The sequence below is a fragment of the Somniosus microcephalus genome, chromosome 4, assembly GCF_052327205.1.
Source record: "Somniosus microcephalus isolate GS21.2 chromosome 4, FLI_Smic_1.0, whole genome shotgun sequence".
NCBI lineage: Eukaryota > Metazoa > Chordata > Chondrichthyes > Squaliformes > Somniosidae > Somniosus > Somniosus microcephalus.
Genome location: NC_140990.1, coordinates 118,939,943 through 119,084,121, shown reverse-complemented (window position 1 = coordinate 119,084,121; position 144,179 = coordinate 118,939,943). Strand labels below are relative to the sequence as shown.

The window sequence follows — 144,179 nt, the reverse complement described above, 5'->3', positions numbered from 1 at the left end:
ATGGCCTACTCCTGCTCCTATCTTCGATGTTTTTATGTTTCTATGCTGAAATACCAGCGAGTTCACAAGTGACTGCAGAGGTTGGATTCTGCTGTTATTGCTGCTGTTAATTACACCCAGGACTGAATCGTGTTCATTCTTACAGTTGGGGTTTGTTTCTGCTGATGTTAATAACCCCTGTAACTGGGCTGAGTTTAATATTCTGGATAAATGTCAAATAAATCAGTTTGCTTTAAAGACATTGTTGTGGATTTTTGTCATTCCCACCTGAGTGTTTAGCATCACTTGGCTGGAGCTCAGAAAGGACAATCTGGGGGAAGGGTCATATGGCGGTAACAGAACTACAACCTGGACACAGTCCTTCAGGGCCACACTGAGAGGGGCAAACAGCACATTGGTCTTTCTCGTCTCTCTTTACTGAAACCAAAGTCACCATGCGGGTTGATCTTGAGGCCTGTAAGGTCCAGAGAATTTCCACCCAAGGGTGTTCAAAGAGATCGGATATGTGCTCTGTGAGCCCCTTGCCCGTGTCTTCAGTTCATTCCAGTCATAGAGTTATACAGCACAGGAAGAGGCCCTTCAGTCCATCGTGTCCGCGCCCCCCATCAAGCCCTGTCTATTCTAATCCCATTTTCCAGCACTTGGTCTGTATTCTTGTATGCTATGGCGTTTCAAGTGCACATGTAAATGCTTCTTGAATGTTGTGAGGTTTCCTGCCTCTACCACCCTTTCAGGCAGTGAGTTCCAGATTCCAACCAGCCTCTGGGTGAAAAAGTTTTTCCTCAAATCCCCTCTAAACCTCCTGCCCCTTACCTTGAAACTATACCACCTGGTTATTGACCCCTCTACTAAGGGGAATAGTTCCTTTCTATCTACCCTATCTATGCCCCTCATAATTTTGTACACCTCAAATCAGGTCCCCCCTCAGCCTTCTCTGCTCTAAGGAAAACAACCCCAGCCTGTCCAGTCTCTCTTCTTAGCTGAAGCGCTCCAGCCCAGGTAACATCCTGGTGAATCTCCTCTGCACCCTCTCCAATGCAATCACATCCTTCCTATAGTGTGGCGACCAGAACTGCACACAGTATTCCAGCTGTGGCCTAACTAGTGTTTTGTACAGCTCCATCATAACCTCCCTGCTCTTATATTCTATGCTTCAGCTAATGAAGGCAAGTATCCCATATGCCTTTTTAACCACCTTATCTACCTGTCCTGCTGCCTTCAGGGGTCTATGTACATGCACACCAAGGTCCCGCTGATCCTCTGTCCTTCCTAGGGTATTACCATTCATTGTGTATTCCCTTGCCTTGTTAGTCCGTCCAAAATGCATCACCTCACACTTTTCAGGGTTAAATTCCATTTGCCACTGTTCTGCCCATCTGACCATCCCGTCTATATCTTCCTGTAGCCTGAGGCTTCCCTCCTCGCTATTTACCACTCCACCAATTTTTTTGTTATCTGCAAACTTACTGATCATACCTCCTACATTCATATCTAAATCATTTATGTACACTACAAACAGCAAAGGACCCAGCACCGATCCCTGTGGTACACCACTGGACACAGGCTTCCAGACACAAAAAAAACCTTCGACCATCGCCCTCTGCCTCCTGCCACTAAGCCAAATTTGGATCCAATGTACCAAATTAGCCTGGATACCATGGGCTCTTACCTTCTTGACCAGTTTCCCATGCTTTGTCAAAAATACTTTTTCAAAAGTCTTACTGAAGTCCATGTAGATTACATCAACTGCACTACTCTCATCCACACACCTAGTCACCTCCTCAAAAAATTCAATCAAATTGGGTAGACATGATCTCCCCCTGACAAAGCCATGCTGACTATCCTTGATTAATTAATAGAGTCAGGGATTGCTCCCTGAGATTGGAAGGTAGCTCACATAGTTCCCATTTTCCAAATTGAGGACAAATCCGAGCCAGGGAACTAGAGACCCATCAGTGTGATATCGATCAAAAGGAAGGTGCCTGAAGTGATCCTAAGAGAACTAGAGAACCATCAGAGTGATATTGATCACAGGGAAGATGCCTGAAGGGATCCTAAGAGAACTAGAGAACCATCAGAGTGATATTGATCACAGGGAAGGTGCCTGAAGGGTCCCTAAGTGGTGCTGTTTTCGATCACAGGGAAAGGGAAGAAGCCATTCGAGATATTCAACATGGCTTCCAGAAAACAAGGCTAAATTGCTTGAATTTTGTGAAGAAGTTGCTGGGTTCAGGGATGAGGGGAATCTGGTTGACATTGTCCACCTCAGGAGTGTCAATCTAATTTTCCATGGTGGGCCGAATGTGATATCCTGGCCCTTGGTGAGGGCCACATTCAGCAAAAGTTATTAAAATTGGAATAAATGAAGATTAACTATATCAATACATCGAATCATAGAATGGTTACAGCACAGAATGTGACCATTCGGCCTGTCATGCCCGTGCCAGCTCTCTGCAAGAGCACCTCAGCTAGTCCCACTACCCCACCCTTTCCCCGGAGCCCTGACATTTATTTTCCTCAGGTTCTTATCCAATTCCCTTTTGAAAGCCACGATTGAATCTGTCTCCACCACACTTTCAGGCAGTGCATTCCCGATCATAACCACTCGCTGCGTAAAAGACTTTCCTCATGTCACCTTTGGTTCTTCTGCCAATCACCTTAAATCTGTGTCCTCTGGTTCTCTGACCCTTCCACCAATGGGAACACTTTCTCTCTATCTACTCTGTCTGGACACCTCATGATTCTGAACACCTCTATCAAATCTCCTCTCAATCTTCTCTGCTCTAAGGAAAACAATCCCAGCTTAGAATCATAGAAATTTACAGCACAGAAGGGGGCCATTCGGCCCATCTTGTTTGTGCCGGCCGATAAAGAGCTGTCCAGCCTAATCCCACTTTCCAGCACTTGGTCCGTATCCTTGCAGGTTACAGCACTTCAAGTGCATATCCAAGTACTTTTCAAATGTGATGAGGGGCTTTGCCTTTACCACCCTTTCAGGCAGTGAGTTCCAGACCCCCACCACCCTCTGGGTGAAAAAAAATTCTCCTAAAATTCCCTCTAAACTTCCGACTAATTACAGGAATCCCGCCCCAACCGTGGTTATGCCATACGCGAATTTCACGTATACATGGTTTCCACTCTGCGACAATTTTCGCCAACCGCGGCGGTGAAATTCGCGTATCCGTGGTTTTTAATTTAGGAATAAGGTAAATAACATGATTTTTACGCTATTTATATGCTTTTTATATTCATTTTATTGTGTTTATACACATTTATACTGAATTTGCCAACCGCGGTTTTACTAACCACAGGGGTTTTCAGGGACATATCCCCCGCAGTTGGGGAGGGAATCCTATACTTTAAATCTATGTCACCTGGTTATTGATCCTTCTGTTAAGGGAAATAGGTCCTTCCTATCCACTCTTTCTAGGCCCCTCATAATTTTATACACCTCAATTAGGTCTCCCCTCAGCCTCCTCTGTTACAAAGAAAACAATCCCAGCCTATCCAATCTTTCCTCATAGCTAAAATTCCCCAACCCAGGCAACATCCTCGTAAATATCCTCTGCACCCCCTCTAGTGCAATCACATCCTTCCTGTAATGTGGTGAACGGAACTGCATGCAGTATTCTAGCTGTGGCCTAACTAGTGTTTGATACAGTTCAAGCATAACCTCCCTGCTCTTATATTCTATGCCTCAGCTAATAAAGGCAATTATCCTGTATGCCTTCTTAACCACCTTATCTACCTGTCCTGCTACCTTCAGGGATCTGTGGACATGCACACCAAGGTCCCTCTGATCCTCTGCACTTCTCAGTGTCATACCATTTATTGTGTATTCCCTTGCCTTGTTACGCCTCTCCAAATGCATGAACTCACACTTCCCCGGATTGAATTCCATTCCACCTGACCAGTCCATTGATATCCTCCTGTCATCTAGCTTCTCCAGTCTATCCACGTGACTCAAGCCCCTCATCCCTGGAAACATTCTTGTCAATCTTTTCTGCACCCTCTCTCAGGCCTTCACATCCTTCCTAAACTGCGGTGCCCAGAATTGGATGCAATATTCCAGTTGAGGCCGAACCAGTGTTTTCTAAAGGTTCATCATAACTTCCTTGCTTTTGTACTCTATGCCTCTATTTATGAAGCCCAGAATCCTGTACGCTTTTTTAACTGCTTTCTCAACCTGCTCTGCCACCTTCAACATAAACCCCCAGGTCCCTCTGTTCCTGCACCCACTTTAGAATTGTACCTTTTCATTTATAGTATCCAGAACTTCGGGTCCCCACGGGTGAGTACGCGTTGGGTACTTACCCGTAGCCCCAACAAAAGTGCCGATTTCGTGCATGCACTGCGCATGCATGGGAAACCGGAACTTCTGTTCCCTTAAAGGAAGGGGTTCACAGTTCGAACGCCGGAGAGGCAGCGCGTAGAGCTGGAACTCCTGTTTTTTTTGCAGGTTTCTCCGGGAGGGTAAGTCTCCAGGAGCTATGCTTGTAAAAAGCAGTCACAAGGCCTGCTTTTAACAAGGTAAGTGGTGAATTAAGTAAAAATAAAACATTTTTTCCACAGGCTTATTACTTTTAAATACTTTAAAGAAAGGTAAGTTTATTTTTAGCCCTGTTAGACACTGTAATTAAATTATTCAAAAATTTAAATTTTTGTTTAAATTAGTTATTTTATGTAATTTATAGATATTTTAAAAATGTGATTTAAAAAAAAAATTATTTGAAGTTTTAGTGATGTTTTGGGGTTGAATTGTATTCATAAATTTGACAGGTCTTCCTGTCAAATCTATGAATACAGATTCCCTGCTACCATTGGCTCTCCATGGCCCACGTGATCCCAGGGGACACGTTGAACTAACTGCGACCCTGGGATATGCAAGCACTGCGCGCCGGCAGTTGGAGCAGGCCCAGGATTGGAATCCCACGTGGTCCCACAGCACAATGGCCGGCGCACTAGGTAAGTGGAGTTCAGCGGTTTGCACGCGTGGGAAGCCTCTGACCCGAATTTCTGAGCCAATGCCTCTCCTCGTTCTTCCTACCAAAATGTAGAGGTGAGCTAATTGCATCATCGTCCAGCTGGGTGGGACTGCACTCACCTGGTTCCATTCTTATCTATCAAATCGTAGCCAGAGAATCACCTGCAACAGCTTCTCTTCCCACTCATGCATTGTTACCTCTGGTGTCCCCCAAGGATCTAGCCTTGGCCACTCCTATTGCGCATCTACATTTTGCCCGTTGGTGACATCATCCGAAAACTCAGCATCAGTTTCCACATGTAGGCTAATAATACCCAGTTCTACCTCACTACCTCTTCTCTCGACCCCTTCACGGTGTCTAAACTGTCAGACTGCTTCTCTGACATACAGTTCTGGATGAGCAGAATTTTCTCCAATTAAATATTAGGAAGACCAAAGCCATTGTTTTAGGTCCCTAGCCACTGACTCCAACTCTCCCCCTGACATCTGTCTGAGGCTGAACCATACTGTTTGTAACCTTGGTGTCATATTTGACCCTGAAATGAGCTTCCGACCACATATCCGCAGCATAACAAAGACTGCCTACTTCCACCTCCATAACATCGCCCGTCTCCGCCCTTACCTCAGCTCATCCGCTGCTGAAACCCTCATCCATGCCTTTGTTACCTCTAGGCTTAACTACTCCAATGCACTCCTGGCTGGCCTCCCACATTCTACACTACATAAACTGGAGGTGATCCAAAAATTGGCTGCCCATGTCTTAACTCGGACTGTGTCCTAAATTGCACCAATTCCCGTTCACCCATCACCTCTGTGCTCGCTGACCTGCATTGGCTCCTGGCTAAGCAGTGCCTCGAATTCAAAATTCTTATCCTTGTTTTCAAATCCCTCATGCCATCTCCCCTCCCTATCTCTGTAATCTCCTCCAGCACTGCAATCCCCTGAGATATCTGCACTCCTCTAATTCTGCCCTTTTGAGCATCCTTGATTATAATCGCTCAACCTTTGGTGGCATTGCCTTCTGTTGCCTTGGCCCTAAGCTCTGCAATTCCCTGCCTAAACCTCTCCACCTCGCTACCTCTCCTCCTTTAAAGACGCATCTTAACACTTACCTCTTTGACCAATCTTTTGGTCATCTGCCCTAATTTCTCCTTATGTGGCTCAGTGTCAAATTCCTCCTGTGCAGCGCCTTGGGACATTTTACTATGTTAAAGGTGCTATATAAATACAAGTTGTTGTTCTTGTTGTTGCACCCAGTCAGATTCAGCACCTTCTAGAGAGAAGGGGAGAAACAAAATCACAGATGGTGTAATGAATGTTGTTTTTAGACAGTAAGTATAGAAGGTGCATAGAATGGAGAATTTACAGCTTAGGATGGACTGGAGGGAAGAAATTGTCTATAGAGACTAGTTTTGTCTGTTCTGAATTTCTATCGTGTTGTAAACACCATTTGCAGGGTATTAGAAGGGGAGGATTTGCAGAGCGAAACTCAAACCAAACGTTGCGTCAAGATCTGACAGATTCACTGGATTCATCAGGACCTGAATATCATCGGCCTTTGGATATAGAAGGAAAAAGCACTAATCACAGCGGGGAGAAACAGGACACATGTTTTATGTGCGGATCCACCTTTAACAAATCATCTAGCCTGTGAGATTCGTGCGCCCACCTGAATCAACAGTGTAAATGTGTGGACTGTGGGAATGCATTCAGTTGCCCGTCTGAGGTGGAAACACATGGATACAGTCTCATCAGGGAGAGGCTGTTCACCAGCTGAGTGTGGAAAGAGACTCATTCATTCATCTCACCTATTAGCACACGAACATGTTCATAATGGGGAGAATCCGTTTACTGCTCTGTATGTGGAAAGTGATTCAGTCATCCCATTTACTGACACACCAGCACAGTCACACCGGAGAGAGACCGTTTAGATACTTCACATGTGGGAAGGGATTCACTCCGTTGTCCCAACTGTTGACACTCCAGAGTGTCCACATTGAGAACTGTTGCTTTGACTACTCTGACTGAGAGAAAAGCTTTCAAAGTTCAAAGCAGCTGATGTGCGATCAGGGCATTGATACTGGAGAGAGGCTGTTTCAATATCCCGTGTGTGGGAAGAAGTTTACCTCACCTGCTGAGACTCCAGTGAGTTCACATGTGACTGCAGGGGTCTGGATTCTGTTATTAATCACATCCAGGACTGAACCATGGCAGAGTGCCCGTGCACTTGGGTTTCTGTGTGAATTATTCTCATTACATGGCGGAACAGGCTCGAGGGGCCGAATGCCCTACTCCTGCTCCTATCTTCTATGTTATTGATGAATTTTCTCTCAATGTGATCACAGAAACTCATTCTTCATTCACTAATTGGGACTTGCAATGGCGGGGATGTTCCCCAGCAAGCCCCGCGGGGAAGAATGTGCCCTATTCACACTGGAGGAGCCCAGCGCGCAAGCGCAGTGCCCGCCTGTATTTGGAGCATGCGCAGTATCACTGTGATCAAAGCCAGGCGAGTGCGGGAAGCAGACTTAGGCGGGAGGTGCAGTTTATCGCCGATTACGAATCAACGGGGCGCAGGAAGGTAACGCACCCGGTGGGTGAGCTTCATAAACACCTGGTGTAGGCCGCAGGATCCGAATGAGAACCTACAGGTTCCGTGTTTGCAGCTCCGGGGCTTTTTCGGGGTAACAGGCCCAGGTTAACGGCCGCCATGTTTTCAAAGGAAGATGGAAAGGTCAATGTGCAGCCATCTTGCTTCATCGACTGCTAAAGAGCATGCGCGGCCATATTTGTAAAGATGGTGTGGAGATGCCGGTGTTGGACTGGGGTGGACAAATGTAAGAAATCACACAACACCAGGTTATAGTCCAACAGTTTCACCTGATGAAGGAGCAGCGCTCCGAAAGCTTGTGATTTCAAATAAAGCTGTTGGACTATAACCTGGTGTTGTGTGATTTCTTATATTTGTAAAGGGACAATGAGTGGGCGGGGCTTCAGGCTTCCAGTGACCAGGGACTCATTGATTTTACTCTCACTCTGCACACAGGGATTACATCGGATTACATAGAATGTACGGCACAGTAACAGGCCATTCGGCCCAGCCAGTCTACGCCGGCGTTCATGCTCCACTCGAGCCAACTCCTGTCTTTCCTCATCTAACTCTATCTATAATCCTCTATTCCCTTCTCCGTCATCTGCTTGTCCAACCTCCCCTTAAATGTATCCTTACTACTCGCTTCAACCACTCCCTGTGTCCATTATTTTTCCTACCACCGATGTGAAGCGGACGGATTTGTAGTTCCCTGGACATGCTCTATCTCCCTTCTTAAATAACGGTATTACGTTAGCTATCCGCCAGTCCTCTGGCACTACACCGTTTTCTAATGAATGACTAAATATGTGTAGTAATGCCTCTGCTATTTCTTCCCTAGATTCTTTTAAAATGTGCCGATGTAATCCGTCCGGAGCAGGGGGTTTATCCTCTTTGAGTTTCATTAGTTTATTTAGTATATCTCCCCATTTTATTTTAAATGCAGTTAACTCATTACTAATCTCTTCATCCGATGTCATCTAAACTTGTTCTATCTCCCTGGTAAATACTGAAGCAAAGTAATTATTTAATATCTCTGCCATCTCTCTATTGCTGCCTGTGGTATTATGCTATCCATTCCTTAGTGGCCCTATTCCCATTCCAACCTTTTTTAATTTACGTGCCTGTTTTTACTATTTTGTTTTATGTTCCTTGCTAATTTAATGTCATGGTTCCTCTTTGCTTTCCTAATTGTTTTTTGACTTCTCTCCTAATCTCTTTGTATTCTCCCTTATCATGCTCTCCCCTGCTGTCCATGTACCTAATATATGCCTCTTTTGTTATCCTCAATTTTTCCCTTATGGCTTTATTCATCCACGGTGTCTCATTAGTGTTGAGCTTGTTCTTGTTTTTTAGTGGAATACATTTTTCCTGGATTCTGTTGAACACTGTTTTAAATGTTTCCCATTGCTGTTCTACAGCATTGTTTGTCAATATTGTTGTCCATTTTATTTTCCCAAGTTCTATTCTGAGCCCCTGAAAATCAGCTTTTCTCCACTCTGGTCTTTGTCATACTTATGTCCTTCTCAATTATCATCTTAAAGCATCTTATATTATGGTCACTATTGCCTATATGTTCCCCTACTTTTACTTCTCTTATTTGCACTGGTTCATTCTCCCATTACTGGATCCAATAGTGAATCCTCCCTAGTTGAGCTTTGTAGATATTGGGTTAGAAAGGAGTCCTGTACACATTGATGGAACTCCATTCCCTTATCCCCTTTACCTACCTCTTCTGTCCAATTAATATCTCGTAGTTGAAATCCCCCATGATTATTATTCCAAGTTTTTTACTCATTTCCCTAATTTGACTGCCTATTTCTTCCTCCACCTCCCTTGCACTAATAGGTGGTCTGTAGTCTATCCCTATTAGTGTGATTGATCCTTTATTATCTTTTATGTCTATCCACATGGATTCTATTTCTGTCTTGCTGATAGCTGCGTCACTTTTTTCTACTGCCATTATGTTATCCCTAATAAGTACAGCTACTCCACCTCCGCTTTTTCCCTCTCTATCATTTCTAAATATATTATACCCTGCAATGTTTAATTCCCAGCCCTAATTTTTCTGTAGCCATGTCTCAGTAATCCCTACCATGTCTGGTTCCTGTCAACGCATGATTGCCTCCAACTCCCCTGTTTTATTACAGACATTACTGCACAGACAGTTTCATTCATTTTTAATAGCAGTTCCTCTCACTTTATTTTTAACCCTCTTTTTAAACTCCTGTTCTATAACTCTATTTCTTCTCTGACGATCAATGTTCTCCCAAACGTTACTCTTTCCTGTGCTCTCCTTTCCTGTTTTGTTTATATTTAGGCTGGTTTCCTTTCTTGTAGATCCCTCCCCCTGTCTTATAGGGGCTTTCTCACCATCTCTCCGGAAGGCGCTGGGAAGTGCTGGGGTTACGGTTTACAGCCCACACATTTGTAACAGACGGGCCACAGATTTGCCCCTTGTACTCAGAACTGATCCCTGAGACCAATCTTTGTTCAATGTGGAGTGCAGAAGGAGTTCTGATGATAGGAAAGTGACCTGAAACGTTAACTCTGTTTCTCTCTCCATAGATGTTGCCTGAGTATTTTCAGCAGTTTCTGTTTTTACTTCAGTTTTCCAGCAGTCACGGTGTTTTACTTTTGTACAAGTGTAGAACTGAACCCAGCCAGAGTCAGCACCTTCAGGGGAGGAGTGGGAGGAGAACCAGTGAGTGTAGAACTGAACCCAGCCAGAGTCAGCACCTTCAGGGGAGGAGTGGGAGGAGTCATAGAGTCATAGAGTTTTACAGCACAGAAAGAGGCCCTTCGGCCCATCGTGTCCGCGCCGCCCATCCACCCCTGTCCTGTCTAATCCCATTTTCCAGCATTTGGTCCATAGCCTTGTATGCAATGGCATTTCAAGTGCTCATCCAAATGCTTCTTGAATGTTGTGAGGGTTCCTGCCTCTACCACCCTTTCAGGCAGTGAGTTCCAGATTCCAACCACCCTCTGGGTGGAAAAAGTTCCTCCTCAAATCCCCTCTAAATCTCCTGCCCCTTACCCTGAATCTATGCCCCCTTGTTATTGACCCTCCTACTAAGGGGAAAAGTTCCTCTTTATCTACGCCCCTCATCATTTTGTACACCTCAATCAGGTCCCCCCTCAGCCTTCTTTGCTCCAAGGAAAACAACCCCAGCCTGTTTAGTCTTTCTTCATAGCTGAGGTGCTCCATCCCAGGTAACATCCTGGTGAATCTTCTCTGCACCCTCTCCAAAGCAATCACATCCTTCCTATAGTGAGGCGACCAGAACTGCACACAGTACTCCAGCTGTGGCCTCACCAGCGTTTTGTACAGCTCCATCATAACCTCTCTGCTCTTATATTCTATGCCTCGGCTAATGAAGGCAAGTATCCCATATGCCTTTTTAACCACCTTATCTACCTGTTCCGCTGCCTTCAGAGATCTATGTACATGTACACCAAGGTCCCTCTGTACTTCCTAGGGTCCTACCACTCATTGTGTATTCCCTTGCCTTATTTGTCCGTCCAAAATGCATCACCTCGCACTTTTCAGGGTTAAATTCCATTTGCCACTTTTCCGCCCATCTGACCAACCCGTTTATATCGTCCTGCAGCCTGAGGCTTTCCTCCTCGCAATTTACCACCCCACCAATTTTCGTGTCATCTGCGAACTTACTGATCATACCTTTTACATTCTCATCCAAATCATTTATGTAGATCACAAACAACAAGGGACCCAGCACCGATCCCTGAGGTACCCCACTAGACACAGGCTTCCAGTCACAAAAGCATCCTTCGACCATCACCCTCTGCCTCCTGCCACTCAGCCAGTTTAGGATCCAACGCGCCAAGGCACCCTGGATCCCATGGGCTCTTACCTTGACCAGTCTCCTATGCGGGACTTTGTCAAAAGCTTTACTGAAGTCCATGTAAACCACATCCACAGCATTTCCCTCATCCACCCCCCTAGTCACCCCCTCGAAAAATTCAATCAGATTTGTCAGACATGATTTACCCTTGACAAAGCCATGCTGACTATCCCCGATTAATCCTTGCCTCTCCAAGTGGAGACTAATTGTGTCCCTCAGAATTTTTTCCAATAATTTCCCTACCACAGATGTTAGGCTCACTGGCCTGTAATTCCCTGGTTTATCCCTGCTACCCTTCTTGTATAGTGGTACTACATTAGCTGTTCTCCAGTCCTCTGGTACATCCCCTGTGGCCAGAGAGGTTGTGAAAATTTGTGTCAGAGCCCCTGCAATCTCCTCCTTTGCCTCCCACAGCAGCCTGGGATACATCTCGTCCGGGCCTGGGGATTTATCCACTTTTTGGCCTGCTAAAACCGCTAGCACCTCCTCCCTCTCGATGCTAATATGTTCAAGTATGTCACAGTCCCCTTGCCCGATTTCTATGTCTGCATCGTCTCTCTCCATAGTGAACACAGATGCAAAAAATTCATTTAAAACCCCGCCTACATCATCTGGCTCTACACACAGATTGCCACTTTGGCCCCTAATGGGCCCTACCCTTTCCCTGGTTATCCTCTTGCCCTTAATATACTTATAAAACATCTTAGGATTTTCCTTTATTTTGCTCGCCAGTGTTATTTCATGGCCCCTCCTCGCCCTCCTAATTTCTTTTTTAAGTATGCCCCTGCACTTTTTATACTCCTCTAGGGCTTCTTCCGTCTTTAGTCTTTTGTAACTGCCAAAAGCCCCCCTTTTATTTCTAATGCATTTTTGTATATCCCTTGTCATCCAAGGTTCCCTTTGCTTGTTGGTCCCACCCTTGACCTTTACAGGAACATGTTGGCGTTGTACTCTCTCTATTTCCCTTCTGAAAGTCTCCCACTGTCTTGATGTGGATTTTCCTATAAGTAGCTGCTCCCAGTCCACTTTGGCCAGATCCTGCCTTATCATATTAAAATCGGCCTTCCCCCAATTTAGAACCCTTATTTCCGGGCCGTCTTTGTCTTTTTCCATGACCACCTTAAATCCCTGGAGAACCAGTGAGTGTAGAACTGAACCCAGCCAGAGTCAGCACCTTCAGGAGAGGAGAGGGAGGGGAAGCAGTGAGTGTGGAACTGAACCCAGCCAGAGTCAGCACCTTCAGGAGAGGAGAGGGAGGGGAAGCAGTGAGTGTGGAACTGAACCCAGCCAGAGTCAGCACCTTCAGGGGAGGAGAGGGAGGGGAACCAGTGAGTGTAGAACTGAACCCAGCCAGAGTCAGCACCTTCAGGGGAGGAGAGGGAGGGGGACCAGTGAGTGTAGAACTGAACCCATCCAGAGTCAGCACCTTCAGGGGAGGAGAGGGAGGGGAACCATTGAATGTGGTAACTGAACCCAGTCAGAGTTGGTGGTGAAAACTGGGAGCAGAGGACCGACTGTCTTAAGACGTGCGATGTGTTTGGGATTTCAGCACAGGGAGGAGGGAGAGTGTGTGGGATGGGGATTTACAGCTTTGGAGGAACAAGAGAGGAAGGAATGTTCCATAGAAACTAGAATTATCTGTTCTGAATTTCTGTCCTGTACTTAGTGATGAGTTTTACAAACTCCTTTTACAGGGTATCAGAAGGGGAGGATTTGCAGACGGGAAACTCAAACCAAACATTATGTTAAGATCTGACAGAGTCACTCGATTCATCAGGACCTGAATATCATCAGCCTTTGAATGTGGAAGGAGAAATGTTTGTCTGTTCTGTCTGTGGGAAAAGATTTCAAACATCAGTGTGACTGGAAAAGCACCGAGACACACACACCAGAGTGAGAGTGTTCCAGTGCACTGACTGGAAAGAGCTTTAACCAGTTACACAGCCTGAAAAAACATTGCACCATTCACAGTGGGGAGAAACCGTACACGTGTTGTGTGTGTGACGAGGCTTCAACTGATCGTCCAACCTGGAGAGACACAAGGACACCTGCACCACGGAGAAACCGTGGAATTGTGGGGACTGTGGCAAGGTATTCAGTTACCCGTCCCAGCTGGAAATTCATCGGCACAGTCACACCGCAGAGAGGCCGTTCACCTGCTCTGAGTGTGGGAAGGGATTCACTCAGTCATCCAACCTGCTGACGCACCAGCGAGTTCACACTGGGGAGAGGCCGTTCACCTGCTCCGTGTGTGGGAAGGGATTCACTCGGTCATCCAACCTGCTGACACACCAGCGTGTTCACACTGGGGAGAGGCCGTTCACCTGCTCCGTGTGTGGGAAGGAATTCGCTCAGTCATCTACCCTGCTGAAACACCAGCGAGTTCACACTGGGGAGAGGCCATTCACCTGCTCTGAGTGTGGGAAGGGATTCACTCAGTCATCCAACCTGCTGAAACACCAGCGAGTTCACACTGGGGAGAGGCCGTTCACCTGCTCAGTGTGTGGGAAGGAATTTGCTCAGTCATCCCACCTGCTGACACACCAGCGTGCTCACACTGGTGAAAGACCGTTCACCTGCTCAGTGTGTGGGAAGGGATTCACTCGGTCATCCAACCTGCTGAAACACCAGCGAGTCCACTTGTGACTGCAGGCGTTGGATTCTGCTGTTATTGCTGCTGTTAATTACATCTGTAGCTTTTAAAAGCTCTGAATTAATTTGTCCGAGATGACGACAAACCACTCCGGGTACAGGTATATTGTGTAAAACAGGTTATTAAGTACTTTACATCCAGGAGAAAGAAGTAATACTTAACAAAATGACAGTCGCAGTCTGTTCCTCGAAACCCCGGCGTGCCCTCCGGGTGAATGTGGCGCGGTCTCTTTAACTCTTGCTGTGTCCTGTTGACTGAAGCTTCTCGTCCTCTGGTGTCACGCTGCTTTCGGTGTTCAGTACCTACTCTTTACAGCCTTTTCTTCCGTTTTGCCTATGTGGCAGTGACTAATTGTAGCCCCCTCAATGTCCATCTTGTGACCTTGTTAAACATCCTCCCAGTACCAAGGTTATCCTTAGCTGAGAACTTTATTTCACACAATGTTGGATGTTGTTACTTTAAACATTTCTAGACATCTTCAACTGTTGTGCAGTTTCAGGAGATATAGAATGGATCCTGCCTCTGGCCCTTATCTTTCTTCAACTGTTGTGCAGTTTCCGGAGATATAGAATAGTTCCTGTCTCTGGCCCATATCTTTCTTCACCTGTTGTGCAGTTTCCGGAGATATAGAATGGTTCCTGTTGTGCAGTTTCCGGAGATATAGAATGGTTCCTGTTGTGCAGTTTCCGGAGATATAGAATGCTTCCTGTCTCTGGCCCTGATCTTTCTTCAGAACATTACTTCTTTGCTTCTCAGCCATTTGCCATTTTCTACAGGCTTCAGGATTCTAACAGACATTGTCACATATTACAGTTATTTAACAATGGTTAAACAATGTTTACTAAATCCTACAGGTACGCTCTATCTTACAAATCCCTACCTTGAGGGCCAGGCATTTTGCCGACTCCTCAAACTAAATTTTTTGGGTTTTAACTCCCACGTTTATTTAACTCCCAAGATATCATTACAACCTGGAGAACTACCAGAGCGTGTGAAATAATACGACCCTCAGGGCATGCTGATGTATTAAGCCTAATATCCCACCAGTGTGAGTTGTCCCCTATGCTGTCAATTTCAATATCTATTCTCAAGTTGTCTTGCTCCAAAACACAAAAATGCTTTAGGGAGCAGTTCAGTCGCATCACGAGCTGACTGAAGCCCTCAGACAACAGGGGAGTGTCGTATCCGAATTGTGCCACATAATTGTGCAGCTGATACTTAAAAACGTGTTGGTTGATGGGACAGGTCCTGTTAGACCCATAAAGCATGGTATTTGTGGTAGTAGTGACACAGGAGGCACCACCAAAACCTCATACTGGATTCGTACTGGTTTTTCCCATGCTCTGTTATCTACAAAACACAATTATTAAAGTTACAAGTTATAATTCAGTTGTACAATCATTTCAAGTGACATTACATCTAATCAACAAATCATGGACATAAAAGTCATAGAAACAGAAAAATAGGAGCAGGAGTATGCCATTAGAGAAGCGTGCGATAAGAGCACAGCTGTCATCATGGGTGACTTTAATTTACATATTGATTGGACTACCCAAACTAGTAAAAATTCTGAGGAGGAGGAATTCCTAGAATGTTTTCGGGACGGTTATCTGGACCAATATGTCGAGGAGCCGACTCGAGATCAGGCCATTTTAGACTGGGTATTGTGCAATGAGAAGGGACTTATCAGCAATCTTCTTGTACGAGGCCCCTTGGGTCAGAGCGATCATAATATGATCGAGCTCTCAGTCGAGATGGAGAGTGAGGAAATTGAATCAGAGACTAAGGTCCAGAACTTAAATAAAGGGAATTACGAGGATATGAGACGGGAATTGGGTAAGATTGATTGGGTGGTGTTTCTGGGGGGATTGACAGTGGATAGACAATGGCAAGCATTCAAAGATAGAATGGAAGAATTCCAGAACATGTTTATACCGGTTTGGCACAAAAATAAACCTAAAAAGGTGACTCAACCGTGGATAACGAGGGAAATTAGGGACAGCATAAAATCAAAAAAAGGGCATATCAACTGGCAAAAAAAAGCACCAGACCGGAAGATTGGGGGCAGTACAAGATACAGCAAAAGAGGACAAAGGGATTAATCAGGAAGGGGAAAATAGAATACGAAAGTAAACTTGCAGCAAACATAAAGACAGACTGCAAAAGCTTTTATCGGTATATCAGGAGGAAAAGACTGGTAAAATCCCAAGTCGGTCCCTTGCAGTCCGATTCGGGAGAATATATAATGGAGAATAAGGAAATGGCAGACCAATTAAACTCATACTTTAGTTCTGTATTCACAAAGGAGGACACAAATAACCTCCCAGGAATATCGGCAAACATAGGGACTAATGAGAGGGAGGAGCTGACAGAAATTAGTATCTCTAGGGATATGGTGCTGGGTAAGTTGAGGGGACTGAAGGCCGACAAATCCCCGGGGCCTGATAAACTACATCCTAGGGTACTTAAGGAGGTGGCCCTGGAGATAGCAGATGCTCTAAGGATCATCTTCCGGAACTCCATTGACTCGGGAACAGTACCCGTGGATTGGAGGGTAGCTAATGTTACCCCAATATTTAAAAAGGGGGGTAGAGAGAAAGCAGGGAATTATAGACCAGTAAGCCTTACATCGGTTGTGGGCAGAATGCTAGAGTCCATTATCAAGGATAAAATAGCGGAGCACTTGACAAATGGGGAAAGGATCGGACAGAGTCAACATGGATTTACAAAGGGTAAATCGTGTTTGACTAATCTGCTGGAATTTTTTGAGGAAGTAACTGGTAAAATAGATGGGGGAGAGCCAGTGGATGTGGTGTACCTTGACTTCCAGAAAGCCTTCGATAAGGTTCCACACAAAAGATTATCATGCAAAATTAAGGCTCATGGGATTGGGGGCAAAGTATTAACGTGGATAGAGAACTGGCTGGCGGATAGAAAACAGAGAGTTGGAATAAACGGCTCGTTTTCGGAGTGGCAGGCAGTGACCAGCGGGGTGCCGCAAGGATCTGTCCTGGGACCCCAGCTGTTCACAATATATATAAATGATCTGGATCAGGGAATTGGATGCAATATTTCCAAATTCGCTGACGACACTAAACTGGGAGGAGGGGTGGGCTCTGATGAGGATGTCAGGAGGCTACAGTGCGATTTGGACAGGTTGGGGGAATGGGCGGATACGTGGCAGATGCACTATAATGTGGATAAATGCGAGGTTATCCACTTTGGGGGTAAAAACAGGAGGGTAGATTATTATCTAAATGGCAATAGATTGGGAGATGGGGAAGTGCAGAGGGACCTGGGTGTTCTTGTGCACCAGTCACTGAAGGAGAGCATGCAGGTGCAACAGGCGATTAAGAAGGCAAATGGTATGTTGGCCTTCATATCAAGGGGGTTCGAGTATAGGAATAGGGATACCTTACTACAGCTGTACAAGGTGCTGGTGAGACCGCATCTGGAGTATTGTGTACAGTTTTGGTCGCCCCATCTGCGGAAGGATGTTCTTGCCATGGAAAGAGTGCAACGGCGATTCACCAGGCTGATACCTGGAATGGCGGGAATGACCTACGAAGAGAGATTAAATAGTTTGGGCTTGTACTCACTGGAGTTTAGAAGATTGAGAGGGGATCTCATCGAAACATATAAAATTATGGCAGGCCTGGACAGGCTGAATTCAGAGAGAATGTTTCCAATGGCCGGGGAGCACAGAACCAGGGGCCACAGTCTAAAAATAGCGGGCAAATCATTTAAAACAGAGATGAGGAAGAATTTCTTCACTCAAAGAGTGGTGAGCCTGTGGAACTCCCTGCCACAGAGGGCTGTGAAGGCTAATTCAATAAATATTTTCAAGAGAGAATTGGATATATTTCTGAAGGCTAAGGGGATTAAGGGTTACGGAGAAAAGGCGGGGACGGGGTACTGAACTGGTAAGATCAGCTATGATCTCAGACGAAGATCAGCCATGATCTCATTGAATGGCGGAGCAGGCTCGAAGGGCCGAATGGCCTACTCCTGTTCCTATCTCTATGAATCTATGAATCTATGAATTTGGCCCTTCAAGCCTGCTCCGCCATTCAATATGATCAAGGTTGATCCTCTATCTCAATACCATATTCCCGCTCTCTCCCCATACCCCTTGATGCCTTTTGGGTCTCGAAATCTATCTCTCTCCTTCTTAAATATATTCAGTGACTTGGCCTCCACAGCCTTCTTTGGTAGAGAATTCCACAGGTTCACCACCCTCTGAGTGAAGAAATTTCTCCTCATCTCAGTCCTAAATGTCCTACCCCATATCCTGAGACTATGTCCCCTCGTTCTAGACCCCCCCCCCCCCCAGCCAGGGGAAACATCCTCCCTGCATCCAGTCTGTCTAGCCCTGTCAGAATTTTTATACGTTTCAATGAGATCCTCTCACATTCTTCTAAACTCTAGTGAATACAGGCCTAGTCGACCCAATCTCTCCTCATACGACAGTCCTGCCATCCCAGGAATCAATCTGGTGAACCTTCGCTGCACTCCCTCTATAGCAAGTATATCCTTTCTTTGGTAAGGAGACCAAAACTACACACAGTACTCCAGGTGTGGTCTCACCAAGGCCCTGTATAACTGTAGTAAGACATCCTTACTCCTGTACTCAAATCCTCTTGCAATGAAGGCCAACATACCATTTGCCTTCCTAACTGCTTCTGCACCTGCATGTTTGCTTTCAGTGACTGGTGTACAAGGACACCGAGGTCGCTCTGTACATCAATATTTCCAAATCTAGCACTATTTACATAATACTCTGCCTTTCTGTTTTTCCTACCGAAGTGGATAATTTCACATTTATCCACATTATGCTGCATCTGTCATGTATTTGCCCACTCAATCAACTTGTCTAAATCGCCTTGAAACCAATTCACAATCTCACCTGGTTTCGTATCATCAACAAACTTGGAAATATTACATTTGGTTCCCTCATCCAAATCATTGATATGTATTGTGAATAGCTGGGCCCCCAGCACTGATCTCTGTGGTACTCCACTAGTCACCGCCTGCCACCCTGAAAAAGACCCATTTATTCCTACTCTCTGTTTCCTGTCTGTTAACCAATTTTCAATCCATACCAGTATATTACCCCCAATCCCATGTGCTTTAATTTTGCACAGTAACCTCTTATGTGGGACTTTATCAAAGGCCTTCTGAAAATCCAAATACACCATTAATTTCTCCAGCACTATTTTTTTAATAATACTAAGTTCCTTTAATTCCTCCTTTTCACTAAACCCTTGGTTCCCTAGCATTTCTAGGAAGTTATTTGTGTCCTCTTCCGTGAAGACAGAACCAAAGTATTTGTTTAATTGCTTCCCATTTCCTTGTTCCCCATTATAAATGCTCCCATTTCTGACTGTAAGGGACCTACATTTGTCTTCACTAATCTTTTTCTTTTTACATACTTGTAGAAGATTTTACAGTCCACTTTTATGTTCCTTGCAAGTTAACTCTCATACTCTCTTTTTCACCTCTTAATCAATCTCTTGGTCCATTTTTGCTGAACTCTAAACTGCTCCCAATCCTCAGGCTTGCTACTTTTTCTAGCAACTTTATATGACTCCTCTTTGGATCTAATACTGTCCTTAATTTCTTTTGTTAGCCATGGTTGGGCCGCTTTTCGTTTTGTATCCATCTTGTGGATAATTCTTGCTGATATGATTTCTGCTTAGCCGCAATTATCCCAATCCAAATTCTTCAACTTCAATTTCAATCCCTCTAACAGGTACCAGCGTGTTTAACTCTATTCTGATTGTTTCATTAATTAGATAGTTTCTCGATGGAGTATGTGTCAATGCTTTAAAAGTTGTCTCGCTCTCCTGAGCCACACTAGCCATTTCATGCCGTATTGTTGTCAAGTAACTGAGCATGTCTGAGACCCGTTCTTCAGTGCAAATTCAACATGCATTTCCGGATGGTAATTGCTTCATATGTAACATTTGCATACTCATATCGGTATCTCAATATCGTGCCAAACCTGTCCTCCAATACAAGCCATTCTCGGGCTTATCTTATCTTGTCTGGAGATCTTTGTTCATCTTCCTCTGCATGGTCTCGATGTCTTGGGTAGTGGCCGGACTATCAAATTCAGTTTTCTTAAAAAGGTCCATTATAGGCAGGGACACAAATGTCTCCAAGAGAAAGCTATCAATTTACTATTCTTAGCTACACTTTCCTGACTGTAGAAAGTTTTGAAAATTCCCATTCAGTAGTGTAATTCTCCAGTTTCAATCTTACACCCTCAATCACTTCCTGTTAATTTCCATTATCTCATTCATGAGCCCTGGAGAAACGTTACTGTCCAGTACAATATTTAAGATTGAAAACATAGATCAAATGCTCTCACTTAGTCCAAGTTAGCACTTTTTATTTATCATTAATTTAGAGGATCTTTTATTTTCCCAAAAGTAACCAAATACATAGTGCCTGAGTCCATTTTGTTATTTCAAAATTATCCCCAAACTCAAACAGCAGTACTGTTGGACTGACCGGTTTTGTCAATGTTCAATTTCATTTCTATCAATTTATCTTATCAATTCCAATTTCAGAAACAAGTGATTCCCAGGCTAGGTGGTTTACACAGTGTTTTAACATTAGAGACAGAAGTGCTACAATTAGTTTACAAGGTAACTTCCATATAACAAAAGAAAGAAGAGAATCCATTGTGGCCCTGCTTAAGAACCCAAGGGGTTAATTTATCAAATCATAATTTTCCTTCTGTCACTGTGGGAAATATTAACTTAAAATTAAGAAACTTAAATTTAATAATGTCCAATATCTATAAATTTCATTCAGCAATACTAAAGTTGTTGCTCGGTGAACTTAAACAGCTGTCAGGGGAAAGGGTTAACTTGTTTGCAGGTTTTAAGAAGGTGGAGCAAAACATTGTCAGGCGCACGCAATTGCGTCACTTCACGTAAATTAAAAAAAACTTTCCTAATCGAAAAAGACAGTTGTGTTTTCACACTTTAACTAAACATAGAACAGATAAAACAAAACAAAATTGCACATAACAGTAAATTACGTCATATTTCTTCTTGTCCTTTCTTCAGATGCCTTTCCAAAATACTGTAAAAACATTGAATACAACTGGTGAAAAATTAGTTATTCACATTTAAACAAATCAAATCAAACTGCCTTGGAAATTTTCACCATCGCAACCACAACTCCAAGGTTAAATCTTAGATTGAAACTTAATCTTTTATTAAACAAACTTTTTGTTTTTCTCAGTTTTTCCACACCAGCCAAAGTTTTTTTTCAATTCTGGGTGCACAATCTTATTTGCACATTCTTAAAACTTCCAAAATCCAAGACAAGACAAAAGTATTAAACGCTTTTAACACAGTTCAAAGTTTTTTTTTTTTAAGATTCCTTAACTCAGCAATCTTGTGTTTTACTTGTCTCGGCACAGATGTTAATAACTTCCATGTCGGTAAAACTTTAGGTTTCTCTCTTTTTTTCCTTTTTCTTTAAATCGGCATCTCAGCAGTTTAGGGGTTACTTGAGTTCTAGTTAGGACACTAACTGGTTTCTCAATATATGCGGAACCGTCCAGCGGGGGTTTTCCGTGTCACTGCTGACATAGGCTACGGGGGCTGCCGCTGGTTGTGCTCCTGCTTGTGCCTGGTCACCGTCAGCAGCTGGTGGTGCATTAAGAATCACCTGGGTGTGAGTCAGCACATTAACTGGGGCTTTACCGGGTGTGGGCTCGACCGCTGAGGTTTTTATGATATTGGCCTCTCAGCCAGGTCGATGGTGGTATACGAAACGGGGGTCTTTTGGGAAGGGTGTAGTAAGGGAGGATATAGTTCTCCGCTGAACTCCACGCATTGTTTATCATAACTCGCGGGGGGATCTACTCCCGTGACTGCCGCTGTTAAAGCCCGTTGTTTACCCAGCTGGTTGTCCAACTGTTGTACAGTAATATGACACTGCCTGTGGTCCGACTCCCTTTGGGGTTGCTGAAGAGCCTCTCCCAGGGCTCCTCGTGAATCATTTAATTGTCTGGTAAGATGGTCATTGTCTTTTGTTAAGGAGGCTACCTGACACCTAGCATAAGAACATAAGACATAGGAGAAGGAATCGGCCACTTGGCCCCTCGAGCCTGCTCTGCCATTCAATAAGATCATGGCTTGATCTTGGGCTCAAAGCCACTTCCCAGCCTGCTCCCCATAACCCTTCACTCCCTTATCTTGCAAAAATCTGTCTATCTCCACCTTAAATATATTTAATGACCCAGCCTCCACAGCTCTCTGGGGCAGAGAATTCCACAAATTTACGACCCTCTGAGAGAAGAAGTTCCTCCTCATCTCAGTTCTAAAAGGGCGACCCTTTATTCTGAGACTGTGCCCTCGAGTTCTAGATTTCCCCACGAGGGGAAACATCCTCTCTGCATCTACCTTGTCGTGCCCCCTCAGTATCTTATATGTTTCAATAAGATCACTTCTCATTCTTCTAAATTCCAATGAGTATAGGCCCAGCATGCTCAACCTTTCCTCATAAATCAAACCCCTCATCTCTGGAATTAACCTAGTGAATCGTCTCTGAACTGCCTCCAATGCAAGTATATCCTTCCTTAAATAGGGAGACCAAAACTGTATGCAGTACTCAAGGTGTGGTCTCACCAATACCCTGTACAATTTTAGCAGGACGTCCCGACTTTTATACTCCAACCCCTTTCAAATAAAAGCCAACATTCCATTTGCCTTTTTGATTACTTGCTGTACCTGCATGCTAACTTTTTGTGTTTCATGCACAAGGACCCCCAGGTTCTTCTGAACTGCAGCATTTTGTAATCTCTCTCCATTTAAATAATTTGCTTTTTTATTTTTCCTGCCAAAGTGTATAACCTCGCACATTCCCACATTATACTCCATCTGCCAAAAGTTTTCCCACTCACTTAGCCTGTCTATATCCCTTTGCAGGTTCTTTGAGTCCTCTGCACAACTTGCTTTCCCACCCATCTTTGTATCATCTGCAAACTTGGCTACATTACACTCGGTCCCTTCATCCAACTCATTAATGTAGATTGTAAATCGTTGAGGCCCCAGCACCGATCCCTGTGGCACACCAGTAGTTACCGTTTGCCAACCGGAAAATGACCCATTTATCCCGACTCTCTGCTTTCTGTTAGTTAGCCAATTCTCTGCCCATGCTAATATATTACCCCCAATTCCGTGAGCTCTTATCTTATGCAGTAACCTTTTATGTGGCACCTTATCAAATGCCTTCTGGAAATCCAAATACACCACATCCACTGGTTCACCTTTGTCCACCCTGCTCGTTACCTCCTCAAAGAACTCCTGCAAGTTTGTTAAACATGATTTCCCTTTCACAAATCCACGCTGACTCTGCTTGACTGTATTATGATTTTCCAAATGCCCTGCTACTGCTTCCTTAATGAAGGACTCCAGCATTTCCCCAACGACTGATGTCAGGCTAGCTGGTCTATAGATTCCTGCTTTCCGTCTCTCTACTTTCTTTAAATAGGGGTGTTGTAGGAATTGACAAATTCCTACGAATAACTGAAATCGACACAGGAGAACAATTAAACAGGTCTTTACTCAACGGAGATGCCACGAGGACTGCCTGGGCAGTCACGTGGTTTGCGACATGACGTCATCGCGTTTACCCGCGTTTTCCCGCGCTCTTAAAGGGGCCACGTCCTGTACATACAAACTCTATATATGCAAAACACAGTTATGCTTAACACAATGGTACAGGTTTAGGCTGGTGTTAAAACATCGTTAAAGAGAATTATGTACAGTGATCCAGAGTCACTCAGTGGTTCTGCCACATGCGCCCCCCCAGAATTTGCTTTAATGGACAAAGTCAAACGGTGAGGGGGTCTGACAAGCCTGTCAGAACGACTCCTGTACTCTCGAGGCGGAGGCTGCTGGGCGGCCGGTGGTTTGGCGGGCGGTCGCACTTGATCTGCCGTAACGACGATGGGTGGCCGACCCCGTCTCGGCGGTTGTGCTGTCTCGACGGGGCGGTCGAGGTCTAGATGTGCTGGCTTTAAGCGGTCGACCAAAATGTGGTCCGGTTTACCACCGATATCTACCGTGAAGGTTTTGTCCCCTGCTTCCAATACGCGCAAGGGACCGGTATATGGGGCCTTGAGCGGATCTCTATGTGCGTCATGGCGAATAAAAACGTACTCCGCCTTGTGAAGCTCCGTGGTGCGAAGTGGGCACCGGTGCAAAACATCTGGCCGCCTGTTGGTGGCTAGCAAGCTGGGCAGTCGTGGACCACGGCCCATTCGATATTGGTAGGAAATCCCCTGGGACTCGCAGCGGCTGACCATACACCAGCTCCGCTGATGAAGAGTGAAGGTCTTCTTTGGGGGCCGTGCGAAGGCCCAACAGAACCCACGGTAGCTTGTCTGCCCATCCAGCGTCCTGGAGGCTGGCCCTCAGGGCGGCTTTCAGTGATCTCTGGAAGCGTTCACAGAGGCCATTCGCCTGTGGGTGATGGGCTGTGGTGCGGTGTAATTTGACACCGAGTTCCTGGGCCACTGCATTCCAGAGTTCGGAGGAAAACTGCGGTCCCCTGTCTGACGAAATATCCGCGGGCACTCCGAAACAGGCAACCCAGGAGGAAATGAATGCCCTGGCCACGTCCGCCGAAGTAGTGGAGGACAGGGGGACTGCTTCCGGCCATCTGGTGGTGCGGTCAACCATGGTCAGGATGTGTGAAAAACCATGGGAGGGTGGGAGTGGTCCTACCAGGTCCACATTGACATGGTCAAAACATTGCTCCGGGGCTGTGAAGGTGGCCAACGGAGCTTTGATGTGGCGCTGTACCTTGGCCTTTTGGCAGACCACGCTGGTGTTGGCCCAGTCGCGGACATCCTTGTGCATGCCGTGCCAAACAAATTTCGCTGACATCAGCTTTTGAGACGCCTTCATTCCCGGGTGTGACAACCCCCATGTATGGCGTCGAACACTTTGCGGTGGCAGACGACCGGCATGATGGGGCGAGGATCTTGTACGGAGATGTCACACAACAGCATGGTACCTGCCGAATGGAACTCGACGTCGGCCAACTGGAGGCCAGTGATGGCCGTTCTGTACGCTTGGACTTCCGAGTCTGAGGCTTGGTCCACTGCCATGAGGGCGTAGTCGATGCCCAAATGAACTGTATTGACGATTGCACGGGAGAGGCAGTCTGCCACCAGGTTGTCCTTACCAGCCACGTGCCGTATATCCGTGGTGAATTCGGATATGTAGGTCAGTTGATGTTGCTGTCAGGCTGACCACAGTTTGGCGGTCTTGGCCATTGCAAAAGTTAACGGCTTGTGGTCTACAAAGGCGGTGAAAGGACGTCCTTCCAGAAGGAACCGAAAATGGCGGATGGCCAGAAAAAGGGCGAGCAACTCCCGGTCCAACGTGCTATATGCTCTCTCGTTCTGCCGTAGTTGACGGCTGAAGAATGCCAACGGCTGCCACGCCCCATTCACCCACCGCTCTTGCACGGCACCGACTGCGTAATCCGACGCGTCGATGGTGAGGGCGATGGTGGCTCCTGGCAGCGGGTGCGCCAGCATCGTCGCGTTGGCTAAGGTGCTTTTGGTGTCGGCGAACGCTCGGGCCATGTCATCCGTCCAGTCTACCGGGTTCTTGCCAGTCTTGCCTTTGAGGGCCTCGTACAGGGGCTGCATGAGTAGTGCTGCCTTAGGCACAAAATGGTGGTAAAGGTTTACCATGCCTAGGAATTCCTGCAGGGCCTTTATGTTCTGCGGGCGTGGAAAGGACGTCACCGCCTCTACTTTGGAAGGTAAAGGAACCGCTTCCTCTGAGGTGATGTGATGCCCCAGGAAATCAATTTGGTGCAGGCCAAACTGACACTTGGCCGGGTTGATAATCAGGCCGTGTTGGCTGAGGCGCCGAAAAAGGGTGCGTGGGTGACAGATATGTTCTTCCTTAGTAGGACTGGCAATTAGAATATCGTCCAGGTAGACGAAGAGGAACTTGAGGTCCCGCAGCACGGAGTCCATCAGGCGTTGGAAAGCTTGGGCGGCGTTCTTTAACCCAAACGGCATTCTTAAAAACTCAAAGAGGCCGAATGGGGTGATGACTGCGGTTTTCTGGACATCTTCTGGATGAACTGGGACCTGGTGGTAACCCCAGACGAGGTCGACTTTGGAGAACACCGTGTTCCCTGCCAAATGGGCGGAGAAATCCTGGATGTGGGGGATAGGGTACCGATCAGGAGTGGTGGCGTCGATAGTCGCTGCATGGCCGTCATCCGCCGCCAGGCTTCGGGACGATATGGAGGGGTGAAGACCAGGGACTATTCGACCGACGAATAATCCCTAACCGTTCCATGGTTGCGAACTCCGCCTTTGCGACCGCCAGCTTGCCAGGTTCCAGGCGCCGGGCCCGCGCGAAGACCGGGGGGGCCGTTGGTGGTGATGTGGTGTTCCACACCATGTTTCGTGGCTGTGGAGGAGAACGTGTGTCTCGTCAGGTTGGGGAATTCGCCGAGCAGGCAAGCGAACTCATCAGGAGTCGGGAACGCACAGGAGACGGTGCGTGACGTAGTGTTACTGCGGTAACACGGAAGAGAATTAAAGTTGCTGCGTTGATCAGCCGCCGGTTCCTAACGTCGACCAGGAGGCTGTTGGCGCACAGGAAATCCGTGCCGAGGATGGGCTGGGAAACCTTGGCCGTAACAAACTCCCAGTGAAAACGTTGCCCCCCGAAGCACACACCCAATCGCCGTCTGCTGATGGTCCGAATTGCCCCGCCATTGGCCACTTCAAGGGTGGGGCCATGATTCCCCGTCTGCACATTGAGGGCGGACGCAGGCAAAATGCTGCACTGTGCTCCGGTGTCGCACAGAAAACGATGACCGGAGAGAGTATCGGTGATAACAGCAATTTTCCCATGTTGCCGATCGCCATCGCGGCCGCGGGGTGCCCGTTAGACCCGTTCCCCGGTGGTCGCAGTATCAGTTGTTTGCTGTTTTTTTGGGGGTTGGAAATTGCAGGGAGGGCGGCAACGCCTCGCCTTCACGCCGAACTGCGCGTGGTAGAAACACAGCCCAGCAGGCTGACTAGCTGGGGTGGTGTCTGCGGGGGATGGGTGCCTCGTGGCGGCGCAGTATGGTCGAGTTACCGCAAAAATTTTGTCCGCCTCTGCATCGAGTGTTGCGCGGTCTTCAACTTCGGATCTGGCCAGGGCAGCTTACACCTGTTCAGGCAGTTGGCTGAGGAAAAGCTCGCAGAATAGGAAACATTCCGGTTCTGAGCCCAGTAGTGTGAGCATTTGGCTCATCAACTCTGAAGGCTTGGAGTCCCCGAGCCCGGGCATAGCAAGTAATCAACGGGTGCGCTCCGATTTTGAGAGCCCGAAAACCTGCAGTAACCGCGCCTTGAGGGTTTCATACTTGCGCTCCGTTGGGGGGTTCTCGAGGAGGCTGATGACCCGAGAGGCGGTAGAGCTGTCGAGTGCAGAGACCACGTAAAGGAATTTGGTCTGATCCGCATCGATGTTACTCAGGGCGAACTGGGCCTCGACCTGAATGAACCACGAGCTCGCTTGCTGCTCCCAGAACTGCGGCAGCTTAAGCGAAGCGGCGTTTGCTTCCATGCTGTGCTCTTTTGTGAAAACGTTCACAAAAACGGGGTCACCAATGTAGGAATTGACGAATTCCTACGAATAACTGAGATCGACACAGGAGAACAATCAAACAGGTCTTTACTCAACGGAGATGCCACGAGGACTGCCTGGGCAGTCACGTGGTTTGCGACGTGACGTCATCGCGTTTACCCGCGCTCTTAAAGGGGCCACGCCCCGTACATACAAACTCTATATACAAAACACAGTAATGTCTAACACAATGGTACAGGTTTAGGCTGGTGTTAAAACATCGTTAAAGAGAATTATGTACAGTTATCCAGAGTCACTCAGTGGTTCTGCCACAGTGTTACATTTGCAGTTTTCCAATCCGCTGGGACCTCTCCAGACTCCAGGGAATTTTGGAACCTTGATAATGGAATGGTCCGTGTGACATCACTTTCCAAACAAGAGCCCACAAGACAATGGGTTATCAATAAATGTTAAAGGGATTCAACGCTCTAAAGTTACATTGTGAATAAAGGAAATAAAATGCTGATCAATAATTGGTGAAGATAATTTCTCTCTGTGGAATGTGCTTGCACACATTAAGGATGATGTGTTTTGTTTACACTTTGTGTGAGGCTCTTTTCAGTTGTTCTGTTTAACCCGATGGGCAATACTTGCTGTGTTCTTTAGGACCCTGCGGCAGCCCATCCGGCGGGGCCCGCTGTGTCAGGATATAAAGGAACCGCGCGCTGTTCCTCCTCCCACTGCCTGGGGGAATGGGCCAGATATTTAAAGGGACAGGGACTCCCCTTTCTCTGCCTATTTATAGTTAAAGGGACAGACCCATTTATGTTGGAGTGTCGGCGGACTTCACTAACAGAGCTCCCATTAACAGTCGCTCCCTTCTGTACTGTGCAGTGATTGTAAACCTGTCTATTTCAGTGACTTGAGCCTTTCTGAAATATCTCACTATTTTTGATGATCCATTTGACTTGCTTGTTTAATATTGAAAGTCTTCAGAATTTTGCAGTGTGACGAAGGTTTTGTTTAAAGGTGGAGTGATATTTCTTTCTAAATATTCTGTTCTCACCCTCCCCCTTCCACTTTAAAACACTCTGCACTACTGACTAGGAAGGTACCAAGTTCAATCCTTGATCTGAGCTGTGAGCTGATCTCTGACAAGGCAGCAGTTCAGGGGCTATAATTAACCTCAGTACCACTGGGCTAACTAAGAGTGAGAATCAGCCACTGCCCCTGCTCTTGATGGAGACCCATTGACATCAACTAGGAAGTGTATGGATGTCAATTGAGGGCAGGATTGGACTGCTGTCACTGCTGACACTCACTGAGTCGGCTGATGGTGAGGCTCTAGAATCATTAGAGCACAGCAGGAGGCCCATCGAGCCCGTGCCGGCTCTCTGCAAGAGCACTTCAGCTAGTCCCACTCCACCGTTTCCCCGTAGCCCTACCAACATTTTTCCTTCAGGTACTTATCCAATTCCCTTTTGAAAGCCACAGTTGAATCTGCCTCCACCACCCTTTCAGGCAGTGAATTCCAGATCCTAACCACTGGCTGCGTAAAAAGGTTTTTCCTCATGTCACCTTTGGTTCGTCTGCCAATCACATTAAATCTGTGTCCTCTGGTTCTCGACCCTTCCGCCAATGGGAACAACTTCTCTCGATCTACTCTGTCTAGACCCCTCATGATGTTGAGCTTTATCAAATCTCCTCTCAACCTTCTCTGCTCCAAGGAGAACAACCCCAGCTTCTCTAGTCTATCCATGTAACTGAAGTCCCTCGTCCCTGGAAACATTTTTTCTGGAACAAATCTTTTCCGCACTATCTCGAAGGCCTTCATATCCTTCCTAAAGTGTGGTGCCCTGAATTGGACACAATACTCCAGTTGAGGTCATAAGAAATAATAAATAAGAGCAGGAGTGGGTCACACGGCCCCTCGAGCCTGCTCTGCCATTCAATAAGTTAATGGCTGATCATCGACCTCAACTCCACTTTCCCGCCGGATTTCCATATCCCTTGATTTCCCTAGAGTCCAAAAATCTATCTATCTCAGCCTTGAATATACTCAAAGACTCAGCATTCACAGCCCTCTGGGCCAGAGAATTCCAAAGATTCACAACCCTCTGAGTGAAGAAATTCCTCCTCCTCTCGGTCTTAAATGGCCGACCCCTTATCCTGAGACTATGCCCCCTAGTTCTAGAAACTCCAGCCAGGGGAAACAACCGCTCAGCATCTACCCTGTCAATCCCCTTCAGAATCTTGTATGTTTCAATTAGATCACCTCTCATTCTTCTAAACTCCAGAGAGGTCGGACCAGTGTTTTATAAAATTTCATCATAACTTCCTTGCTTTTGTACTCTATGCTTCTATTTATGAAGCCCAGGATCCCATATGCTTTTCTAACCACTTTCTCAACCTGCCCTGCCACCTTCAACGATTTGTGCACATATACCCCCAGGTCTCTCTGTTCAGGCACCCCCAATGGAATTGTACCCTTTAGTTTATATTGCCTCTCCTCGTTCTTCTTACCAAAATGTAGAGGTGAACTAATTGCACCCAGCCAGATTCAGTTCCTTCTGGAGAGAAGGGGAGACACAGAATCCCAGATGATGTAATGAATGTTTTTAGACAGTAAGGATGAAGGGAGAGTGTGTAGAATGGGGAATTTACAGCTTAGGAGGGACAGGAGGGGAAAGAATGTTGTATAGAAACTAGATTTGTCTGTTCTGAAGGTCTATCCTGTTGTAAACACCATATGAGGGTATTAGAAGGGGAGGATCTGCAGATGAAAACTGAACCCAAACATTGTGTCAAGATCTGACAGATTCATCAGTTTATCTGGACCTGAATATCATCGGCCTTTGGATATAGAAGGAAAAAGCAGCAATCACAGCGGGGAGAAACAGGACAAGTGTTCTGTGCCTGGATCCACTTTTAACAAATTGTCTAGTCTGTGAGACTCGTGCGCCCACCTGAATGAACAGTGTGAATGTGGGAACGGCTTCAGTTGCCAATCTGAGGTGCAAACTCATCGAAACAGTCACGCCAGGGAGAGGCCATTCACCAGCTGAGTGTGGAAAGAGAGCCATTCACTCATCTCACCTATTAGCACACAAACATGTTCGTAAAGGGGAGAATCCGTTCACTGCTCTGTATGTGGAAAGTGATTCAATCGACCATCCCATTTACTGACACACCAGCACAGTCACACTGGAGAGAGACCGTTTAGATACTTCAGATGTAGGAAGGGATTCACTCCGTTGTCCCAACTGTTGACACTCCAGAGTGTCCACATTGAGAACAGTTGCTTTAAATACTCTGACTGTGAGAAAAGCTTTCAAAGTTCAAAGCAGCTGATGCACGATCAGCGCATTGATACTGGAGAGAGGCTGATTTAATATCCTGTGTGTGTGAAGAAATTCACCCCACCTGCTGAGACTCCAGTGAGTTCACATGTGACTGCAGGGGTTTGGAATCTGTTATTAAGCACATCCAGGACTGAACCATGGCAGAGTGCCCGTGCACTTGTGTTTCTGTGTGAATTATTGATGAATTTTCTCTCAATGGGGTCACAGAAACTCATTCTCCATTCACTAATTGGGGCTTTCAATAGCGGGGCTGTTCCCCAGAATGCTCTGCGGGGAGAATGTGCCCCATTCACACTGGAGGAGGCCAGTGCGCAGGCGCAGCGCCCTCCTGTATTTGGAGCATGCGCAGTGTCGTTGTGATCCAGGACGGCGAGTGTGACAAGCGGAGAAAAGCTGCAGATGCGATTTACGCCGATTACGGATCAGCGGGGCGCAGGAAGGTAATGCACTCGGCGGATGGATTTTATAAGCATCTGGTGTAGGCCGCAAACCCGAAATGAGAACCTGCAGGTTCCGAGTTTCCAGCTCGTAACAAAGGACAGCTGAGGGGTTTGTGCGTCGCCATCTTGCTTGATACTGTGATAGAGCGCGTGCGCGGCCATCTTTGTAAAGCAATAAAAACAAAATATTGGAGATACTTAGCAGGTCAGGCAGCAACTGTGAAGAGAGAAACAGAGTTAACGTTTCAGGTCGATGACCTTTGTCAGAACTGGAAAAAAGGAACCACCAGTGGGCGGGGCTTCAGGGTCCCAGTGAGTGTGGAACTGAACCCAGCCAGAGTCAGCACCTTTAGGGGAGGAGGAGAGGGAGGGGAACCAGTGAGTGTAGAACTGAACCCAGCCAGAGTCAGCACGTTCAGGGGAGGAGAGGGAGGGGAACCAGTGAGTGTAGAACTGAACCCAGCCAGAGTCAGCACCTTTATACAGTCATGATGGCACAGACGAGGCCATTCGGACCATTGAGTCCGTGCCAGCTCTCTGAACAGCAATCCATTCAATCCCATTCCCCTGCTCTATCCCCATAGCCCTGCAAGTTTATTTCCCTCAAATGCCTATCCAGTCTCCCCTTGAAAACATTAAGTGTCTCTGCTTCCACCACTTCCGTTGGCAGCGAGTTCCAGGTTCTCACCACTCGCTTTGTAAGAATGTTTTTCCTCAAATTCCCCCTGTATCTCTTGTCCAAAACCTAAATCTGTGTCCCCTCGTCCTTGTACCATCTTCTCATAGGAACAGCCTTTCCCCGTCTAGCCTATCCAAACACGTCATAATCTCGTACACCTCTATCAAATCACCCCTCAACCTCCTTTGCTCTAATGAAAACAAAACCAGCTTCTCCAACCTGTCCTTGTAGCTAAGATCCTTCATCCCCGGAACCATTCTGGTAAATCTCCTCTGCACCCTCTCAAGGGCCTTCACATCCTTCTGAAAGTGTGGTGACCAGAACTGGATGCACCTCCGATTCTGGCCTCTTGAGCATCCCCGATTTTAATCGCTCCACCATTGGCCTTCAGCTGCCTCGGCCCTAAGCTCCGGAATTTCCTCCTTAAACGTTTCCGCCTCTCTTCCTTTCCTCCTTTAAGATGCTCCTTAAAACCTACCTCTTCGACCAAGCTTTTGCTCACCTGCCCTAATATTTCCTTATGCAGCTCGGTGTCAAATTTTGTTTGATAACGCTCCTGTGAAGTACCTTGAAATGTTTTACCACATCCTCGATTTTAAAATTCTCATCCTTGTTTTCAAAGTCCTGCATAGCCTCCCCCCTCCCTATCTCTGTAACCCTCTGAAAATTCCTTTTACCTGCTCTGTGTGGGGGACGGGATTCACTTGTTCAAATAACCTCACTTCACATCACCTTGTTCATACTTATAAGAGACCTTTTTAAATGTTCTGACGAAAGGTCATCGACCTGAAGTGTTAAGTCTGTTTCTCTGTCCACAGATGCTGCCTGACCTGCTGAGTATTTCCAGCAATTTCTGTTTTGATTTCAGATTTCCAGCATCCGCAGTATGTTGCTTTTGTTTTAACTGATCTGACTGTGAGAAGAGCTTTAAAATAGATAAGGGAGAACCAGTGGATGTGGTGTATTTGGACTTTCAGAAGGCTTTCGATAAGGTCCCACACAAGAGATTAGCATGCAAAATTAAGGCACATGGGATTGGGGGCAAGGTATTGACTTGGATAGAGAACTGGTTGGCGGACAGAAAGCAAAGAGTTGGAATAAATGGGTAATTTTCCGAGTGGCAGGCAGTGACTAGTGGGGTACCGCAAGGATCGGTCCTAGGACCCCAGCTGTTCACAATATATATTAATGATCTGGACGAGGGAATTGGATGTAATATCTCCAAATTTGCAGACGACACAAAGCTGGGCGGGAGGGTAAGCTGCGAGGAGGATGTCGGGAAACTCCAGTACGATTTGGACAGGTTGGGTGATTGGGCAGAAACATGGCAAATGCACTATAATGTGGATAAATGCGAGGTTATCCACTTTGGTGGCAAAAACAGGAAGGCAGATTATTATTTGAATGGCAATAGATTCGGAGAAGGGGAAGTGCAAAGAGACCTGGGGGTCCTTGTGCACCAGTCGCTGAAGGTAAGCATGCAGGTGCAGCAGTCGGTTAAGAAGGCAAATGGTATGTTGGCCTTCGTAGCAAGAGGGTTCGAGTACAGGAACAGGGATGTCTTGCTGCAGTTGTACAGGGCCTTGGTGAGACCGCACCTTGAGTATTGTGTGCAGTTTTGGTCACCTTACCTGAGGAAGGACGTTCTTGCCATGGAGGGAGTGCAGCGAAGATTCACCAGGCTAATACCTGGGATGGCAGGAATGACGTATGAGGAGAGATTGTGTCGATTGGGCTTATACTCACTGGAGTTTAGAAGATTGAGAGGGGATCTCATCGAAACCTATAAAATTCTGTCAGGTCGGGACAGACTAGATGCAGGAAGGATGTTTCTGATGGCCGGGGAGTCCAGAACCAGGGGTCACAGTCTAAGGATAAGAGGTACGCCATTTAGGACTGAAATGAGGAGGAATTTCTTCACCCAGAGAGTGGTGAACCTGTGGAATTCTCTGCCACAGAGGGCGGTGGAGGCCAGTTCATTAAATATATTCAAGAAAGAGTTGGATATATTTCTTGAGGCTAAAGGGATCAAGGGATATGGGGAAAAGGCAGGGACAGGGTACTGAATTTGGATGATCAGCCATGATCACATTGAATGGCGGAGCAGGCTCGAAGGGCCGAATGGCCTACTCCTGCTCCTATCATCTTCTATGTAAAGCACAAGGGATCTGCTGAATCACCATCACCAGCAACGTACTCCCATAGGGCAGAGACCGTTCACTTGGTTTGTGCGTGGGGAGGGATTTAATCGGGAATCCAGCCAGTTGACTCACCAGCATGTTCACAAGTGACAGCAGTGGTTGGATTCTGTTGTTAATAACATACAACAACAACATAAACTTGTATTTATATAGCACCTTTAACACAATAAAAGGTCCCAAGACACTTCACAGGAGCATTATCGCACAAAGTTTGACACAGAGACAAATATGGAAATATTGGGACAGAGGTAAATAAATCCAGGGACCACTTACGCTGTGACATAAAACCGAGGAACCATTTACATTGTGACACCAAATCCAGGGACCACTTACACTGAGACACCAAATCCAGGGACCACTTACATTATGACACCAAATCCAGGGACCACTTACACAGGGACACCACATCCAGGGACCACTTACACTGTGACAACAAACCCAGGGACCACTAACATTGAGACACCAAACCTAGGAACCACTTACATTGTGACACCAAATCCAGGGGTCACTTACGCTGTGACTACGATGGTATGAGGCGCGAGTTGGGTAGGATGGATTGGGGAACGTTACTTAAAGGGTTGACGGTGGATAGGCAATGGCAAACATTTAAAGATCGCATGGATGTACTACAGAATTTGTTCATCCCTGTTTGGCATAAAAATAAAACAAAAAAGGTGACTCAACCGTGGCTAACAAGGGAAATTAGGGATAGCATAAGATCCAAGGAGAGAACATATAAATTGGCCAGAAAAAGCAGCAAACCTGAGGATTGGGAGCAGTTTAGGATTCAGCAAAGGAGGACAAAGGGATTAATTAAGAGGGGGAAAATAGAGTATGAGAGTAAACTTGCAGGGAACATAAAAACTGACTGTAAAAGCTTCTATAGATATGTGAAGAGAAAAAGATTGGTGAAGTCAAGCGTAGGTCCCTTACAGTCAGAATCAGGGCAATTTATAATGGGGAACTAAGAAATGGCAGTCCAATTAAATACATACTTTGGTTCTGTCTTCACAAAGGAGGACACAAATAACCTCCCAGAGGTGTCGGGGAACATAGGGCCTAATGAGAGGGAGGAACTGAATGAAATCAGTATTTGTAGGGAAATGGTGTTAGGGAAATTGACGGGATTGAAGGCCGATAAATCCCCAGGGCCTGATAATCTGCATCCTAGGGTACTTAAGGAAGTGGCCCGAGAAATAGTAGATGCATTGCTGGTCATCTTCCAAAATTCGATAGACTCTGGAACAGTTCCCATGGATTGGAGGGTAGCTAATGTTACCCCACTATTCAAAAAAGGTGGCAGAGAGAAAACGGGGAATTATAGACCGGTAAGCCTGATATCGGTAGTGGGGAAAATGCTAGAGACCATTATAAAAGATGTAATAGCAGAGCACTTGGAAAACAGTGACAGGATCGGACAAAGTCAACATGGATTTACAAAAGGTAAATCGTGCTTGACTAATCTGGAATTTTTTGAGGATGTGACTGGTAGAATAACGGAGAACCAGTGGATGTGGTGTATTTCGACTTTCAGAAGGCTTTCGATAAGGTCCCGCGTAAGAGATTAGCGTGCAAAGTTAAAGCACATGGGATTGGGGGCAAGGTACTGACTTGGATAGAGAACTGGTTGGCAGACAGGAAGCAAAGAATTGGAATAAACGGGTCTTTTTCTGAGTGGCTGGCAGTGACTAGTCGGGTACCACAGGGATAGGTGCTAGGACCCCAGCTATTCACAATATATATTAATGATCTAGACGAGGGAACTAGATGTAATATCTCCAAGTTTGCAGATGACACAAAGCTGGGTGGGCGTGTGTGCTGTGAGGAGGATGCTGAGAAACTCCAGTATGATTTGGACAGGTTGGGTGATTGGGCAGATGCATGGCAGATGCAGAATAATGTGGATGAATGCGAGGTTATCCACTTTGGTGGCAAAAACAGGAAGGCAGATTATTATCTGAACGGCAGTAGTTTGAGAGAAGGGGAAGTGCAACGAGACCTGGGTGTCCTTGTGCACCAGTCGCTGAAGGTAAGCATGCAGGTGCAGCAGGCGGTTAAGAAGGCAAATGGCATGTTGGCCTTCGTAGCGAGAGGATTCGAGTACAGGAACAAGGATGTCTTGCTGCAGTTGTACAGGGCCTTGGTGAGACCACACCTTGAGTATTGTGTGCAGTTTTGGTCGCCTTATCTGAGGAAGGATGTTCTTGCCATGGAGGGAGTGCAGCGAAGATTCACCAGGCTGATACCTGGGATGGCAGGAATGACGTATGAGGAGAGATTGGGTCGATTGGGCTTATACTCGCTGGAGTTTAGAAGAATGAGAGGGGATCTCATTGAAACTTATAAAATTCTAACAGGACTAGACAGACTAGATGCAGGAAGGATGTTCCCGATGGCAGGGGAGTCCAGAACCTGGGGTCACAGTCTAAAGATAAGGGGTAAACCATTTAGGACTGAGATGAGGAGGAATTTCTTCACCCAGAGAGTGGTGAACCTGTGGAAATCTCTATCACAGAAGGCAGTTGAGGCCAATTCATTAAATATATTCAAGAAGGAGTTAGATATATTTCTGAAGGCTAAAGGGTTCAAGGGATATGGGGAGAAAGCAGGGACAGGGTACTGAATTTGGATGATCAGCCATGATCACATTAAATGGTGGAGCAGGCTCGAGGGGCCAAATGGCCTACTCCTGCTCCTATCTTCTATGTTTCTATGTGACAGCAAATCCAAGGGCTATTTACACTGTGACAACAAATCCAGGGACCACTTACAGCATGACACCAAATCCAGGAACCACTTACACTGCAACACCTTACCCAGGGACCACTTACACTGCAACACCAAATCCATGGACCACTTATACTGCAACACTAAATCCAGGGACCACTTACACTGCAACACCATACCCAGGGACCACTTACATTGAGACAAATCCAGGAACCATTTACACTGCAACACCTTACCCAGGGCCCACTTACAGTGCAACACCAAACCCAAGACCACTTACACTGCAACACCAACCCAGGGACCACTTACACTGCTGTGGTAAACCACTGTTTGTATTCCACTGTGTAGATGCCTGGACATGCCTCGGCTGACTCCTCCCACAAGTCCTAGTATAAAGGTGACTGCTCCCCAGCCCGTTGTATTTCTGGACCGGTCGACCACTCGAGGCAGACCTTCATTCTTTTGTTAATAAAAGCCTTTAGTTACTCTCTTAACTCTCAGTCTTTTATGAGTAATTGATAGCGCATCAATTTTATTAACAAAATTTTTATAATGGAGAAGATCCTCACACCAGCATGCCTGGACTTAGATCATTGGAAGGCAGACTCATCCACCAAGTTTACTCACTGGCTTAAGTGTTTCGAAAAATTCCTGACCGCCTCCGCAGCAATCAAATCGGACGAGGGCAAACTGGATGTCCTGACCTCCAAAGTGAACCACCGAGTGTACTCGGTCATCCAAGACGCGACCTCGTACGCGGACGCTATCAAGCTCCTCAAGGACCAGTACACGCGCCCAGTGAACGAAGTGTACGCCAGGCACCTTCTGGGGAGTCGACCGTGGAATACCCTCAGGCACTGTCTGTGCTTGGCCGGGCCTGTGGTTGTAAGGATGTAAAGGCCGCCGTGTACACAGAGGAACTTATCCGGGACGCTTTTGTAGCGGGCCGCAGATCCAATTACACCCGACAGCGACTGTTGGAGCAGAGTGACCTCGACCTCAACAAGGCCTCTGAACTCGCACTATCATTGGATGCAGCCTACCGGGGCATGGATGCCTACTCCTCTGCACCGTGGATGCCGCGGGGAATGACAGCCTGGGACACGGTAGGACCGCCTCATAGCGCCGTGCCACCCCAGCAACGGCCCAACTACCGCAGCAGTGTCCCAAGGCCAGACAGCAGTGCCCCAAGGCCAGAAATGCTACTTCTGTGGCCAGGCAAAACACCCCAGAGCGCGCTGCCCGGCGAAAAACGCGATCTGCTTGGGCTGCGGGAAGAAGGGACACTACGCTAACGTCTGCAGGGCCAAAGCCACCCCGAACCCCAGCAGCGCCGCGTGTGGGCCATGCGGGCCGCCATCTTGGGCCTCCCCGGCCATGTGCGAACCACCGGTACAGCAGCCATTTTGGACGCCTCCAGCCACATGGGGATCATGGACGCCGCCATCTTGGACGACAGCCGGAACGCAGCAGGCCCCCAACACCGCCTCATCTGATACCCGCAGCGACACACCGACCCCTACGCTGGCATCCGTTACACTGGACCAAGCGAGACCGCACCAGCTGGCCAGTTCCACAATGGACATTAAGGTAAATGGCCACGATACAATCTGCCTTTTTGACTCTGGGAGCACGGAGAGCTTCATCCACCCCGACACGGTGCGGCGTTGCTCTCTCCCAGTCCTGCCTGCGCACCAGCGGATTTCTATGGCCTCCGAGTCCCAGTCGGTGGACATCGGTGGCTACTGCGTAGTGACACTCGTAGTAGACGGGACCGTGTACGATCATTTTAAACTTCTGGTCCTGCCCGACCTCTGCGCTGCCGTCCTGCTGGGGTTAGATTTTCAGTGCCACCTTAAAAGTGTTACGATGGCGTACGGTGGACCCCTACCCCCACTCAGTCCGCAGCCAGCAGCTCCCAAATTGCCCGCCGCGCACCAGGTGCAACCTCTCCACACTCAGTCACCCCCCCCCCCACTGTTTGCTAACCTCACCCCCGACTGTAAGCCCATCGCCACAAAGAGCAAGCGATACAGTGCCGGGGACAGGGTTTTCATTAAAACCGAAGTGGAGCGGCTCCTGAAGGAAGGGATTATTGAGGGCAGCACCAGCCCCTGGCGAGCCCAGGTTGTGGTCGTTAAGACCGGCGAGAAGCAGCGCCTGGTCATCGACTACAGCCAGACAATAAATCGCTAAACCCTGCCGGACGCCTACCCACTCCCCCGCATAGCTGATATGGTCAACCAGATCGCGCAGTACCGTGTCTTCTCGACCATTGACCTGAAATCAGCGTACCACCAGCTCCCTATCCGCCCTGAGGACCGCCAGTATACTGCCTTTGAGGCAAACGGCCGCCTCTACCACTTCCTTAGGGTTCCCTTTGGCGTCACCAACGGGGTCTCCGTCTTCCAACGGGAGATGGACCGGATGGTAGATCAAAATGCGTTGCAGGCCACTCCCATATCTGGACAATGTGACCATCTGCGGCCGTGACTTGCAGGACCATGACGCAAACCTCGAAAAATTCCTCCGCACCGCCCAACTCCTGAACCTGACATATAACAAGGAGAAGTGCATATTCCGCACAAACCGCCTCGCCATCCTTGGCTGTGTTGTGGAACACGGAGTCATCGGCCCCGACCCCGACCGGATGCGTCCCCTTATGGAACTCCCACTGCCCCACTGCCTCAAGGCCCTGAAGAGGTGCCTAGGGTTTTTCTCCTATTATGCCCAGTGGGTCCCCTACTATGCGGACAAGGCCCATCCGCTGATCAAGTCCACCTCTTTTCCCTTGACGGCAGAGGCCCGCTTAGCCTTCCACCGTATCAAGGAAGACATTGCCAAAGCCACCATGCACGCAGTGGACGAATCCATCCCCTTCCAGGTGGAAAGCGACGTGTCCGACTTTGCCCTGGTCGCTACCCTCAATCAGGCGGGGAGACCCGTGGCCTTCTTTTCACGAACCCTCCAAGACCCGGAGACCAGACACTCCGCTGTTGAGAAGGAGGCCCAGGCGATTGTGGAGGCTGTGCGTCATTGGAGGCACTACCTGGCCGGAAAACGATTTACCCTGCTCACTGACCAACGTTCAGTTGCTTTCATGTTTAACAACAAGCAGAGGGGCAAAATCAAAAATGACAAGATCTTGAGGTGGAGAATCGAACTTTCCACCTGCAATTACGAGATCTTGTACCGGCCCGGGAAGCTCAATGAACCCCCGGATGCGCTATCGCGTGGCACCTGCGCCAGCGCGCAGATCGATAGACTGCGGGCCCTCCACAATGACCTCTGCCACCCGGGGGTCACCAGGTTCTTCCACTTCATCAAGGCCCGCAACCTGCCTTACTCTATTGAGGAGGTCAGGACCATGACCAGGAACTGCCAAGTCTGCGCTGAGTGCAAACCGCACTTTTATAGACCAGACAGGGCCCACCTGATAAAAGCCACTCGCCCCTTCGAGCGCCTGAGCGTTGATTTTAAAGGGCCTCTCCCCTCCTCCGACCGCAATGTGTACTTCCTCAATATTATTGATGAGTACTCCCGTTTCCCGTTCGCCATCCCCTGCCCGGACATGACCAGTGCCACGGTCATTAAATGTCTGAACGACCTCTTCACCCTGTTCGGTTTCCCCAGCTATATCCATAGCGACCGGGGCTCATCGTTTATGAGCGACGAACTCCGTCAGTACCTGCTAACTAGGGGTATTGCCACAAGCAGGGCCACCAGTTACAACCCCCGGGGGAACGGACAGGTGGAAAGAGAAAATGCGACAGTTTGGAAGGCCGCCTTGCTAGCCTTAAAGTCTAGGGGCCTTCCAACCTCCCGCTGGCAGGATGTGCTCCCCGATGTGCTCCACTCTATTCGGTCACTGCTCTGCACGGTCACTGCTCTGCACTGCCACTAACGCCACCCCTCATGAGAAAATGTTTGTCTTCCCAAGGAAGTCCACATCGGGGACATTGCTACCGCCATGGCTGACGTCCCCAGGGCCGGCCCTACTGAGAAGGCACGTGAGGACCCATAAAACGGACCCCCTGGTCGAGAGGGTCGACCTCCTCCACGCCAACCCCCAGTATGCTTACATTGCATACCCGGACGGGCGGGAGGACACAGCCTCCATAAGAGACCTTGCACCCTCGGGGGCCGCAGTAACCCACTACTCACTACCACCCCCCCCCACGATCCGATATCCAGCCCCAGCAGACGGCAGGCCTGGGCCCCGCGACCCGCTCGACATCTACGAGGACGACACGCCTGTGCCACAGCCCACGCAGGACTCGACGCCGGAAGCTCCACTACCCCTGCCGTCGCCACGCCGATCACAGCGGCAGACAAGACCTCCGGAGAGACTCCAATACACTAACTTTTAATACACTTCACCCCGCCGGACTCAATTTTAAACAAGGGGTGAATGTGGTAAACCACTGTTTGTATTCCACTGTGTACATGCCTGGACATGCCTCGGCTGACTCCTCCCACAAGTCCTAGTATAAAGGTGACTGCTCCCCAGCCCTTTGTATTTCTGGACCGGTCGACCACTCGAGGCAGACCTTCATTCTTTTGTTAATAAAAGCCTTTAGTTACTCTCTCAACTCTCAGTCTTTTATGAGTAATTGATAGCGCATCAACTGCAACACCAACCCAGGGACCACTTACACTGCAACACCAATCCAGGGACCAATTACACTTCAACACCAAACCCAAGGACCACTTACACTGCAACACCAAATCCAGGGACCACTTACACTGCAACACCAAACCCAAGCACCACTTACACTGCAACACCAAATCCATGGACCACTTACTCTGCAACACCAAATCCATGGACCACTTACACTGCAACACCAACTCCATGGACCACTTACACTGCAACACCAACCCAAGGACCACTTGCACTGCAACACCAAATCCATGGACCACTTACACAGTGACACCAAATCAAGGGATCACTTATACGGCAACACCAAATCCAGGACCATTTAATAACATCCAACAACAGCAAAACTAGCATTTATATAGTGCCTTAATCACAAAACATCCTAAACCACTTCAGAGGGGCATTATCAAACAAAGTAAAGTTACTGAATACGGGTGAGGGCGAAGGTTCCTCTGGGGAGTACAGCCAGGGACAATTCTATGGCATCACAGGTGACTCAGCTGTACAACGGGGGGGAGGAAAATCAGGAAATCAACAGTGATAGGAGATTTGATAGTTAGGGGAACAGACAGGGGTTTCTGCTGCCGCAGACGTAATTCCAAGATGGTATGTTTCCTCCCTGGTGCCAGAGTCAAGGATGTCACCGAGTGGCTGCAGGACATTCTGAGGGGGGAGGGTGAACAGCCAGAGGCCGTGGCCCATATCGATATCAACGACATAGGTAGAAAGAGGGATGAGGTCCTGCAGGCAGATTTTAGGGAGCTGGGAAAGAGATTAAAAAGCAGGATTTCAAAGGTAGTAATCTCTGGATTACTCCCGATGCCACGAGTGAGTGAGTATAGAAATCGGAGGATAGAGCAGATGGAAGTGTGGCTGGAACGATGGTGCAGGAGGGAGAGTTTTAGATTCCTGGGACATTGGGACTGGTTCTGGGGGAGGTGGGACCTGTACAGGCCACAGAGGTTGCACCTCAACAGAGCCGGTACCAATTACCTCGTGTGAGCAGGGTTGCCAGTGCTGTTGGGGAGAGTTTAAACTAATTTGACAGGGGGATGGGCACCAGGATGTAGCTTTAGAAAGGAGAAACAAAGGATTGGGAGAGACAGATAGCATTATAGTAAGACAGAGTAAGGTAATAAGTGGGGTCAGACGAAGAGAGAATACCAGAAGGTCTAAGATAGGTTTACAGTGCATGTGTATAAACGCACGAAGCGTGGTAAATAAGGTTGGTGAGCTGCAGGCGCAGATAGCCACATGGAAATATGTTGTCTTAGAAACAGAAGATAGGAGCAGGTGCAGGCCATTCGACCCCTCGAGCCTGTTCCGCCATTCAATGAGATCATGGCTGATCATCCAAATTCAGTACCCTGTCCCTGCCTTTTCCCCATATCCCTTGATCCCTTTAGTCTTAAGAAATATATCTAACTCCTTCTTGAATATATTTAATGAATTGGCCTCCACTGCGTTCTTTGGTAGAGAATTCCACAGGTTCACCACTTTCTGGGAGAAGAAATTCCTCCTCATCTCAGTCCTAAATGGCTTACCCCTTATCCTTAGACTGTGACCCCTGGTTCTGGACTCCCCCGGCCATCGGGAACATCCTTCCTGCATCTAGTCTGTCTAGTCCTGTTAGAATTTTATAAGTTTCAATGAGATCCCCTCTCATTCTTCTAAACTCCAGCGAGTATAAGCCCAATCGACCCAGTCTCTCCTCATACGTCATTCCTGCCATCCCAGGTATCAGTCTGGTGAATCTTCGCTGCACTCCCTCCATGGCAAGAACATCCTTCCTCAGATAAGGCGACCAAAACTGCACACAATACTCAAGATGTGGTCTCACCAAGGCCCTGTACAACTGCAGCAAGACATCCTTGTTCCTGTACTCGAACCGTCTCACTACAAAGGCCAACATACCATTTGCCTTCTTAACCGCCTGCTGCACCTGCATGCTTACCTTCAGCGACTGGTGCACAAGGACACCTAGGTCTCATTGCACTTCCCCTTCTCCCAATCTATTGCCATTCAGGTAATAATCTGCCTTCCTGTTTTTGCCACCAAAGTGGATAACCTCGCATTTATCCACATTATACTGCATCTGCCATACCTCTGCCCAGTCACCCAACCTGTCCCAATCATACTGGAGTTTCTCAGCATCCGCCTCACAGCACACACGCCCACCCAGCTTTGTGTCGTCTGCAAACTTGGAGATATTACATCTAGTTCCCTCATCTCGATCATTAATATATATTGTGAATAGCTGGGGTCCTGGGACCGATCCCTGCCGTACCCCACTAGTCACTGCCTGCCACTCAGAAAAAGACCCGTTTATTCCAACTCTTTCCTTCCTGTCTGCCAACTAGTTCTCTATCCAAGTCAATACCTTGCACCCAATCCCATGTGCCTTAACTTTACACGCTAATCTCTTATGCGGGACCTTATCGAAAGCCTTCTGAAAGTCCAAATACACCACATCCACTGGTTCTCCCTTATCTATTCTACCAGTTACATCCTCAAAAAATTCCAGTAGATTAGTCAAGCACGATTTACCTTTTGTAAATCCATGTTGACTTTGTCCGACCCTGTCACTGTTTTCCAATTGCTCTGCTATTACATCTTTTATAATGGACTCTAGCATTTTCCCCACTACCGATGTCAGGCTTACCGGTCTATAATTCCCTGTTTTCTCTCTACCACCTTTTTTGAATAGTGGGGTAACATTAGCTACCCTTCAATCCAAGGGAACTGTTCCAGAGTCTATAGAAATTTGGAAGATGGCCAGCAAAGCATCTACTATTTCTAGGGCCACTTCCTTAAGTACCCTAGGATGTAGATTATCAGGCCCTGGGGATTTATCGGCCTTCAATCCCATCAATTTCCCTAACACCATTTCCCAACAAATACTGATTTCATTCAGTTCCTCCCTCTCATTAGACCCTATGTTCCCCGACATCTCTGGGAGGTTATTTGTGTCCTCTTTTGTGCAGACAGAACCAAAGTATGTATTTAATTGGGCTGCCATTTCTTTGTTCCCCATTATAAATTGCCCTGATTCTGACTGCAAGGGACCTACGCTTGACTTCACCAATCTTTTTCTCTTCACATATCTATCGAAGCTTTAACAGTCAGTTTTTATGTTCCCTGCAAGCTTACTCTCATAATCTATTTCCCCCATCTTTTTAAATCCCTTTGTCCCCCTTTGCTGAATCGTAAACTGCTCCCAGTCCTCAGGTTTACTGCTTTTTCTGGCCAATTTATATGTCCTCTCCTTGGATCTTATGCTATCCCTAATTTCCCTTGTTAGCCACGGTTGAGTCACCTTTTTTCTTTTTTTATGCCAAACAGGGATGAACAAATTCTGTAGTTCATCCATGCGATCTTTAAATGTTTGCCATTGCCTATCCACCGTCAACCCTTTAAGTAACGTTCCCCAATCCATCCTACCCAACTCATACCATCGTAGTTAGAATCCCCATGTACAGTCCCAGGGTTAGAATCCCCATGTACAGTCCCAGGCTTTGAATCCCCATGTACAGTCCCAGGGTTAGAATCCCCATGTACAGTCCCAGGGTTAGAATCCCCAGGTACAGTCCCAGGCTTTGAATCCCCATGTACAGTCCCAGGGTTAGAATCCCCATGTACAGTCCCAGGGTTAGAATCCCCAGGTACAGTCGCAGGTTTCGAACCCCCATGTACAGTCACAGGCTTAGAATCCCCATGTACCGTCCCAGGGTTGGAATCCCCATGTACAGTCCCAGGGTTGGAATCCCCATGTACAGTCCCAGGGTTGGAATCCCCATGTACAGTCGCAGGGTTAGAATCTCCATGTACAGTCCCAGGGCTGGAATCCCCATGTACAGTCTTTGGGCTGGAATCCCCATGTACAGTCTCAGGGTTAGAATCCCCATGTACAATCTCAGGTTTGGAATCCCCATGTACAGTCCCAGGGCTGGAATCCCCATGTACAGTCCCAGGGTTAGAATCCCCATGTACAGTCCCAGGGCTGGAATCCCCATGTACAGTCCCAGGGTTAGAATCCCCATGTACAGTCACAGGGCTGGAATCCCCATGTACAGTCACAGGGCTGGAATCCCCATGTACAGTCTCAGGGTTAGAATCCCCATGTACTGTCCCAAGGTTGGAATCCCCATGTACAGTCCCAGGGTTGGAATCCCCATGTACAGTCCCAGGGTTTGAATCCCCATGGACAGCCCCAGGTTTGGAATCCCCATGTACAGTCCCAGGGGTAGAATTCCCATGTACAGTCCCAGGGCTGGAATCCCCATGTACAGTCCCAGGGCTGGAATCCCTCAGCAACACCGAGTGCGGGTCTCAGGCCCCGAGTCAGAGCCGGCGGACGTGCGGCCAGGACCCCGGCACCATTAACCCCAGGGTGCAGCCCCTCCCCCAGACAAGACACACAACAACTTGCATTTATACAGCAGAGGGAGCAATTCAGAGCCGGTTAGCATCAGGGTGGGTGGTGGATGTGGAACTCGGTCCCTGGCCTGTGTAGGGCTTTCTTGTTGCATCAGTTTGAGCTGGAGTGGAGAGGGGGGAGAAGCTGCTGGGTTTAACCCCCGGTACTTCTGAGCCGAGTGGGACCCCACAATTTCCAATGTGGGGCTGTGATGGGAGTTGGATTCTAGGGGAGATTAAGTTACTAAATAGACACTGTCCATACAGTGTAAAAGATAATCATTTTAGGAACAAGTATTTCTGTCGAGGCTTTCAATCCATTTTATATGTACAGATTTTTTAAATTCATTCGATGTGGGTGTCACTAGCAGGGCCAACATATATTGCCAGTCCCCAGTTGCCCGTTGAAAAGGTGATGCTGGGCCTTCTTCTTGAACCTCTGCAGTCCGTGTGGTGAAGGTACTCTCAGAATGCTGTTCGGTGAGGAGTTCCAGGATTTTCACCCAGCGACGATGTAGGAACGGCGATATATGCTCAAGTCAGGATAGTGTGTGACTTGGAGGGGAACTGGGAGGTGATGGTGTCCCCATGCACCTGCTGCCCTTGTCCTTCTAGGTGGTGGAGGTCGCGTGTTTAGGAGGTGCTGTCAAAGTTCTAGTCGAGTTGCAGATGTATAAAGTCACTCTCCTTCACGCCTCCCACCTCGCCCTCTCTCCTTCCATAGAGGCCAGAGTCTTGTGTAGGCCCAGACCGAGTGGCAGGTTCCCTTCCCTGAAGGACATTAGTGAACCAGTTGTGTGTTGACGACAATCCAGCAGCTTTCATGGTCACTTTTTTCTCGTGCTGGCCCCACAAATTCCCAGATTCGTTCAGCTGAATTTAACAACCTGCCTTTGTGTTTTTGTGGGTTCTCTCTCACCCTTTTTCCTATTTGAAATTAATTTTACAGGGTGTTAGAAGGGGACGATTTGCAGACGGGAAACTCCAACCAAACATCACTTCAAGACCTGAAGCAGTCACTCGATTCATCGGGACCTTTGAGCATGGAAGCAGAAAGCACCATTCAGAGCGGGGAGAAACCGTACACGTGTTCTGTGTGTGGACAAGGCTTCAGCCGATCCTCTGGCCTGTCGAGACACAAGCGCAGTCACACTGGGGAGAGGCCGTTCACCTGCTCTGAGTGTGGGAAGGGATTCATTCATTCATCCCACCTGCGGACACACCAGCGAGTTCACACTGGGGAGAGACCGTTCACCTGCTCCGAGTGTGGGAAGGGATTCACTATTTCATCCAACCTGCTGACACACCAGCGAGTTCACACTGGGGAGAGACCGTTCACCTGCTCCGAGTGTGGAAAGGGATTCACTCAGTCAAGCAATCTGCTGCAACACCGGCGAGTTCACACCGGGGAGAGGCCGTTCACCTGTTCCCAGTGTGGTAAGGGATTCAAGTATTCATCCACCCTGCTGGAACACCAGCGAGTTCACACTGGGGAGAGGCCGTTCACCTGCTCCGATTGTGGGAAGGGATTCACTCAGTCATCAAACCTGCTGACACACCAGCGAGTTCACACCGGGGAGAGACCGTTCACCTGCTCTGAGTGTGGGAAGGGATTCAGTCGGTCATCCGAGCTTCTGACACATCAGCGAGTTCACAGCGGGGAGAGGCCGTTCACCTGCTCCGTGTGTGGGAAGGGATTCACTCAGTCATCCAACCTGCTGACACACCAGCGACTTCACACCGAGGAGAGGCCGTTTGCCTGCTCTGAGTGTGGGAAGGGATTCACGTGTTCCTCCCACCTTCTGAGGCACCAGCGAGTTCACACCGGGGAGAGGCCGTTCACCTGCTCCGAGTGTGGGAAGAGATTCACTCAGTCATCCCACCTGCTGCAGCACCAGCGAGTTCACACCGGGGAGAGGCCGTTCACCTGCTCTGAGTGTGGGAAGGGATTCACTCAGTCATCCCACCTGCTGGAACACCAGCGAGTTCACACTGGGGAGAGACTGTTCACCTGCTCCGAGTGTGGGAAGGGATTCACTCAGTCATGCAATCTGCTGCAGCACCAGCGAGTTCACAGTGACGTCAAACCTTTTAAATGCCCGGACTGCGGGAAGTGCTTTAAATGTTCCGGGGAACTGACGTACCATCAACGTGTTCACACTGACGAGAAACCGTTCAGGTGCTCTTACTGCGGGACTGGGTTCAGGCGATCATGTGAACTCACTGTACACCAGCGCACTCACACTGGGGAGAGGCCGTTCACCTGCTCTGATTGTGGGAAGGGATTCACTCAGTCATCCAGCCTGCTGTTTCACCAGCGAGTTCACACTGGGGAGAGGGCGTTCATCTGCTCCGTGTGTGGGAAGAGATTCACTCGGTCATCCAGCCTGCTGACACACCAGCGAGTTCACAAGTGACTGCAGAGGTTGGATTCGGATATTTTTGCTGCTGTTAATCGTGTTCATTCTGACAGTTCGGGTTTGTTTCTGCTGATGTTAATAACCCCTGTGTTTAGAGTCAGGCAGAACAATGGTGACTGTTGGAAACGTGCTGTCAAATCAGAGATTGGTGTCAAACTGCGATCTGTTCCTGACTGAAAGTGAAATGGCAGGGTTAAGATTCCAGTCTAAAAATGACTGGTAATTATTCTATGAAGCTTTAATGTGTTCATAGAATCATAGAATGGTTACAGCAGAGACTGTGGCCATTCGGCCCATTGAGCCCGTGCTGGCTCTCTGCAAGAACACTTCAGATAGTCCCACTCCCCCGCCCTTCCCTCGTAGCCCTGCAAATTTTTGTTCTTCAGGTACTGATCCAATTCGCTTTTGAAAACCACGATTGAATCTGCCTCCACCACCCTTTCAGGCAGTGCATTCCAGATCCTAACCACTCACTGCGTAAAAAGTTTTTCCCCGTGTCACCTTTGGTTCTTCTGCCAAACACCTTAAATCAGTGTCCTCTGGTTCTCGACCCTTCCGCCAATGGAAACAGTTTCTCTCTATCTACTCTGTCTGGGCCCCTCATGATTTTGAACACCTCTATCAAATCTCCTCTCCATCTTCTCTGCTCTAAGGAGAACAACCCCAGCTTCTCCAGTCTATCAAGGTAACTGAAGTCCCTCATTCCTGGAATAATTCTCGTGAATCTTTTCTGCACCTTCTCTAAGGCCTTCACATCCTTCCTGAAGTGTGGTGCCCAGAATTGGACACAGTACTCCAGTTGGGGCCGAACCAGTGTTTCATCATCATTTCCACACTTTTGTACTCTATACCTCTATTTATTAAGTCCAGGGTCCCGTAAGCCTTTTTAACTGCTTTCTCAACCTGCCCTCCCACCTTCAAGGATTTGTGCACACATACCCCTAGGTCGCTCTGTTCGTGCACCCACTTTAGGATTGTACCATTTAGTTTACGTGTCCTCTCCTCATTCTTTCCACCAAAATATATCACTTCACACTTTTCTGCATTAAATTTTATCTGCCACATGTCTGCCCTTTTCACCAGCCTGTCTATGTCTTCCTGAAGTCTATCACTATCCTCCTCACTGTTCACTATACTTCCAAGTTTTGTGTCATCTGCAAATTTTGAAATAGTGCTCTGTACACCCACATCCAAATTGTTAATATATATCAAGAAAATCAGTGGTCCTAGAACCGACCCCTGGAGAACACCACTTTATACCTTCCTCCAATCCGAAAAACAACCGTTCACCACTACTCTCTGTTTCCTGTCACTTAGCCAATTTCCTATCCATGCTGCCACTGTTCCTTTTATTCCATGGGCTTCAACTTTGCTGGCAAGCCTATTACGTGGCACTTTATCAAACCCCTTTTGGAAATCCATGTACACCTCATTAACCCTCTCTGTTACCTCATGAAAAAACTTGATCAAGGTGGGCAGAACAGTGGCAAATGGAATTCAATTAGTGCTGTGCATTGAGTGCTGCTAGAGTTTGGTAAGAGGGAGAAAAGTCATTTAAGTGCATTTTGTGAATTTTAGTGTGTTAAAAAGTTAATTATTTGAAGTGAGTTTAATTTTTAAGTGCATATTAAACTGTTGGGGAGTTTAAACCGGAAGTAGAATACGGGTATAAAAGGGGCGGGACTAGTGCTTGTGCACAGAGTGCTGTGCATTGAGTGCAGCTAGAGTTTGGTAAGAGGGAGAGTTAGGGCAAGTGGGAGGTGAGGGTATGTTTTTTGTTCTGTTTTGTTCCCCACTCCCAGGCTTAGACAGCACTGCGGAAGCGGAGCAGCGAGACTAGTCAACCAAACAGGCCCCACAGACAGTATTCAAGGAGGAGGTTGGTGATCAGCTGGCTGGTTGGTTTTCTTCCTTCTCTTTTATTCCTTTAAGTTGGTAAGTCCTATTGAATAGTGGTGCAATAGTATCATCTATATCGGGGCAGAGGGTCTTCATAACTAATAATAAATTTAATGAATTACACAGATATGGGTGAACAGGTGATGTGTCACTGTTGCGAAATGTGGGAGCTGGTGGACCCCATTGAGGCTCACGGTGATTACATTTGCGATAAGTGTTTGCTGCTAGAGGAACTCAAGCTCCATGTTAAAGAGCTTGAGACTGAGCTTCAGACACTGCGACACATCAGGGAGGGGGAGGAGTTCCTGGACTCTTTGTTTCAGGAGGTGGTCACACCTATGAAATTAATTACTGCAGATGTAGTCCGTGATCAGGGACAGGACGGTGTGACTACGAGTGAGTAAGGTACAGGGATCTAGGATCTAGTGTTGAAGGAGACGCAGCCCTTGCTCTTGTCAAGCAGGATCGAGGTTCTTACTCCCTGTGAGGGCGGGAGCGGGGATTGCAGGGAGGATGAGCAACCTGGCCACAGCACCGTGGTACAGGGGGCCATTCAAGTGGAGGGAGTAAAAAGAAATGTTGTGGTAGGGGATAGTATCATTAGGGGGATAGATAGGGTTCTCTGCAGTCAAGAGCGGGAGTCCCGAAGGCTGTGTTGCCTGCCCGGTGCCAGGGTTAAGGACATCCCTTCTGGGCTGGAAAGAAACTTGGAGTGGGAGTGGGAGGATCCAGTTGTTGTGGTCCATGTTGGTACAAACGACGTAGATAGGACAAGGAAGACGGTTCTGTTAAAGGAGTATGAGCAGCTAGGGGTCAAATTAAAAAACAGAACCTCAAGGGTAATAATCTCTGGGTTATTACCTGAGCCACGAGCGAATTTGGCTAGGATAAATAAAATTAAAGAGTTAAATGCGTGGCTCAAAGACTGGTGTGGGAGAAATGGGTTTTGCTTCTTGGGACACTGGCACCAGTACTGGGACAGGAGGGAGCTGTTCCGTTGGGACGGACTTCACTTGGCCAGTGCTGGGACTAGAGTCCTGGCGAATCATATAACTAGGGCTGTAGAGAGGGCTTTAAACTAATTAGTGGGGGGGTGGTTTCTAGAGCAAATAATAGAAATGACAATGGAGAAGGCCATAGACTTAGGTAGCAGTGGGGGAATTAAAAAACAGAATGTGTCAGGAAGGGACAGAAGGTATGGAGTAAAAAGTAAAGTACTGAAAGGGGAAAAAACAGGAACTAAGTGTTACAAAACATATTTGAAAGTTCTTTATCTGAATGCACGTAGCATTCACGACAAAATGAATGAGTTAACGGCACAAATAAAGACATATGGGTATGATCTTGTGGCCATTACAGAAACATGGCTGCAGGGTGACCATGACTGGGAATTAAACATACCAGGTTGTTTAACAATCAGGAAGGACAGGCAGGAAGGGAGGGGAGGTGGGGTGGCTATGTTAATAAAGGAAGGAATCACTATAATACAGAGAAATGATATTGGGTCAAAGGAGCAGGATAGTGAAACAGTTTGGGTGGAGATAAGGAATAATAAGGGGAAAAAAACACTAGTGGGCGTAGTCTATAGGCCTCCGAACAGTTGCAACTCTGTTGGATGGAGTATTAATCAGGAAATAGTTGAGGCTTGTAATAAGGGAACAGCTATAATTATGGGGGATTTTAATTATCATATTAACTGGACAAATCAAATTGGGCAGAGCAGCCTTGAGGATGAGTTCATTGAGTGTATTAGGGATGGGTTTCTTGAGCAGTGTGTAACTGAACCGACCAGGGGGCAAGCAACCTTAGATTTGGTCCTGTGTAATGAGACAGGATTAATTAAAAATGTCCTAGTAAAGGATCCCCTTGGAATGAGTGACCATAACATGGTTGAATTCCATATTCAATTAGAGGGTGAGAAGGTTGGATCTCAAACAAGCGTGCTGAGCTTGAATAAAGGGGACTATGAAGGTATGAGAGCGGAATTGAGCAGAGTGCACTGGGAAAATAGATTAAAGGGTAAGACGGTACATGATCAGTGGTGTACATTTAAGGAGTTATTTTACAGCTTCCAAAAAATATATATTCCACTGAGGAAAAAAGGGTGTAAAAGGAAATAGAGCCATCCGTGGCTAAGTAAAGTAATTAAGGATAGTATCCGACTAAAAACAAGGGCATATAAGGTAGCCAAATCTAGTGGGAGGATAGAAGATTGGGAAGTCTTTAAAAGACAGCAAAAAATAACTAAAAGATTGATTAAGAAAGGGAAGATAGATTATGAAAGTAAATTAGCAAAAAATATAAAAACAGACAGCAAAAGTTTCTATCGTTATATAAAAAGAAAAAGGGTGGCTGAAGTAAATGTTGGTCCCTTAGAGGATGAGACCGGGAAATTAATGGTGGGAAACACGGAGATGGCAAAAACGCTGAACAATTATTTTGTATCAGTCTTTACGGTAGAGGACACTAAGAATATCCCAACACTGGACAAACAGGGGGCTCTGGGGGGGAGGAGCTAAATACGATTAAAATCACTAAGGAAGTTGTACTTGGTAAAATAATGGGACTCAAGGCGGATAAATCCCCTGGACCTGATGGCTTGCATCCTAGGGTCTTGAGGGAAGTGGCGGTAGGGATTGTGGATGCTTTGGTAATAATTTTCCAAAACTCCCTGGACTCAGCAAAGGTCCCGGCAGATTGGAAAACTGCTAATGTAACACCCTTATTTAAAAAGGGTAGTAGGCAGAAGGCTGGAAACTATAGACCTGTTAGCCTAACATCTGTGGTTGGTAAAATGTTAGAGTCCATTATTAAGGAGACAGTAACGGGACATTTGGATAAACATAATTTAATAGGACAAACTCAGCATGGTTTCATGAAGCAGAAGTCATGTTTGACAAATTTGCTTGAGTTCTTTGAGGAAGTAACATACAGGGTGGATAAAGGGGAACCAGTGGACGTAGTGTATTTAGACTTCCAAAAGGCATTTGACAAGGTGCCACACAAAAGATTATTGCTCAATATAAAAAATCACGGGATTGGGGGTAATATTCTGGCGTGGGTGGAGGATTGGCTCTCTAACAGAAAGCAGAGAGTTGGGATAAATGGTTCGTTCCCAGACTGGCAACCAGTAACTAGTGGTGTTCCGCAGGGGTCCGTGCTGGGTCCCTAACTCTTTACAATCTATATTAACGATTTGGAGGAGGGGACCGAGTGTAACATATCAAAGTTTGCAGATGATACAAAGATGGGACGGAAAGTAATGAGTGAGGAGGACATAAAAAAGCTGCAAAGGGACATAGACAGGCTAAGTAAGTGGGCAGAGATTTGGCAGATGGAATACAATACTGGAAAGTGTGAGCTTATGCACTTTGGCAGGAAAAATCATAGAGCAAGTTATTATCTTAATGGCAAGAAACTGGAAAGTACTGTAGTACAAAGGGATCTGGGGGTCCTGGTGCACGAAACTCAAAAATTAGTATGCAGGTGCAGCAAGTGATCAAGAAGGCCAATGGAATGTTGGCTTTCATTGCTAGGGGGATAGAAAAAAAAACAGGGAGGTTTTGCTGCAGTTGTACAAGGTATTGGTGAGACCGCACCTGGAATACTCCATACTTAAGAAAAGACATACTTGCTCTCGAGTCAGTACAAAGAAGGTTCACTCAGTTAATCCCGGGGATGAGCGGGTGGTCATATGAGGAGAGGTTGAGTAGATTGGGACTCTACTCATTGGAGTTCAGAGGAATGAGAGGCGATCTTATTGAAACATATAAGATTGTGAAGGGGCTTGATCGGGTGGATACGGTGAGGATGTTCCCAATGATGGGTGAAACTAGAACTAGGGGGCATAATCTTAGAATAAGGGGCTGCTCTTTCAAAACTGAGATGAGGAGAAACTTCTTCACTCAGAGGGTGGTAGGTTTGTGGAATTTGCTGCCCCAAAAAGCTGTGGAAGCTACATCATTAAATAAATTTAAAACAGAAATAGATAGTTTCCTAGAAGTAAAGGGATTTAAGGGTTACGGGGAGCGGGCAGGAAATTGGACATGAGTCTAGGTTCGGAATGGTCATGGCCCTGTGGGTAGTGGAGTGGGCCCAGGGGCCGTGTAGCCTGGTTCTGCTCCTACTGTGTTCTAATTCTGTGTTAGATTTCAGGAGATGGTTTTATTCCTGTTCCTGGCTGGGGTGGAGATCGCCTTTACAGAAGGTAAGTACTGTAGAAAATATAGGGACAGAGTGATCTCCTGGACGAGTTTCGATCGCCTAGATGGGTCAGAGAGGAATTTCCCAGATTTTTTTCTCCCAAATTGGCCATTGGGTTTTTTATCTGGTTTTTCGCCTCTCCCGGGAGATCACATAGGTTCGGGTGGATGGAGAGTGATAGAAGATTTGAGGTTAGGATCAGATCAGCCATGATCTTATTGAATGGTGGAGCAGGCTCGAGGGGCCGATTGGCCTACTCCTGCTCCTATTTCTTATGTTCTTATAATCCGGAGAAGTGTGAGGTAATGCATTTGGGGAGGGTTAACAAGGAAAGCGAATACACATTAAATGGTAGGACACTGAGTAGCGTAGAGGACCAAAGGAACCTTGGAGTGCATGTCCATAGATCCCTGAAGGTAGCAGGCCAGGTCGATAAGGTGGTTAAGAAGGCATATGGAATGCTTGCCTTTATTAGCCGTGGCATAGAATACAAGAGCAGGGGGGTTATGCTTCAACTGTATAAAACACTAATTATGCCTCAACTAGAGTACAGGTAGACTATCCTTTATCCGAAAACCTCGGGACCAGCCGCGTTTCGGATAAAGGAGAATTTCGGATTTCGGAAGGTGGGTCGGCGGGGGTCCGCGGGGGGGTCGGCGGGGGGTCGTGCGCACGACTTACGCTGACGCTCAGCGTAAGTCAGTCGGGGTCGGCGGGGGTCGGGGCCGGCGGGGTCCGCGGGGGGGTCGGCGGTTGTCGGGGCTGGCGGGGTCGGCGGTTGTCGGGGCTGGCGGGGTCCGCGGGGGGGTCGGCAGGGGGGATCGGCGGTTGTCGGGGCCGGTGGGGTCCGCGGGGGGGGTCGGCGGTTGTCCGGGCTGGCGGGGTCGGCGGTTGTCGGGGCCGGCGGGGGGGTCGGCGGTTGTCGGGGCCGGCGGGGTCCGCGGTTGTCGGGGCTGGCGGGGTCGGCGGTTGTCGGGGCCGGCGGGGTCCACGGTGGGGTCGGCGGTTGTCGGGGCTGGCGGGGTCGGCGGTTGTCGGGGTCCGCGGTTGTCGGGGCCGGCGGGGGGGTCGGCGGTTGTCGGGGCTGGCGGGGTCCGCGGGGGGGTCGGCGGTTGTCGGGGCTGGCGGGGTCGGCAGTTGTCGGGGTCCGCGGGGGGGTCGGCGGTTGTCGGGGCCGGTGGGGTCCGCGGTTGTCGGGGCTGGCGGGGTCGGCGGTTGTCGGGGCCGGGGGGGTCGGCGGGGGGTCATGCGCACGACTTACCCTTTATCCGAACTTCCAAAACCGGAACCCTCTAAAAACCGAAGGTTTTTTCGTTCGTACGCACGACTTACGCTGAACGAAAAAACCTTCGGTTTTTAGAGGGTTTCGGTTTTCGGAAGTCTGGATAAAGGGTAGTCTACCTGTACTGCATGCAGTTCTGTTCACCACATTACAGGAACGATGTGATTGCACTAGAGAGGGTACAGAGGAGATTTACAAGGATGTTGCCAGGAGTAGAGAATCTTAGCTATGAGGAAAGACTGGATAGGCTGGGTTTGTTTTCCTTGGAACAGAGGAGGCTGAGGGGAGGCCTTATTGAGGTGTATAAAATTATGAGGGACCTAGATAAAGTGGATCGAAAGGACCTCTTTCCCTTAGCAGCGGGGTCAAAAACCAGGGGTCACAGATTTAAAGTAATTGGTGGAAGGTTTAGCGGGGATTTGAGGGGAAATTCCTTCACCCAGAGGGTTGTGGGGGTCTGGTCTGGAACTCACTGCCTGAAAGGGTGGTAGAGCAGGAACCCTAACCACATTTAATAAGTACTTGGATGTGCACTTGGGATGCGGTAACCTGCAGGGCTACAGTCCAGGAGCTGGGAAGTGGGATTAGGCTGGATAGCTCTTTGTTGGCCGGCACGGACATGATGGGCTGAAATGGCCTCCTTCCGTGCTGTTACTTTGTATGATTCTATGGTTAAACACGATTTGCCTTTTACAAATCTGTGCTGGTTTTCCTTAATTAATCCACACCTATCCAAGTGACTATTAATTTTGTCCCTGATTACTGTTTCTGAAAGCTTCCCCACTACTGAAGTTAAACTGATTGGCCTGTAGTTTCTGGGTTTATCCTTACACCCTTTTTTGAATAATGGTGTAACATTTGCAATTCTCCAGTCCTCTGGCACCACCCCTGTATCTATGGAGGATTGGAATATTATGGCCAGTATCTCCACGATTTCCTCCCTCAATTCCCTCAGCATCCTAGGATGCATCCCATCCACTCCTGGTGATTTATCTAATTTAAGTACAGCCAGTCTTTCTAATACCTCATCTTTATCAATTTCTATCCTATCAAGTATCTCCACTACCTCCGCCTTTACTATGTCTATGGCAGCATCCTCTTCCTTGGTGAAGATAGATGCAAAGTACTCGTTTAGTACCTCAGCCATACCCTCTGCCTCCATGCATAGGTCTCCTTTATGGTCCCTAATCTGCCCCAACCCTCCTCTTACTACCCGTTTATTATTTATAAGCCTCTGGAAGACTTTTGGATTACCTTTTATGTTGGCTGTCATTCTATTCTCATTCCCTCTCTTTGCCCCTCTTAGTTTCTTTTTCACTTCTCCTCTGACCTTTCTATATTTAGCCTGATTCTCAGATGTATTTGCAACCTGACATCTGTCATACGTGCTCTTTTTCTGTTTCATCATATTCTCTATCTCTTTCGTCATCCAGGGAGCCCTGGCTTTAGTTGCCCTGTCTTTCCCCCTTGTGGGAATGTACCTCGACTGTACCTGAACTATTTCCTCTTTAAAGGCAGCCCATTGTTCCATTACAGTTTTGCTGCTAATCTTTGATTCCAGTTTACCCGGGCCAGATCCGTTCTCATCCCACTGAAATTGGCCTTCCCCCAGTTAAACATTTTTACTCTAGATTGCTCCCTATCCTTTTCCATAGCTAATCTAAACCTTAAGATGTTATGATCACTGTTCCCTAAATGTTCACCTACTGACACTTGCTCCACTTGACCTACCTCATTCCCCAGAACCAGATCCAGCAATGCCTCCTCCCTCGTTGGGCCGGAAACATACTGATCAAAAAAGTTCTCCTGAACACACTTCAGAAATTCTTCCCCTTCTCTGCCCTTAACACTATTACAATCCCAGTCTATATTGGGACAGTTGAAGTCCCCCATTATCACTACTCTATAGTTCTTGCACCTCTCTGTAATTTCTCTGCAAATTTGCTCCTCGATATCTTTCCCACTATTTGGTGGTCTATAGAATACACCCAGTAGTGTAATGGTACCTCTATTATTTCTTAACTCTAGCCATATAGATTCTGTCCTTGACCCCTCCAGGACATCCTCCCTCTCCAGCACTGTAACATTCTCCTTAACCAATACTGACACACCACCTCCTATCTTTCCCTATCTTTCTTGAACACTTTATAACCAGGAATATTTAATACCCAATCCTGCCTTTTTTGAGCCAGGTCTCAGTTATTGCCACAACATCATATTCCCCAGTGGCTATTTGTGCCTGCAGCTCACTTACCTTGTTTACTATGCTTCGTGCGTTCACATACACTGTAAACCCATCTTAGACCATCCTGTATTCTCTTAGTTTGACCCCACCTAATACCTTACTATTTATTACTTTAGTGCTCTCTGCCTCTCCCAATCCTTTGAGCACTTTATTTCCCCTTTCTAATGTTACATTGGTGCCCATCCCCCTGCCAACTTAGTTTAAACCCTCCCCAACTGGCAAACCTCCCCGCGAGGATATTGGTACCGGCTCTGTTGAGTTGCAACCTGTCCGGCCTGTACAGGTCCCACCTCCCCCAGAACTGGCCCCAATTCCCCAGGAATCTGAAGCCCTCCCTCCTGCACCATCTCTCCAGCCACACATTCATCTGCTCTATCCTCCTATTTCTATACTCACTCACACGTGGCACCGGGAGTAATCCAGAGATTACTACCTTTGAGGTCCTGCGTTTTAATATCTTTCCCAGCTTCCTAAAAGCTGTCTGCAGGACCTCATCCCTCTTTCTACCTACGTTGTTGGTACCGATATGGACAACAACCTCTGGCTGTTCACACTCCCCCCTCAGAATGTTCTGCAGCCGCTCAGTGACATCCTTAACCCTGGCACCAGGGATGCAACATACCAACCTGGAGTCAGGTCTGCAGCTGCAGAAACGCCTGTCTACTCCCCTAACTATTCAATCCCCTCCCACTATTGCTTTCCCTGTCTTCCTCCTCCACCCCTGTGCAGCTGAGCCACCCGTGGTGCCATGGACTTGGCTCTGGCTGTACTCCCCAGAGGAACCATCACCCTCACCAGTAGTCAGCACAGAATACTGGTTGGAGAGCGAGATGCACTCCAGGGACTCCTGCACTACCTGCCTGGTCCTCCTCTTCTGTCTGGCAGTCACCCATTCCCTCTCTGCCTGCACACTCATTAGCTGCGGGGTGAAATGTGCTATCCACGTAGCTCTCAGCCTCGCGGATGCACCGCAGTGATACCAGCTGCTGCTCAAGCTCCGAAACCCGGAGCTCGAGCTCCTCCAGCTGATGACACCTCCTGCACACGTGGTTGTCCAGGACACGGGAAGCGTCCTGGAGTTCCCACAAATATTATTTTTTTGTTCATGGGATGTGGGTGTCACTTGCAAGGCCAGCATTTATTGCCCATCCCTAATTGCCCTTGATAAGTTGTGGTGAGCCGCCTTCTTGAACCGCTGCAGTCTGTGTGGTGAAGGTACTCCCACCGTGCTGTTAGGGAGGGAGTTCCAGGATTTTGATCCAGCGACGATGAAGGATCGGCGATATACTTCTAAATCAGGATGGTGTGTGACTTGGAGGGTAACTTGGAGGTGGTGGTGTTCCCATGCGCCTGCTGCCCTTGTCCTTCTAGGTGGAAGAGGTCGCGGGTTTGGGAGGTGCTACCGAATAAGTTTTGGTGAGTTGCTGCAGTGCATCTTGTAGATGGTACACACTGCAGCCATGGTGCGCCGGTGTTGGAGGGAGTGAATGTTTAAGGTGGTGGATGGGGTGCCAATCAAGCGGGCTGCTTTGTCCTGGATGGTGCCGAGCTTCTTGAGTGTTGTTGGAGCTGCACTCATCCAGGCAAGTGGAGAGTATTCCATCACACTCCTGACTTGTGCCTTGTAGACGGTGGAAAGGCACAGGATGTGCATCCGCTGGACCGAGTTGCTCTGCCGTGCCTTTAATTATTCGACTATTAACTAACTGCTTTTTTTAAGTAACTTAACAGAAATAAACTCGAGACTTAAAATCAATCTCTCGCCAATCTGCTCCTTCCCTTGTGCTGAGGTCACTTACCCCCCTCCCTGACACTGGCGCTCCCTCCGGGCTCTTGGGCCTGTCTTTATCTGCGGCCGCTCCGCTCGCTGTCCCGCGGCTCCGCTCTCGTGCCTATTAACTTGGGTTCTGTGGCTCCACTCCTCCTTTTCACTCAGACGTCTCCATCACCTTCTTCCTCTCCAGCAATTCCTGCGCCCACTCTGCTTGTGAATCACTGCGTTTGTGAATCTCCCGGCTCTGTCTCCAAGCTCTGTGCTCAAGCTCAGTATTTGAAACAATGATCTCGATGCAGGAAATAGTGCACGGTGTGTTAGTTCCAGGAGATTAAATCAAGGACACCATCACAATCAGCAAAGACAATGACAAAGATCAGAACATTCCAAAGGCTGTCACATGCAGGACCTGTGGAGGAGTTGTACTAACCACATCCAAGAAGTGTTAAACCATGCACACAATAACTGATTTCAAATCTGAAGCAAGAGAGCTCTTTCAAGGGTTGGTTGAGAGGAATTTCCGATGAGTATAAAGTGAGAAACTAGTTCAGTCTATGACACCCACAAGCCATGTAGTCAAACGGAACCAGCTTGGGGTTAGATGTGGTAGAAGGTGAACTAGGTGAGAAGTGATATAATCAAGAGTAAGAAAAGCACAAAAATGGAACAGTCAGTATCAGAACATCAATTAGTCTCCTCTGATCATGGAGAAATCAAATATTCAATAAACTGTGTTTGAAACAAAGCAGCTTTATTCACTATTTATACAGAATATTAATCTCCAGCCCAGGTATAGGGGTTATTAAGACCAGCAGAAACACACTCAGTCTGAGTGAGTGGACTACCTGCGAGGGAGACAGTCGGCAAGAGACACAACGAAGGAGTGATGTCAGAATTCAAAGGTGTCACCGGCACAAGTGAGCTGAGAGGTGAGTATCGGCTGAGGATTTGTGGTCAGTTTGTTTTTGTTCTGTTTGAGTATATTTCTGCTACGTAGTTCATAGTCTATCTAATAGAGGGAAGTGCAGATTGGTGGGTATCTGTTGAGTGTTTCTTGTTAAGTTTATTTCTGTTAATATACCTCCATAGTCTGGTAAATAGAGGCATGGCAGGGCAGCTCAGATCCATGATTTGCACATCCTGTGCCTCGTGGGAAATCCTGGACGCTTCTTGCGGCCTGGACGACCATGTGTGCAGGAAGTGTCACCAACTGCAGCAACTCGAGCTCTGGGTTTCGGATCCTGAGCGGCAGCTGGAATCACTACAGTGCATCCGCGAGGCTGAGAAATACTTGGAAAGCATGTTTCTAGAAGTGGTCACCTCGCAGCCTCAGAATGTGCAGGCACAGAGGGAATGGGTGAGTGCCAGACAGAGAAGGAGGACCAGGCAGGTGGGGCAGGAATCCCCAGAGTGCATCTCGCTCACTAACCGGTTCACATCTCTGGAAACTGATGGGGGTGATGGTTCTTTTGGGGAGAGCAGCCAGAGCCAATGCCACAGCACCACGGGTGGCTCAGCTGCACAGGGGGAACAGATAGGTGTTTCTGTGGACGCAGATGTAACTCCAGGATGTATGTTGCCTCCCTGCTGCCAGGGTCAAGGATGTCACTGAGTGGCTGCAGGACACTCTGAGGGGGGAGCGTGAACAGCCAGAGGTCATTGTCCATATCGGTACCAACGACTAGGCAGAAAGAGGGATGAGGTCCTGCAGCCAGACTATAGGGAGCTAGGAAAGAGATTAAAAAGCAGAACCTCAAAAGGTAGTAATCTCTGGATTACTCCCGGTGCCACATGCTAGTGAGTACAGGAATAGGAGGATTGAACAGATGAATGCGTGGCTGGAGAGATGGTTCAGGAGGGAGAGCTTTAGATTCCTGAGACATTGGGACTATTTCTGGGGAAGGTGGGACCTGTGCAAGCCGGATGGGTTACACCTCAACAGAGCCGGGACCAATATTCTGGCGGGGAAGTTTGCTCGTGCTGTTGGGGAAGGTTTAAATTAGCTTGGCAGGGGGATGGGTACCAGCATAAAGAGGAATAAGGTGCATAAAAGAGCGAGTGTGTTGGATAGTATTCGAGAAGAAAGTAGTACCAGAGGCGGAAGTAGTACCATATTAGATCGGAGCAGACTAGGAAAGACTATGAAAAATTCAAAAATGGGTTTAGAATGCATGTACGTAAACACACAAAGTGTGGTGAATAAGGTTGGTGAGCTACAAGCACAATTAGCCATGTGGCAATATGTTGTGGCAATAATGGAAACGTGGCTTAAAAACGGTGAAGACTGGGCACTTAATATTCAAGGGTACAAGGTGTTCAGAAAACATAGGGAAGGAAAAAAGGGAGGTGGGGTGGCAGTGCTGTTGAAGGAAGACATTGTAGTGTTGGAAAGGAAGGATGTTCTTGAGGGGACAAGGACAGAATCCATTTGGTTAGAGTTGAGGAGCAAAAAGGGTATGATCACACTATTGGGGGTATTCTACAGGCCTCCAAATAGTGAGAGGGAGGTAGCGGAGCAAATCCGCAGGGAAATCACAGAGATATGCAAGAGCTAAAGAGTGGTGATATTGGGCGACTTTAATTCCCCAAATATCGATTAGGATAATCCTGGGGTAAAGGGAAAGGAGGGGGAGGAATTTCTGAAATGTGTTCAGGAGAATTTCCTTGACCAGTATGTTCGTGGCCCATCTAGGAAGGAGGCATTGCTGGATCTGGTGCTGGGGAATGAGGTGGGCCAGGTCGACCAAGTGTCTGTTTAGCAATGGTGAGGAGCAAGGAGCAATCTAGAGTGGAACATCTAAACTGGACTGGGGCTAACTTCAGTGGGATGTGAAAGGATCTAGCCAGGGTAAAATGGAACCCAAGACTGACAGGAAAAACTGTAATGAAACAATGGGTGATCTTTAAGGAGGAGATGTTCCAAGTACGGGCTAGGTACATTCCAACAAGAGGGAAGGGTAAAGAAACCAAAGCAAGGGCACCTTGGATGATGAGGGAGATAGAGAAGATGATGAAACAAAAAAAGAGGGTGCATGAGGAATATCAGGTGAATTCTTCAATGGAGAATCAGACCAAATACAATAAGTTGATAGGGGAAGTGAAGCTGAAAATAAGATTGGCAAAGAGAGAATATCAGAGTAGAATGGCAGTTAACATAAAAGGGAACCCAAAAATCTTCTACTGGCATGTAAACAGTAAGCGGGTGGGGCCTATTAGAGACAAAGAAGGCGATATATGCTTAGAGGCGCAGGGCAAGTCTAGAATACTCAATGAATACTTGGTATCGGTGTTTACTAAGGAGATGGATGCTAACAAAAAATTGGTCGAAGTGGAAAAGGTCTAAGCAATGGAAGTGGTGAAAATTGATCGACAGGATGTACTAGAAAGGCTAGGTATGCTTAGAGTGGACAAGTCGTCTGGTCCAGATGTTGCCTGTCAAGCTGTCAAACACTGACATTCTGTGTAGTTTGATGAGTCCTTCTGTTCAGGACTCATCAAACCTTTCAACTTTGCAGAAATCACCTGGCTGTTTTTTCGGTGGATGCAACAGCCAGTCTGTGATATCTACAATGGAGATGTTGGGACTCTGGCTACACAGTGGCTGAAGGCTGTAGGCAGAAACAAAGGTAAGTGAACATTTTCGAACACGTTACACTCACATTACATACACCACTCCACATTTACACCCATCACTCACCTCTACATCGCACTTTCAGACCCCTCTGACCCCCGCAGACCTCCTACTCCCTGATGGAGTTCTCCAAGGTGTTAGGGGGATTACATACGTGGGGTTACGGGGATAGGGTGGGATATGTGTCGGTGCAGGCTCGATGAGCCGAAATGGCCTCTATCTGCACTGTGGGGTTTCTGTGATTCTGTGAGGTCGGGAAGCCTGCACTTCAGAAGGAAAAATGGGGATAATCCTATTTTCTGCCTGTTAACTGCCTGTTAACAGGCACTGAATAGGCTTTAATCCCTTTCCCGCCTCGAGGAGACGAGACCCAGGGCAGGATGACTTCCCGCCTCCTGGCAAGAGGGCACGGAGGCGGGTTGAGGGGCGGGTTTGCCACCCGCCCCCAGATTCTGCAACTTCACCGGCTGTCCCGCCTCCATGGGGCTGACAAAATCTAACCCTCAATGTATTCAATGGGAGACTAGATAGGCACTTCACGGAAATAAACTTGCAGGGCTACAGGGAGAGAGCGGGGGAATGGGACTGCCTGGATTGCTCTACAGAGAGTCGGCACGGACTTGATGGACCGAATGGCCTCCTTCTGTGCCGTATGTATTTATGACTCTAATCTCTTATCATGGAGAAATCAAATATTCGACACACTGTATGTTTGAAACAAAGCTAATTTATTCAATTTTAATACAGAATATTAATCTTCATCCCAGTTATAGGGGTTATTAAGATCAGCAGAAACAAACTCTAACTCCCAGAACGAACATGGTTCAGTGCGCAATGCAATCCCAGTAAATCCTGATCTATTCACTAATGCGGCCTTTCAATGGCTGGGCTTTTACCCAGCATTCACCGCAGGGGAGAATGTGCAGCACCCGGACTACAGGAGCCCAGTGCGCAGGCGCAGGACCAGCCTGGGTTTGGAGCATGCGCGGTGCATGAAAGCTTGAATATTGAGGAAACAGACCAGCTCCGGATTATCGCAAAGAAGCAGGCGGACTAAGTGGAGTAATGGACCGGCGGGTGGGCGGGGAGGCTTCATAAACAACTGGTGTAGGCCGCAAATTCCGAATCATAACCTGAAAGTCCCGCGTTTGCAGCTTCGGGGTTCCTCCCGGTCAGAGGCCCAGGATAACAACCGCCATCTTGATTCAGTGAGTAGCAAAGCGCATGCACGGCCATCTTGGTCAGGAACAAAGAGTGGGCGGGGCTTCAGTGTCTGTTCCCAACCGGGTCCTAGTGCCCGGGAGAGTAAATCATTGACTCAGTTACTTGCTTCAGACTCTCCACACTTCAGATTTCTCACCATCCTGAACGCGCTGGTAAAAGCAGAACATACGGTTAACATCCCACACAATTAGAACAGAAGAGTCCCAGAGCTGGGCCCCCTTCTACAGTCCCATTGTTGGAATCCCCATGTACAGTCCCAGGGTTAGAATCCCCATGTACAGTCCCAGGGTTAGAATCCCCATGTACAGTCCCAGGGTTGGAATCCCCATGTACAGTCCCAGGGTTAGAATCCCCATGTACAGTCCCAGGGTTAGAATCCCCATGTACAGTCCCAGGGTTAGAATCCCCATGTACAGTCCCAGGGTTAGAATCCCCATGTACAGTCCCAGGGGTAGAATCCCCATGTACAGTCCCAGGGTTAAAATCCCCATGTACAGTCCCAGGGTTAGAATCCCCATGTACAGTCCCAGGGTTAGAATCCCCATGTACAGTCCCAGGGTTAGAATCCCCATGTACAGTCCCAGGGTTGGAATCCCCATGTACAGTCCCAGGGTTAGAATCCCCATGTACAGTCCCAGGGGTAGAATCCCCATGTACAGTCCCAGGGTTAGAATCCCCATGTACAGTCCCAGGGTTGGAATCCCCATGTACAGTGACAGGTTTAGAATCCCAATGTACAGTCCCAGGGTTGATCTCCCCATGTACAGTCCCAGGGTTGGAATCCGCATGTACAGTCCCAGGGTTGGAATCCGCATGTACAGTCCCAGGGTTGGAATCCGCATGTACAGTCCCAGGGTTGGAATCCGCATGTACAGTCCCAGGGTTGGAATCCGCATGTACAGTCCCAGGGTTGGAATCCGCATGTACAGTCCCAGGGTTGGAAACCCCATGTACAGTCCCAGGATGAGAATCCTCATGTACAGTCCCAGGATGAGAATCCTCATGTACAGTCCCAGGGTTAGAATCCGCATGTACAGTCCCAGGGTTGGAAACCCCATGTACAGTCCCAGGATGAGAATCCTCATGTACAGTCCCAGGGTTAGAATCCCCTTGTACAGTCCCAGGGTTGGAATCCCCATGTACAGTCCCAGGGTTAGAATCCCCATGTACAGTCCCAGGATGAGAATCCTCATGTACAGTCCCAGGGTTAGAATCCCCATGTACAGTCCCAGGGTTAGAATCCCCATGTACAGTCCCAGGGTTAGAATCCCCATGTACAGTCCCAGGGTTAGAATCCCCATGTACAGTCCCAGGGTTAGAATCCCCATGTACAGTCCCAGGGTTGGAATCCCCATGTACAGTCCCAGGGTTAGAATCCCCATTTCAGTCCCAGGATTAGAATCCCCTTGTACAGTCCCAGGGCTGGAATCCCTATGTACAGTACCAGGGTTAGAATCCCCATGTACAGTCCCAGGGTTGGAATCTCCATGTACAGCCCCAGGGTTAGAATCCCCATGTACAGTCCCAGGGTTGGAATTCCTGTGTACAGTCCCAGGTTTGGAATTCCCAGTGTTAGAATCCCCATGTACAGTCCAAGGGTTTGAATCCCCATGTGCAGTCCCAGGGTTAGAATCTCCATGTACAGTCCCAGGGTTAGAATCCCCATGTACAGTCCCAGGGTTGGAAACCCCATGTGTAGTCCCAGGGCTGGAATCCCCATGTACTGTCCCAGGGCTGGAATCCCCATGTACAGTCCCAGGGTTGGAATCCCCATGTACAGTCTCAGGGTTGATATCCCCATGTACAGTCCCAGGGTTAGAATCCCCATGTACAGTCCCAGGGTTAGAATCCCCATGTACAGTCCCAGGGTTGGAATCCCCATGTACATTCCCATTGTTGGAATCACCATGTACAGTCCGAGGTTTAGTATCCCCATGTACAGTCCCAGGGTAAGAATCCCGATGTACAATCCCAGGATTGGAATCCCTATGTACAGTCCCAGGGTTGGATTCCACATGTACAGTCCCAGGGTTGGAAATCCCATGTACAGACCCAGGTTTAGAATCCCCATGTACAGTCCCATTGTTGGGATCTCCATGTACAGTCACAGGGTTGGGATCTCCATGTACAGTCACAGGGTTGGAATCCCCATGTACAGTCTCAGGGTTGATATCCCCACGTACAGTCCCAGGGTTGGAATCCCCATGTACAGTCCCAATGTTGGAATCCCCATGTACAGTCCCAGGGTTAGAATCCCCATGTACAGTCCCAGTTTGAGAATCCCCATGTACAGTCCCAGGGTTGGAATCCCCATGTACAGCCCTAGGATTAGAATCCCCTTGTACAGTCCCAGGGCTGGAATCCCCATGTATAGTTCCAGGGTTAGAATCCCCATGTACAGTCCCAGGGTGAGAATCCCCATGTACAGTCCCAGGGTTGGAATCCCCATGTACAGTCCCAGGGTTAGAATCCCCATATACAGTCCCAGGATTAGAATCCCCTTGTACAGTCCCAGGGCTGGAATCCCAATGTACAGTCCCGGGGTTAGAATCCCCTTATAAAGTCTCAGGGCAGGAATGCCCACGTACAGTCCCAGGGTTGGAATTCCTGTGTACAGTCACAGGTTTGGAATCCCCGTGTACAGTCCCGGGTTTGGAATCCCCATGTACAGCCACAGGGTTAGAAGCCCCATGTACAGCCCCAGGGTTGGAATCTCCATGGTAGTCCCTATGCTGGAATCCCCATGTACAGTCCCAGGGCTGCAATCCCCATGTACAGTCCCAGGGTTGCAATTCCTGTGTACAGTCCCAGGGTTGGAATTCCTGTGTACAGTCCCAGGTTTGGAATCCCCATGTACAGTCCCAGGGTTAGAATCCCCATGTACAGTCCCAGGGTTTGATTCCCCATGTGCAGTCCCAGGGTTAGAATCTCCATGTACAGTCCCAGGGCTGGAATGCCCACGTACAGACCCAATGTTGGAATTTCTGTTTACAGTCCCCGGGTTGGAATCGCCACGTACAGTCCGAGGGTTGGAAGCCCCATGTACAGCCCCGGGATTGGAATCCCCATGAACAGTCCCAGGGTTAGAATCCCCGTATACAGTCCCAGGGTTACAATCCCTATGTACAGTCCCAAGGTTGGAATCCCCATGTACAGTCCCGGGGTTAGAATCCCCATGTACAGTCCCAGGGTTTGAATCCCCATGTGCAGTCCCAGGGTTAGAATCTCCATGTACAGTCCCAGGGTTAGAATCCCCATGTACAGTCCCAGGGTTGGAAACCCCATGTGTAGTCCCAGGGCTGGAATCCCCATGTACTGTCCCAATGCTGGAATCCCCATGTACAGTCCCAGGGTTGCAATCCCTATGTACAGTCCCAGGGTTGGAATTCCTGTGGACAGTGCTGGGGTTGGAATCCCCATGTACAGTCTCAGGGTTGGAATCCCCATGTACAGTCCCAGGGTTGGAATCCCCATGTACATTCCCAGGGTTGGAAATCCCATGTACAGTCCCAGGGTTAGAATGCCCATGTACAGTCCGAGGTATAGAATCCCCATGTACAGTCCGAGGGTTAGAATCCCGATGTACAGTCCCAGGATTGTAATCCCTATGTACATTCCCAGGGTTGGAATCCCCATTTACAGTCCCAGGGTTGGAAATCCCATGTACAGTCCCAGGGTTAGTATCCCCATGTACAGTCCCATTGTTGGGATCACCATGTACAGTCACAGGGTTGGAATCCCCATGTACATTCCGAATGTTGGAATCCCCATGTACAGTCCCAGGGTTGGAATCCCCATGTACAGTCTCAGGGTTGATATCCCCATGTACAGTCCCAGGGTTAGAATCCCCATGTACAGTCCCAGGGTTAGAATCCCCATGTACAGTCCCAGTGTTGGAATCCCCATGTACAGTCCCAGGGTTGGAATCCCCATGTACATTCCCATTGTTGGAATCACCATGTACAGTCCGAGGTTTAGTATCCCCATGTACAGTCCCAGGGTAAGAATCCCAATGTACAATCCCAGGACTGGAATCCCTATGTACAGTCCCAGGGTTGGAATCCACATGTACAGTCCCAGGGTTGGAAATCCCATTTACAGACCCAGGTTTAGAATCCCCATGTACAGTCCCATTGTTGGGATCTCCATGTACAGTCACAGGGTTGGAATCCCCATGTACAGTCTCAGGGTTGATATCCCCATGTACAGTCCCAGGGTTGGAATCCCCATGTACAGTCCCAATGTTGGAATCCCCATGTACAGTCCCAGGGTTAGAATCCCCATGTACAGTGCCAGTTTGCGAATCCCCATCTACAGTCCCAGGTTTCGAATCCCCATGTACAGCCCTAGGATTAGAATCCCCTTGTACAGTCCCAGGGCTGGAATCCCCATGTACAGTTCCAGGGTTAGAATCCCCATGTACAGTCCCAGGGTGAGAATCCCCATGTACAGTCCCAGGGTTGGAATCCCCATGTACAATCCCAGGGTTAGAATCCCCATATACAGTCCCAGGATTAGAATCCCCTTGTACAGTCCCAGGGCTGGAAACCCCATGTGTAGTCCCAGGGCTGGAATCCCCATGTACTGTCCCAATGCTGGAATCCCCATGTACAGTCCCAGGGTTGGAATCCCCATATACAGTCTCAGGGCTGGAATGCCCACGTAGAGACCCAATGTTGGAATTTCTGTTTACAGCCCCAGGGTTGGAATTGCCACGTACAGTCCGAGGATTGGAAGCCCCATGTACAGCCCCGGGATTGGAATCCCCATGAACAGTCCCGGGGTTAGAATCCCCGTATACAGTCCCAGGGTTAGAATCCCTATGTACAGTCCCAAGGTTGGAATCCCCATGTACATTCCCAGCGTTAGAATCCCGATGTACAGTCCCAGGATTGGAATCCCCATGTACAGTCCCAGGGTTAGAATCCCCATGTACAGTCCCAGGGTTAGAATCCCCATGTACAGTCCCAGGGTTAGAATCCCCATGGACAGTCCCAGGAGTAGAATCCCCATGTACAGTCCCAGGATGAGAACCCCATGTACAGTCCCAGGGTTGGAATCCCCATGTACAGTCCCAGGGTTAGAATCCCCATGTACAGTCCCAGGATGAGAATCCCCATGTACAGTCCCAGGATTGGAATCCCCATGTACAGTCCCAGGGTTAGAATCCCCATATACAGTCCCAGGATTAGAATCCCCTTGTACAGTCCCAGGGCTGGAATCCCCATGTACAGTACCAGGGTTAGAATCCCCATACACAGTCTCAGGGCAAGAATGCCCACGTACAGTCCCAGGGTTGTAATTCCTGTGTACAGTCACAGGGTTGGAATCTCCGTGTACAGTCCCAGGTTTGGAATCCCCATGTACAGCCCCAGGGTTAGAATCCCCATGTACAGTCCCAGGGTTGGAATTCCTGTGTACAATCCCAGGGTTGGAATCCCCATGTACAGTCTCAGGGTTGGAATCCCCATGTACAGTCCCAGGGTTGGAATCCCCATGTACATTCCCATTGTTGGAATCACCATGTACAGTCCGAGGTTTTGAATCCCCATGTACAGTCCCAGGGTAAGAATCCCGATGTACAATCCCAGGATTGGAATCCCTATGTACAGTCCCAGAGTTGGAATCCACATGTACAGTCCCAGGGTTGGAAATCCCATGTACAGACCCAGGGTTAGAATCCCCATGAACAGTCCCATTGTTGGGATCTCCATGTACAGTCACAGGGTTGGAATCCCCATGTACAGTCTCAGGGTGAGAATCCCCACGTACAGTCCCAGGGTTAGAATCCCCATATACAGTCCCAGGATTAGAATTCCCTTGTACAGTCCCAGGGCTGGAATCCCAATGTACAGTCCCGGGGTTAGAATCCCCTTATAAAGTCTCAGGGCAGGAATGCCCACGTACAGTCCCAGGGTTGGAATTCCTGTGTACAGTCACAGGCTTGGAATCCCCGTGTACAGTCCCGGGTTTGGAATCCCCATGTACAGCCACAGGGTTAGAAGCCCCATGGACAGCCCCAGGGTTGGAATCTCCATGTACAGTCCCAGGGTTGCAATCCCCATGTACAGTCCCAGGGTTGGAATTCCTGTGTACAGTCCCAGGGTTGGAATTCCTGTGTACAGTCCCAGGTTTGGAATCCCCATGTACAGTCCCGGGGTTGCAATCCCCATGTACAGTCTCAGGGTTGGAATTCCTGTGTACAGTCCCAGGGTTGGAATTCCTGTGTACAGTCCCAGGTTTGGAATCCCCATGTACAGTCCCGGGGTTAGAATCCCCATGTACAGTCTCAGGGTTTGATTCCCCATGTGCAGTCCCAGGGTTAGAATCTCCATGTACAGTCCCAGGGTTAGAATCCCCATGTACAGTCCCAGGGTTGGAAACCCCATGTGTAGTCCCAGGGCTGGAATCCCCATGTACTGTCCCAATGCTGGAATCCCCATGTACAGTCCCAGGGTTGCAATCCCCATGTACAGTCCCAGGGTTGGAATTCCTGTGTACAGTCCCAGGTTTGGAATCCCCATGTACAGTCCCGGGGTTAGAATCCCCATGTACAGTCTCAGGGTTTGATTCCCCATGTGCAGTCCCAGGGTTAGAATCTCCATGTACAGTCCCAGGGTTAGAATCCCCATGTACAGTCCCAGGGTTGGAAACCCCATGTGTAGTCCCAGGGCTGGAATCCCCATGTACTGTCCCAATGCTGGAATCCCCATGTACAGTCCCAGGGTTGCAATCCCTATGTACAGTCCCAGGGTTGGAATTCCTGTGGACAGTGCTGGGGTTGGAATCCCCATGTACAGTCTCAGGGTTTGAATCCCCATGTACAGTCCCAGGGTTGGAATCCCCATGTACATTCCCAGGGTTGGAAATCCCATGTACAGTCCCAGGGTTAGAATGCCCATGTACAGTCCGAGGTTTAGAATCCCCATGTACAGTCCGAGGGTTAGAATCCCGATGTACAGTCCCAGGATTGTAATCCCTATGTACATTCCCAGGGTTGGAATCCCCATTTACAGTCCCAGGGTTGGAAATCCCATGTACAGTCCCAGGGTTAGCATCCCCATGTACAGTCCCATTGTTGGGATCACCATGTACAGTCACAGGGTTGGAATCCCCATGTACATTCCGAATGTTGGAATCCCCATGTACAGTCCCAGGGTTGGAATCCCCATGTACAGTCTCAGGGTTGATATCCCCATGTACAGTCCCAGGGTTAGAATCCCCATGTACAGTCCCAGTGTTGGAATCCCCATGTACAGTCCCAGGGTTGGAATCCCCATGTACATTCCCATTGTTGGAATCACCATGTACAGTCCGAGGTTTAGTATCCCCATGTACAGTCCCAGGGTAAGAATCCCGATGTACAATCCCAGGACTGGAATCCCTATGTACAGTCCCAGGGTTGGAATCCACATGTACAGTCCCAGGGTTGGAAATCCCATGTACAGACCCAGGTTTAGAATCCCCATGTACAGTCCCATTGTTGGGATCTCAATGTACGGTCACAGGGTTGGAATCCCCATGTACAGTCTCAGGGTTGATATCCCCATGTACAGTCCCAGGGTTGGAATCCCCATGTACAGTCCCAATGTTGGAATCCCCATGTACAGTCCCAGGGTTAGAATCCCCATGTACAGTCCCAGTTTGAGAATCCCCATGTACAGTCCCAGGGTTGGAATCCCCATGTACAGCCCTAGGATTAGAATCCCCTTGTACAGTCCCAGGGCTGGAATCCCCATGTACAGTCCCAGGGTTAGAATCCCCATGTACAGTCCCAGGGTGAGAATCCCCATGTACAGTCCCAGGGTTGGAATCCCCATGTACAGTCCCAGGGTTAGAATCCCCATATACAGTCCCAGGTTTAGAATCCCCTTGTGCAGTCCCAGGGCTGGAATCCCAATGTACAGTCCCGGGGTTAGAATCCCCTTATAAAGTCTCAGGGCAGGAATGCCCACGTACAGTCCCAGGGTTGGAATTCCTGTGTACAGTCACAGGTTTGGAATCCCCGTGTACAGTCCCGGGTTTGGAATCCCCATGTACAGCCACAGGGTTAGAAGCCCCATGTACAGCCCCAGGGTTGGAATCTCCATGGTAGTCCCTATGCTGGAATCCCCAAGTACAGTCCCAGGGTTGCAATCCCCATGTACAGTCCCAGGGTTGGAATTCCTGTGTACAGTCCCAGGGTTGGAATTCCCATGTACAGTCCCAGGGTTAGAATCCCCATGTACAGTCCCAGGGCTTGATTCCCCATGTGCAGTCCCAGGGTTAGAATCTCCATGTACAGTCCCAGGGTTAGAATCCCCATGTACAGTCCCAGGGTTGGAAACCCCATGTGTAGTCCCAGGGCTGGAATCCCCATGTACTGTCCCAATGCTGGAATCCCCATGTACAGTCCCAGGGTTCGAATCCCCATATACAGTCTCAGGGCTGGAATGCCCACGTACAGACCCAATGTTGGAATTTCTGTTTACAGTCCCCGGGTTGGAATCGCCACGTACAGTCCGAGGGTTGGAAGCCCCATGTACAGCCCCGGGATTGGAATCCCCATGAACAGTCCCAGGGTTAGAATCCCCGTATACAGTCCCAGGGTTAGAATCCCTATGTACAGTCCCAAGGTTGGAATCCCCATGTACATTCCCAGGGTTAGAATCCCCATGTACAGTCCCAGGATTGGAATCCCCATGTACAGTCCCAGGGTTAGAATCCCCATGTACAGTCCCAGGGTTAGAATCCCCATGGACAGTCCCAGGATTAGAATCCCCATGTACATTCGCATTGTTGGAATCACCATGTACAGTCCGAGGTTTTGAATCCCCATGTACAGTCCCAGGGTAAGAATCCCGATGTACAATCCCAGGATTGGAATCCCTATGTACAGTCCCAGGGTTGGAATCCACATGTACAGTCCCAGGGTTGGAAATCCCATGTACAGACCCAGGGTTAGAATCCCCATGAACAGTCCCATTGTTGGGATCTCCATGTACAGTCTCAGGGTGAGAATCCCCATGTACAGTCCCAGGGTTAGAATCCCCATATACAGTCCCAGGATTAGAATCCCCTTGTACAGTCCCAGGGCTGGAATCCCAATGTACAGTCCCGGGGTTAGAATCCCTTTATAAAGTCTCAGGGCAGGAATGCCCACGTACAGTCCCAGGGTTGGAATTCCTGTGTACAGTCACAGGCTTGGAATCCCCGTGTACAGTCCCGGGTTTGGAATCCCCATGTACAGCCACAGGGTTAGAAGCCCCATGTACAGCCCCAGGGTTGGAATCTCCATGGTAGTCCCTATGCTGGAATCCCCATGTACAGTCCCAGGGTTGCAATCCCCATGTACAGTCCCAGGGTTGGAATTCCTGTGTACAGTCCCAGGGTTGGAATTCCTGTGTACAGTCCCAGGTTTGGAATCCCCATGTACAGTCCCAGGGTTTGATTCCCCATGTGCAGTCCCAGGGTTAGAATCTCCATGTACAGTCCCAGGGTTAGAATCCCCATGTACAGTCCCAGGGTTGGAAACCCCATGTGTAGTCCCAGGGCTGGAATCCCCATGTACTGTCCCAATGCTGGAATCCCCATGTACAGTCCCAGGGTTGGAATCCCCATATACAGTCTCAGGGCTGGAATGCCCACGTACAGACCCAATGTTGGAATTTCTGTTTACAGTCCCCGGGTTGGAATCGCCACGTACATTCCGAGGGTTGGAAGCCCCATGTACAGCCCCGGGATTGGAATCCCCATGAACAGTCCCAGGGTTAGAATCCCTATGTACAATCCCAAGGTTGGAATCCCCATGTACATTCCCAGGGTTAGAATCCCGATGTACAGTCCCAGGATTGGAATCCCCATGTACAGTCCCAGGGTTAGAATCCCCATGTACAGTCCCAGGGTTAGAATCCCCATGTACAGTCCCAGGGTTAGAATCCCCATGGACAGTCCCAGGATTAGAATCCCCATGTACAGTCCCAGGATGAGAACCCCATGTACAGTCCCAGGGTTGGAATCCCCATGTACAGTCCCAGGGTTAGAATCCCCATGTACAGTCCCAGGATGAGAATCCCCATGTACAGTCCCAGGATTGGAATCCCCATGTACAGTCCCAGGGTTAGAATCCCCATATACAGTCCCAGGATTAGAATCCCCTTGTACAGTCCCAGGGCTGGAATCCCCATGTACAGTACCAGGGTTAAAATCCCCATCCACAGTCTCAGGGCAAGAATGCCCACGTACAGTCCCAGGGTTGTAATTCCTGTGTACAGTCACAGGGTTGGAATCTCCGTGTACAGTCCCAGGTTTGGAATCCCCATGTACAGCCCCAGGGTTAGAATCCCCATGTACAGTCCCAGGGTTGGAATTCCTGTGTACAGTCGCAAGGTTGGAATTCCTGTGTACAATCCCAGGGTTGGAATCCCCATGTACAGTCCCAGGGTTGGAATCCCCATGTACAGTCCCAGGGTTGGAATCACCATGTACAGTCCGAGGTTTTGAATCCCCATGTACAGTCCCAGGGTAAGAATCCCGATGTAGAATCCCAGGATTGGAATCCCTATGTACAGTCCCAGGGTTGGAATCCACATGTACAGTCCCAGGGTTGGAAATCCCATTTACAGACCCAGGGTTAGAATCCCCATGAACAGTCCCATTGTTGGGATCTCCATGTACAGTCACAGGGTTGGAATCCCCATGTACAGTCTCAGGGTGAGAATCCCCATGTACAGTCCCAGGGTTAGAATCCCCATATACAGTCCCAGGATTAGAATCCCCTTGTACAGTCCCAGGGCTGGAATCCCAATGTACAGTCCCGGGGTTAGAATCCCCTTATAAAGTCTCAGGGCAGGAATGCCCACGTACAGTCCCAGGGTTGGAATTCCTGTGTACAGTCACAGGCTTGGAATCCCCATGTACAGTCCCGGGTTTGGAATCCCCATGTACAGCCACAGGGTTAGAAGCCCCATGTACAGCCCCAGGGTTGGAATCTCCATGGTAGTCCCTATGCTGGAATCCCCATGTACAGTCCCAGGGTTGCAATCCCCATGTACAGTCCCAGGGTTGGAATTCCTGTGTACAGTCCCAGGGTTGGAATTCCTGTGTACATTCCCAGGTTTGGAATCCCCATGTACAGTCCCGGGGTTAGAATCCCCATGTACAGTCCCAGGGTTGGAAACCCCATGTGCAGACCCAGGGCTGGAATCCCCATGTACTGTCCCAATGCTGGAATCCCCATGTACAGTCCCAGGGTTGCAATCCCTATGTACAGTCCCAGGGTTGGAATTCCTGTGGACAGTGCCGGGGTTGGAATCCCCATGTACAGTCTCAGGGTTGGAATCCCCATGTACAGTCCCAGGGTTGGAATCCCCATGTACATTCCCAGGGTTGGAAATCCCATGTACAGTCCCAGGGTTAGAATGCCCATGTACAGTCCGAGGTTTAGAATCCCCATGTACAGTCCGAGGGTTAGAATCCCGATGTACAGTCCCAGGATTGTAATCCCTATGTACATTCCCAGGGTTGGAATCCCCATTTACAGTCCCAGGGTTGGAAATCCCATGTACAGTCCCAGGGTTAGCATCCCCATGTACAGTCCCATTGTTGGGATCACCATGTACAGTCACAGGGTTGGAATCCCCATGTACATTCCGAATGTTGGAATCCCCATGTACAGTCCCAGGGTTGGAATCCCCATGTACAGTCTCAGGGTTGATATCCCCATGTACAGTCCCAGGGTTAGAATCCCCATGTACAGTCCCAGGGTTAGAATCCCCATGTACAGTCCCAGGGTTGGAATCCCCATGTACATTCCCATTGTTGGAATCACCATGTACAGTCCGAGGTTTAGTATCCCCATGTACAGTCCCAGGGTAAGAATCCCGATGTACAATCCCAGGACTGGAATCCCTATGTACAGTCCCAGGGTTGGAATCCACATGTACAGTCCCAGGGTTGGAAATCCCATGTACAGACCCAGGTTTAGAATCCCCATGTACAGTCCCATTGTTGGGATCTCCATGGACAGCCACAGGGTTGGAATCCCCATGTACAGTCTCAGGGTTGATATCCCCATGTACAGTCCCAGGGTTGGAATCCCCATGTACAGTCCCAATGTTGGAATCCCCATGTACAGTCCCAGGGTTAGAATCCCCATGTACAGTCCCAGGGTTGGAATCCCCATGTACAGTCCCAGGGTTAGAATCCCCATGTACAGTCCCAGGATGAGAATCCCCATGTACAGTCCCAGGGTTGGAATCCCCATATACAGTCCCAGGATTAGAATCCCCTTGTACAGTCCCAGGGCTGGAATCCCAATGTACAGACCCGGGGTTAGAATCCCCTTATAAAGTCTCAGGGCAGGAATGCCCACGTACAGTCCCAGGGTTGGAATGCCTGTGTACAGTCACAAGTTTGGAATCCCCGTGTACAGTCCCGGGTTTGGAATCCCCATGGACAGCCACAGGGTTAGAAGCCCCATATACAGCCCCAGGGTTGGAATCTCCATGGTAGTCCCTATGCTGGAATCCCCAAGTACAGTCCCAGGGTTGCAATCCCCATGTACAGTCCCAGGGTTGGAATTCCTGTGTACAGTCCCAGGGTTGGAATTCCTGTGTACAGTCCCAGGTTTGGAATCCCCATGTACAGTCCCAGGGTTAGAATCCCCATGTACAGTCCCAGGGTTTGATTCCCCATGTGCAGTCCCAGGGTTAGAATCTCCATGTACAGTCCCAGGGTTAGAATCCCCATGTACAGTCCCAGGGTTGGAAACCCCATGTACTGTCCCAATGCTGGAATCCCCATGTACAGTCCCAGGGTTGGAATCCCCATATACAGTCTCAGGGCTGGAATGCCCACGTACAGACCCAATGTTGGAATTTCTGTTTACAGTCCCCGGGTTGGAATCGCCACGTACAGTCCGAGGGTTGGAAGCCCCATTTACAGCCCCGGGATTGGAATCCCCATGAACAGTCCCAGGGTTAGAATCCCCGTATACAGTCCCAGGGTTAGAATCCCTATGTACAGTCCCAAGGTTGGAATCCCCATGTACATTCCCAGGGTTAGAATCCCGATGTACAGTCCCAGGATTGGAATCCCCATGTACAGTCCCAGGGTTAGAATCCCCATGTACAGTCCCAGGGTTAGAATCCCCATGTACAGTCCCAGGGTTAGAATCCCCATGGACAGTCCCAGGATTAGAATCCCCATGTACAGTCCCAGGATGAGAACCCCATGTACAGTCCCAGGTGTTGGAATCCCCATGTACAGTCCCAGGGTTAGAATCCCCATGTACAGGCCCAGGATGAGAATCCCCATGTACAGTCCCAGGACTGGAATCCCCATGTACAGTCCCAGGGTTAGAATCCCCATATACAGTCCCAGGATTAGAATCCCCTTGTACAGTCCCAGGGCTGGAATCCCCATGTACAGCACCAGGGTTAGAATCCCCATACACAGTCTCAGGGCAAGAATGCCCATGTACAGTCCCAGGGTTGGAATTCCTGTGTACAGTCGCAAGGTTGGAATTCCTGTGTACAGTCCCAAGGTTGGAATCCCCATGTACATTACCAGGGTTAGATTCCCGATGTACAGTCCGAGGGTTAAAATCCCCATGTACAGTCCCAGGGTTAGAATCCCCATGTACGGTCCCAGGGTTAGAATCCCCATGTACAGTCCCAGGGTTGGAATCCCCATGTACAGTTCCAGGGTTGGAATCCCCATGTACAGTCCCAGGGTTGGAAATCCCATGTACAGTCCCAGGGTTAGAATCCCCAAGTACAGTCCCATTGTTGGGATCCCCATGTAGAGTCACAGGGTTGGAATCGCCATGTACATTCCGAATGTTGGAATCCCCATGTACAATCCCAGGGTTGGAATCCCCATGTACAGTCTCAGGGTTGATATCCCCATGTACAGTCCCAGGGTTAGAATCCCCATGTACAGTCCCAGGGTTGGAAATCCCATGTACAGTCCCAGGGTTAGAATCCCCATGTACATTCCCATTGTTGGAATCACCATGTACATTCCCAGGGTTGGAATCGCCATGTACAGTCCCAGGGTTGGAATCCCCATGTACAGTGACAGGGTTGGAATCCCCATGTACATTCCCAATGTTGGAATCACCATGTACAGTCCCAGGGCTGGAATCCCCATGTACAGTCCCAGGGTTGGAATCCCCATGTACATTCCCAGGGTTGGAATCCCCATGTACATTCCCAATGTTGGAATCACCATGTACAGTCCCAGGGTTGGAATCCCCATGTACATTCCCAATGTTGGAATCACCGTGTACAGTCTCAGGGCTGGAATCCCCATGGACAGTCCCAGGGTTGGAAATCCCATGTACAGTCCCAGGGTTAGAATCCCCGTGTACATTCCCATTGTTGGAATCCCCATGTCCAGTCCCAGGGTTAGAATCCCCATGTACATTCCCATTGTTGGAATCACCATGTACAGTCCCAGGGTTGGAATCCCCATGTACAGTGACAGGGTTAGAATCCCCATGTACAGTCCCAGGGTTAGAATCCCATTTTACAGTCCCAGGGTTAGAATCCTCATATACAATCGCAAGCTTGGAAATCCCATGTACAGCCTCAGGGTTAGAATCCCCATGTACATTCCCAATGTTGGAATCACCATGTACAGTCCCAGGGTTGGAATCCCCATGTACAGTGACAGGGTTAGAATCCCCATGTACAGTCCCAGGGTTAGAATCCCATTTTACAGTCCCAGGGTTAGAATCCTCATATACAATCGCAAGCTTGGAAATCCCATGTACAGTCTCAGGGTTAGAATCCCCATGTACATTCCCAATGTTGGAATCACCATGTACAGTCCCAGGGTTAGAATCCCCACCTACAGTCCCAGTGTTGAAATCCCCACGTACAGTCCCAGGGTTAGAATCCCCATATACAGTCCGAGGGTTAGAATCCCCATGTACATCCCAGGGTTAGAATCCCCATGTACAGTCCCAGGATTGGAATCCCTATGTTCAGTCTCAGGGTTAGAATCCCCATTTACAGTCCCAGGGTTGGAATCCCCATGTACAGTCCCAGGGTTAGAATCCCCATTTACAGTCCCAGGGTTGGAATCCCCATGTACAGTCCCAGGGTTGGAATCCCTATGTACAGTCCCAGGGTTAGAATCCCCATTTACTGTCCCAGGATTAGAATCCCCATGTACAGTCCGAGGGTTGGAATCCCCATGTACAGTCCCAGGATTGCAATCCCCATGTACAGTCCCAGGATTGAAATCCCCATGTACAGTCTCAGGGCTGGAATCCCCATGTACAGTCCCAGAGTTGAAATCCCCATGTACAGCCCAGGGTTGAAATCCCCATGTACAATCCCAGGGTTGGAATCCCCATGCACAGTCCCAGGGTTAGAATCCCCATGCACAGTCCCAGGGTTAGAAACACGATGCACAGTCCGAGGGTTAGAATCCCCATGTACAGCCCCAGGATTGGAATCCCCATGTACAGTCCCAGGGTTAGAATCCGCATGTACTGTCCCAGGGTTGTAATCCCCATGTGCAGTCCCAGGGTTGGAATTCCTGTGTACAGTCCCAGGGTTGGAATCGCCACGCACAGTCCCAGGTTTGCAATCCCCATGTACAGTCCCAGGGTTAGAATCCCCATGTACAGTCGCAGGGTTGGAATCCCCATGTACAGTTGCATGGTTCGAATCACCATGTACAGTCCCAGGGTTGGAATCCCCATATACAGTCCCAGGGTTAGAATCCCCATGTACAGTCGCAGGGTTGGAATCCCCATGTACAGTTGCATGGTTCGAATCACCATGTACAGTCCCAGGGTTGGAATCCCCATATACAGTCCCAGGGTTAGAATCCCCATGTACAGTCCCAGGGTTAGAATCCCAATGTACAGTCCCAGGGTTAGACTCCCCATGTACAATCCCAAGGTTGGAATCCCCATGTACAGCCTCAAGGTTAGAATCCCCATGCACAGTCCCAGGGTTGGAAGCCCCATGTACATTCCCAATGTTGGAATCCCCACGTACAGTCCCAGGGTTAGAATCACCACGTACAGTCCCAGTGTTGGAATCCCCACGTCCAGTCCCAGGGTTAGAATCCCCATGTACAGTCCGAGGGTTAGAATCCCCATGTACAGTCCCAGGATTGCAATCCCCATGTACAGCCCAGGGTTGGAATCCCCATGTACAGTCCCAGAGTTGGAATCACCATGTACATCCCAGGGTTGTAATCCCCATGTACAATCCCAGGGTTGGAATCCCCATGTACAGTCCCAGGGTTAGAATCCCCATGCACAGTCCCAGGGTTAGAATCACGATGCACAGTCCGAGGGTTAGAATCCCCTTGTACAGTCCCAGGGTTAGAATCCCCATGTACAGCCCCAGGATTGGAATCCCCATGTACAGTCCCAGGGTTAGAATCCGCATGTACTGTCCCAGGGTTGTAATCCCCATGTGCAGTCCCAGGGTTGGAATCCCCATGTACAGTCCCAGGTTTGGAATCCCCATGTACAGTCCCAGGGTTGGAATCCCCATGTACAGTCCCAGGTTTGGAATCCCCATATGCAGTCTCAGGGCTGGAATGCCCACTTACAGTCCCAGGGTTGGAATTCCTGTGTACAGCCTCAGGGTTGGAATTGCCACGTGCAGTCCCAGGGTTGAGTCCCCATGTACAGTCCCAGGGTCAGAATCCCCATGTACAGTCCCAGGGTCAGAATCCCCATGTACAGTCCCAGGGTTAGAATCCCCGTGTACATTCCCATTGTTGGAATCACCATGTCCAGTCCCAGGGTTGGAAATCCCATGTATTGTCCCAGGGTTAGAATCCCCATGTACATTCCCATTGTTGGAATCACCATGTACAGTCCCAGGGTTGGAATCGCCATGTCCAGTCTCAGGGTGGGAATCCCCATATACAATCCCAAGGTTGGAATCCCCATGAACAGCCTCAGGGTTAGAATCCCCATGTACAATTCCAGGGATCGAATCCCCATGTACAGTCACAGGGCTGGAATCCCCATGTACAGTCCCAGGGTTAGAATCCCCCTGTTGAGTCCCGAGGTTAGAATCCACATGTACAGTCCCAGGGTTGGAATCCCCATGTTCATTCCCAATGTTTGCATCACCATGTACAGTCTCAGGGCTGGAATCCCCATGTACAGTCCCAGGGTTGGAAATCCCATGTACAGTCCCAGGGTTAGAATCCCCGTGTAAATTCCCATTGTTGGAATCACCATGTACATCTCAGGTCTGGAATCCACATGTACAGTCCCAGGGTTGGAAATCCCATGTACAGTCCCAGGGTTAGAATCCCCATGTACATTCCCATTTTTGGAATCACCAGGTACAGTCCCAGGTTTGGAATCGTCATGTACAGTCCCAGGGATGGAATCCCCATGTACAGTGATAGGGTTAGAATCCCAATGTACAGTCTCTGGGTTAGAATCCCATTGTACAGTCCCAGGGTTAGAATCCTCATATACAATCCCAAGGTTGGAATCCCCATGTACAGCCTCAGGCTTAGAATCCCCATGTACCCATGTACAGTCCCAGGGCTGGAATCCCCATGCACAGTCCCAGGGTTAGAATCCCAATGTACAGTCCCTGGTTTAGAATCCCAATGTACAGTCCCAGGGTTAGAATCCCCATATACATTCCCAAGGTTGGAATCTCAATGTACAGCCTCAGAGTTAGAATCCCCATGTACAGTCCCAGGGCTGGAATCCCCATGTACAGTCCCAGGGTTGGAATCCCGCTGTTGAGGCCCAAGGTTAGAATACCCATGTACGGTCCCAGGGTTGGAATCCCCAAGTACAGTCCCAGTGTTGGAATCCCCACGTACAGTCCCAGGGTTAGAATCCCCATGTACAGTCCGAGGGTTAGAATCCCCATGTACAGTCCCAGGGTTAGAATCCCCATATACAGTCCGAGGGTTAGGATCCCCATGTACAGTCCGAGGGTTAGAATCCCCATGTACAGTCCCAGGGTTAGAATCCCCATGTACAGTCCGAGGGTTAGAATCCCCATGTACAGTCCCAGGGTTAGAATCCCCATATACAGTCCGAGGGTTAGAATCCCCATATACAGTCCCAGGGTTAGAATCCCTATGTACAGTCTCAGGTTGGAATCCCCATGTACAGCGACAGGGTAAGAATCCCCATATACAGTCCCAGGGTTGGAATCGCCATGTACAGTTGCATGGTTCGAATCTCCATGTACAGTCCCAGGGTTAGAATCCCCATATACAGTCCCAGGGTTGGAATCCCCATGTACAATCCCAAGGTTGGAATCCCCATGTACAGCCTCAGGGTTAGAATCCCCATGCACAGTCCCAGGGCTGAAATCCCCCTGTTGAGTCCCAAGGTTAGAATCCCCATGTACAGTCCCAGGGTTGGAATCCCCATGTACATTCCCAATGTTGGAATCACCACGTACAGTCCCAGGGTTGGAATCCCCATGTACAGTCCCAGTGTTGGAATTCCCCTGTTGTGTCCCAAGGTTAGAATCCCCATGTACAGTCCCAGTGTTGGAATCCCCACGTACAGTCCCAGGGTTAGAATCCCCATGTACAGTCCGAGGGTTAGAATCCCCATGTACAGTCCCAGGGTTAGAATCCCCATATACAGTCCGAGGGTTAGGATCCCCATGTACAGTCCCAGGGTTAGAATCCCCATGTACAGTCCCAGGATTGGAATCCCTATGTACAGTCTCAGGTTGGAATCCCCATGTACAGTCCCAGGATTGGAATCCCTATGTACAGTCTCAGGTTGGAATCCCCATGTACAGTCCCAGGGTTGGAATTCATGTGTACAGTCCCAGGGTTGGAATCGCCACGCACAGTCCCAGGTTTGCAATCCCCATGTACAGTCCCAGGGTTAGAATCCCCATGTACAGTCGCAGGGTTGGAATCCCCATGTACAGTTGCATGGTTCGAATCTCCATGTACAGTCCCAGGGTTAGAATCCCCATATACAGTCCCAGGGTTGGAATCCCCATGTACTGTCCCAATGCTGGAATCCCCATGTACAATCCCAAGGTTGGAATCCCCATGTACAGCCTCAGGGTTAGAATCCCCATGCACAGTCCCAGGGCTGAAATCCCCATGTACAGTCCCAGGGTTGGAATCCCCCTGTTGAGTCCCAAGGTTAGAATCCCCATGTACAGTCCCAGGGTTGGAATCCCCATGTACATTCCCAATGTTGGAATCCCCACGAACAGTCCCAGTTTTGGAATCCATATGTCCAGTCCCAGGATTAGAATCCCCATGAACAGTCCGAGTGTTGGAATCCCCATGTACAGTCCCAGGATTGCAATCCCCATGTACAGTCCCAGGATTGCAATCCCCATGTTCAGTCCCAGGGTTGGAATCCCCATGTACAGTGCCTGGGTTAGAATCCCTATATACAGTCTCAGGGCTGGAATGCCCACGTACAGTCCCAGGGTTGGAATTCCTGTGTACAGTCCGAGGGTTGGAATCACCACGTACAGCAGCAGGGTTGCAATCCCCATGTACAGTCCCAGTGTTAGAATCCCCATGTTCAGTCCGAGGGTTGGAATCCCCATGTACAGTCCCAGGGTTAGAATCTCCATGGACAGTCCCAGGGTTAGAATCCCCATGTACAGTCCCAGGGTTAGAATCCCCATGTACCGTCTCAGGGCTGGAATCCCCATGTACAATCCCCGTGTAGGAATCCCCATGTACAGTGCCAGGGCTGGAATCCCCATGTACAGTGCCAGTGTTAGAATCCCCATGTTCAGTCCGAGGGTTGGAATCCCCATGTACAGTCCCAGGGTTAGAATCTCCATGTACAGTCCCAGGGTTAGAATCCCCATGTACAGTCCCAGGGTTGGAATCCCCATGTACAGTCCCAGGTTTGGAATCCCCACATACAGTACCAGGGTTAGAATCCCCATGTACCGTCTCAGGGCTGGAATCCCCATGTACAATCCCCGTGTAGGAATCCCCATGTACAGTGCCAGGGCTGGAATCCCCATGTACAGTGCCAGGGTTGGAAATCCCATGTACAGTCCCAGGGTTAGAATTCCCATGCAGAGTCCCATTGTTGGAATCACTATGTACAGTCCCAGGGTTAGTATCCCCATGTACAGTCCCAGGATGGGAATCCCAAGGTTGGAATCCCCATGTACAGCCTCAGGGTTAGAATCCCCATGTACAGTCCCAAAGTTAGAATCCCTATGTAAAGCCCCAGGGTTAGAATCCCCATGTACAGTCCCAGGGTTAGAATCCCCATGTACAGTCCGAGGGTTAGAATCCCCATGTACAGTCCCAGGGGTAGAATCCCGATGGACAGTCCCAGGATGAGAATCCCCATGTACAGTCCCAGGGTTGGAATCCCCATATACAGTCCCAGGATTAGAATCCCCTTGTACAGTCCCAGGGCTGGAATCCCAATGTACAGACCCGGGGTTAGAATCCCCTTATAAAGTCTCAGGGCAGGAATGCCCACGTACAGTCCCAGGGTTGGAATGCCTGTGTACAGTCACAAGTTTGGAATCCCCGTGTACAGTCCCGGGTTTGGAATCCCCATGGACAGCCACAGGGTTAGAAGCCCCATATACAGCCCCAGGGTTGGAATCTCCATGGTAGTCCCTATGCTGGAATCCCCAAGTACAGTCCCAGGGTTGCAATCCCCATGTACAGTCCCAGGGTTGGAATTCCTGTGTACAGTCCCAGGGTTGGAATTCCTGTGTACAGTCCCAGGTTTGGAATCCCCATGTACAGTCCCAGGGTTAGAATCCCCATGTACAGTCCCAGGGTTTGATTCCCCATGTGCAGTCCCAGGGTTAGAATCTCCATGTACAGTCCCAGGGTTAGAATCCCCATGTACAGTCCCAGGGTTGGAAACCCCATGTACTGTCCCAATGCTGGAATCCCCATGTACAGTCCCAGGGTTGGAATCCCCATATACAGTCTCAGGGCTGGAATGCCCACGTACAGACCCAATGTTGGAATTTCTGTTTACAGTCCCCGGGTTGGAATCGCCACGTACAGTCCGAGGGTTGGAAGCCCCATTTACAGCCCCGGGATTGGAATCCCCATGAACAGTCCCAGGGTTAGAATCCCCGTATACAGTCCCAGGGTTAGAATCCCTATGTACAGTCCCAAGGTTGGAATCCCCATGTACATTCCCAGGGTTAGAATCCCGATGTACAGTCCCAGGATTGGAATCCCCATGTACAGTCCCAGGGTTAGAATCCCCATGTACAGTCCCAGGGTTAGAATCCCCATGTACAGTCCCAGGGTTAGAATCCCCATGGACAGTCCCAGGATTAGAATCCCCATGTACAGTCCCAGGATGAGAACCCCATGTACAGTCCCAGGTGTTGGAATCCCCATGTACAGTCCCAGGGTTAGAATCCCCATGTACAGGCCCAGGATGAGAATCCCCATGTACAGTCCCAGGACTGGAATCCCCATGTACAGTCCCAGGGTTAGAATCCCCATATACAGTCCCAGGATTAGAATCCCCTTGTACAGTCCCAGGGCTGGAATCCCCATGTACAGCACCAGGGTTAGAATCCCCATACACAGTCTCAGGGCAAGAATGCCCATGTACAGTCCCAGGGTTGGAATTCCTGTGTACAGTCGCAAGGTTGGAATTCCTGTGTACAGTCCCAAGGTTGGAATCCCCATGTACATTACCAGGGTTAGATTCCCGATGTACAGTCCGAGGGTTAAAATCCCCATGTACAGTCCCAGGGTTAGAATCCCCATGTACGGTCCCAGGGTTAGAATCCCCATGTACAGTCCCAGGGTTGGAATCCCCATGTACAGTTCCAGGGTTGGAATCCCCATGTACAGTCCCAGGGTTGGAAATCCCATGTACAGTCCCAGGGTTAGAATCCCCAAGTACAGTCCCATTGTTGGGATCCCCATGTAGAGTCACAGGGTTGGAATCGCCATGTACATTCCGAATGTTGGAATCCCCATGTACAATCCCAGGGTTGGAATCCCCATGTACAGTCTCAGGGTTGATATCCCCATGTACAGTCCCAGGGTTAGAATCCCCATGTACAGTCCCAGGGTTGGAAATCCCATGTACAGTCCCAGGGTTAGAATCCCCATGTACATTCCCATTGTTGGAATCACCATGTACATTCCCAGGGTTGGAATCGCCATGTACAGTCCCAGGGTTGGAATCCCCATGTACAGTGACAGGGTTGGAATCCCCATGTACATTCCCAATGTTGGAATCACCATGTACAGTCCCAGGGCTGGAATCCCCATGTACAGTCCCAGGGTTGGAATCCCCATGTACATTCCCAGGGTTGGAATCCCCATGTACATTCCCAATGTTGGAATCACCATGTACAGTCCCAGGGTTGGAATCCCCATGTACATTCCCAATGTTGGAATCACCGTGTACAGTCTCAGGGCTGGAATCCCCATGGACAGTCCCAGGGTTGGAAATCCCATGTACAGTCCCAGGGTTAGAATCCCCGTGTACATTCCCATTGTTGGAATCCCCATGTCCAGTCCCAGGGTTAGAATCCCCATGTACATTCCCATTGTTGGAATCACCATGTACAGTCCCAGGGTTGGAATCCCCATGTACAGTGACAGGGTTAGAATCCCCATGTACAGTCCCAGGGTTAGAATCCCATTTTACAGTCCCAGGGTTAGAATCCTCATATACAATCGCAAGCTTGGAAATCCCATGTACAGCCTCAGGGTTAGAATCCCCATGTACATTCCCAATGTTGGAATCACCATGTACAGTCCCAGGGTTGGAATCCCCATGTACAGTGACAGGGTTAGAATCCCCATGTACAGTCCCAGGGTTAGAATCCCATTTTACAGTCCCAGGGTTAGAATCCTCATATACAATCGCAAGCTTGGAAATCCCATGTACAGTCTCAGGGTTAGAATCCCCATGTACATTCCCAATGTTGGAATCACCATGTACAGTCCCAGGGTTAGAATCCCCACCTACAGTCCCAGTGTTGAAATCCCCACGTACAGTCCCAGGGTTAGAATCCCCATATACAGTCCGAGGGTTAGAATCCCCATGTACATCCCAGGGTTAGAATCCCCATGTACAGTCCCAGGATTGGAATCCCTATGTTCAGTCTCAGGGTTAGAATCCCCATTTACAGTCCCAGGGTTGGAATCCCCATGTACAGTCCCAGGGTTAGAATCCCCATTTACAGTCCCAGGGTTGGAATCCCCATGTACAGTCCCAGGGTTGGAATCCCTATGTACAGTCCCAGGGTTAGAATCCCCATTTACTGTCCCAGGATTAGAATCCCCATGTACAGTCCGAGGGTTGGAATCCCCATGTACAGTCCCAGGATTGCAATCCCCATGTACAGTCCCAGGATTGAAATCCCCATGTACAGTCTCAGGGCTGGAATCCCCATGTACAGTCCCAGAGTTGAAATCCCCATGTACAGCCCAGGGTTGAAATCCCCATGTACAATCCCAGGGTTGGAATCCCCATGCACAGTCCCAGGGTTAGAATCCCCATGCACAGTCCCAGGGTTAGAAACACGATGCACAGTCCGAGGGTTAGAATCCCCATGTACAGCCCCAGGATTGGAATCCCCATGTACAGTCCCAGGGTTAGAATCCGCATGTACTGTCCCAGGGTTGTAATCCCCATGTGCAGTCCCAGGGTTGGAATTCCTGTGTACAGTCCCAGGGTTGGAATCGCCACGCACAGTCCCAGGTTTGCAATCCCCATGTACAGTCCCAGGGTTAGAATCCCCATGTACAGTCGCAGGGTTGGAATCCCCATGTACAGTTGCATGGTTCGAATCACCATGTACAGTCCCAGGGTTGGAATCCCCATATACAGTCCCAGGGTTAGAATCCCCATGTACAGTCGCAGGGTTGGAATCCCCATGTACAGTTGCATGGTTCGAATCACCATGTACAGTCCCAGGGTTGGAATCCCCATATACAGTCCCAGGGTTAGAATCCCCATGTACAGTCCCAGGGTTAGAATCCCAATGTACAGTCCCAGGGTTAGACTCCCCATGTACAATCCCAAGGTTGGAATCCCCATGTACAGCCTCAAGGTTAGAATCCCCATGCACAGTCCCAGGGTTGGAAGCCCCATGTACATTCCCAATGTTGGAATCCCCACGTACAGTCCCAGGGTTAGAATCACCACGTACAGTCCCAGTGTTGGAATCCCCACGTCCAGTCCCAGGGTTAGAATCCCCATGTACAGTCCGAGGGTTAGAATCCCCATGTACAGTCCCAGGATTGCAATCCCCATGTACAGCCCAGGGTTGGAATCCCCATGTACAGTCCCAGAGTTGGAATCACCATGTACATCCCAGGGTTGTAATCCCCATGTACAATCCCAGGGTTGGAATCCCCATGTACAGTCCCAGGGTTAGAATCCCCATGCACAGTCCCAGGGTTAGAATCACGATGCACAGTCCGAGGGTTAGAATCCCCTTGTACAGTCCCAGGGTTAGAATCCCCATGTACAGCCCCAGGATTGGAATCCCCATGTACAGTCCCAGGGTTAGAATCCGCATGTACTGTCCCAGGGTTGTAATCCCCATGTGCAGTCCCAGGGTTGGAATCCCCATGTACAGTCCCAGGTTTGGAATCCCCATGTACAGTCCCAGGGTTGGAATCCCCATGTACAGTCCCAGGTTTGGAATCCCCATATGCAGTCTCAGGGCTGGAATGCCCACTTACAGTCCCAGGGTTGGAATTCCTGTGTACAGCCTCAGGGTTGGAATTGCCACGTGCAGTCCCAGGGTTGAGTCCCCATGTACAGTCCCAGGGTCAGAATCCCCATGTACAGTCCCAGGGTCAGAATCCCCATGTACAGTCCCAGGGTTAGAATCCCCGTGTACATTCCCATTGTTGGAATCACCATGTCCAGTCCCAGGGTTGGAAATCCCATGTATTGTCCCAGGGTTAGAATCCCCATGTACATTCCCATTGTTGGAATCACCATGTACAGTCCCAGGGTTGGAATCGCCATGTCCAGTCTCAGGGTGGGAATCCCCATATACAATCCCAAGGTTGGAATCCCCATGAACAGCCTCAGGGTTAGAATCCCCATGTACAATTCCAGGGATCGAATCCCCATGTACAGTCACAGGGCTGGAATCCCCATGTACAGTCCCAGGGTTAGAATCCCCCTGTTGAGTCCCGAGGTTAGAATCCACATGTACAGTCCCAGGGTTGGAATCCCCATGTTCATTCCCAATGTTTGCATCACCATGTACAGTCTCAGGGCTGGAATCCCCATGTACAGTCCCAGGGTTGGAAATCCCATGTACAGTCCCAGGGTTAGAATCCCCGTGTAAATTCCCATTGTTGGAATCACCATGTACATCTCAGGTCTGGAATCCACATGTACAGTCCCAGGGTTGGAAATCCCATGTACAGTCCCAGGGTTAGAATCCCCATGTACATTCCCATTTTTGGAATCACCAGGTACAGTCCCAGGTTTGGAATCGTCATGTACAGTCCCAGGGATGGAATCCCCATGTACAGTGATAGGGTTAGAATCCCAATGTACAGTCTCTGGGTTAGAATCCCATTGTACAGTCCCAGGGTTAGAATCCTCATATACAATCCCAAGGTTGGAATCCCCATGTACAGCCTCAGGCTTAGAATCCCCATGTACCCATGTACAGTCCCAGGGCTGGAATCCCCATGCACAGTCCCAGGGTTAGAATCCCAATGTACAGTCCCTGGTTTAGAATCCCAATGTACAGTCCCAGGGTTAGAATCCCCATATACATTCCCAAGGTTGGAATCTCAATGTACAGCCTCAGAGTTAGAATCCCCATGTACAGTCCCAGGGCTGGAATCCCCATGTACAGTCCCAGGGTTGGAATCCCGCTGTTGAGGCCCAAGGTTAGAATACCCATGTACGGTCCCAGGGTTGGAATCCCCAAGTACAGTCCCAGTGTTGGAATCCCCACGTACAGTCCCAGGGTTAGAATCCCCATGTACAGTCCGAGGGTTAGAATCCCCATGTACAGTCCCAGGGTTAGAATCCCCATATACAGTCCGAGGGTTAGGATCCCCATGTACAGTCCGAGGGTTAGAATCCCCATGTACAGTCCCAGGGTTAGAATCCCCATGTACAGTCCGAGGGTTAGAATCCCCATGTACAGTCCCAGGGTTAGAATCCCCATATACAGTCCGAGGGTTAGAATCCCCATATACAGTCCCAGGGTTAGAATCCCTATGTACAGTCTCAGGTTGGAATCCCCATGTACAGCGACAGGGTAAGAATCCCCATATACAGTCCCAGGGTTGGAATCGCCATGTACAGTTGCATGGTTCGAATCTCCATGTACAGTCCCAGGGTTAGAATCCCCATATACAGTCCCAGGGTTGGAATCCCCATGTACAATCCCAAGGTTGGAATCCCCATGTACAGCCTCAGGGTTAGAATCCCCATGCACAGTCCCAGGGCTGAAATCCCCCTGTTGAGTCCCAAGGTTAGAATCCCCATGTACAGTCCCAGGGTTGGAATCCCCATGTACATTCCCAATGTTGGAATCACCACGTACAGTCCCAGGGTTGGAATCCCCATGTACAGTCCCAGTGTTGGAATTCCCCTGTTGTGTCCCAAGGTTAGAATCCCCATGTACAGTCCCAGTGTTGGAATCCCCACGTACAGTCCCAGGGTTAGAATCCCCATGTACAGTCCGAGGGTTAGAATCCCCATGTACAGTCCCAGGGTTAGAATCCCCATATACAGTCCGAGGGTTAGGATCCCCATGTACAGTCCCAGGGTTAGAATCCCCATGTACAGTCCCAGGATTGGAATCCCTATGTACAGTCTCAGGTTGGAATCCCCATGTACAGTCCCAGGATTGGAATCCCTATGTACAGTCTCAGGTTGGAATCCCCATGTACAGTCCCAGGGTTGGAATTCATGTGTACAGTCCCAGGGTTGGAATCGCCACGCACAGTCCCAGGTTTGCAATCCCCATGTACAGTCCCAGGGTTAGAATCCCCATGTACAGTCGCAGGGTTGGAATCCCCATGTACAGTTGCATGGTTCGAATCTCCATGTACAGTCCCAGGGTTAGAATCCCCATATACAGTCCCAGGGTTGGAATCCCCATGTACTGTCCCAATGCTGGAATCCCCATGTACAATCCCAAGGTTGGAATCCCCATGTACAGCCTCAGGGTTAGAATCCCCATGCACAGTCCCAGGGCTGAAATCCCCATGTACAGTCCCAGGGTTGGAATCCCCCTGTTGAGTCCCAAGGTTAGAATCCCCATGTACAGTCCCAGGGTTGGAATCCCCATGTACATTCCCAATGTTGGAATCCCCACGAACAGTCCCAGTTTTGGAATCCATATGTCCAGTCCCAGGATTAGAATCCCCATGAACAGTCCGAGTGTTGGAATCCCCATGTACAGTCCCAGGATTGCAATCCCCATGTACAGTCCCAGGATTGCAATCCCCATGTTCAGTCCCAGGGTTGGAATCCCCATGTACAGTGCCTGGGTTAGAATCCCTATATACAGTCTCAGGGCTGGAATGCCCACGTACAGTCCCAGGGTTGGAATTCCTGTGTACAGTCCGAGGGTTGGAATCACCACGTACAGCAGCAGGGTTGCAATCCCCATGTACAGTCCCAGTGTTAGAATCCCCATGTTCAGTCCGAGGGTTGGAATCCCCATGTACAGTCCCAGGGTTAGAATCTCCATGGACAGTCCCAGGGTTAGAATCCCCATGTACAGTCCCAGGGTTAGAATCCCCATGTACCGTCTCAGGGCTGGAATCCCCATGTACAATCCCCGTGTAGGAATCCCCATGTACAGTGCCAGGGCTGGAATCCCCATGTACAGTCCCAGTGTTAGAATCCCCATGTTCAGTCCGAGGGTTGGAATCCCCATGTACAGTCCCAGGGTTAGAATCTCCATGTACAGTCCCAGGGTTAGAATCCCCATGTACAGTCCCAGGGTTGGAATCCCCATGTACAGTCCCAGGTTTGGAATCCCCACATACAGTACCAGGGTTAGAATCCCCATGTACCGTCTCAGGGCTGGAATCCCCATGTACAATCCCCGTGTAGGAATCCCCATGTACAGTGCCAGGGCTGGAATCCCCATGTACAGTGCCAGGGTTGGAAATCCCATGTACAGTCCCAGGGTTAGAATTCCCATGCAGAGTCCCATTGTTGGAATCACTATGTACAGTCCCAGGGTTAGTATCCCCATGTACAGTCCCAGGATGGGAATCCCAAGGTTGGAATCCCCATGTACAGCCTCAGGGTTAGAATCCCCATGTACAGTCCCAAAGTTAGAATCCCTATGTAAAGCCCCAGGGTTAGAATCCCCATGTACAGTCCCAGGGTTAGAATCCCCATGTACAGTCCGAGGGTTAGAATCCCCATGTACAGTCCCAGGGGTAGAATCCCGATGGACAGTCCCAGGATTGGAATCCCTATGTACAGTCCCAGGGTTAGAATCCCCATGTACAGACCCAGGGTTAGAATCCCCATGAACAGTCCCATTGTTGGGATCTCCATGTACAGTCACAGGGTTGGAATCCCCATGTACAGTCTCAGGGTGAGAATCCCCATGTACAGTCCCAGGGTTAGAACCCCCATATACAGTCCCAGGATTAGAATCCCCTTGTACAGTCCCAGGGCTGGAATCCCAATGTACAGTCCCGGGGTTAGAATCCCCTTATAAAGTCTCAGGGCAGGAATGCCCACATACAGTCCCAGGGTTGGAATTCCTGTGTACAGTCACAGGCTTGGAATCCCCGTGTACAGTCCCGGGTTTGGAATCCCCATGTACAGCCACAGGGTTAGAAGCCCCATGTACAGCCCCAGGGTTGGAATCTCCATGGTAGTCCCTATGCTGGAATCCCAATGTACAGTCCCAGGGTTGCAATCCCCATGTACAGTCCCAGGGTTGGAATTCCTGTGTACAGTCCCAGGGTTGGAATTCCTGTGTACAGTCCCAGGTTTGGAATCCCCATGTACAGCCCCGGGGTTAGAATCCCCATGTACAGTCCCAGGGTTTGATTCCCCATGTGCAGTCCCAGGGTTAGAATCTCCATGTACAGTCCCAGGGTTAGAATCCCCATGTACAGTCCCAGGGTTGGAAACCCCATGTGTAGTCCCAGGGCTGGAATCCCCATGTACTGTCCCAATGCTGGAATCCCCATGTACAGTCCCAGGGTTGCAATCCCTATGTACAGTCCCAGGGTTGGAATTCCTGTGGACAGTGCTGGGGTTGGAATCTCCATGTACAGTCTCAGGGTTGGAATCCCCATGTACAGTCCCAGGGTTGGAATCCCCATGTACATTCCCAGGGTTGGAAATCCCATGTACAGTCCCAGGGTTAGAATGCCCATGTACAGTCCGAGGTTTAGAATCCCCATGCACAGTCCCAGGGTTGGAAATCCCATGTACAGTCCCATTGTTGGGATCACCATGTACAGTCACAGGGTTGGAATCCCCATGTACATTCCGAATGTTGGAATCCCCATGTACAGTCCCAGGGTTGGAATCCCCATGTACAGTCTCAGGGTTGATATCCCCATGTACAGTCCCAGGGTTAGAATCCCCATGTACAGTTCCAGGGTTAGAATCCCCATGTACAGTCCCAGTGTTGGAATCCCCATGTACAGTCCCAGGGTTGGAATCCCCATGTACATTCCCATTGTTGGAATCACCATGTACAGTCCGAGGTTTAGTATCCCCATGTACAGTCCCAGGGTAAGAATCCCGATGTACAATCCCAGGACTGGAATCCCTATGTACAGTCCCAGGGTTGGAATCCACATGTACAGTCCCAGGGTTGGAAATCCCATGTACAGACCCAGGTTTAGAATCCCCATGTACAGTCCCATTGTTGGGATCTCCATGTACAGTCACAGGGTTGGAATCCCCATGTACAATCTCAGGGTTGATATCCCCATGTACAGTCCCAGGGTTGGAATCCCCATGTACAGTCCCAATGTTGGAATCCCCATGTACAGTCCCAGGGTTAGAATCCCCATGTACAGTCCCAGTTTGAGAAGCCCCATGTACAGTCCCAGGGTTGGAATCCCCATGTACAGCCCTAGGATTAGAATCCCCTTGTACAGTCCCAGGGCTGGAATCCCCATGTACAGTCCCAGGGTTAGAATCCCCATGTACAGTCCCAGGGTGAGAATCCCCATGTACAGTCCCAGGGTTGGAATCCCCATGTACAGTCCCAGGGTTAGAATCCCCATATACAGTCCCAGGATTAGAATCCCCTTGTACAGTCCCAGGGCTGGAATCCCAATATACAGTCCCGGGGTTAGAATCCCCTTATAAAGTCTCAGGGCAGGAATGCCCACGTACAGTCCCAGGGTTGGAATTCCTGTGTACAGTCACAGGTTTGGAATCCCCGTGTACAGTCCCGGGTTTGGAATCCCCATGTACAGCCACAGGGTTAGAAGCCCCATGTACAGCCCCAGGGTTGGAATCTCCATGGTAGTCCCTATGCTGGAATCCCCAAGTACAGTCCCAGGGTTGCAATCCCCATGTACAGTCCCAGGGTTGGAATTCCTGTGTACAGTCCCAGGGTTGGAATTCCTGTGTACAGTCCCAGGTTTGGAATCCCCATGTACAGTCCCAGGGTTAGAATCCCCATGTACAGTCCCAGGGTTTGATTCCCCATGTGCAGTCCCAGGGTTAGAATCTCCATGTACAGTCCCAGGGTTAGAATCCCCATGTACAGTCCCAGGGTTGGAAACCCCATGTGTAGTCCCAGGGCTGGAATCCCCATGTACTGTCCCAATGCTGGAATCCCCATGTACAGTCCCAGGGTTGGAATCCCCATATACAGTCTCAGGGCTGGAATGCCCACGTACAGACCCAATGTTGGAATTTCTGTTTACAGTCCCCGGGTTGGAATCGCCACGTACAGTCCGAGGGTTGGAAGCCCCATGTACAGCCCCGGGATTGGAATCCCCATGAACAGTCCCAGGGTTAGAATCCCCGTATACAGTCCCAGGGTTAGAATCCCTATGTACAGTCCCAAGGTTGGAATCCCCATGTACATCCCCAGGGTTAGAATCCCGATGTACAGTCCCAGGATTGGAATCCCCATGTACAGTCCCAGGGTTAGAATCCCCATGTACAGTCCCAGGGTTAGAATCCCCATGTACAGTCCCAGGGTTAGAATCCCCATGGACAGTCCCAGGATGAGAACCCCATGTACAGTCCCAGGGTTGGAATCCCCATGTACAGTCCCAGGGTTAGAATCCCCATGTACAGTCCCAGGATGAGAATCCCCATGTACAGTCCCAGGATTGGAATCCCCATGTACAGTCCCAGGGTTAGAATCCCCATATACAGTCCCAGGATTAGAATCCCCTTGTACAGTCCCAGGGCTGGAATCCCCATGTACAGTACCAGGGTTAGAATCCCCATACACAGTCTCAGGGCAAGAATGCCCACGTACAGTCCCAGGGTTGTAATTCCTGTGTACAGTCACAGGGTTGGAATCTCCGTGTACAGTCCCAGGTTTGGAATCCCCATGTACAGCCCCAGGGTTAGAATCCCCATGTACAGTCCCAGGGTTGGAATTCCTGTGTACAGTCGCAAGGTTGGAATTCCTGTGTACAATCCCAGGGTTGGAATCCCCATGTACAGTCCCAGGGTTGGAATCCCCATGTACAGTCCCAGGGTTGGAATCCCCATGTACATTCCCATTGTTGGAATCACCATGTACAGTCCGAGGTTTTGAATCCCCATGTACAGTCCCAGGGTTGGAATCCCCATGTACAGTCCCAGGGTTGGAAATCCCATGTACAGACCCAGGGTTAGAATCCCCATGAACAGTCCCATTGTTGGGATCTCCATGTACAGTCACAGGGTTGGAATCCCCATGTACAGTCTCAGGGTGAGAATCCCCATGTACAGTCCCAGGGTTAGAATCCCCATATACAGTCCCAGGATTAGAATCCCCTTGTACAGTCCCAGGGCTGGAATCCCAATGTACAGTCCCGGGGTTAGAATCCCCTTATAAAGTCTCAGGGCAGGAATGCCCACGTACAGTCCCAGGGTTGGAATTCCTGTGTACAGTCACAGGCTTGGAATCCCTGTGTACAGTCCCGGGTTTGGAATCCCCATGTACAGCCACAGGGTTAGAAGCCCCATGTACAGCCCCAGGGTTGGAATCTCCATGGTAGTCCCTATGCTGGAATCCCCAAGTACAGTCCCAGGGTTGCAATCCCCATGTACAGTCCCAGGGTTGGAATTCCTGTGTACAGTCCCAGGGTTGGAATTCCTGTGTACAGTCCCAGGTTTGGAATCCCCATGTACAGTCCCGGGGTTAGAATCCCCATGTACAGTCCCAGGGTTTGATTCCCCATGTGCAGTCCCAGGGTTAGAATCTCCATGTACAGTCCCAGGGTTAGAATCCCCATGTACAGTCCCAGGGTTGGAAACCCCATGTGTAGTCCCAGGGCTGGAATCCCCATGTACTGTCCCAATGCTGGAATCCCCATGTACAGTCCCAGGGTTGCAATCCCTATGTTCAGTCCCAGGGTTGGAATTCCTGTGGACAGTGCTGGGGTTGGAATCCCCATGTACAGTCTCAGGGTTGGAATCCCCATGTACAGTCCCAGGGTTGGAATCCCCATGTACATTCCCAGGGTTGGAAATCCCATGTACAGTCCCAGGGTTAGAATGCCCATGTACAGTCCGAGGTTTAGAATCCCCATGTACAGTCCGAGGGTTAGAATCCCGATGTACAGTCCCAGGATTGTAATCCCTATGTACATTCCCAGGGTTGGAATCCCCATTTACAGTCCCAGGGTTGGAAATCCCATGTGCAGTCCCAGGGTTAGCATCCCCATGTACAGTCCCATTGTTGGGATCACCATGTACAGTCACAGGGTTGGAATCCCCATGTACATTCCGAATGTTGGAATCCCCATGTACAGTCCCAGGGTTGATATCCCCATGTACAGTCCCAGGGTTAGAATCCCCATGTACAGTCCCAGGGTTAGAATCCCCATGTACAGTCCCAGTGTTGGAATCCCCATGTACAGTCCCAGGGTTGGAATCCCCATGTACATTCCCATTGTTGGAATCACCATGTACAGTCCGAGGTTTAGTATCCCCATGTACAGTCCCAGGGTAAGAATCCCGATGTATCAATTAGTCCAATAAAAGGCGACGAGTTAAGAACGTAACTGAAGGTTTTTATTGGCTAAATAACAGAGCCCACCCTCGTGGGTGATCCGATCCAACAGGGAGGAATACTAGCCAGTCAGCTACCTTTATACCTGGGCAGGTAATGGGCGGAGTCGGAGGTGGTCAGCCCAGGTATAACAGTGCGACAAGAGGCGACCTCGTGTAGTGATGTGACAGTGAGAACAATATACAGTGATAACTATAACAGTGGTTTACCACATTCACCCCTTGTTTAGATTAGAGTCCGGCGGGGTGAAGTGTATTACCAGCTCTGGTATGTCAGTCTGTCCGGAGGCTTCGTTAGCCTCTCCGATCGTCGCAGCGGCGGTGTTACATTATCCGGTGTTAAAGCTGGTGTCTGCGTAGTCGGCAAAGGCTCGTGGGGTTCCGGCATGCCGTCTACCTCGGCTGGACTCGGGGGGTTGGGAGGGGGGGGTGAGGGTGCGAGGTCTCGTAAGGAGACAGTGTCCTCCCGTCCGTCTGGGTAAGCCACATAGGCGTACTGGGGGTTGGCGTGCAGGAGGTTCACCTTCTCGACCAGGGGGTCCGTTTTATGGGCCCTCACGTGCTTTCGCAGCAAGACGGGTCCCGGAGAGGTCAGCCAGGTTGGTAGGGTGGTTCCCGTAGTCGACTTCCTGGGGAAGACAAACATTCGGGCATGGGGGGTGGTGTTAATGGCAGTGCAAAGTAGTGACCGGATGGAGTGCAGCGCAATCGGGAGGACCTCTTGCCAGCGGGAGGTTGGGAGGCCCTTAGACTTTAAGGCTAAGAGGGTGGCCTTCCATACCGTCGCGTTCTCTCTTTCCACCTGGCCGTTCCCTCGGGGGTTGTAGCTGGTGGTCCTGCTTGCTGCAATACCCCTCTCCAATAGGAACTGACGGAGTTCCTCGCTCATGAAGGAGGCGCCCCGGTCACTATGTATATAGTTCGGGAACCCGAACAAGGCGAAGAGTTTGTTCAGGCATTTAATGACCGTGTTACTGGTCATGTCTGGGCAGGGGAAGGCAAAGGGGAAACGGGAGTACTCATCAACGATGTTGAGGAAGTACACATTACGGTCGGATGACGGTAGGGGCCCCTTGAAGTCGATGCTCAGACGCTCGAAGGGGCGGGTGGCCTTGATCAGGCTTGCTCTGTCCGGCTTATAGAAGTGCGGTTTGCACTCAGCACAGATCTGGCAGTTCCTGGTCATGGTCCTGACCTCCTCGATGGAGTATGGCAGGTTGCGGGCCTTAATGAAATGGTAGAGTCTGGTGACTCCGGGGTGGCAGAGGTCATTGTGGAGGGTCTGAAGTCTATCACTTTGCGCGCTGGCGCATGTAATGCGTGAAAGAGCATCAGGGGGGTCGTTCAGTTTACCGGGCCGGTACAAGATCTCATAATCATAGGTGGAAAGCTCGATTCTCCACCTCAAGATTTTGTCGTTCTTGATCTTGCCCCTCAGCTTGTTATTAAACATGAAGGCAACCGAGCGTTGGTCGGTGAGGAGGGTAAATCGTTTGCCTGCCAAGTAGTGCCTCCAGCGCCGTACTGCCTCCACAATTGCCTGGGCTTCCTTCTCGACCGACGAGTGTCGGGTCTCGGGGCCCTGTAGGGTCCTTGAGAAGAAGGCTACCGGCCTACCCTCCTGGTTAAGGGTAGCGGCTAGGGCGAAGTCGGATGCATCGCTCTCCACTTGGAAGGGGATTGACTCATCCACTGCGTGCATTGTGGCCTTGGCTATGTCTCCCTTAATGAGGGAGAAGGCCGCGCACGCCTCTTCCGTGAGGGGGAAGGATGTGGTTTTCAGGAGGGGTCTGGCTTTGTCCGCATAATTGGGTACCCATTGGGCATAGTAGGCGAAAAGCCCCAGGGTTCTCCTAAGTGCTTTTGGACAGTGGGGGAGGGGTAGCTCCATGAGGGGGCGCATTCTTTCGGGGTCGGGGCCGATGACTCCGTTCTCTACTACACAGCCAAGGATGGCAAGGCGCGCTGTGTTAAACACGCATTTCTCCTTATTGTAGGTGAGGTTCAGCCGTTGGGCCGTACGGAGGAATTTCTCCAGATTCACGTCGTGGTCCTGCCGGTCGCGGCCGCAGATGGTGACGTTATCTAGGTAGGGGAATGTGGCCTGCAGTCCGTTCTGGTCAACCATCCGGTCCATCTCCCTTTGGAAGACCGAGACCCCGTTGGTGACACCGAAGGGGACCCTAAGGAAGTGGTATAGGCGCCCATTCGCCTCGAAGGCGGTGTACTGGCGGTCCTCGGGGTGGATAGGGAGTTGGTGGTAGGCCGACTTAAGGTCGATGGTCGAGAATACGCGGTATTGTGCAATCTGATTGACCATGTCAGATATGCGGGGAAGGGGGTATGCGTCCAGCTGGGTGTATCTGTTTATGGTCTGGCTGTAGTCGATGACCAGGCGATTTTTATCGCCGGTCTTAACGACCACGACCTGGGCACGCCAGGGGCTGTTGCTCCCCTCGATGATGCCCTCCTTCAGGAGACGCTGCACCTCAGAGCTAATGAAAGCTCTGTCCCCAGCGCTGTACCGCCTGCTCTTGGTAGCGACGGGTTTGCAGTCGGGGGTGAGGTTAGCGAACAGGGAAGGTGGCGGCACCTTGAGGGTGGATAGGCTGCAGGTGTTACGCGGTGGGCGGTTTAACCTTCGCTGGTTGTCGACTGTGAGTGGGGGGAGGGGTCCACCGTATGCTAGGGTTACACTTTGGAGGTGGGATTGGAAGTCCAGCCCTAGTAGGACGGCAGCGCAGAGCTGGGGGAGGACGAGGAGTTTAAAGTTTTTATACTCTGTACCCTTAACCGACAAGGTCACAGCACAGTAGCCGCTAATGTTCGTGGCGTGGGACCTCGATGCCATCGAGATTCGGTTGCGCGTTGGCAGGACAGGGAGGGAGTAGTGGCTCACCGTGTCTGGGTGGATGAAGCTCTCCGTGCTTCCGCTGTCGAACAGGCAGGTCGTGGCGTGGCCGTTTACTTTGATGTCCATCATCGACTTGGACAGGTGGTGTGGGCGGGCTTGATCCAGAGTGACGGAGGCTAGCGTGTAGGTAAGCGAGTCGTTGTCGTCTGCGGGCGAGGCGGTCGTCGGGTCCGGGGGCCCGGTGGCAGTCGGGCGTGGTGTGTAAAATGGCGTCTCCCACGAGGTAGGACAAAATGGCGGAGAAGATGGCTGCCCCCATAACTCACATGAGGCACTATTGGGGTCGGTTGCCTTGATCAAAGATGGCCGCCCCCATGACTCACGTGTGGGGATACTGGCCTCAGTTGCCGTGAAAGAAGATGGCCGCCCCCACAGTTCGCATGAGGCACTGCTGGCCTCTGAAGATCCGCTCCTGCAGGCCTTAGAGAAGTGGCCTTTCTTCCTGCAGGTTGTGCAGGTAGAGTTCCTGGCTGGGCAGCGCGACCTCGGGTGCTTCTCCTGGCCGCAAAAGAAGCAGCCGGCGGCCCGATCGCGGGTGCCCGATGTCGGAGCCGGTACCGGGGGTGGCGGGCCCGGTCGGGTCCGGGACGCCGACGCTGAGGTAGGTCCCGGGGGCGGCGCTGCGAAGGGTATTGCGGTAGGGGTCGGGCCCGAGTCCCAGGGTCGCGAGCAGTACCTGGAAAACGCCTCCTGGTCCTGATGGGCCACCTCCAGGGAGAGAGCGAGGGCTTCAGCTTTGTCCAGGTCGAGGTCTTTAGCTTCAAGCAGTCTTTGCCGTGAGTAGTCGGACCGTAGGCCTTTCACAAAGGCATCGCGGATATTATCTTCCGTATTTTCAACAGCCGTCACCGCTTTAAAGTCACAGTTCCTGCCGAGTGCTCTTAGCGCCCGTAAAAATTCAGCTACAGACTCTCCTGGCTGTTGCGGGCGGGATCTTAGGAGGTGCCTGGTGTACATGTAATTTACCGGGCTGCGGTACTGCTGTTTCAGTAGGTTGATAGCGGCCTCGTACGTAGTCGTGTCCTGTATGAGTGCGTATACTCTCGGGCTCGCTTGGGCGTTCAGAAGTCTTAGTTTGGATCTCTGCGGGGCGCCGGATTCTTCCAGGTAGGATTCGAAGCAGTCCAGCCAGTGTTTGAAGTTGAGGGCTGCGTTTGGTGCCTGTGGGTTTAGATCCAGGTATGGTGGTTTCAAGGCTTGCAGCCAAGCCGGCTGGTGTGGCCCGTTGTCTGGAGGCTGCTGTTGCTGTGCTGCTGGGTGAGCTCCTTGCTGTTGCTGTTCATTATCAGACATCTTTAAAATTTAGTCAATAAAATTGATATGCCTATCAATTAGTCCAATAAAAGGCGACGAGTTAAGAACGTAACTGAAGGTTTTTATTGGCTAAATAACAGAGCCCACCCTCGTGGGTGATCCGATCCAACAGGGAGGAATACTAGCCAGTCAGCTACCTTTATACCTGGGCAGGTAATGGGCGGAGTCGGAGGTGGTCAGCCCAGGTATAACAGTGCGACAAGAGGCGACCTCGTGTAGTGATGTGACAGTGAGAACAATATACAGTGATAACTATAACAGTGGTTTACCACAATCCCCTTATAAAGTCTCAGGGCAGGAATGCCCACGTACAGTCCCAGGGTTGGAATTCCTGTGTACAGTCACAGGCTTGGAATCCCTGTGTACAGTCCCGGGTTTGGAATCCCCATGTACAGCCACAGGGTTAGAAGCCCCATGTACAGCCCCAGGGTTGGAATCTCCATGGTAGTCCCTATGCTGGAATCCCCAAGTACAGTCCCAGGGTTGCAATCCCCATGTACAGTCCCAGGGTTGGAATTCCTGTGTACAGTCCCAGGGTTGGAATTCCTGTGTACAGTCCCAGGTTTGGAATCCCCATGTACAGTCCCGGGGTTAGAATCCCCATGTACAGTCCCAGGGTTTGATTCCCCATGTGCAGTCCCAGGGTTAGAATCTCCATGTACAGTCCCAGGGTTAGAATCCCCATGTACAGTCCCAGGGTTGGAAACCCCATGTGTAGTCCCAGGGCTGGAATCCCCATGTACTGTCCCAATGCTGGAATCCCCATGTACAGTCCCAGGGTTGCAATCCCTATGTTCAGTCCCAGGGTTGGAATTCCTGTGGACAGTGCTGGGGTTGGAATCCCCATGTACAGTCTCAGGGTTGGAATCCCCATGTACAGTCCCAGGGTTGGAATCCCCATGTACATTCCCAGGGTTGGAAATCCCATGTACAGTCCCAGGGTTAGAATGCCCATGTACAGTCCGAGGTTTAGAATCCCCATGTACAGTCCGAGGGTTAGAATCCCGATGTACAGTCCCAGGATTGTAATCCCTATGTACATTCCCAGGGTTGGAATCCCCATTTACAGTCCCAGGGTTGGAAATCCCATGTGCAGTCCCAGGGTTAGCATCCCCATGTACAGTCCCATTGTTGGGATCACCATGTACAGTCACAGGGTTGGAATCCCCATGTACATTCCGAATGTTGGAATCCCCATGTACAGTCCCAGGGTTGATATCCCCATGTACAGTCCCAGGGTTAGAATCCCCATGTACAGTCCCAGGGTTAGAATCCCCATGTACAGTCCCAGTGTTGGAATCCCCATGTACAGTCCCAGGGTTGGAATCCCCATGTACATTCCCATTGTTGGAATCACCATGTACAGTCCGAGGTTTAGTATCCCCATGTACAGTCCCAGGGTAAGAATCCCGATGTACAATCCCAGGACTGGAATCCCCATGTACAGTCCCATTGTTGGGATCTCCATGTACAGCCACAGGGTTGGAATCCCCATGTACAGTCTCAGGGTTGATATCCCCATGTACAGTCCCAGGGTTGGAATCCCCATGTACAGTCCCAATGTTGGAATCCCCATGTACAGTCCCAGGGTTAGAATCCCCATGTACAGTCCCAGTTTGAGAATCCCCATGTACAGTCCCAGGGTTGGAATCCCCATGTACAGCCCTAGGATTAGAATCCCCTTGTACAGTCCCAGGGCTGGAATCCCCATGTACCGTCCCAGGGTTAGAATCCCCATGTACAGTCCCAGGGTGAGAATCCCCATGTACAGTCCCAGGGTTGGAATCCCCATGTACAGTCCCAGGGTTAGAATCCCCATATACAGTCCCAGGATTAGAATCCCCTTGTACAGTCCCAGGGCTGGAATCCCAATGTACAGTCCCGGGGTTAGAATCCCCTTATAAAGTCTCAGGGCAGGAATGCCCACGTACAGTCCCAGGGTTGGAATTCCTGTGTACAGTCACAGGTTTGGAATCCCCGTGTACAGTCCCGGGTTTGGAATCCACATGTACAGCCACAGGGTTAGAAGCCCCATGTACAGCCCCAGGGTTGGAATCTCCATGGTAGTCCCTATGCTGGAATCCCCAAATACAGTCCCAGGGTTGCAATCCCCATGTACAGTCCCAGGGTTGGAATTCCTGTGTACAGTCCCAGGGTTGGAATTCCTGTGTACAGTCCCAGGTTTGGAATCCCCATGTACAGTCCCAGGGTTAGAATCCCCATGTACAGTCCCAGGGTTTGATTCCCCATGTGCAGTCCCAGGGTTAGAATCTCCATGTACAGTCCCAGGGTTAGAATCCCCATGTACAGTCCCAGGGCTGGAATCCCCATGTACTGTCCCAATGCTGAAATCCCCATGTACAGTCCCAGGGTTGGAATCCCCATATACAGTCTCAGGGCTGGAATGCCCACGTACAGACCCAATGTTGGAATTTCTGTTTACAGTCCCCGGGTTGGAATCGCCACGTACAGTCCGAGGGTTGGAAGCCCCATGTACAGCCCCGGGATTGGAATCCCCATGAACAGTCCCAGGGTTAGAATCCCCGTATACAGTCCCAGGGTTAGAATCCCTATGTACAGTCCCAAGGTTGGAATCCCCATGTACATTCCCAGGGTTAGAATCCCGATGTACAGTCCCAGGATTGGAATCCCCATGTACAGTCCCAGGGTTAGAATCCCCATGTACAGTCCCAGGGTTAGAATCCCCATGTACAGTCCCAGGGTTAGAATCCCCATGGACAGTCCCAGGATTAGAATCCCCATGTACAGTCCCAGGATGAGAACCCCATGTACAGTCCCAGGGTTGGAATCCCCATGTACAGTCCCAGGGTTAGAATCCCCATGTACAGTCCCAGGATGAGAATCCCCATGTACAGTCCCAGGACTGGAATCCCCATGTACAGTCCCAGGGTTAGAATCCCCATATACAGTCCCAGGATTAGAATCCCCTTGTACAGTCCCAGGGCTGGAATCCCCATGTACAGCACCAGGGTTAGAATCCCCATACACAGTCTCAGGGCAAGAATGCCCACGTACAGTCCCAGGGTTGTAATTCCTGTGTACAGTCACAGGGTTGGAATCTCCGTGTACAGTCCCAGGTTTGGAATCCCCATGTACAGCCCCAGGGTTAGAATCCCCATGTACAGTCCCAGGGTTGGAATTCCTGTGTACAGTCGCAAGGTTGGAATTCCTGTGTACAGTCCCAAGGTTGGAATCCCCATGTACATTACCAGGGTTAGAATCCCGATGTACAGTCCGAGGGTTAAAATCCCCATGTACAGTCCCAGGGTTAGAATCCCCATGTACGGTCCCAGGGTTAGAATCCCCATGTACAGTCCCAGGGTTGGAATCCCCATGTACAGTTCCAGGGTTGGAATCCCCATGTACAGTCCCAGGGTTGGAAATCCCATGTACAGTCTCAGGGTTAGAATCCCCAAGTACAGTCCCATTGTTGGGATCCCCATGTACATTCCGAATGTTGGAATCCCCATGTACAGTTCCAGGGTTGGAATCCCCATGTACAGTCCCAGGGTTGGAAATCCCATGTACAGTCTCAGGGTTAGAATCCCCATGTAGAGTCACAGGGTTGGAATCCCCATGTACATTCCGAATGTTGGAATCCCCATGTACAATCCCAGGGTTGGAATCCCCATGTACAGTCTCAGGGTTGATATCCCCATGTACAGTCCCAGGGTTAGAATCCCCATGTGCAGTCCCAGGGTTGGAAATCCCATGTACAGTCCCAGGGTTAGAATCCCCATGTACATTCCCATTGTTGGAATCACCATGTATATTCCCAGGGTTGGAATCGCCATGTACAGTCCCAGGGTTGGAATCCCCATGTACAGTGACAGGGTTAGAATCCCAATGTACATTCCCAGGGTTAGAATCCCATTGTACAGTCCCAGGGTTAGAATCCCAATATGCAATCCCAAGGTTGGAATGCCCATATACATCCGCAGAGTTAGAACCCCCATGTACAGTCCCAGGGCTGGAATCCCCATGTACAGTCCCAGGGTTAGAATCCCAATGTACAGTCCCAGGGTTAGAATCCCAATGTACAGTCCCAGGGTTAGAATCCCAATGTACAGTCCCACGGTTAGAATCCCCACATACAATCCCAAGGTTGGAATCCCCATGTACAGCCTCAGGGTTAGAATCCCCATGTACAGTCCCAGGGCTGGAATCCCCATGGACATTCCCAATGTTGGAATCACCATGTACAGTCCCAGGGCTGGAATCCCCATGTACAGTCCCAGGGTTGGAATCCCCATGTACATTCCCAGGGTTGGAATCCCCATGTACATTCCCAATGTTGGAATCACCATGTACAGTCCCAGGGTTGGAATCCCCATGTACATTCCCAATGTTGGAATCACCGTGTACAGTCTCAGGGCTGGAATCCCCATGGACAGTCCCAGGGTTGGAAATCCCATGTACAGTCCCAGGGTTAGAATCCCCGTGTACATTCCCATTGTTGGAATCACCATGTACAGTCTCAGGGCTGGAATCCCAATGTACAGTCCCATGGTTGGAAATCCCATGTACAGTCCCAGGGTTAGAATCCCCATGTACAGTCCCAGGGTTGGAATCCCCATGTACAGTGACAGGGTTAGAATCCCCATGTACAGTCCCAGGGTTAGAATCCCATTTTACAGTCCCAGGGTTAGAATCCTCATATACAATCGCAAGGTTGGAATTCCCATGTACAGCCTCAGGGTTAGAATCCCCATGTACAGTCTCAGGGCTGGAATCCCCATGTACAGTTCCAGGGTTGGAATCCCCATGTACATTCCCAATGTTGGAATCACCATGTACAGTCCCAGGGTTAGAATCCCCACCTACAGTCCCAGTGTTGGAATCCCCACGTACAGTCCCAGGGTTAGAATCCCCATATACAGTCCGAGGGTTAGAATCCCCATGTACATCCCAGGGTTAGAATCCCCATGTACAGTCCCAGGATTGGAATCCCTATGTTCAGTCTCAGGGTTAGAATCCCCATTTACAGTCCCAGGGTTGGAATCCCCATGTACAGTCCCAGGGTTAGAATCCCCATTTACTGTCCCAGGATTAGAATCCCCATGTACAGTCCGAGGGCTGGAATCCCCATGTACAGTCCCAGGATTGCAATCCCCATGTACAGTCCCAGGGCTGGAATCCCCATGTACTGTCCCAATGCTGAAATCCCCATGTACAGTCCCAGGGTTGGAATCCCCATATACAGTCTCAGGGCTGGAATGCCCACGTACAGACCCAATGTTGGAATTTCTGTTTACAGTCCCCGGGTTGGAATCGCCACGTACAGTCCGAGGGTTGGAAGCCCCATGTACAGCCCCGGGATTGGAATCCCCATGAACAGTCCCAGGGTTAGAATCCCCGTATACAGTCCCAGGGTTAGAATCCCTATGTACAGTCCCAAGGTTGGAATCCCCATGTACATTCCCAGGGTTAGAATCCCGATGTACAGTCCCAGGATTGGAATCCCCATGTACAGTCCCAGGGTTAGAATCCCCATGTACAGTCCCAGGGTTAGAATCCCCATGTACAGTCCCAGGGTTAGAATCCCCATGGACAGTCCCAGGATTAGAATCCCCATGTACAGTCCCAGGATGAGAATCCCCATGTACAGTCCCAGGACTGGAATCCCCATGTACAGTCCCAGGGTTAGAATCCCCATATACAGTCCCAGGATTAGAATCCCCTTGTACAGTCCCAGGGCTGGAATCCCCATGTACAGCACCAGGGTTAGAATCCCCATACACAGTCTCAGGGCAAGAATGCCCACGTACAGTCCCAGGGTTGTAATTCCTGTGTACAGTCACAGGGTTGGAATCTCCGTGTACAGTCCCAGGTTTGGAATCCCCATGTACAGCCCCAGGGTTAGAATCCCCATGTACAGTCCCAGGGTTGGAATTCCTGTGTACAGTCGCAAGGTTGGAATTCCTGTGTACAGTCCCAAGGTTGGAATCCCCATGTACATTACCAGGGTTAGAATCCCGATGTACAGTCCGAGGGTTAAAATCCCCATGTACAGTCCCAGGGTTAGAATCCCCATGTACGGTCCCAGGGTTAGAATCCCCATGTACAGTCCCAGGGTTGGAATCCCCATGTACAGTTCCAGGGTTGGAATCCCCATGTACAGTCCCAGGGTTGGAAATCCCATGTACAGTCTCAGGGTTAGAATCCCCAAGTACAGTCCCATTGTTGGGATCCCCATGTAGAGTCACAGGGTTGGAATCCCCATGTACATTCCGAATGTTGGAATCCCCATGTACAATCCCAGGGTTGGAATCCCCATGTACAGTCTCAGGGTTGATATCCCCATGTACAGTCCCAGGGTTAGAATCCCCATGTGCAGTCCCAGGGTTGGAAATCCCATGTACAGTCCCAGGGTTAGAATCCCCATGTACATTCCCATTGTTTGAATCACCATGTACATTCCCAGGGTTGGAATCGCCATGTACAGTCCCAGGGTTGGAATCCCCATGTACAGTGACAGGGTTAGAATCCCAATGTACATTCCCAGGGTTAGAATCCCATTGTACAGTCCCAGGGTTAGAATCCCAATATGCAATCCCAAGGTTGGAATGCCCATATACATCCGCAGAGTTAGAACCCCCATGTACAGTCCCAGGGCTGGAATCCCCATGTACAGTCCCAGGGTTAGAATCCCAATGTACAGTCCCAGGGTTAGAATCCCAATGTACAGTCCCAGGGTTAGAATCCCAATGTACAGTCCCACGGTTAGAATCCCCACATACAATCCCAAGGTTGGAATCCCCATGTACAGCCTCAGGGTTAGAATCCCCATGTACAGTCCCAGGGCTGGAATCCCCATGTACATTCCCAATGTTGGAATCACCATGTACAGTCCCAGGGCTGGAATCCCCATGTACAGTCCCAGGGTTGGAATCCCCATGTACATTCCCAGGGTTGGAATCCCCATGTACATTCCCAATGTTGGAATCACCATGTACAGTCCCAGGGTTGGAATCCCCATGTACATTCCCAATGTTGGAATCACCGTGTACAGTCTCAGGGCTGGAATCCCCATGGACAGTCCCAGGGTTGGAAATCCCATGTACAGTCCCAGGGTTAGAATCCCCGTGTACATTCCCATTGTTGGAATCACCATGTACAGTCTCAGGGCTGGAATCCCAATGTACAGTCCCATGGTTGGAAATCCCATGTACAGTCCCAGGGTTAGAATCCCCATGTACAGTCCCAGGGTTGGAATCCCCATGTACAGTGACAGGGTTAGAATCCCCATGTACAGTCCCAGGGTTAGAATCCCATTTTACAGTCCCAGGGTTAGAATCCTCATATACAATCGCAAGGTTGGAATTCCCATGTACAGCCTCAGGGTTAGAATCCCCATGTACAGTCTCAGGGCTGGAATCCCCATGTACAGTTCCAGGGTTGGAATCCCCATGTACATTCCCAATGTTGGAATCACCATGTACAGTCCCAGGGTTAGAATCCCCACCTACAGTCCCAGTGTTGGAATCCCCACGTACAGTCCCAGGGTTAGAATCCCCATATACAGTCCGAGGGTTAGAATCCCCATGTACATCCCAGGGTTAGAATCCCCATGTACAGTCCCAGGATTGGAATCCCTATGTTCAGTCTCAGGGTTAGAATCCCCATTTACAGTCCCAGGGTTGGAATCCCCATGTACAGTCCCAGGGTTAGAATCCCCATTTACTGTCCCAGGATTAGAATCCCCATGTACAGTCCGAGGGTTGGAATCCCCATGTACAGTCCCAGGATTGCAATCCCCATGTACAGTCCCAGGATTGAAATCCCCATGTACAGTCTCAGGGCTGGAATCCCCATGTACAGCCCAGGGTTGGAATCCCCATGTACAGTCCCAGAGTTGAAATCCCCATGTACAGCCCAGGGTTGAAATCCCCATGTACAATCCCAGGGTTGGAATCCCCATGCACAGTCCCAGGGTTGGAATCCCCATGCACAGTCCGAGGGTTAGAATCCCCATGTACAATCCCAGGGTTGGAATCCCCATGTACAGCCCCAGGATTGGAATCCCCATGTACAGTCCCAGGGTTAGAATCCGCATGTACTGTCCCAGGGTTGTAATCCCCATGTGCAGTCCCAGAGTTGGAATCCCCATGTACAGTCCCAGGTTGGAATCCCCATGTGCAGTCCCAGGATAAGAATCCCCATATACAGTCTCAGGGCTGGAATGCCCACATACAGTCCCAGGGTTGGAATTCCTGTGTACAGTCCCAGGTTTGCAATCCCCATGTACAGTCCCAGGGTTAGAATCCCCATGTACAGTCGCAGGGTTGGAATCCCCATGTACAGTTGCATGGTTCGAATCACCATGTACGTCCCAGGGTTAGAATCCCCATATACAGTCCCAGGGGTAGAATCCCAATGTACAGTCCCAGGGTTGGAAGCCCCATGTACAATCCCAAGGTTGGAATCCCCACGTACAGTCCCAGGGTTAGAATCACCACGTACAGTCCCAGTGTTGGAATCCCCACGTCCAGTCCCAGGGTTAGAATCCCCATGTACAGTCCGAGGGTTAGAATCCCCATGTACAGTCCCAGGATTGCAATCCCCATGTACAGTCTCTGAGCTGGAATCCCCATGTACAGCCCAGGGTTGGAATCCCCATGTACATCCCAGGGTTGTAATCCCCATGTACAATCCCAGGGTTGGAATCCCCATGTACAGTCCCAGGGTTAGAATCCCCATGCACAGTCCCAGGGTTAGAATCACGATGCACAGTCCGAGGGTTAGAATCCCCTTGTACAGTCCCAGGGTTAGAATCCCCATGTACAGCCCCAGGATTGGAATCCCCATGTACAGTCCCAGGGTTAGAATCCGCATGTACTGTCCCAGGGTTGTAATCCCCATGTACAGTCCCAGGTTTGGAATCCCCATGTACAGTCCCAGGGTTGGAATCCCCATATGCAGTCTCAGGGCTGGAATGCCCACTTACAGTCCCAGGGTTGGAATTCCTGTGTACAGCCTCAGGGTTGGAATTGCCACGTGCAGTCCCAGGGTTGAGTCCCCATGTACAGTCCCAGGGTTAGAATCCCCATGTACAGTCTGAGGGTTGGAATCCCCATGTACAGTCCCAGGGTTAGAATCCCCATGTACAGTCTCAGGGTTGGACTCCCCATGTGCAGTGACAGGGTTAGAATCCCAATGTACAGTCCCAGGGTTAGAATCGCCATGTACAGTCCCAGGATGGGAATCCCCATGAACAGCCTCAGGGTTAGAATCCCCATGTACAATTCCAGGGATAGAATCCCCATGTACAGTCCCAGGGTTGGAATCCCCCTGTTGAGTCCCGAGGTTAGAATCCCCATGTTCATTCCCAATGTTTGCATCTCCATGTACAGTCTCAGGGCTGGAATCCCCATATACAATCCCAAGGTTGGAATCCCCATGTACAGCCTCAGGCTTAGAATCCCAATGTACAGTCCCTGGTTTAGAATCCCAATGTACAGTCCCAGGGTTAGAATCCCCATATACATTCCCAAGGTTGGAATCTCAATGTACAGCCTCAGAGTTAGAATCCCCATGTACAGTCCCAGGGCTGGAATCCCCATGTACAGTCCCAGGGCTGGAATCCCCATGTACGGTCCCAGGGTTGGAATCCCCATGTACATTCCCAATGTTGGAATCACCACGTACAGTCCCAGGTTTAGAATCCCCACCTACAGTCCCAGTGTTGGAATCCCCACGTACAGTCCCAGGGCTGGAATCCCCATGTACAGTCCCAGGTTTGCAATCCCCATGTACAGTCCCAGGGTTAGAATCCCCATGTACAGTCGCAGGGTTGGAATCCCCATATACAGTCCCAGGGTTGGAATCCCCATGTACTGTCCCAATGCTGGAATCCCCATGTACAATCCCAAGGTTGGAATCCCCATGCACAGTCCCAGGGCTGAAATCCCCATGTACAGTCCCAGGGTTGGAATCCCCCTGTTGAGTCCCAAGGTTAGAATCCCCATGTACAGTCCCAGGGTTGGAATCCCCATGTACATTCCCAATGTTGGAATCACCACGTACAGTCCCAGGGTTGGAATCCCCATGTACAGTCCCAGTGTTGGAATTCCCCTGTTGTGTCCCAAGGTTAGAATCCCCATGTACAGTCCCAGGGTTGGAATCCCCATGTACATTCCCAATGTTGGAATCCCCACGAACAGTCCCAGTTTTGGAATCCATATGTCCAGTCCCAGGATTAGAATCCCCATGAACAGTCCGAGTGTTGGAATCCCCAAGTACAGTCCCAGGATTGCAATCCCCATGTACAGTCCCAGGATTGCAATCCCCATGTTCAGTCCCAGGGTTGGAATCCCCATGTACAGTCCCAGGTTTGGAATCCCCATGTACAGTGCCTGGGTTAGAATCCCTATATACAGTCTCAGGGCTGGAATGCCCACGTACAGTCCCAGGGTTGGAATTCCTGTGTACAGTCCGAGGGTTGGAATCACCACGTACAGCAGCAGGGTTGCAATCCCCATGTACAGTCCCAGTGTTAGAATCCCCATGTTCAGTCCGAGGGTTGGAATCCCCATGTACAGTCCCAGGGTTAGAATCTCCATGTACAGTCCCAGGGTTAGAATCCCCATGTACAGTCCCAGGGTTGGAATCCCCATGTACAGTCCCAGGTTTGGAATCCCCACATACAGTACCAGGGTTAGAATCCCCATGTACCGTCTCAGGGCTGGAATCCCCATGTACAATCCCCGTGTAGGAATCCCCATGTACAGTGCCAGGGCTGGAATCCCCATGTCCAGTGCCAGGGTTGGAAATCCCATGTAGTCCCAGGGTTGGAATCCCCATGCAGAGTCCCATTGTTGGAATCACTCTGTACAGTCCCAGGGTTAGTATCCCCATGTACAGTCCCAGGATGGGAATCCCAAGGTTGGAATCCCCATGTACAGCCTCAGGGTTAGAATCCCCATGTACAGTCCCAAAGTTAGAATCCCTATGTAAAGCCCCAGGGTTAGAATCCCCATGTACAGTCCCAGGTTTAGAATCCCCATGTACAGTCCGAGGGTTAGAATCCCCATGTACAGTCCCAGGGATAGAATCCCGATGGACAGTCCCAGGATTGGAATCCCTATGTACAGTCCCAGGGTTAGAATCCCCATGTACAGTCCCAGGGTTAGAATCCGCATGTACAGTCCCAGGATTAGAATCCCCATGTACATTCCCAGGCTGAGAATCCCCATGTGCAGTCCCAGGGTTGGAAATCCCATGTAGAGTCCCAGGGTTAGAATCCCCGTGTACATTCCCATTGTTGGAATCACCATGTACAATCCCATTGTTGGAATCACCATGTACAATCCCATTGTTGGAATCACCATGTACAGTCCCAGGTTTGGACTCCCCACGTGCAGTGACAGGGTTAGCATCCCAGTGTACATTTCCTGGATTAGAATCCCCATGTACAGTCCCAGGATGGGAATCCCCATATACAATCCCAAGGTTGGGATCCCCATGTACAGCCTCAGGGTTAGAATCCCCATGTACAATCCCAGGGCTGGAATCTCCATGTACAGTCCCAGGTCTGGAATCCACATGTACAGACCCAGGGTTGCAATCCCCATATACATTCCCAATGTTGGAATCCCCATGTACAGTCCCAGGGTTGGAAATCCCATGTACAGTCCCAGGGTTACAATCCCCATGTACAGTGACAGGGTTAGAATTCCCATGTACAGTCCCAGGGTTAGAAGCCCCACGTACAGTCCCAGGGTTAGAATCCCCATGTACAGTCCCAGGATTGGAATCCCCATGTACAGTCCCAGGTTTGGAATCCCCACATACAGTACCAGGGTTAGAATCCCCATGTACCGTCTCAGGGCTGGAATCCCCATGTACAATCCCCGTGTAGGAATCCCCATGTACAGTGCCAGGGCTGGAATCCCCATGTACAGTGCCAGGGTTGGAAATCCCATGTACAGTCCCAGGGTTAGAATCCCCATGTACAGTCCCAGGATTGGAATCCCCATGTACAGTCCCAGGGTTGGAATTCCCATGTACAGTCCCAGGGTTGGAATCCCCATATACAGTCCCAGGTTTGGAATCCCCATATACAGTCCCAGGTTTGGAATCCCCATGTACAGTCCCAGGGTTGGAATCCCAATGTACATTCCCAATGTTGGAATCACCATGTATGGTCCCAGGGTTACAATCCCCATGTACAGTCCCAGGGCTGGAATCCCCATGTTCAGTCTCACGGCTAGAATCCCCATGTACAGTCCCAGGATTGGAATCCCCATGTACAGTCCCAGGGTTAGAATCCCCATGTACAGTCCCCGGGTTGGAATCCCCAATTACAGTCCCAGATTTGGAATCCCCATGTACAGTCCCACGGTTGGAATACCCATGTACAGTCCCAGGGTTGGAATCCCCATGTACAGTCCAAGGATTAGAATCCCCCTGTACATTCCCAGGGTTGGAATCCCCATGTAAATTCCCAATGTTGGCATCCCCATGTACAGTCCCATGATTGGAATCCCCATGCACAGTCCCAGGGTTGGAATCCCCATGTACAGTCCCAGGTTTGGAATCCCCTTGTACAGTCCCAGGGTTAGAATCCCCATGTACAGTCCCAGGGTAGTAATCCCCATGTACAGTCCCAGGTTTGAAATCCCCATGAACAGTCCCAGGATTAGAATCCCCATATAAAATCCCAGGGCTGGAATCCCCATGTACCGTTCCAATGCTGGAATCCCCATGTACAGTCCCAGGGTTAGAATCGCCATTTACAGTCCCAGGGTTAGAAACCCCATATAAATTCCCAAGCTTGGAAACCCCATGTACAGTCCCAGGGTTTTAATCCCCATATACAGTCCCAGGGTTAGAAACCCCATGTACAGTCCGAGTGTTAGAATCCCCATGTACAGTCCCAGGGTTAGAATCCCCATATACAATCGCAGGGCTGGAATGCCCACGTATAGTCCCAGGGTTGGACATCCTGTGTACAGTCCCAGGGTTGGAATCGCCACGTACAGTCCCAGGGTTGCAATCCTCATGTACAGTCCCAGGGTTAGCATCCCCATGTACAGTCCGAGGGTTGGCATCTCCATGTACAGTCCAAGGGTTAGAATCCCAATGTGCAGTCACAGGGTTGGTATCCCCATGTACAGTCCCAGGTTTGGAATCCCCATGTACAGTCCCAGGGTAAGAATCCCCATGTACAGTCCCAGGGTTAGAATTCCAATGTACAGTCCCCGGGTTGGAATCCCCAAGTACAGTCCCAGGGTTAGAATCCCCATGTACAGTCCCAGAATTGGAATCCCCATTGTCAGTCCCACTGTTGGAATCCCCATGTTCAGTCCCAGGGTTAGAATCCCCATGTACAATCCCAGGGTTGGAATCCCCATGTAAATTCCCAATGTTGGAATCCCCATGTACAGTTCCAGGTTTGGAATCCCCAGGTAGAGTCCCAGGGTTAGAATGCCCATATACAGTCTCAGGGCAGGAATGCCCACGTACAGTCCCAGGGCAGGAAATCCCATGTACAGTCCCAGGGTTGGAATCCCCCTGTACAGTCCCAGGGTTAGAATTCCCATGTATAGTCCCAGGGTTAGAATCCCCATGTACAGTCCCAGGGTTGGAATCCCCATGTACAGTCCCAGGGTTAGAATCCCCATGTACAGTCCCAGGGTTAGAATCCCCATGTACAGTCCCAGGGTTGGAATCCCCATGTACAGTCCCAGGGTTAGAATTCTCATGTACAGTCCCAGGGTTAGAATCCCCATGTACATTCCCATTGTTGGAATCACCAAGTACAGTCCCAGGGTTAGAATCCCCATGTACAGTCCGAGGGTTAGAATACCCATGTACAGTCCCAGGGTTAGAATCCCGATGTACAGTCCCAGGATTGGAATCCCTAAGTACAGTCCCAGGTTTGGAATCCCTATGTACAGTCCCAGGGTTGCAAATCCCATGTATAGTCCCAGGGTTAGAATCCCCATGTACAGTCTCAGGGTTAGAATCCCCATGTACATTCCCATTGTTGGAATCATCATGTACAGTCCTTGGGTTGAATTCCCCATGTACATTCTGAATTTTGGTATCACCATGTACAGTCTCAGGGCTGGAACCCCCATGTATTGTCCCAGGGTTAGAATCCCAATGTATAGTCCCAGGGTTGGAATCCCCATGTACAGTCCCAGGGTTAGAATCCCAATGTGCAGTCACAGGGTTGGTATCCCCATGTACAGTCCCAGGTTTGGAATCCCCATGTACAGTCCCAGGGTAAGAATCCCCATGTACAGTCCCAGGGTTGGAATCCCCATGTACAGTCCCAGGGTCAGAATCCCCATATAAATTCTCAGGGCTGGACTGCCCACGTAAAGTCCCAGGGGTGGAATTCCTGTGCACAGTCCCAGGGTTGGAATTGCCACGTACAGTCCCAGGGTTGCAATCCCCATGTATAGTCCGAGGGTTAGAATATCCATGTACAGTCTGAGGGTTGGAATCTCCATGTACAGTCCAAGGGTTAGAATCTCCATGTGCAGTCCCAGGGTTGGAATCCCCTTGTACAGTCCCAGGGTTGAAATCCCCATGTACAGTCCCAGGATTAGAATCCCCATGTACAGTCTCAGGGCTGGAATCCCCATGTGCAGTCCCAGGGTTGCAATCCCCATGTACAGTCCCAGGGTTAGAATCCCCATGTACAGTCCCAGGGTTGGAAGCCCCATGTACAGTCCCAGGGTTAGAATCTCCATGTAAATTCCCAGGGTTACAATCCCCCTGCGCAGTCCCAGGGCTGCAATCCCCATGTACAATCCCAGTGTTGGAAACCTCATTTACAGTCCCAGTGTTAGAATCCCCATGTACATTCCGAATTTTGGAATCACCATGTACAGTCTCAGGGCTAGAATCCCCATGTACAGTCCCTGGGTTGGTATCCCCATGTACAGTCCCAGGGTTAGAATCGCCGTGTACAGTCCCAGGCTTGGAATCCCCATGTACAGTCTCATGGTTAAAATCCCCATGTACAGTCCCAGGACTGGAATCCCCATGTACAGTCCGAGGGTTAGAATCCCCATGTACAGTCCGAGGGTTAGAATCCCCATGTACAGTCCCAGGGTTAGAATCCCAATGTACAGTCCCTGGGTTGGAATCCCCATGTACAGTCCCAGGGTTAGAATCCCAATGTACAGTCCCAGGGTTAGAATCCCCATGTACAGTCCCAGGGTTAGAATCCCTCAGCAACACCGAGTGTGGGTCTCAGGCCGCGAGTCAGAGCCGGTGGATGTGCGGCCAGGACCCCGGCACCATTAACCCCAGGGTGCAGCACCTCCGCTAGTCAAGAAACACAACAACTTGCATTTATGCAGCAGAGGGAGCATTTCAGAGCCAGTTAGCATCAGGGTGGGCGGTGGATGTGGAACTCGGTCCCTGGCCACCTGTGTAGGACTTTTTTGTTGCATCAGTTTGAGCTGGAGTGGAGAGGGGGGAGAAGCTGCTGGGTTTAACCCCCAGTACTTCTGAGCCCAGTGGGACCCAACAATTTCCAATGTGAGACTGTCAAGGGAGGTGGATTTTATGGGAGATTAAATTGCTAAATAGACACTGTCCATACAGTGTAAATGATTATCGTTTTAGGAACAAGTGTTTCTGCAGAGCCTTTCAATCCATTTTATATGTACAGATTTTTTAAATTCATTCGATGTTGGCGTCGCTCGGAAGGCCAGCATATATTGCCAGTCCGCAGTTGCCTGTTGAGAAGGTGATGCTGGGCTTTCTTCTTGAACCTCTGCAATCCGTGTGGTGAAGGTACTCTCCGAATGCTATTAGGTGAGGAGTTCCAGGATTTTCACCCAGCGACGATGTAGTAACAGCGATATATGCCCACGTCAGTGTAAGTGTGTGACTTGAAGGGGAACTGGGAGGTGATGGGGTTCCCATGTATTTGCTGCCCTTGTCCTTCTATGTGGTGGAGGTCGCTTGTTTGTGAGGTTCTGTCAAAGTTTTAGTCGAGTTGCAGATGTATAATGTTGCTCTCCTTCACCCCTCTCCATCTCACCTCACTCTCTCTTTTCCCATAGAGACCAGAGTCTTGTGTAGGCCCAGACCGGGTGGTGGGTTCCCTTCCCTGAAAGACATTAGTGAACCAGTTGGGTTTTTACGACAATCTGGCAGCTTTCATGGTCACTTTTTTCTAGTGCCGCCCCACAAATTCCCAGATTCATTCAGCACAATTTCACAACCTGCCTTTGTGTTTTTGTGGGTTCTCTCTCACCCTCCCTTTTTCCTGTTTCAAATTCATTTTGCAGGGTGTTCGAAGGGGAGGATTTGGAGACGGGAAACTCAAACCAAACATCACTTCAAGATCTGACAGAGTCACTCAAATCATCAGGACCTTTGAACATGGAAGCAGAAAGCACCGTTCAGAGCGGGGAGAAACCGTACACGTGTTCTGTGTGTGGACGAGGCTTCATCCGATCCTCTGGCCTGTTGAGACACCAGCGAGTTCACACCGGGGAGAGGACGTTCACCTGCTCTCAGTGTGGGAAGGGATTCACTAATTCATCCAGCCTGCTGACACACCAGCGAGTTCACACCGGGGAGATGTCGTTAACCTGCTCCGTGTGTGGGAAGGGATTCAGTCGGTCATCCGACCTGCTGCAGCACCAGCGAGTTCACACCGGGGAGAGTCCTTTTAAATGCCCGGTCTGTGGAAAATGTTATAAAAGTTCCGGGGAACTGATATGTCATCAGAGTTTTCACACTGACGAGAGACCGTTCAGGTGCTCTCACTGCGGGACTGGGTTCAAGCAATCATCTCACCTCACTATACACCAGCGCACTCACACCAGGGAGAGGCCGTTCACTTGCTCTGAGTGTGGGAAGGGATTCACTCAGTCATCCAACCTGCTGAGATACCAGCAAGTTCACACCGGGGAGAGGCCGTTCACCTACTCTGACTGTGGGAAGGGATTCACTCAGTCATCCGACCTGTTGACACACCAGCTAATTCACACTGGGGAGAGGCCGTTCACCTGCTCCATGTATGGGAAGGGATTCACTCAGTCATCCACCCTGCTGAGACACCAGCGAGTTCACAAGTGACTGCAGGGGTTGGATTCTGCTGTTATTTCTGCTGTTGATCACATCCCGGACTGAATCATGTTCACACTGACAGCTGGAGTTTGTTTCTGCTGATGTTAATAACCCCTGTAACTGGGCTGGAGTTTAAATTTCTGGATACATGTCAAATAAATCAGGTTTGATTTAAACACATTGTTGTGGATTTTTGTCGTTCCCACCTGAGTGTTTAGCATCACCTGGCTGGAGCTCAGAAAGGACAATCTGGGGGGAGGATCGTACGCTGGGAACAGAACTACAGCCTGGACACAGTCCTTCAGGGCCACACTGAGAGGGGCAAACAGCACTTTGGTCTTTCTCGTCTCTCTTCACTGAAAGGAAAGTTGCCGGGCAGATTAAGAACATAAAAGATCATAAGAATTAGGAGCAGGAGTAGGTCACACGGCTCCTCAAGCCTGCTCCACCATTCAACAAGATAGTGGCTCAACATCCACCTCGACTCCACTTTCCCGCCTGATCTCCATATCCCTTGATTCCCCTAGAGTCCAAAATCTATCTATCTCAGCCTTGAATATACTCAAAGACTCAGCATTCACAGCCCTCTGGGGCAGAGAATTCCAAAGATTCACAACCCTCTGAGTGAAGAAATTCTTCCTCATGTCGGTCTTAAATGGCGTAACCCTTATCCTGAGACTATGCCCCCTAGTTAGAGTCATAGAGTTATACAGCACAGAAAGAGGCCCTTCAGCCCATCGCGTCCGTGCCGGCCATCAAGCCCTGTCTACTCTAATCCCATTTTCCAGCATTTGGTCCGTAGCCCTGTATGCTATGGCATTTCAAGTGCTCATCCAAATGCTTCTTGAATGTTGTGAGGGTTCCTGCCTCTCCCACCCTTTCAGGCAGTGAGTTCCAGATTCCAACCATCCTCTGGGTGAAGAAGTTCTTCCTCAAATCCCCTCTAAACCTCGTGCCCCTTGCCTTGAATCTATGCCCCCTTGTTATTGATCCCTCTACTAAGGGAAAAAGTTCCTTTCTATCTCCCCTATCTATGCCCCTCATAATTTTGTACACCTCAATCAGGTCGCCCCTCAGCCTTCTCTGCTCCAAGGAAAACAACCCCAGCCTGTCCAGTCTTTCTTCATAGCTGAAGCGCTCCAGCCCAGGTAACATCATGGTGAATCTCCTCTGCACCCTCTCCAATGCAATCACATCCTTCCTATAGTGTGGCGACCAGAACTGCACACAGTATTCCAGCTGTGGCCTAACTAGCGTTTTGTACAGCTCCATCATAACCTCCCTGCTCTTATATTCTATGCCTCGGCTAATGAAGGCAAGTATCCCATATGCCTTTTTAACCACCTTATCCACCTGTTCTGCTGCCTTCAGGGATCTATGTACATGCACACCAAGGTCTCTCTGATCCTCTGTCTTTCCTAGGGTCCTACCATTCATTGTGTATTCCCTTGCCTTGTTAGTCCCTCCAAAATGCATCAACTCACACTTTTCAGGGTTAAATTCCATTTGCCACTGTTCCGCCCATCTGATCAACCCATCTATATCCTCCTGCGATATAGTGAACACTGATGCAAAAAATTCATTTAGTTCTAGACACTCCAGCCAGGGGAAACAGCCTCTCTGCATCTACCCTGTCAATCTCCCTCAGAATCTTGTATGTTTCAATGAGATCACCTCATTCTCCTAAACTCCAGAGAGACCTGGGATTTATAAAAATTCAACATAACTTCCTTGCTTTTGTACTTTATGCCTCTATTTATGAAGCTCAGGATCCCGTAAGCTTTTTAACTGTTTTCCCAACCTGCCCTACCACCTTCAACGATTTGTGCAGGCACCCCCTATAGAATTGTACCCTTTAGTTTATATTGCCTCTCCTCGTTCTTCCTACCAAAATGTAGAGGGTAACTAATTGCACCCAGCCAGATTCAGTTCCTTCTGGAGAGAAGGGGAGACACAAAATCCCAGATGATGTAATGAATGTTGCTTTTAGACAGTAATGATGAAGGGAGAGTGATTATAATGGGGAATTTACAGCTTAGGAGGGACAGGAGGGAAAAGGATGTTGTATAGAAACTAGATTTGTCTGTTCTGAAGGTTTATCCTGTTGTAAACACCATTTGAGGGTATTAGAAGGGGAGGATCTGCAGATAGAAACTGAATCCAAACATTGTGTCAAGATCTGACAGATTCCCTGGATTTATCAGGACCTGAATATCATCGGACTTTGGATATAGAAGGAGAAAGCACCAATCACAGCGGGGAGAAACAGGACAAGTGTTCTGTGCCTGAATCCACTTTTAACAAATCATCTTGCCTGTGAGACTTGTGCGCCCACTTCAATCAACAGTGTAAATGTGGGGAATGTGGGAGCGGATTCAGTTGCCTGTCTGAGGTGCAAACTCATGGATACAGTCAAACCGGGGAGAGACCATTCACCAGCTGAGTGTGGAAAGAGAGTCACTCGCTTATCTCATCTATTCCCACCCTAACATGTTCGTAAGGGGGAGAATCCATTCACTGCTCTTTAAGTGGAAAGTGATTCAATCAATCATCCCATTAACTGACACACCAGCACAGTCACACCAGAGAGAGACCGTTTAGATACTTCACGTGTGGGAAGGGATTCACTCCGTTGTCCCACCTGTTGAGACTCCAGAGTGTCCACATTGAGAACAGTTACTGTAAATACTCTGTGAGAAAAGCTTTCAAAGTTCAAAGCAGCTGATGCACGATTGATACTGGAGAGAGGCTGTTTCAATATCCTGTGTGTGAAGAAATTCACCCCTCCTGCTGAGACTCCAGTGAGTTCACATGTGACTGCAGGGGTTTGGATTCTGTTATTAATCACATCCAGGACTGAACCATGGCAGAGTGCCCGTGCACTTGGATTTCTGTGTGAATTATTGATGAATTCTCTCAATGGGATCACAGAAACTCATTCTCCATTCACTAATTGGGGCTTTCAATGTTCCCCAGCATGCTTCGCGGGGGAGAATGTGCCCTATTCACACTGGAGAAGCCCAGTGCGCAGGCGCAGTGCCCGCCTGTATTTGGAGCATGCGCAGTGTCACTGTGATCAGAGCCGGGCGAGTGGGACAAGCGCAGAAAGGTCGGTGAAGCGATTTTAGACCGATTACGAATCAGGGGGGCGCAGGAAGGTAACGCACTCGGCGGGTGGGCTTCGGAAACACCTGCTGTAGGCCGCAAGCCCCGGATGAGAACCTACAGGTTCTGCGTTTGCAGCTCGGAGGCTTTTCCCCGGTAACAGGCCCAGGCGAACGGCCGCCATCTTTGTAAAAGAAAAGCTGTGGGTTTGTGCACCGCCATTTTGCGTCATCGAGCGGCAGAGCGCATGCGCAGCCATCTGTGTAAAAGAACCACGAGAAGGCGGGGCATCCGGGTCCCAGTGAGTGAACTGAACCCAGCCAGAGTCAGCACCTTCGGGGGAAGGCGGGGGAAGGGAGGGAAACCTGTGAGTGTAGAACTGAAATAACAACAGAAAATGCTGGAAAAGCTTAGCATGCCAGGCAACATCCGTGGAGAGAAAATAGAGTCGACGTTTCGGGTCTAACCCTTTTTCAAAACTGGAAAGGAAATGAAATAGATCGAAAGGCAGGGCTGGGAGAGAACAGAAGAAGTGAAGAGACATTAAGAGGTATTCAAAACGAGACGCGATGGTGATAGGACTAGTGGAGACAAAAGACGGCTCTAGATTAGGGGTGAAATGTTCTGGCAGAATGAGAGACAGCTGCCATGTGGGAAAGAATAAAAAAGAAGGGGAAGGGGGAAGGGCCAAAACAAAGATGTGGATAAAATCTAAGCAAAAATGTAATGGGGGCCGAGGTTATGATCTGAAATTGTTGAACTCGATGTTGAGTCCAGCAGGCTCTAAAGTGCCTAATCGGAAGATGAGGTGCTGTTCCTCGAGTTTACGTTGTGCATCTGTGGAACAATGCAAGAGCCCGAGTACGGTGAGGTCCGAGTGGGAATGGGGCGGTGAATTAATGTGACAGGCGACCGGAAGCTCGGGGTCCCCCTTACGGACTGAACGGAGGTGTTCCGCAAAGCGGTCACCCAATCTGCGTTTGGTCTCCCCAATGTAGAGGAGACCACATCGTGAGCAGCGAATACAGTATACTAGATTGCAAGAAGTACAAGTAAATCGCTGTTTCACCTGGAAGGGGTGTTTGGGGCCCTGGACAGTGGGAAGGGGGGAGGTATAAGGGCAGGTGTTGCATCTCCTGCGCTTGCACGGGAAGGTGCCGGGCGAAGGGGAAGGTGCCGGGCGTGATAGAGGAGTGGACTAGGGTGTCTCGGAGGGAGCGGTCCCTACGGGATGCTGAAACGGGAGGGGAGGGGAAGATGCGTTTGGTGGTGGGATCACTTTGGAGGTGGTGGAAATGGCGGAGGATGATCCGTTGAATGTGGAGGCTGGTGGTGTGAAAAGTGAGGACAAGGGGAACCCTATCGTGGTTCCGGGAGGGAGGGGCAGGGGTGAGGGCAGAAGTGCGGGAGATAGAACGGACACGGTCGAGGGCTGTGTCAACCACAGTAGAGGGGAATCCTCAGTTGCAGAATAAGGAAGACATGTCGGAAGCACTGGTGTGGAAGGGGGCATCGTCGGAGCAGATGCGGCGGAGACGGAGAAACTGGGAGAATGGAATAGAGTCCTTACAGGAGGTGGGGTGGGAGGAAGTGTAGTCCAGGTAGCTGTGGGAGTCAGTGGGCTTGTAGTGAATGTTGGTCAATAAACTATCCCCAGAGATGGAGATGGAGAAGTCGAGGAAGGGAAGAGTCAGAGATGGACCATGTGAAGGTGAGGGAAGGGTGGAAATTGGAGGCAAAGTGAATGAAATTGTCAAGTTCAGGGCAAGAGCAGGAAACGGCACCGATACAGTCATCAATGTACCGGAAGAAGAGGTGAGGGAGGCGACCTGAGTAGGACTGGAACAAAGAGTGTTCAACATATCCCACAAAAAGGGAGGCATAGCTAGGACCCATGCGGGTACCCATGGCAACAGCTTTGATTTGGAGGAAATGAGTGGAGTCAAAGGAGAAGTTGTTCAATGTGAGAACAAGTTCAGCCAGGCGGAAGAGGGTAGTGGTGGATGGGGATTGGTCGGGCCTCTGTGTAGAACTGAACCCAGCTAGAGTCAGCACCTTCAGGGGAGGAGAGGGAGGGGAACCAGCAAGTGTAGAACTGAACCCAGCCAGAGTCAGCACCTTCAGGGGAGGAGAGGGAGAGGAACCAGTGAGTGTCGAACTGGACCCAGCCAGTATCAGCACCTTTATAGAGTCATGACAGCACAGAGGAGGCCATTCGGCCCAACTAGTCCATGCCAGCTCACCGTAGAGCAATCCATTGCGTCCCATTCCCCCGCTCTATCCCCATAGCCCTGCAAGTTTATTTCCCTCAAGTGCCTATCCAATCTCCCCTTGAAAACATTGAGTGTCTCCGCTTCCACCACTTCCATCGGCAGCGATTTCCAGGTCCTCACCACACGCTGCGTAAAAAAGTTTTTGCTCACATCCCCCCTGTATCTCTTGCCCAAAAGCTTAAATTTGTGTTCCCTAGTCCTTGTATCATCAACTAGTGGGAACAGCCTTTCCCCGTCTAGCTTGTCCTAACCTGTCATAATCTTGTACAACTCTTATCGAATCAAAGTTTGGTGTCATCTGCAAATTTAGAAATTCTACTTTGTATTCCAATATCCAGGTCATTTATATATATCAAAAAAACAGTGGCCCCAGCACTGACCCTTGGGGAACACCACTGTCTACCATCCTCCAGTCTGAAAAACAGCCATTTATCACAACTTGCTGTTTTCTATCCTTAAACCAATTCTTTATTCAAGCTGCCACTGACCAACCTATTCCATGAGCCTCAATTTTGTTAACCAGCCTTCTATGTGTACTTTGTCAAACGCCTTCCTAAAATCCATGTAGACAACATCCATTGCATTCCCTTCATCAGTCCTCCCTGTTACTTCATCAAAAAATTAAATTAGATTAGTCAAACACGATCTGCCGTTTACAAATCCGTGTTAGCTCTCCTTAATTAGCTTAAACCTCTCCAAGTGCCCATTCGTTTTTCCCTTGATTATTGTTTCTAAAACTTTACCACCACTGGTGTTAAACTGGCTGGCCTATAGTTACTAAGATTGTCCTTGCACCCTTTCTTGAACAATGGTGTCACATTTGCCACTTTCCAATCCTCAGGCACCTCCCCCCGCATCTAGGAAAGGTTGGAAAATTATGGCTTGCCCTTCCGCTACCTCCCCCCAATTCCCTTAGCAACCTGGGATGCAACCCATCTGGACCAGGTGACTTGTCCACTCTAAGCATACCCAGCCTTTCTAGTACATCCTGTCTATTAATTTTCACCCCTTCCATTGCTTCTATCTTTTCCACTTCTACCGATATTTTGCCAGCATACATCTCCTTAGTAACACCAATACAAAGTACTCATTGAGTATTCTAGCCTTGCCCTGCGCCTCTAAGTATATATCACCTTCTTTGTCCCTAATAGGCCCCACCCCGCCTCTTACTTCCCGCTTACTGTTTACATGCCAGTAGAAGATTTTGGGGTTCCCTTTTATGTTAACTGCCATTCTGCACTCATATTCTGTCTTTGCCAATCTTATTTTCAGCTTCACTTCCCCTCTCAACATATTGTATTTGGTCTGGTTCTCCCTTGAAGAATTCACCTGACATTCATCATACACCCTCTTTTTGTTTCATCATCTTCTCTTTCTCCCTCATCATCCAAGGAGCCCTTGCTTTGGTTCCCTTACCCTTCCCTCTTGTTGGAATGTACCTAGCCTGCATTTGGAACATCTCCTCCTTAAAGATCACCCATTGTTCCGTTACAGTTTTTCCTGTCAGTCTTTGGTTCCATTTTACCCTGGCTAGATCCTTTCGCATCCCATTGAAGTTAGCCCTATTCCAGTTTAGAAGTTCCACTCTAGGTTGTTCCTTGCTCCTCTCCATTGATAATCTAAATCTTATGATGCGATGATCACTCGTACCCAAGTGTTCTCCCACAGACACTCGGTCGACCCGGCCCATCTCATTCCCCAGCACCAGATCCAGCAATGCCTCCTTCCTAGTTGGGCCAACAACATATTGGTCAAGGAAATTCTCCTGAACACATTTCAGAAATTCCACCCACTCCTTTCCCTTTACCCTAGCATTATCTCAATCGATATTTGGGTAATTAAAGTCCCCCAATATCACCACTCTATAGCTCTGGCATATCTCTGCGATTTACCTGCAGATTTGCTCCTCTACCCTCTCACTATTTGGAGGCTTGTAAAATACCCCCAATAGTGTGATCATACCCTTTTTGCTCCTGAATTCTAACCAAATGGAATCTGTCCTTGTCCCCTCAAGAACATCCTCCCTTTCCAACACTACAATGTCTTCCTTAATCAGCACTGCAACCCCACCTCCCTTTTTTACTTCCCTATCCTCTCTGAACACCTTGTACCCTTGAATATTAAGTGCCCAGTCCTCACCGTTTTTAAGCCACGTTTCCGTTATTGCCACAACATCATATTGCCGCACGGCTAATTGTGCTTGTAGCTCACCAACCTTATTCACCACACTTTGTGTGTTTACGTACATGCATTCTAAACCCATTTTTGAATTTTTCATAGTCTTTCCTAGTCTGCTCCGATCGAATATGGTACTACTTCCACCTCTAATACTTTCTTCTCGAGTACTATCCAACACACTCGCTCTTTTATGCACCTTATTCCTCTTTTCTACTCTATATGCTGGAGCCCATCCCCCTGCCAAGCTAATTTAAACCCTCCCCAACAGCACGGCCAAACCTTCCCGCGAGAAAATTGGTCCCGGCTATGTTGAGGTGTAACCCGTCCGGCTTGTATAGGTTAGATGCCTTCTGGGAAAGAGAGGGAGGGGAACCAGTCAGTGTAGAACTGAACCCAGCCAGAGTCAGCACCTTCAGGGGAGGAGAGGGAGGGGAACCAGTCAGTGTAGAACTGAACCCAGCCAGAGTCAGCACCTTCAGGGGAGGAGAGGGAGGGGAACCAATGAGTGAACTGAACCCAGCCAGAGTCGGCACCTTCAGGGGAGGAGAGAGAGGGGAACCAGTGAGTGTAGAACTGAACCCGGCCAGAGTCAGCACTTTCAGGGGAGGAGAGGGAGGGGAACCAGTGAGTGTAAAACTGAACCCAGCCAGTCAGCACCTTCAGGGGAGGAGAGGGAGGGGAACCAGTGAGTGTAGAACTGAACCCAGCCAGAGTCAGCACCTTCAGGGGGGGAGCGGGAGGGGAACCAGCGAGCGTAGAACTGAACCCAGCCAGAGTCAGCACCTTCAGGGGAGGAGAGGGAGGGGAACCAGTGAGTGAACTGAACCCAGCCAGTCAGCACCTTCAGGGGAGGAGAGGGAGGGGAACCAGTGAATGTAGAACTGAATCCAGCCAGAGTTGGTGGTGAAAACAGGGAGAGGAGGAAAAACTGTCTTCAGACGTGCGATTTGTTTGGATTTTAACACTGGGAGGAGGGACAATGAGTGGGACTGGGATTTTCAGCTTTGGAGGAACAAGAGAGGAAAGAATGTTCTTTAGAAACTAGAATTGTCTGTTCTGAATTTCTGTCCTGTGTTTACAGTGATGAATTTTGTAAACTCCTTTTACAGGGTATTAGAAGGGGTGGATTTGGGAAACTCAAACCAACCATCACGTCAACATCTGACTGAGCCACTCGATTCCTCAGGGCCGGAATATCATCACCCTTTGAATGTGGAAGGAGAAATGTTTGTCTGTTCTGTCTGTGGGAAAAGATTTCAAACATCAGTGTGACTGGAAAAGCACCGAGACACACACACCCGAGTGAGAGTGTTCCAGTGCACTGACTGTGGAAAGAGCTTGAACCAGTTACACAGCCTGAAAAACATCACACCATTCACAGTGGGGAGAAACTGTACATGTGTTCTGTGTGTGGACGAGGCTTCACCTGATCGTCCAACCTGGAGAGACACAAGGACACTCGCACCACGGAGAAACCGTGGAAATGTGGAAGCTGTGGGAAGGGATTCAGTTTGCCGTCTAGGCTGGAAATTCATCGCCGCAGTCACACCGGGGAGAGACCGTTCTCCTGCTCTGAGTGTGGGAAGGGATTCACTCAGTCATCCACCCTGCTGATACACCAGCGAGTTCACACTGGGGAGAGACCGTTCACCTGCTCCAAGTGTGGAAAGGGATTCACTCGGTCATCCCACCTGCTGATACACCAGCGAGTTCACACTGGGGAGAGGCCGTTCATCTGCTCCGTGTGTGGGAAGGGATTCACAGCTTCATCCAACCTGCTGACACACCAGCGAGTTCACACTGGAGAGAGACCGTTCACCTGCTCCGTGTGTGGGGAGGGATTCACTCGGTCATCCACCCTGCTGACACACCAGCGAATTCACACTGGGGAGAGGCCGTTCACCTGCTCCGTGTGTGGGAAGGGATTCGCTCGGTCATCCTACCTGCTGATACACCAGCGAGTTCACGCTGCGGAAAGGCCGTTCACCTGCTCCGTGTGTGGGAAGGGATTCAATCAGAAATTCCAACTGCTGGCACACCAGCGAGTTCACACTGGGGAGAGCCCGTTCACCTGCTCCGTGTGTGGGAAGGGATTCGCTCTGTCATCCAACCTGCTGACACACCAGCGAGTTCACACTGTGGAGAAGCCGTTCAACTGCTCTGAGTGTGGGAAGGGATTCACTCTGTCATCTGACCTGCTGACACACCAGCGAGTTCACACTGGGGAGAGACCGTTCACCTGCTCAGTGTGTGGGAAGGGATTCACTCGATCATCCACCCTGCTGACACACCAGCGAGTTCACACTGGGGAGAGGCTGTTCACCTGCTCTGAGTGTGGGAAGGGATTCACTCGGTCATCCCACCTGCTGACACACCAGCGAGTTCACACTGGGGAGAGACCGTTCACCTGCTCCGTGTGTGGGAAGGGATTCACTCAGTCATCCCACCTGCTGAAACACCAGCGAGTTCACAAGTGACAGCAGGGGTTTGATTCTGCTGTTATTGCTGCTGTTAATCACATCATGTTCATTCTGACAGTTGGAGTTTGTTTCTGCTGATGTTAACTCCTGTAACCGGGCTGGAGTTAATATTTTCATATTTCAAATAACAGTGTGACGATATTTGATGTCTCTGAGATAAGAGGAGACTAATTGATTTCTCAGCTGCAGGACATTCTGAAGGGGGAGGGTGAACAGACAGAGGTTGTCGTCCATATTGGTACCAATGACCTAGGTAAAAAGAGGGACGAGATCCTGCAAGCAGAATATAGGTAGCTAGGAAATAAATTAAAAAGCAGGACCTCAAAAGTAGTAATCTCAGGATTACTACCAGTGCCACGTGCTAGCGAGAGCAGAAATAGGAGAATAGACTAGATGAATGCGTGGCTGGAGAGATGGTGTAGGAGGGAGGGATTTAAATTCCTGAGGTATTGGGACCGATTCTGGGGAGGGTGGGACCTGTACAAGCTGGACGGGTAACACCTTGGCAGAACCGGGACCAATATCCTCGCAGTGGGGTTTGCTAGTGCTGTTGGGAAGGATTTAAACTAGTTTGTCAGGGGGCTGGGAATCTAAGTGTGGGCCCAGAACAGAGAGAAACAAAGCTGGAAGTGAAAGATAGAAAAGTAGTCAGCAAAACTAGTAGGGAGCAGAAACAAAGACCAACAGCAAAGAGGGTCAAAGTGCAGAAAAATATTAAACAGGCAAAGTTGAAGGCACTTTATCTAAATGCATGTAGCATTCGCAAAAAGGTGGATGAATTAATGGCACTAATAGAAGTAAATGGGTATGATGTAATTGCCATTACAGAGACATGTTTGCAGGGTTACCAAAGCTGGGAACTGAATGTTCCAGGGTACTCAACATTTAGGAAGGACAGACCAAAAGGAAAAGGAGGTGACGTAGCACTGTTAAGGGATGAGATCGGTACGGTAGAGATAAAAGATCTTGGCTTGGCAGATCGTGATGTAGAACTGGAATCAGTTTGGGTGGAGCTAAGAAACAGCAAAGGGCGGAAAACATTGGTGGGAGTTGTGTATAGGCCACCAAACAGTAATGGTAATGTAGGGCACAGTATCAATCAAGAGATTAGAAGTGCATGTAACAAGGGCAATACGGTAATCATAGAAACATAGAAGATAGGAGCAGGGGTAGGCCATTCAGCCCCTCGAGCCTGCTCCGCCATTCAATGAGATCATGGCTGATCGTCCAAATTCAGTACCCTGTTCCTGCCTTCTCTCCATATCCCTTGATCCCTTTAGCCTTAAGAAATATATCCAACTCCTTCTTGAATATATTTAATGAATTGGCCTCTACTGCCTTCTGTAGTAGATAATTCCACAGGTTCACCACTCTCTGGGTGAAGAAATTCCTCCTCATCTCTGTCCTAAATGGCTTACCCCTTATCCTTAGACTGTGACCCCTGGTTCTGGACTCCTTCCAGCATCTAGTCTGTCTAGTCCTGTTAGAATGTTATAAGTTTCGATGAGATCCCCTCTCATTCTTCTAAACTCCAGTGAGTACAAGCCCAATCGACCCAATCTCTCCTCATACGTCATTCCTGCCATCCCAGGTATCGGCCTGGTGAATCTTCGCTGCACTCCTTCCATGGCAAGAACATCCTTCCTCAGATAAGGCGACCAAAACTGCACACAACACTCCAGATGTGGTCTCACCAAGGCCCTGTACAACTGCAGCAAGACATCCTTGTTCCGGTACTCAAACCCTCTCGCTACGAAGGCCAACATACCATTTGCCTTCTTAACCGCCTGCTGCACCTGCATGCTTACTTTCAGCGACTGGCGCACAAGGACGCCCAGGTCTCGTTGCACTTCCCCTTCTCCCAATCTATTGGCATTCAGATAATAATCTGCCTTCCTGTTTTTGACACCAAAGTGGATAACCTCACATTTATCCACGTTATATTGCATCTGCCATGCTTCTGCCCAATCACCCAACCTGTCCAAATCACACTGGAGTTTCTCGGTATCCTCCTCACAGCACACACGCCCACCCAGCTTTGTGTCGTCTGCAAACTTGGAGATATTACATCTAGTTCCCTCGTCCAGATCAATATATATTGTGAATAGCTGGGGTCCAAGGACCGATCCCTGCCGTACCCCACTAGTCACTGCCTGCCACTCGGAGAAAGAGCTGTTTATTCCACCTCTCTGCTTTCTGTCTGCCAACCAGTTCTCTGTCAAAGTCAATACCTTGCCCCCAATCCCATGTGCCTTAATTTTACATGCTAATCTCTTATGTGGGACCTTATCGAAAGCCTTTTGAAAATCCAAATACACCACATCCACTGGTTCTCCCTTATCTATTTTACCAGTTACATCCTCAAAAAATTCCAGTAGATTAGTCAAGCACAATTTACCTTTTGTAAATCCATGTTGACTTTGTCCGATCCGGTCACTTTTTTCCAAGTGCTCTGCTATTACATCCTTTATAATGGACTCTAACATTTTCCCCACTACCGATGTCAGGCTTACTGTAATTCCCCGTTTTCTCTCTACCACCCTTTTCGAACAGTGGGGTAACATTAGCTACCCGCCAATCCATGGGTACTGTTCCAGAGTCTCTCGAATTTTGGAAGATGACCCGCAATGCATCTACTATTTCTAGGGCCACTTCCTTAAGTACCCTAGGATGTAGATTATCAGGCCCTGGGGATTTATCGGCCCTCAATCCCATCAATTTCCCTAACACCATTTCCCTACAAATACTGATTTCTATCAGTTCCTCCCTGTCATTAGACCCTATGTTCCCCGACATCTTTGGCAGGTTATTTCCCTTGTTAGCCATGGTTGCGTCACCTTTTTTGTTTTATTTTTATGCCAAATTGGGATGAACAAATTCTGTAGTTCATGCGATCTTTGAATGTTTGCCATGGGGGACTTTAATCTATATATTGACTGGGCAAATCAAATTACCACTAATGGCGTGGAGGACGAATTCTTGGAATGCATGCAAGATGGTTTCCTGTATCAGTATGTGGAGGAACAAACCAGGGAACAGGCTATTCTGGATCTGGTTCTGTGTAATGAGAAAGGGCTAATCAATAGCCTTGTGGTAAAGATGCCTTTAGGGACAAGTGACCATAATATGATTGAATTTTACATTAAGTTTCAGAGTGATGTAGTCCAATCTGAAACTAAAGTCTTCAATCTAAACAGAGGAAACTACAAGGGTATGAGGGACAAGTTGGCCATGGTAGATTGGGAGACTACACTAAAAGGTATGAAGCTGGACATACAATGGCTAACATTCATGGAAATAATGCATAATTTGCAACAAACATATATTCCTCTAGGGCATAAAAACCCAAAAGGAAAAGTGATCCAACCATGGCTAACAAAAGTAATTAAAGCTAGTATTAAGTCAAAGGAGGCAGCTTATAAAGTTGCCAGAAAAAGCGGTCAGCCTGAGGATTGGGATCTTTTTAGAAATCAGCAAAGGGGGACCAAGAAATTGATAAAGAAAGGGAAAATGGAATATGAGCACAAACTAGCGAAAAATATAAAAACGGATTGTAAAAGCTTCTATAGGTATGTGAAAAGGAAAAGACTGGCGAAGGTAAATGTAGGTCCTATACAGTCAAAGATGGGAGAATTTATAATGGGGAATGAGGAAATGGCAGAGAAATTAAATAAATACTTTGTTTCTGTCTTCACGGAGGAAGACACAATAAACCTCCCAGAAATATGAGAAAACCAAGGGTGTGGCAAGAATGAGGAACTTAAAGAAATTATTATTAGTAAAAAAACAGTACTGGCAAAATTAATGGGACTAAAAGTCGATAAATCTCGAGGACTGGATGACCTACATCCTCGGGTTTTGAAAGAGGTGGCCATTGGGATAGTGGACACATTGGTTGTCATCTTCCAAAATTCTATAGATTATGGAACGATTCCTGCAGATTGGAGGATAGCAAATGTAACCCTGCTATTTAAGAAAGGAGGGAGAGAGAAAACGGGTAACTACAGACCTGTTAGCCTCACATCAGTAGTTGTGAAAATGCTGGAATCTATTTTAAAGGATGCAATAACTGGGCACTTAGAAACTAATAGTAAGATTGGGCAGAGTCAACATGGATTTATGTAAGGGAAGTCCTGTTTGACAAACCTATTGGAGTTTTTTGAGGATGTAACTAGTGGAGTAGACAAAGGGGAACCGGTAGATGTGGTGTATTTGGATTTTCAGAAGGCCTTCGATAAGGTCCCACACAAGAGGGTGGTGAACAAAATTAGGGCACATGGAATTGGGGGTAATATATTAGCATGGATTGAGAATTGGTTAACAGACAGAAAACAAAGAGTAGGGATAAACGGGTCTTTTTCAGGATGGCAGGCTGTGACTGGTGGGGTACCGCAAGGATCGGTGCTTGGGCCCCAGCTATTCACAATCAATATCAATGATTTGGATGAAGGGACTAAATGTAACATTTCCAAATTTGCTGATGACACAAAGCTAGGTGGCAGTGTCAGTTGTGAAGAGGCTTCAAGGGGATCTCGACAGGTTCGGTGAGTGGGCGAGAACATGGCAGATGGAATATAATGAGGATAAATGTGAAGTTATCCACTTTGGTAGAAATAACAGAAAGGCCGAGTATTTCCTAAATGGTGAAAGATTGGGGAATGCAGATGCTCAAAGGGACCTGGGTGCCCTTGTACATGAGTCACTGAAAGTGAATGTGCAGATGCAGCAAGCCACAGGAAGGCAAATGGTATGCTGGCCTTCATTACAAGAGGATTTGAGTACAGGAGTAAAGACGTCTTACTCCAATTATATAGGGCCCTGGTGAGACCACACCTGGAGTACTGTGTACAATTTTGGCCTCCTTACCTAAGGAAGGATATACTTGCCATAGAGGGAGTGCAACGTAGGTTCACGAGATTGATTCCTGGGATGGTGGGACTGTCGTATGAGAAGAGATTTAGTAAACTAGGCCTGTATTCTCTTGAATTCAGAAGAATGAGAGGGGATCTCATTGAAGCATACAAAATTATTACAGGGCTTGATAGGGTGGATGCTGGGAGAATGTATCCCTTGGCTGGGGAGTCGAAAACCAGGGGCCACAGTCTCAGGAGAAAGGGTAGGCCATTCAGGACTGAGATGAGAAGAAATTTCTTCACACAGAGGGTGGTGAATCTTTGGAATTCTCTACCCCAGAGGGCTGTGGAGGTTCAGTCATTGGGTATATTCAAAACAGAAGTCGATGGAAGACACATTGCTCGAAGGGGAGGATAAATGACTCACATCGAAATGCAATTGTTACTTTTGTCTTCTTTGTAAAATCACAAAGTCTGGGCATAATTTGTTAGTGAAATTAAAATTGATTATCTGGACTAGAAGTAATTGAATCAGGAAATGTATTTTATAATGATGTGCGTTTTGAAATTGTACTTGGAACATCTCCTCCTTAAAGATCACCCATTGTTCCGTTACAGTTTTTCATGTCAGTCTTTGTTCCTTGCTCCTCTCCATTGCTAATCTAAATCTTATGATACGATGAACACTTGTACCCAAGTGTTCTCCCACAGACACTTGGTCGACCTGGCCCACCTCATTCCCCAGCACCAGATCCAGCGATGCCTCCTTCCTAGTTGGGCCAAGAACATATTGGTCAAGGAAATTCTCATGAACACATTTCAGAAATTCCTCCCCCTCCTTTCCCTTTACCCTAGCATTATCCCAATCGATATTTGGGTAATTAAAGTCCCCCAATATCACCACTCTATAGCTCTTGCATATCTCTGCGATTTCCTTGCAGATTTGCTCCTCTACCTCCCTCTCCCTATTTGGAGGCCTGTAGAATACCCCCAATAGTGTGATCATACCCTTTTTGCTCCTCAACTGTAACCAAATGGATTCTGTCCTTGTCCCCTCAAGAACATCCTCCCTTTCCAACACTACAATGTCTTCCTTAACCAGCACTGCCACCCCACCTCCCTTTTTTCCTTCCCTATGTTTTCTGAACACCTTGTACCCTTGAATATTAAGTGCCCAGTCCTCACCGTTTTTAAGCCACGTTTCCGTTATTGCCACAACATCATATTGCCACACGGCTAATTGTGCTTGTAACTCACCAACCTTATTCACCACACTTTGTGCGTTTACATACATGCATTCTAAACCCATTTTTGAATTTTTCGTAGTCTTAGTCTGCTCCTATCTAATATGATACTACTTCCGCCTCTAGTTCACAGTCAGAGTGTCTTTTTGCTGATCTTAATAACCCCCTATACTTGGGCTGGAGATTAATATTATTCTGTATCAAACATATTGAATAAAGCAGCTTTGTTTCAAACACAGTTGATTGAATATTTGATTTCTCCATGATCAGAGGAGACTTATTGATGTTCTGTTACCCACTGTTCCATTTTTGGGCTTTTCTTACTCTTGATTATATCACTTCTCACCTAGTTCACCTTCTACCACATCTAACCCCAAGCTGGTTCCATTTGACTACATGGTTTGTGGGTGTCATAGACTGAACTACAGTGTCTCACTTTATATTCATCTGAAATTCCTTTCAACCAACCCTTGAAAGAACAATCTTGGTTCAGATTTGAAATCAGTTATTGTGTGCATGGTTTAACACTTCTTGGATGTGGTTAGTACAACTCCTCCACGGGTCCTGCATGTGACAGCCTTTGGAATGTTCTGATCTTTGTCATTGTCTTTGCTGATTGTGATGGTGTCCTTGATTTAATCTCATGGAACTAACATACCGTGCACTATTTCCTGCATCGAGATCATTGTTTCAAATACTGAGCTTGAGCACAGAGCTTGGAGACAGAGCCGGGAGATTCACAAACGCAGTGATTCACAAGCAGAGTGGGCGCAGGAATTGGTGGAGAGGAAGAAGGCGATGGAGACGTCTGAGTGAAAAGGAGGAGTGGAGCCACAGAACCCAAGTTAATAGGCACGAGAGCGGAGCTGTGGGACAGCGAGAGGAGCGGCCGCAGATAAAGACAGGCCCAAGAGCCCAGAGGGAGCGCCAGTGTCAGGGAGCGAGGTAAGTGACCTCAGCACAAGGGAAGGAGCAGATTGGGGAGGGATTGTTTTTAAGTCTCGAGTTTATTTCTGTTAAGTTACTTTAAAAAAAAAGTTAGTTAATAGTTGAATAATTAAAGGCACAGCAGGGCAACTCGGTCCAGCGGATGCACATCCTGTGCCTTTCCACCGTCTACAAGGCACAAGTCGGGAGTGTGATGGAATACTCTCCACTTGCCTGGATGAGTGCAGCTCCAACAACACTCAAGAAGCTCGACACCAAAGCAGCCCGCTTGATTGGCACCCCATCCACCACCTTAAACATTCACTCCCTCCACCACCGGCGTACCGTGGCTGCAGTGTGTACCATCTACAAGATGCACTGCAGCAACTCGCTAAGGCTTCTTCGGCAGCACCTCCCAAACCCGCGACCTCTTCAACTTAGAAGGACAAGGGCAGCGGACACTTGGGATCACCACCACCTCCAAGTTCCCCTCCAAGTCACACACCATCCTGACTTAAAAGTATATCGACATTCCTTCATCGTCACTGGATCAAAATCCTGGAACTCCCTCCCTAACAGCACTGTGGGAGTACCTTCACCGCACGGACTGCAGCGGTTCAAGAAGGCGGCTCACCACCACCTTCTCAAGGGCAACTAAGGATGGGCAATAAATGCTGGCCTTGCCAGCGATGCCCACACAACATGAACGAATAAAAAACAATAGTGGGAACTCCAGGACGCTTCCCGTGTCCTGGACAACCACGTGTGCAGGAGGTGTCGTCAGCTGGAGGAGCGCGAGCTCCGGGTTTCAGAGCTTGAGCAGCAACTGGTGTCACTGCGGTGCATCCACGAGGCTGAGAGCTACGTGGATAGCACGTTTCAGGAGGTGGTCACCCCGCAGCTAATGAGTGCGCAGGCAGAGAACGAATGGGTGACTGCCAGACAGAAGAGGAGGACCAGGCAGGTCGTGCAGGAGTCCCCGGAGTGCATCTCGCTTTCCAACCAGTATTCTGTGCTGAGTACTGGTGAGGGTGATGGTTCCTCTGGGGAGTACAGCCAGAGCCAAGTCCATGGCACCACGGGTGGCTCAGCTGCACAGGGGTGGAGTAGGAAGACAGAGAAAGCAATACTGGGAGGGGATTCAATAGTTAGGGGAGCAGACAGGTGTTTCTGCAGCTGCAAACCTGACTCCAGGATGGTACAGAAAACTCTTTTTACCAGCCCCTAAATAACCGGAAATCTCTCTTAACCGGCAAAATTCAGGAGTAGGTTCAGGTAAGTTTTACTTCATATTAGTGGCCGTGTAACCAGGGTTCCTGGATCTGTGGCCGTGTAACCGGGGTTCCTGCACCTGTTGCTATGCAACAGGGATGCCTGGATCTGTGGCCGTGTACGGGGCTCTTGTACCTTAGTAAGTATACCTCTCTGTAATCCGGACTTTTTGAACAACCGGCACCACGCCGGTCCTGTCGGTGCTGGATAAAAAAGAGTTTCCTCTATGTTGCCTCCCTGGTGCCAGGGTTAACGATGTCACTGAGTGGCTGCAGGACACTCTGAGGGGGGAGTGTGAACAGCCAGAGGTCGTTGTCCATATCGGTACCAACAACGTAGGCAGAAAGAGGGATGAGGTCCTGCAGTCAGATTTTAGGGAGCTGGGAAAGAGATTAAAAAGCAGGACCTGAAATGTAGTAATCTCTGGATTACTCCCGGTGCCACGTGCGAGTGAGTATAGAAATAGGAGGATAGAGCAGATGAATGTGTGGCTGGAGAGATGGTGCAGGAGGGCTTCAGATTCCTGGGGAATTGGGGCTGGTTCTGGGGGAGGTGGGACCTGTACAGGCCGGATGGGTTGCACCTCAACTGGGACTGCACATGGGGATTTGGACCCTGGGATTGTATATGGGGATTCCATATCCTCGCTGGGAGATTTGCTCGTGCTGTTGGGGAGGGTTTAAACTAAGTTGGCAGGGGGATGGGCACGAAGATGTAACATTAGAAAGGGGAAATAAAGTGCTCAAAGGATTGGGAGAGGCAGAGAGCACTAAAGTAAGAAATAGTAAGGTATTAGGTGGGGTCAAACTAAGAGAATACAGGATGGTCTAAGATGGGTTTACAGTGTATGTATGTGAACGCACGAAGCGCAGTAAACAAGGTAAGTGAGCTGCAGGCACAAATAGTCACATGGGAATATGATGTTGTGGCAATAACTGAGACCTGGCTCAAAAAAGGGCAGGATTGGGTATTAAATATTCCTGGTTATAAAGTGTTCAGTAAAGATAGGGAAGGAAAGATAGGAGGTGGTGTGGCAGTATTGGTTAAGGAGAATGTTACAGTGCTGGAGAGAGAGGATGTCCTGGAGGGGTGAAGGACAGAATCTATATGGTTAGAGTTAAGAAATAATAGAGGTACCATTACACTACTGGGTGTATTCTATAGACCACCAAATAGTGGGAAAGATATCGAGGAGCAAATTTGCAGAGAAATTACAGAGAGGTGCAAGAACTATAGAGTAATGATAATGGGGGACTTCAACTATCCCAATATAGACTGGGATAGTAATAGTGTTAAGGGCAGAGAAGGGGAAGAATTTCTGGTGTGTTCAGGAGAACTTTCTTGATCAGTACGTTTCTGGCCCAACGAGGGAGGAGGCATTGCTGGATCTGGTTCTGGGGAATGAGGTGGGTCAAGTGTCAGTAGGTGAATATTTATGGAACAGTGATCATAGTATCATAAGGGTTAGATTAGCTATGGCAAAGGATAGGGAGCAATCTAGAGTAAAAATGGGGGAAGGCCAATTTCAGTGGGATGAGAACGGATCTGGCCCGGGTAAACTGGAATCAAAGATTAGCAGCAAAACTGTGATGGAACAATGGGCTGCCTTTAAAGAGGAAATAGTTCAGGTACAGTCGAGCTACATTCCCACAAGGGGGAAAGGCAGGGCAACTAAAGTCTGGGCTCCCTGGATGATGAAAGAGATAGAGAATAAGGTGAAGCAGAAAAAGAGCGCATATGACAGATGTCAGGTTGCAAATACATCTGAGAATCAGGCTAAATATAGAAAGGTCAGAGGAGAAGTGAAAAAGAAACTAAGAGGGGCAAAGAGAGGGAATGAGAATAGAATGGCAGCCAACATAAAAGGTAATCCAAAAGTCTTCTATAGGTATTTAAATAGTAAACGGGTAGTAAGAGGAGGGTTGGGGCTGATTAGGGACCATAAAGGAGACCTATGCATGAAGGCAGAGGGTATGGCTGAGGTACTAAATGATTACTTTGCATCTGTCTTCACCAAGGAAGAAGATGCTGCCATAGATGTAGTGAAGGTGGAGGTAGTGGAGATATTTGATAGGATAAAAATGGATAAAGAGAAGGTATTAACAAGGCTGGCTGTGCCTAAAGTAGATAAATCACCAGGAGTAGATGGGATGCATCCTAGGATGCTGAGGGAATTGAGGGCGGAAATCGCGGAGGTACTGGCCATAATATTCCAATCCTCCATTGATATGGGAGTGGAGCCAGAGGACTGGAGAATTGCAAATGTTACACCATTGTTCAAAAAAGGGTGTAAGGATAAACCCAGCAACTACTGGCCAGTCAGTTTAACCTCGGTAGTGGGGAAGCTTTTAGAAACAGTAATCAGGGACAAAATTAATAGTCACTTGGATAGGTGTGGATTAATTAAGGAAAGCCAGCACAGATTTGTTAAAGGCAAATCGTGTTTAACCAACTTGATCAAGTTTTTTGATGCGGTAACAGAGAGGGTTGATGAGGACAATGTGGTTGATGTGGTGTACATGGATTTCCAAAAGGCGTTTGACAAAGTGCCACATAATAGGCTAACCAGCAAAGTTGAAGCCCATGGAATAAAAGGAACAGTGGCAGCATGGATAGGAAATTGGCTAAGTGACAGGAAACAGAGAGTAGTGGTGAACGGTTGTTTTTCGGACTGGAGGAAGGTATACTGGTGTTCCCCAGGGGTCGGTTCTAGGACCACTGCTTTTCTTGATATATATTAATGACTTTGACTTGGGTGTACAGGGCACAATTTCAAAATTTGCAGATGACACAAAACTTGGAAGTATAGTGAACAGTGAGGAGAAGAGTGACAGACTTCAGGAAGACATAGGCAGGCTGGTGAAATGGGCGGACACGTGGCAGATGAAATTTAACGCAGAAAAGTGTGAAGTGATACAGTTTGGTGGAAAGAATGAGGACATGTAAATTAAATGGTACAATCCTAAAGTGGGTGCACGAACAGAGACACCTAGGGGTATGTGTGAACAAATCATTGAAGGTGGCAGGGCAGGTTGAGAAAGCAGTTAAAAAGGCTTACGGGACCCTGGACTTAATAAATAGAGGTATAAAAGTGTGGAAATGATGATGAAACACTGGTTCGGCCCCAACTGGAGTACTGTGTCCAATTCTGGGCACCACACTTCAGGAAGGATGTGAAGGCCTTAGAGAAGGTAGAGAAAAGATTTACGAGAATGATTCCAGGAATGAGAGACTTCAGTTACCTTGATAGACTGGAGAAGCTGGGGTTGTTCTCCTTGGAGCAGAGAAGATGGAGAGGAGATTTGATAGAGGTGTTCACAATCATGAGCTGTCTGGACAGAGTAGATAGAGAGACACTGTTCCCATTGGCGGAAGGGTCGAGAACCAGAGGACACAGATTTAAGGTGATTGGCAGAAGAACCAAAGGTGACATGGGGAAAAACTTTTTACGCAGTGAGTGGTTATGATCGGGAATGCACTGCCTGAAAGGGTGGTGGAGGCAGATTCAATCGTGGCTTTCAAAAGGGAATTGGATGAGTACCTGAAGGACAAAAATTTGCAGGGCTACGAGGGAAGGGTGGGGGAGTGGGACTAGCTGAAGTGCTCTTGCAGAGAGGCGGTACGGGCACAATGGGCTGAATGGCCACTTTCTGTGCTGTAACCATTCTGTGATCCTACGAACACGTTAAACCTTCATAGAATAATTACCAGTCATTTTTAGACTGGAAACTTAACCCTGCCGTTTCACTTTCAGTCAGGAACAGATCGGAGTTTGACACCAATCTCTGATTGGACAGCATGTTTCCCGCATTCACTGTTGTTCTTCATGACTCTAAACACAGTTGTAAAGGAGCCTTCTGTTCCGTGTCCAGGAGCTCTGACCCATGGGAGAGAGCGGCTGGGACACATCCCCTACAGGCCTCAAGATTAACCTGCACGGGGACATTGCTGTCAGTGAAGAGAGACGAGAAAGACCAAAGTGCCGTTTGCCCCTCTCAGTGTGGCCCTGAAGGACTGTGTCCAGGCTGTAGTTCTGTTCCCGCTGTACGATCCTCCCCCAGATTGTCCTTTCTGAGCTCCAGCCAGGTGATGCTAAACACTCAGGTGGGAACAACAAAAATCCACAACAATGTGTTTAAAGCAAAGCTGATTTATTTGACATATATCCAGAATATTAAACTCCAGCCCAGTTACAGGGGTTATTAACATCAGCAGAAACAAACCCCAACTAAAAGTGTGAACATGGTTCAGTCCGGGATGTAATTAACAGCAGCAATAACATCAGAATCCAACCCCTGCAGTCACTTGTGAACTCGCTGGTGTATCAGCAGGTGGGATGAATTAGTGAATCCCTTCCCACACTCAGAGCAGGTGAACAGACTCTCCCCGGTGTGAGTGCGCTGGTGCACAGTGTTGTTAGATGATTCCCTGAACCCAGTCATGCAGTGAGAGCACCTGAACGGTCTTTCGTCAGTGTGAACATGTTGATGGCATGTCAGTTTCCTGGAACTTTTATAGCACTTTCCGCAGTCCGGGCATTTAAAAGGTCTCTCGTCAGCGTGAACTTGCTGGTGTTTTAGCAGGCTGGATGACTGAGTGAATCCCTTCCCACACTCAGAGCAAGTGAACGGTCTCTCCTCTGTGTGAACTCGTCGATGAGTTTCCAGCTGAGACAGGTAGTTGAATTGCATCCCACAGTCCCCACATTTGCACGGTTTCTCCCCAGTGTGACTGCACTTGTGTCTCGACAGGCCAGAGGATCGGTTGAAGCCTCGCCCACACACAGAACACATGTACAGTTTCTCCCCGCTCTGAACGGTGCTTTCTGCTTCCATGCTTAAAGGTCCTGATGAATTGAGTGACTCTGTCTTGAAGTGATGTTTGGTTTGGGTTTCCCATCTGCAAATCCTCCCCTTCGAATACTGTGTAAAATTAATTTAAAGCAGACAAAAGGGAGGGTGAGAAAGAACCCACAAAAACACAAAGGCAGGTTGTGAAATTGAGCTCAATGAATCTGGGAATTTGTGGGGCCGGCACTGGAAAAAAGTGACCACGTAAGCTGCCAGATTGTCGTAAAAACCCAACTGGTTCACTAATGTCCTTCAGGGAAGGGAACCCGCCACCCGGTCTGGGCCTACACAAGACTCTGGCCTCTATGAAAGGAGAGAGAGTGAGGTGGGAGGGGGAGGGGTGAAGGAGAGCGACTTTATACATCTGTAACTCGACTAGAACATTGACAGAACCTCCCAAACACGCAAACTCCACCACCTAGAAAGACAAGGGCAGCAGATGCATGGGAACACCATCACCTCCCAGTTCCCCTCCAAGTCACACACTATCCTGACTTGGGCATATATCGCCGTTCCTACATAGTCGCTGGGTGAAAATCCTGGAACTCCTCACCTAACAGCATTCTGAGAATACAAAAACTGTACCCAGTACTCCAGGTGTGGTCTCACCAAGGCCCTATATAATTGCAGTAAGACTCCTTCACTCTTATACCCCAATGCATTCGTAATAAACGCTAACTTACCATTTGCTTGCTGTACCTGCATGTTAACTTTCTGTGATTGGTGTACAAGGACACGCAGGTCCCTCTGAATACCAACATTTCCAAGTCTCTCACCATTTAAAAAATATCCTGCTTTTCTATTTTTCCCACCAAGGTGGATAACTTCACATTTCTCCACGTTACATTCCATCTGCCATGTTCTTGCCCACTCACTTAACCTGTCTATATCCCTTTGCAGGCTCTTTGTGTCCTCACAGCTTACTGTCCCACCTGGCTTTGTATCATCAGCAAACTTGGATACATTACACTCGGTCCCCTCATCGAAGTCATTGATATGGATTGTAAATAGCTGAGGCCCAAGCACTGATCCTTGCTGTACCCGACTAGTTACAGCCTGCCTGCCCGAAAGTGACCCGTTTCTCCCTACTCTCTGTTTTCTGCCCATTAGCTAATCCTCAATCCATGCTAATATTTTACCCCAACCCCATGAGCCCTAAGTTTGTGTAATAACATCTTGTGTATCATTCTGTGATTCTATGAAATCTGCGTTCTTCCCACTCGGGCCTCGTGTAACCCCCACTCCCTAGGCTCCACCATTGGCAACCGTGCCTTCAGTTACCTCCGCTTTTGGTCACCTGTCCAAATCTCTACTTCTTTGGTTCAGTGTCATTTTTTGATGGATTTCGCTCTTGTGAAGGGCCTTGGAATGTTTTACTACATTAAAGGCGCTATGTAAATGCAAGTTGTTGCTGGTGTGCTATCATTGGCCTCAGCTTCGCCAGACAGAATCAGCCAGGGACAGCGGCTGTGCTGCTCCCCATGGTCGAAATGCTGGCAGCTCGCTGTCATAGAGTCGTAGAGTTATACAGCACAGAAAGAGGCCCTTCGGCCCATTGTGTCCACGCTGGCCATCAAGTCCTGTCTATTCTAATCCCATTTTCCAGAACTTGGTCCGTAGCCTTGTATGCTATGGCATTTCAAGTGCTCATCTAAATGCTTCTTGATGTTGAGGGTTCGTGCCTCTACCACCCTTTC

General features: G+C 49.2%; 3 protein-coding genes across 4 annotated transcripts; all 3 read left to right on the top strand.

Moving 5' to 3' along the window:
• The first annotated feature begins 31,229 nt into the window (after positions 1-31,229).
• LOC147119708 (uncharacterized) lies at positions 31,230-55,335 on the top strand. Its single transcript, XM_085985202.1, has 2 exons — positions 31,230-31,517; positions 47,147-55,335. The coding sequence occupies exons 1-2, from the start codon at positions 31,477-31,479 to the stop codon at positions 48,612-48,614; spliced, it is 1,509 nt and encodes a 502-aa protein (XP_085841328.1). The 5' UTR covers positions 31,230-31,476; the 3' UTR covers positions 48,615-55,335.
• Positions 55,336-56,033: 698 nt separating this feature from the next.
• Positions 56,034-119,476, top strand: LOC147119707 (uncharacterized). Of its 2 annotated transcripts, none has more exons than XR_015078064.1 (2): positions 56,034-60,949; positions 118,514-118,597. XR_015078064.1 is itself a non-coding variant. In XM_085985203.1 (2 exons), exon 2 carries the CDS (start codon positions 118,608-118,610, stop codon positions 119,307-119,309), a length of 702 nt encoding a protein of 233 aa, XP_085841329.1. In that variant the 5' UTR covers positions 61,579-64,859; positions 118,514-118,607; the 3' UTR covers positions 119,310-119,476. The 2 variants fall into 2 exon arrangements, 1 of the variants encoding a protein (XP_085841329.1); XM_085985203.1 differs by lacking the exon at positions 56,034-60,949 and adding an exon at positions 61,579-64,859 and having other exon boundaries at positions 118,514-119,476.
• Positions 119,477-128,286: 8,810 nt separating this feature from the next.
• Positions 128,287-135,671, top strand: LOC147119706 (uncharacterized; the record flags this gene model as incomplete). The annotated part of the gene is made up of 1 exon (XM_085984137.1): positions 128,287-135,671. A coding segment is annotated over one exon (1,047 nt), but the record flags the coding sequence as incomplete, so codon positions are not given.
• Between the last annotated feature and the right edge of the window lie 8,508 nt (positions 135,672-144,179).

Excerpts from the sequence above, each read along its gene's own strand:
- LOC147119708 (XM_085985202.1), top strand. The coding sequence starts at position 31,477 with ATGCGATTTACGCCGATTACGGATCAGCGGGGCGCAGGAAG. Across the intron at positions 31,518-47,146 it reads GATCAGCGGGGCGCAGGAAG|GGTGTTAGAAGGGGACGATT; the intron begins GTAATGCACTCG and ends TTAATTTTACAG.
- LOC147119707 (XM_085985203.1), top strand. The coding sequence starts at position 118,608 with ATGGAAGCAGAAAGCACCGTTCAGAGCGGGGAGAAACCGTACACGTGT.